Source organism: Myripristis murdjan, chromosome 17, assembly GCF_902150065.1.
Source record: "Myripristis murdjan chromosome 17, fMyrMur1.1, whole genome shotgun sequence".
Classification (NCBI taxonomy): Eukaryota; Metazoa; Chordata; class Actinopteri; order Holocentriformes; family Holocentridae; genus Myripristis; species Myripristis murdjan.
In genome coordinates this window covers 29892323-30006774 of record NC_043996.1, presented here as the reverse complement: position 1 = coordinate 30006774, position 114452 = coordinate 29892323, and the positions used below count along the sequence as shown (strand labels likewise).

Below are 114452 nucleotides of genomic sequence, written 5' to 3'. Positions count from 1 at the left end.
ATTATTACGTCAAAATAAACCTTAATTTGACCCCCTAAACATGCTCAAAAACTCACCAAATTTGGCACGCAGGCCAGGTCTGGCGAAAAATTTGATAAAATGGACAAACGGACCCCCTAAGTACAAAAATGGGCTCGGTAGCGCCACCTAGGCACACAAAGGCAGCCGCTGTGGCCCACAGGAATGTGATAGAAACACCAAACCAACGCCGAAATGTAGGTCTCATCAAGGCCTACAAATCACGCACTGACACCCCCCCTCTAAAACCAACAGGAAGTCCGCAATTTGCGTTGGAATGTTCACGTTCTCGCCCAAAATTCCGCTTTGAACAAAATCTATCTCCTCCCAGGGCGTAAATGTCAGCGGCTTGAAAATTTAACAGATGACAGAGGACACAGTGCTGAACAAAAGTTGCTAAAGATTCCATCATTACTCGATTCGTTTGGATTTTATAAGCCCTCAAAGTCAGAGTGGCCAGAGCCAAAACTTCATTTTTTCCCATGGAGTTTGGTGTGCAGACGCTGACACTTGGCACTAATTAAGCCCCTGGAGTCTAAAGTAAAAGTCTGACAGCTTTGAAAACTATGCAGATGGAAAGAGGACAAAAATTCCTACAAAAATATGTAGTTTGGATGTGGATTGGACCAAGTTTGTGGGAGTTGTGAAGAGTTTTCAAACATTTTTGACTCTGGTGTGCTCTGCTCTGCACTCTGCCTGGACATCTGACTCACTCTAGCTGCCTCAGGAATGCGCAATACACACCCATTGTAAGAGCTCAGAGGGAGCAGAAAACACTCTCAAACTAAAACTGCCATAACTCAAAAACGGTAAAAGATAGCAAAATCATGTAAATGGGAGATTTATAGATCCGAGTCTCGTGCCTCTTTTAAGCTTGGAATCAAGTCTGTAACTCAAACGGTGACCGAGCTGTGACACCTCAAAAAGGGGTGGGTTTTCTGGATTTCTCCATTGGATTGAATGAGGATTTCTCTGTCTGCCTGCATTTTGGTGTGATCATGCAGCAGCTGCCAGTACTCGTGTCGGTCACACACTAGGACTTCCGTGGCCTTTCAAAATAAAAGCCCAAAACTCTTTCAAAATAAAAACACCGAGAAATACCCTCAAAACTGGCACAAACTGACGAATTGTCTACACTTCGACACGCGCGCCGTCCCCGACGTGCACGGGGGGGCTAGGGCCCGTCCAACGCTGCTTGCAGCTTTAATTTTATATATATTTTGTTATAGGACTAAATAAAGGGTTCAATTTCAAAAAATTGGAATTTTCTGCCAATTCTTTCATAGTTCAGGGTTATAGGGTTAAGTGGAGTTTGAGTATACTTTATCAAGTATACTTTCCTTACCAAGTATACTTGTATTTATGTACTAGTAGTGTACTTACATATGTACTAGTTAGTATACTTACAAAGTATACTTATATACTAAAAGTACCCTGATTTGGCCCATTTTTGAGTATACTCGAGTAAACTTCAAGGTTACTTTACTTATATATAAGTATACTTAAATTATACTATTTCCTGTACTTGAGTTGTACTATTCTTTTAGTTAAAGTTAACCATTCGTATACTCATTAGTGTACTTCAAGTACACTATTGCTTTACTTACATTGCACTTTTATAAACTTAAAAGTGCACTACTCTTTTACCTTCAATGTACTTGAAATATACTTTACTCATACTTGATGCATACTACAACCATACTTGAATTAAACTGTTTTCATTTTGCATAAGGATGCAAAATTTGTTGACCCAGCTGGGGAGTGAACCCCCAACCTCCCAGTCTCAGGGCGGACACTCTACCACTAGGCCACTGAGTTGATACAGCCTAAATTGAATCCAATAGCTGAGTGGAGAGGTATCTCCCGTGAATAAGCATCTCTTGGGAAAAAAATGCACTTTAATGAACGAAGAACTGAAAAATGCGAGGTACTGAATGAAAGTGTTACAAGGTTTGGGCGGCAACACTGTGAGAGCAAATGTGACAAATAGGCATGGCATTCAAACTTGTGTCGATCTTTGGGTAACCGCTTTACTGTTGGTGACTGCTTTTGGTCATATAGATGTTTTTTGATTGATGGAGTGCTGTACCACAGTGAAAGGTATGAAAGGCTAAAAAAAAGGTCTAACAATGCAGCACGCTTGAATGATGGCACATTTTGCCTGCTTGGCGACCTTGTGGTTTTTAAAAGCAGCTGTGAACATCAAAGCCCTGCAACTTGTGAGTGTGAGAAAAATTGTTGTATTTTTGTTGAGATGCTGAAAACAAACAGAAGGCCAGTGTGTAGAGAGTAATTTCATTAATGTTGTTAAGAAGATTGGTAATGTTTGTGCAATCTGGCCAAATATGGTCCCGAAAGATGTGTTTTGATGACGTTGATCATTTGTATGTTGCCGAATGTATTTGAACGTGACTACAATATGATGATTCATGTCCAGTGTGTATTTTCTTTTCTTTTTTTTTTTTTTTAATTGTAAAGCACTTTGGCACAGTGTTGTTGTTTTTAAATGTGTTTTATAAAGAAAGATGGATGGTACTTTAAGGATGAGATTGAATTGTGATTTGAGCATTGTGTACTTCCAAACCTTGTGTGTGGCAACTGGCAACCTTGAACCTATAAACAGTATATACATAAATATAGTAGTATTTAAGTGTAAATGTAGTCAAGTATAAGCACTACACTACAGGTTCACTCACAGTGTATGTGTTATGGCAACTACCTCAAAGAAGCCAATGTGTAAAATAGCTATACAACAAGCCAGCTAATACAGTAAAATAACACTCCATGTTGCAAGCAGGTGCAACATTTTTATATACTTGTACTACGTTTTAACTACTATTGGATAATATACTTAAACTTAAAGTATGTCAAGTATGTTATACTTGGAGTATACTTAAACTTTGTCTGTGTTCTCGTCAGTATAAACTAAGTATACTTTTGTTAAGTATATTCCTAATAGTACATTCAAAGTAATCTGAAAAGTATACTTACATAAGTATTAGTTCACAGAAAGTATACTTAGTTCATAAAAAGTATACTTATAAGTATACTTGAGTATACTACTTTTTGGTAAGGGACTCCTTTTCTCTTCTGTCTTGTCTTCCTCGTTCAGCCATTTATCCAAACTTAGGTCGCCGAATAAATCAAAATTGACAACAAAACGGTCCGTTTATGCAGGCTAACAAAGTTGACAGCGGGTTTTTATGCGGGTTTCGGTGAAACGTGTTGCCATGGAAACCACACAGATTTGGGCAGTAAGATGTTAGGCGGAGTAATATTTTCATTGATTGATTCACTATTTTTATTTGCGCGGCTAGCTGTGCTGTCATGCTCATTTGAGCACATTTTAAATGTCTGATTGACCAATCAGATTGCTCGGTCGGATCTACGCAACGTAGTCTCGTGTTATAATTTTAAAAAATCTCAAGTAGGCTACCCCCTGGAGTTCCTCCAAGTACCCCCAGGGCATACGCGTACCCCCATTTGAGAAACACTGATCTAGACAACAGGGAGATGATGTTAATTTGTTTTTAACAATGACTGATTTGCTCCATAAGTGAAAAACCGATGTTTAAAAATGCCATTTTTACATTGACTCCAATTGTTCACATGAGAGCAAAATTCAAAATGCTGTCAAAAATTTTGTTTTTGAGATACAGTTCTGAAATTTGCCACACATCATCTACCATGGCTCCAGAATTTTGTAAAAATTTTTTCATGAACATTGAAGATTCATTTAGCAAGACTTTGCAGTTATATGTTTACAGTAGCGTTTACAGTAAAACATTTTGATGCACTGTAGGCTTAATTTTTGATAAATCAAAAATCTGTGAACATCGTTTGTGTAGGACAGTCTGAAGATGCTCTGTATCAAATTTGGTGACATTTGAGCCAAAATTGTGGGAGGAGATAGATTTAACAAGTTTTATAGTTTTGAAAAAAAAAAAAAAAAAAAAAAAACAGAGTGATGGGCTTCATAATTTTCAGTAGGTGTAAAAGTACAAAAGTTTATTCGATATTGAGGCTACAGTTTGATGAAAGTTGTGAAGTTGTGGCACATATGGTTGATTTCTTATGAATTTTCAAAGTTTTTAACTTTAGAGGCTTGCTACAGCGCCACCATCAGGACTATTGGTTTGAGTTTGCAGCTGAGGCATGGGACTGGACCTTTGTGCAAAGTTTGGTGAGTTTTCACCTATGGGAAGTATGATTTCCTCGGAAAAAAGAAGAAGAAAGAAAGAAGAAGAAAGAAAGAAAGAATACCTAGGAATACAGTGGTGTCCGGTGTCCTAAGCTGCCCAGACCCTAAATATATGCCATGCGTAGTCCATGCATATGTTATGGTTGTTTATTGGAAAATATGCAATGTTAAGAAAAATCCCAATATATTTTTTTATATATTATGTTGCGATATATATACATATATGGTATATGCATATATTGCAGTATATTTGAACATATAAAGACAAACTATTGCATTTAAAAAAATAGTGCCATTTTTGGTCTTGATTGCAATATATTTTTTTATATGTATCAATATATAGTCATGTATCGTCTATGCATATATTTCAATATATTGGAAAATATAAAGACTAGTTCCCATATATGGAAATGTATTATCTAATAGATCACATGATATTTTCCAGTATACTGCAATATATTTTTGTTTCGTAAGGGTAGTTTACCTGATTAAACCCCAGACTCGTAAATGTTGTGATGTGTTTTCTGTCCACCTTGACTGACGTTCTCAGACGGTCCTGAAGAGGCGGCAACTCCTTTTAGGGGTGGTCTTTTTCTGGCAAGTGGAATGGGAAATGATTTCCCCTCTCAGGTAGTCCCAGGTTGCAGCAGACGAAACATCTGAATTGACATGATTAGAAAGAAAATAAACAGGTCAGTTTGATGAACAGTGACATTGACAAACTCAGGGATGTTCTTTAGTTGTGAGTTAAAGCCACAGCGAGACGGAGCCAGAGATCGCCAAGGAGAGAGATGTCAGCGATAACAGTCAATCTGATATGACTACAGGACTGTAGAGGCATGAGCTGACGCAGGAGAAGAGTCTGTTGTTGAGGAAGAAAGTTAGTCTGAGAGAAAGTATGGTGAACAGGGGTTAAAAACACACACACACATCTGACAGTGTGTGCTGCTGCATAAACAGATGGATGACTTTAGAGATTTCCAACTTGCAGGTGGCTTGTCAGATGAGCAGTTGAGTAAAGGTTTAAGAAAACCGTTAATCACCTCCGAGAAAAAGCTGGCAGGAATTTAAATCAGCGAGAAGAAACAGAAAGTTCTCGAAAAAGGTTTTGTCGTTCCAGTTTGCATCATCGGTCACAGTCAGTTGCCTGCCAAAAAAATCCCTCTGAGAAAACCACAAATCGAACATTAGTGTGTGATATCATGTCAGACTTTGAGAATGGGACCGGTTTGCGAATTCTAAGATCGTCTGAAGGCTGAAGGTGTTTTTCCTGAATAAAACAGTTTGTGTTTGGATGTCTTCAATGTTTCAGTATCTTATCATGTCTTATTGGTGAATCCAGCCTTTTACAATTCCAGCTGACCCGCCTTAAAGCGCCACCTGGTGGCAATTTGTTAGTAGATTTTAACATAGAAAGACTGAAAAACAAGACAGTGCACGTGTATGTCGTTGCCACCAACCCCTCAGCCATGATTGGATGGGAGAAAAAGTGCACATAACCAGAGAGAGAGCCAGCATAACAACAGATACAAAAATAGAAAAGGAGAGAAAAAAATACATTCAAGACAAAGGTTCTTCCCCACGCTGTCCATCTCCTGACCCCACAACCACTTGCTGCCACTAACAACAGCAACACAACACTCTCTGGTACATCGAGCAGCATCACTTTAATCCCTCCTGACCTCCAGTTCTCTGTTCCTACAGCAGGAGATACTTTAACCTCATGAACAAAACGCTGTGGGAGCCCATCACAAAACATCTCAGTGAGATCAGAGCCCACTGTGTCTCAGTATTTACTGCAGAAACACCAGGTTGCTGTGCTCTATAAGATTATTCATGATTTAGCTCCAGCACCTCTCAAACAGTTCATCACAACCAGCAAGAACAGAATCAGGCGAACCACAGCCTCCACTAGAGGGCGCAGTTATGTTAAATTTCAGTCGACAAAGTCTTATCCAGTCAAATAAAAAGTTCTGGATGGAAAACACTTTTTATTGATTATAATAATATTTTAATTTCTCACTTTTCTTAACCAAGGTAGTTTAGTTCAGTGTTGTTTATTGATTTTACACCAATACAAATGACAAAACATCCACAGAAAAAGTACTACTTGGAACAATTGTTTATAACACTCAAATTTAAAGAAATATATACTGAAGTAACAACTTAAAGATATTGTTACGTCCCATTTTTAAGGAGACAACACAACAACCAACAATTGTATGAGTCAGAGTAGGAGTAAAGGAGATGAAAGTTGAATGACATTTATTTACAGTGAGTTTTAGTGTACACACACACACACAACAAAAAACAAGGTTCTCTAAGAGGGGGAGGATGAAACTGAGTGGTTGTGCCAAATCAATGAGACTATTATAGCAAAACCACGCCTGACTGGACTAAATCATGAAAACAATATGAAAGAAAAAGGCCTGACTAACTTACCTAACAAACATGGACATCTCCAAAATATACAGAGGGGCACCAAACCACTACTCCTGGTGTATTTACACATATTTCCTCTACAAGAATGAAAATGTATAGGGTACCCCCAACTTACCTAAAGTTGCCAACCTCCGACCGAATACCTTTACAAAACTAGTCAATCCAGCAAACACTCAGACAGGCTGATAGCAGGACAACAAAAAGAGAAGAGAGACAGTTCTTGCAGGGTGGCTCCTTTTATAGAGGGTTCTGGAGTAGGATTGGCCACTGCAACATCAAGAGAAAGAGAACAGGGGAGGGGAGAGAAAGAAAAGCAGGGGGAAGAAAACCACACAAGTACTCAATATGCCCCTGCTTGGCACATAAGAGATTGTGATTGAAATCCACCATAATGAAACCTTTTCTTTCTTCCCTTTGGATATAATATCAAAAACATTTACTGAATGTGGTCTGGACTCTGTAGAGGAGAGTCATGGTTTCAGAGACGTTGTAGTAGGACAGAATACCTGCTGTGTGATCCAGGTACACTCCTACTCTGTAGGACACAGGGACTGATGTGGGAGTTTTGATGCTGTTATGTCTGAACTGATTGTTAGAACAATCTAATGTCCAAGACTTGTCATTGGATCCAAATTGGCTCTCATCACCTGTTCTGCTAATATCCTTGGATGTGACTGCTATTGAAACACATGACCCCCTCCTCTCCACCTCCCAGTAACAACGTCCAGTCAGACTCTCTCTACTCAGGACCTGGAACCTTCCAGTGAATCTTTCTGGGTGACGAGGATATGACTGCTGTTTTCCCGTATATGTCGCTTTTCTGTTCCCCTCAGATAATAACAGCAGTGTGTTTAATGTGTTTGGATCCAGTGTGATTTGACATGAATATTGTAAGAATTCAGCTCTGGTCTTGGGCTCTGGTTGTGACAGTAGAACATCCACTCCAGTCACTGTCAGTGAGATCTTGGACCATTCCTCACTAAGAAGGTCCTGTAGTTTCTCTCTCAGCTCTGACACAGCTGCAGTCACATCCTCAAAGTAGCTCAGAGGACGGATATTGTTGCTGGGTGAGTGTGTAGATTCACTGAGACGTGACAGTGAGGGGTAGTTGTGTAGAAAATGGATGTGATCCTCTGTGTGTGAGAGCTGCTCCAGCTCAGCGTCTTTCCTCCTCAGCTCAGCGATCTCCTGCTTCAGCTTCTCCTGAAGTTCTTCAGCCCGACTCACTTCCTCTTTCTGCTGGGATCTGATCTGCTTCTTCACATCAGACCCTCTTTTCTCAATCAAACGGATCAGCTCAGTGAACATCTTGTTACGCCCCTCTGCACAACCATTGGCTCTGCAGTGCAGTGCAAGAGTCTTGGGTGGTGCCTGGGCTAAATTGGCTTAATTGTCCACACCTGAGAGGGAGGAGTGGATAAAAGGAAGGGAAACTGCCTCCTGAGGGGAGCTGCACACTCACCACAAACAGTTGTGTATTTGAACTGCTCCCCAGATTTTAATTTATATTATTTATTGAAATAAAATTATGTATAATCTGACGCCAGTCTCCACTTTATGTTGCGGCCCACGAGCCAGGGTCGTAACAATCTTTTCACTGTCCACTGCGTTATCAGCAGAGTGATTGATGGCCTCCACCTCCTGCTGAAGCACCTTCACATCTTTCTCTGTGTCCTGGATTCTCTGTTTTTTGATCTATGTTCATCCATGGAGCAGAGATAACAGTCTACACTTCTGATCAGTTCGGCAGAAAATCTTCATCACCTCATTGTGACGAGAGCAGATGTTCTCCTGAAGCTGCACAGTGGCTTCCACCAGCTTGTGTTTCTTTAATGGAGCTGCATCATAGTGAGGCTGGAGGTGCTGCTCACAGTAAGAGGCCGGACATGCCAGACAGGACTTGAGGGCTTTTCGCTTTCTCCCAGTGCAGACATCACAGGCCACATCTCCAGGTCCAGCATAGCAGAGATCAGGGGGAGCAGCTTGGAGTCCCACCTTCTTTCTTCCACTGTTTCTGCGAATATGGTACTTTTCACCAGGACAGGTCTTGGTGTGAAGGTTTGTCTGCACTGGGGGCAGCTGTGGATTTCCTTGTGCTCATCTCCATCCCAGCAGCTTTTAATACAGCTCATGCAGTAGCTTTGTCCACAGGGATCCTTCAGTAGATCCAGAGAGATTGAACAGCAGAATTTTAAGACATGATCACCTAAGAAATAACTTGTTTTTAGACACTTTCCACTTGTTTCAAGTGAATCTTAACTTGTACCACTGGCAAATTTTGCCAATGAAACAAGCAAATTTCATTTGAAACAAGTGAAAATTGTCTCAAAACAAGTTACTTCTGTGGTGGTCATGTCTTACTTTAAGTGTAATGAGATATTTTGACTAGAAATAAGACATTTTGACTTGAAATAAGACAAATTTTGAGTTTTTGCAGTGCGTTTTTTTTTTAGTATCAGGGAGACAGTGGCCTGACTTAAAATGGGGGGAAGAACCAGACTGAAAAGATTCATGAAGCATATTTAATAACTGTGGGGAAAGTTTGTTTGACAATGACTCAAAAAGTCTGAGGGGAAACCATCGTGTCCTGGGATTCCCCGTTCTGCTTCAGTTTCAGAGTGCTCTTGATTTCCTCAAGTGTAAATGGTTCATGTAACTTAGAAGCAACTTGAGAGTTGATGCAGGGAGCGTTAAGAGAACTGAAGAAATTATCCAAATGTCTGCTGAGATCTCAGAGGCATACAGAGCATAATGTAAAAAAAATCCCTGAATTGATCATGAATGATTTCTCTGTTGGGAGGATTAATTTGAGTGATTTGATATGAAGAGGTAGCTTAGTGAATTCAGTGAGCAAGTAGTTTACCTGATTAAACCTCAGACTCGTAAATATTGTGACGTGTTTTCTGTCCATCTTGACTGACATTCTGGGACGGTCCTGGAGAGGTGGCAACTCTTTTCAGAGGTGGGCTTTTTCTGGCAAGTGGACTGGGAAAAGGTCACACAGGTCAGTCCGATGAACAGTGATTGTGACAAACTCAGGGATGTTCAGTATTTGTGAGTTAAAGCACCAGGGAGACAGAGCCAGGGAGAGAGACGTCAGCGATAACAATCAATCTGATTTGACTACAGGACTGTAGAGGCATGAGCTGACGCAGGAGAGGAGTCTGTTGTTGAGGAAGAAAGTCAGTCTGAGAGAAAGTATGGTGAATAGGGGTTAAAAAAAAAACACCATACACCTGACAGTGCGTGCTGCTGCATAAACAGATGAATGACTTTAGAAGATTTCCAACTTGCAGGTGGCTTGTTAGATGAGCAGTTGAGTAAAGGGTTAAGAAAACAGTTAAAGTCCCCTCCGAGAAAAAACTGACAGAAATTTAAATCAGCCAGAGGAAACAGGAAGTTCTTAAAAACGTTTTTGCTGTCCCAGTTTGCATCATCGGTCACAGTCAGTTGCCTTCCAAAAAAAACCTCCCCAAGAAAACCACAAATCGAACATTAGTGTGTGATATCATGTCAGACTTTGAGAATGGGACCGATTTGCCAATTCTGAGATGGTCTGAAGGCTGAAGGTGGGTTTCCTGAAGAAACACAATTGTTGTGTTTAAATGTCTTCAATGTTTCAGCACCTTATCATGTCTTATTGGTGAATCCAGCCCTTTACAATTCCAGCTGACCAGCCTTAAAGCACCACCTGGTGGCGATTTGTTATTAGGTTTTAACATCGGAAGACTGTGAAAAACATAACAATAAGACAGTGTGTTTGTCGTTTCCACCAACCCCTAAGCCTTGACTGGATGGGAGAAAAAGTGCACATAACCAGAGAGAGAGCCAGCATAAAGACAAATACAAAAATAGAAGAGGAGAGGAAAAAAATACATTGAAGACAAAAGTTCTTCCCCCACGCTGTCCATCTCCTGACCCCACAACCAGTTGCTACCACAAACAACAGCAACACAACACACTTTGGTACATCAAGTAGCTTCACTTTAATCCCTCCTGACCTCCAGTTCTCTGTTCCTACAGCAGGAGATACTTTAACCTCATGAACAAAACGCTGTGGGAGCCCATCACAAAACATCTCAGTGAGATCAGAGCCCGCTGTGTCTCAGTATTTACTGCAGAAACACCAGGTTGATTTGCTGTACAGTTATGTTCAAAATAATAGTCCAAAATCCTTATAATAGCTTTTATTTCCATACACGCAAATGCATTGGGAACACTGCTCGTTCTATTTCTAATCAAAACATGAAGAAAAATTGATCAAATTTGTTATTACTTTACAGAAAGAGAAGGAAAAAGGAAAATTGGGCTGTTCAAAAAATAGCAGTGCCCGCATTTTCCTTTACAAACTCAAACATTTACTGTAGAAACTGAAAAATGCTTGAAGATTTAGCTTTCCTGTGAATCACTGAACTACTATTTACTTGTATAACCACGGTTTCTGAGAACTGCTTCTCATCTGTGTTGCATGGAGTCGACCAACCTCTGGCACCTGTGAACAGGTATTCCAGCCCAGGACGACTGGACTACATTCCACAATTCCTCTGCATTTCTTGGTTTTGCCTCAGAAACAGCATTTTTGATGTCACCCCACAAGCTTTCTATTGGATTAAGGTCCGGGGATTGGCTTGGCCACTCCATAAGGTTAATCTTGGTGGTCTGGTTGGTCTGGTGTGTTTGGGGTCATTGTCTTGTTGAAACACCCATTTCAAGGGCATTTCCATTTCCCTTTAGGCCAGTCAGTGTGTACTTTGGCAAACTGTAACCTCTTCAGCACATGTCATTTTTGCAACGACACTGCAAAAACGCAAAATCTTACCAAGATTATTTGTCTTATTTCAAGTCAAAAATGTCTTATTTCTAGTCAAATTTTGGCAATGAAACAAGCAAATTTTCACTTGAAACAAGAGTCAGTTGTCTAAAAACAAGTTACTTCTGAGGTGATCATGTCTTATTTTAAGTGTAATGAGATATGTTGACTAGTAATAAGACATTTTTGACTTGAAATAAGACAAATAATCTTGGTAAGATTTTGAGTTTTTGCAGTGAACGGGACTTTGCGGAGGCTTCTTGCCGATCGCTTGGCTTCACATAGGCATCTTCTAATTGTTACAATCCTCACAGGTAACTTTAGACCTTCTTTGATCTCCTTGGGGCTGATCATTGCATGAGTCATTGCCATTTTGCCTATTCTTCCATCCATTCGAATGGTAGTTTTCTCTTTTCTTCCACATCTTTCTGGTTTTGGTTGCCATTTTAAAGAATTTGAGATTGTTTTAGCTGAGCAGCCTATCATTTTCTGCACTTCTTTATACAGTATGTTTTCCCCTCTCCAATCAACTTTTTACCCAACTTTTTACACTTTTCTTTTCAACAATGTCTGAGCGTTTGACACCTGTTTTTTCACAGAATGAATGGCCTCACTAATTGAACTCCACACTGCTATTATTTTGAACACAATTAATGATTCAATTGCACAGAATCAGCAGCATGCATGTTATGCCTGTTGGGTCTGTTGGTTTTCTATTACTTTACTATATCTGCTAGTAAATTATTTGCCATGTAGGAATATAGTTTCTACAAAAAAAAGTGATTGATCTGCTGATGTTGGACTGCTCTTTTTTGAACACGACTGCATACAATTATTAGAATATGATTTAGCTGCAGCACCAGTAAGAACAGAATCAGGTGAACCACAGCCTCCACTAGAGGGCTCTGTTGTGTCAAATTTCAGTCCACAAAATCCAGTCAGACAAAACAAAGTTCTTTCCTGGGAGAAATCCTCTGGCTCACAGGAGAGGAGAAAAACTAAGAAATGAAAAGAAAAGAGCTCCACCTCCAAAAGCTCAAACTGCATCAACAGAAAATACAAGGACAGAATCTCATTGAGCTCACTAACCTTTGTCATTTTTCTTTGACAATTCCCAAATTTCAGCTGGAAATGATGAAAGTCCTTCTTGATCCTTCTCCAGGCTTTTCAGGCCTGTATAAAAAACCCTGTTTATTGAACAAGAGCACAAAGCCAGTGTGGTTGTAAAAATCAAGGACTGGTTGAAAACTTTGCGGCTGCAGGCTTAGTAATGTTCTCCATTCACTCTGTGCTTCAGCTTTCCCATCTGAACACTCTCTTCATTCTTACATTGAAGCAGCTCCATGAACAACAGGACTGTCCTTTCTATTCTTCCTTTCTTTCCTCCTTCTCCACTTGTGTTTCCTCTTTGGTAAAACTGCTGCTTCATTCCAGCTGTGACTCCAGATCTGCTGTGCACATCAAGATGCCACTGTTTTTATTAATTATAATAATAATTTAATTTCTCACATGTTTTATTAACAAAGGTAGTTTAGTTCAGTGTTGCTTATCGACATCCACAGAAAAAGTAGCATTTGGAACAATTGTTTAGAAAACTCAGAAAATCAATGAAATTTATATTGAAGTGAAATATTCATCTTAGATATAATATCAAGATCATTTAATAAATTGGAATTAAAATATTAAGATTACAAAGTGGCAGGAGAAAAAAAATGAACTACTTGGCTATAATAAAGGAAAGTCCTCTGAACACAACCATTATTTTAACTGATTATCATAATAATGATTTCATGTGTCATACAAGCAGTTTAGTTCAGTGTTGTAGCTGATTTTATACCTTACAAAAATTACAATATAGAGATATAGCAGTATATAAAAAAACAGTGTACAAAGACAGTTCAAACTCAATAATATTTTGATTGAAATCCACCATAATGAAACATTTTCTTTCTTCCCCTTGGATATATCAACAACATTTTCTAAACTGGAATTGAAACATTAAAATTTACAAAGTGCCAGCAGAGGAAAACACAAAATATGAACTACTCAGCTATAATAAAAGGGAAACCTCTGGTGCTGAGTCCATTAAGGAACAGAAAAGCAGAAAAAATTATTATTATTATGCAACAGATATCATAAGTGTGTGGACAACAGTTAATGTTTTCATATGAATAAATGTCCTCTGAACTCTCAGCGTCTGGCTGCTCTTTGCTGGGAAAAATCCTCTCCTGCGTTTTCTGTTTCCTGTTTGTCAGGAAGAAACAGAAGATGATGTGGGTGGTTAGGATGAGCAGCGATAGCCGCCATGATGGAACAGACAAAGAGGGCCAGCAAGGAACATGCAGGGAGGAAGAGGTTACAGTCCCGCCCACACTGTTTGATTGACAGGTGGAAGTGCAGAAACACATCAGTGACGCAAAGCTGCAATGACTCAGGGAAAAATCATTTTAAAAAACAGAAACGTAAATGTTGCTGCTTTAATAACTCCTGTCTACTTGAGCTGACAAAACAAGCTGACAAGCCGAAGATCCAGAACAATAAACCCTATATCCAGCATGGAGAGGCTGAGTGAATGTGGCCTGGACTCTGTGGATGAGAATCATGGGTTTAGAGACGTTGTAGAAGGACAGAATACCTGCTGTGTGATCCAGGTACACTCCTACTCTGGAGGACACACGGACTGATGTGGGAGTTTGGATGCTGTTATGTATGAACTGATTGTCATAACAATCTAATGTCCAAGACTTGGCATTGGATCCAAATTGGCTCTCACTACCTGTTCTGCTAATATCCTTGTATGTGACTGCTACTGAAACACCTGACCCCCTCATCTCCACCTCCCAGTAACAACGTCCAGTCAGACTCTCTCTACTCAGGACCTGAGACCATTCAGTGAATCTGTCTGGGTGACGAGGATATGACTGATCGTTTCCCATTAGTGTTGCTTTTCTGTTTCCCTCAGATAATGACAAATAATTATGTGCTGTGTTTGGATCCAGTGTGATTTGACATGAATATTGTAAGAATTCAGCTCTGGTCTTGGGCTCTGGTTGTGGCAGTAGAACATCCACTCCAGTCACTGTCAGTGAGATCTTGGACCATTCCTCACTAAGAAGGTCCTGTAGTTCATCTCTCAGCTCTGACACAGCTGCAGTCACATCCTCAAAGTAGCTCAGAGGACGGATGTTGTTGCTGAGTGAGCTTATAGATTCACTGAGACGTGACAGCGAGGGGTAATTCTGTAGAAAATGAATGTGATCCTCTGTGTGTGAGAGCTGCTCCAGCTCAGCGTCTTTCCTCCTCAGCTCAGCGATCTCCTGCTTCAGCTTCTGCTGAAGTTCTTCAGCCCGACTCGCTTCCTCTTTCTGCTGGGATCTGATCTGCTGCTTCACATCAGACCTTCTTTTCTTGATCAAATGGATCAGCTCAGTGAAGATCTTCTCACTGTCCTCCAGTGATTTATCAGCAGAGCAATTGATGGCCTCCACCTCCTGCTGAAGCACCTTCACGTCTTTCTCTGTGACCTGGATTCTCTGCTGGATTTTTGGCCGACTCAGCCCGAGCTCTTTCTGCCTCTTGGTCCTTTCTGCTGCAGCTGAGACTGTGTGGTGGCCTTTATGTTCATCCATGGAGCAGAGATAACAGATACACTGCTGATCAGTGCGGCAGAAAATCTTCATTACCTCATCGTGACAAGGGCAGATGTTCTCCTGAAGCTTTGCAGAAGGTTTTATTAGCTTGTGTCTCTTTAATGGAGCTGCATCGTAGTGAGGCTGGAGGTGCTGCTCACAGTAAGAGGCCGGACACGTCAGACACGACTTGAGGGCTTTCAGCTTTCTCCCAGTGCAGACATCACAGGCCACATCTCCAGGTCCAGCATAGCAGAGATCAGGAGGAGCAGCTTGGAATCCTGTCTTCTTCATTTCCTCCACTATTTCTGCTAACATGGTGTTTTTCCCCAGGACAGGTCTTGTTGTGAAGGTTTGTCTGCACTGGGGGCAGCTGAGGATTTCCCTCTGCTCCTCTCCATCCCAGCATCTTTTAATACAGCTCATGCAGTAGCTGTGTCCACAGGGAATAGTCACCGGATCCTTTAGTAGATCCAGACAGATCGAACAGCAGAATTTTTCAAAGACCACCCAAATTCCTCTCTGCGCCATTTCACTTGTCAGTGACAGTGAACGTCTGACTTTTTCACTTCCTCTGAAATTATAAGAGGGAGGGCTTATCAGGCTCTGTTTTATTCCAGGAAGAGGAGCGGTTTCAAAGAGGCAGAGTGTGTTCAGCTCTGGTTTACAACATGAGGTGAAGATTTTGACAAATCAATATGGAATCATTAAACTTGAGAACTGTGAGCTTCTTGGGATTTAACCCTTTTTGCTCAAAATACACAGTTGAACCCAACACCAGTCTCTGTCTCCCTGTCTGCTCTGTGTGTGTGAAGGAGACACCGGCAGACTGACTAGTGAACACACAGACTTTGTCTCTTTCTCTAATGAGTTCAGTGAGAGAAACCAGTCAAATATTAACTTTCATGTCTTCTCTGTTTTCAGAGTCGGAATATCACTCCGGTGGTTTTCGCTCTACTGTGAAAATATCCAAATAAAACTGAAAAATCTGCAAATGGAAAAAAAAGAGTTTTAGTCAAATGCAGTGTTGTGCTCTGATGAATTTGGTGGTGGGATCTGGGAACGTTCCTCATACATGGTGTAGTTGGAATGTTCATGAAGGGAGTCCTTATCTTTTTTTAGTACAAGGTTCAAGGTTCATGTATTGTCATTCAATTAATGTTGCACATGACAGAACGAAATATGTTGTCAGGTCCCAGCACAATTGTAAACAGTAAAGATAAAAAAGTACACAGATCTTAAAACAGGCAGACACATGCTCAAAAAACAGACACATGAAAAAAAAAATACTTTCACTTAAAAATGGCAAGGTATGGTCAGTGCAAGAGAGGTTCAAAACTAGTGTCCACAAGATGGCAGCAGATAGCAGCAGAGTCATAAAGTGCATGCATGTATGTAAAGTGCAGCGTACAGTGTCAGAGTCATAAAGTGCAGAGTCAGTGATTTATTTCAGGTAGTGAGGGTAGGGAGTTCATGAGACTCACAGCCTCTGGGAATATGCTGGATTTCAGCCTTGTTGTTTTGACTTTAAGGCTTCTCAGCCTCCTGCCAGAGGGGAGGAGGGCAAACAGTCCATTTGCAGGGTGGGTGGGATCCCTCATAATGCAGGAAGCTCTGCTCCTGCACCTGGTGATGTAGATTTCCTTGATGGTGAGAAGGCAGCAGTATGTGACTTTCTGTGCCGCCTTAACCAGCCTCTGCAGAGCCCTCCTGTCTGCTGCGGAGCAGTTCCCATACCAGACTGTGATACACAATGAACGAAATATGTACTCAGGTCCCAGCACAATTGTAAACAGTAAAGATAAGAAAGTACACATTTCTAAAAACAGACAGACACAAGCTAAAAAACAGACACATGAAAAAAAATATATATTCACTTAAAAACGGCAAGGTATGGTCAGTGCAAGAGAGGTTCAAAACTAGTGTCCACAAGATGGCAGCAGATAGCAGCAGAGCCATAAAGTGCATGCATATGTAAAGTGCAGCGTACAGTGTCAGAGTCATAAAGTCCAGAGTCAGTGATTTATTTCAGGTAGTGACAATAGGGAGTTCATGAGACTCACAGCCTCCTAGAAGATGCTGGATTTCAGCCTTGTTGTTTTGACTTTGAGGCTTCTCAGCCTCCTGCCAGAGGGGAGGAGGGAAAACAGTCCATTTGCAGGGTGAGTGGGGATGGTGGGAAGGCAGCAGTTTGTGACTTTCTGTGCCGCCTTAACCACCCTCTGCAGAGCCCTCCTGTCTGCTGCGGAGCAGTTCCCATACCAGACTGTGATACACAATGTAAGGATGCTCTCCACCGCACACCTGTAGAAGGCAGTCAGGACGGGTGTGCTGAGGCCAGCATATTTCAGCTTCCTCAGAAAGTAGAGGCGTTGGTGAGCCTTCTTCCTGGCGTAGGCGCTGTGGTTGGTCCAGGTGAGGTCGTGAGAGATGTGCACCCCAAAGTATTTAAAAGAGGAAACCACTTCCAAAGCTGCTGCTCCGATGCGAAGGGGGGGAGGGGGCGTGACCACCTCTCCTAAATCCATTATTACCTCCTTTGTCTTCTCTACATTGAGGAACAGATTGTTTGTTGGGCACCATTCATCAAGCAGTGTCACCTCCTGTCTGTACTCAGACTCATTGTTATGGGAGATTAGTCCCACCACAACATTGTCGTCGGCAAACTTCACAATGTGACTGCTGGGATGAGTGGCCGAGCAGTCATGAGTGAGGAGGGTGCACAACAGGGGGCTCAGGACACATCCTTGAGGGAGCCAGTGTTGAGGGTGATGGAGGTGGATGTGACATCGTGGATAGACAGTGGCCTAACGTAAAGTGAGGGGAAGAATACCAGACTGAAAAGATTCATGAAACATATTTAATAACAGTGGGGAAAGTTTGTTTGACAATGACTCAAAAATTCTGAGGGGAAACCATCGTGTCCTGGGGATTCTCCATTCTGCTTCAGTTTCAGAGTGCCCTTGATTTCCTCAAGTGTAAATGGTTCATGTGACTTAGAAGCAGCTTGAGAGTTGATGCAGGGAGTGTTAAGAGAACTGAAGAAATGATCCAAATGTCAGCTGAGATCTCAGAGGCATACAGAGCATAATGTAAAAAAAATCCCTGAATTGATCATGAATGATTTCTCTGTTGGGAGGATTAATTTGAGTGATATGATATGAAGAGGTAGCTTAGTGAATTTAGTGAGCAAGTAGTTTACCTGATTAAACCTCAGACTCGTAAATGTTGTGATGTGTTTTCTGTCCACCTTGACTGACATTCTGAGAGGGTCCTGGAGAGGCGGCAACTACTTTCAGATATTTTTCTGGCAAGTGGAATGGGAAAGGATTTCCCCTCTCAGATAGTCCCAAGTTGCAGCAGATGAAACATCTGAATTGACATCAGTAGAAATAAAATAAACAGGTCAACATCAGGTGCCAGCAAAAAAAAAAAAAAAAAAAAAAACCTCCTTGAGAAAACCACAAATCGAAAATTAGTGTGTGATATCATGTCAGACTTTGAGAACGGGACTGATTTGCCAATTCTGAGATGGTCTGAAGGCTGAAGGTGGGTTCCCTGAAGAAACACAATTGTTGTGTTTAAATGTCGTCAATGTTTCAGCACCTTATCATGTCTCATTGGTGAATTCAGCCCTTTACAATTCCAGCTGACCAGCCTTAAAGCACCACCTGGTGGTGATTTGTTATGAGATTTTAACATAAGAAGACTCTAAAAAACATAACAATAAGACAGTGCGCATGTATGTTGTTGCCACCAACCCCTCAGCCATGATTGGACGGGAGAAAAAGTGCACATAACCAGAGAGAGAGCCAGCATAAAGACAGATACAAAAATAGAAAAGGAGAGGAAAAAAATACATTGAAGACAGAAGTTTTTCCCCCACGCTGTCCATCTCCTGACCCCACAACCAGTTGCTGCCACTAACAACAGCAACACAACACACTCTGGTACATCAGGCAGCTTCACTTTAATCCCTCCTGACCTCCAGTTCTCTGTTCCTACAGCAGGAGATACTTTAACCTCATGAACAAAATGCTGTGGGAGCCCATCACAAAACATCTCAGAGAGATCAGAGCCTGCTGTGTCTCAGTATTTACTGCAGAAACACCAGGTGGCTGTGCTCTATAAGATAATTTATGATTTAGCTCCAGCACCTCTCAAACAGTTCATCACAACTAGCAAGAACAGAACCAGGTGAACCACAGCCTCCACTAGAGGGCGGTGTTGTGTTAAATTTCAGTCAACACAGTCTGTCCAAGTTCTGGAGGGAAAACACTTTTTATTGATTATAATAATGTTTTAATTTCTCACTTTTCTTAACCAAGGTATTTTAGTTCAGTGTTGTTTATTGATTTTGCAGCAATAAAAATGACAAAACATCCACGGAAAAAGTACTTGGAACAATTGTTTATAACACTCAAATTTAAAGAAATATATACTGAAGTAACAACTTAAAGATATTGCTACGTCCCCTTTTTAAGGAGACAACACAACAACCAACAATTGCATGAGTGTACACACACAAAAAAAAAAAAAAAAACACAAGGTTCTCTAAGAGGGGGAGGATGAAACTGAATGGTTGTGCCAAATCAATGAAACTATTATAACAAAACCAGGCCTGACAGGACTAAATCATGAAAACTATATGAAAGAAAAAGGCCTGACTAACTTACCTAACAAACATGGACATCTCCAAAATATACAGAGGGGCACCAAACCACTACTCCTGGTGTATTTACACATATTTCCTCTACATGAATGAAAATGTACAGGGTACCCCCGACTTACCTAAAGTTGCCAACCTCCGACCGAATACCTTTACAAAACTAGTCAATCCAATAAACACTCAGGCAGGTTGACAGCAGGACAACAAAAAGAGAAGAGAGCGGCCCAATCCCAATGTCCACCCTCACACATTCACTAACTTTGAGGCTCGCTCCCGCTAAGTCCGTGAGGGCTTAGGGTTGTCCCACTGACAAATCATGAAGTGCGTGAGGGATCTCTCGTGGACTTTTTGAGCCCTTAATGCACCCTTTCCATAAGTGGGCATCTCCGCAGACTTAGCGTAAGGGAATTACCCATAGTTCATTGCATTGTGACGTATGACATGAATCCCCTGGGGAAACCAGCTGGCGGCCGCTATAAAAGCGAAGTGAAACGAGCGAATTTGTGAACAAAAAACATGGAGGGTGCAATCAGCAGTGACGCCGCAAAAAAGAAGTTCTCATGTGAGTGTAATATTTTATATAAAACAAAAAACGGAAAATAAAAAGTCCCAAAGCTGCGATTGTGAGAAACATGATGCATCGCTGTTGACAACCAAACAAAGGGCTGTCCCATTCCCTTTTTATAGTACTTCAGCCCCTTGCAGCCTCACGCACTCAATCACTTTCCAGGTGCAGCTAGTGAGGGCTCAGGGCTCAGGACTTAGGGAGGAGATTGAGGGTCTGTCTCAATTGAAGGGCTAGATGACTTCTAGGTCGCAGCCCACAGTGCCCACGTAGGAAGCGTCCGACGTAGGTGCCGATATCAGGTATCCCGGAACTAAAAGTTTAGTGAATTGGGATGGTGTAGCCTGCGAAGGATTCCTACGTCATTATTATCGAGGCTTCCCGAAGCGCATTCGAGTGTTGCAGCGTAAAATGCCGTGCATGAAACAAAACGATAAGCAGCTTCAGCGCTCTCAAGATGGACAACATTGATTCTGTAGTTTTATGTGTTTTATTTTATTTTGTCTTCGTAAAGATGCAGAAAATTAAGATAATTGTTACACCTCACAAATTGCAACAGACAATCCCAATTACAGTAATTGTACACATGGCTACATTATAACGTACCTGATGCGCTGATGGTTGCTATGGAAACATCATGCAAAATGCCTATCTAACTCATCTAACTAAACTTGCATTTCCAGGCGTTGTTGGGATACAGTTAACAGCTAAACTGAATCTATGGTGGTAATTATAGGCATGAAAATTTATAAAAACGTCATGATATAAACATTAAGATGGTCTGAAACAGGCTTAATAATTCTAGCTATGGTGGCTGATCCAGAAATTCAACCGGACCGAAAGGTACCCTGGGAAGTAGGCTGTGATGTCAGCCATGAAGCATCGTGGAGGTGTTTCCTGCAAATGAGTCAAAAATAGGCTGGATCTGTCGGCTGCATTTGCAGGACCCTGCGCGGTAAAATTGAATTGGGACAGCACTTGTCGCGCCGCCGTGATGTAAGCAGCCTACAAATACGACCTAGGTAGCGCACAGGCTTTGAATTGGGACACAGCCTGAGATTCAGCCAGACAATTCTTCTTCTTCTTCTTCTTCTTCTTCTTCTTTGGTGTTTAACGGCAGTTGGCATCCTCATGTTGCATTACTGCCTCCTGCTGTACTTTTTCAATATTTCTCCGTCTTCACAGTCTTCTTATTAATCCAGTCTCTTTTAGAAACTCAAACACCATCCCTCTTGATGCTCCTATAATGCGGGAATTTCCCAGTTTGGGATCAATAAAGTAAATCTATCTATCTATCTATCTATCTATCTACCCTCTTCTACTTCCATACTCTCAATCAAATCCTTCATATTTATTTCCATCCTTCCCATCTTTTGAAGCCCTGTCATCATGTTGCTTCTTTTTTTCCTTACATTTCCCACACTGAATCATGACATGTCTTCCTCTCCCCACAATGCTCACACTGACCTGTTGAATGTTTTTTTCATGATAAATAATGTATTGTTCAAATTACAATGTCCAAGTCTTAGTCTACTAATAATAACCTGTTCTTTTCTGTTTCCTCCCCTGTTTCTCTCCATTTGAACCTTTCTCTGAATTTCATACAAGTGCCTTCCTTTTGTTTCACTATTCCAATACTTTTGCCATTGCTCATGTATCTGCCTCCATACAATATTCTTTCCTTCTGATTTTGATAGTTTTATATGAATTTCCACGTTCTCCTTCTTAACAGCCTCCTTTGCCATTTTGTCAGCCTTCTCATTTCCCACGCTCCCTAAATGAGCAGGTACCTACATGGAAATGACATTTTCTCTCTGATTCTTCAGTCTTGAATTTTTAAATATCACTTCATAAATTAAGTCTTGATGATTATTGCCCCTATTTTGATACTTAAAAGTGCTGCTACAGAATCACTACAAATGAAAATGTTGTTTGTCCTTATTTCTTCCACCTACTCCAAAGCTAAAATTATTGCAGTTAACTCAGTTGCATATACACTTAAACAGTCTGACGTTCTTTTACTAATACCAACTTGATATCTTGGAATTGATATAGCTCCACCTGCGGCTTCTGACTCTGAGTCTTTTGATCCATTTGTAAAACACTGGACATAAGTGCTATAATTTCTGCCTGTATACATGTAGAATTCTTGCACTGAGTCTGTATTTTTGTTCTTTCTTTTGATATTCAATATTTCTAAATCTACACATGCAGTTTCTAATGTCCATATTGGTCTGATGGGCCATAACACAGTTGGACATAATTCAATTTCACTTTCATTTGCTCTGAAAAATCCTTACTCATCCAACCAAAACTTCTTTTATTTCCTTTCCCCCTCTCCTAGCAATCCTCCAGCACTCCGTTACTTGGATGGTTCTCTCTGTGCCTTCTTAAATGGATCCAGTAATTGGTCATCAATTGTTTCCTACAGAGCTCTAATGGCATTTCTCCCGACTCTACATTAAGAGCACACACAACCTCAGTGCTCAAGCCTGTAAAGTATCTAATTCTGCCAACACAGTCTTAGCTGCTGACCCATATACTACACTTCCAAAATCTATTTTTGACCTTATTAATGACACATAAATATGTTTCAATGCAATAGTTGCTCCCCACTCTAGCCCCACCAAACATCTCATGACATTAATAACTTTTATATGTTTTGTCACTATGTTTTTGACATGCTCCTTCCATGTTAACCTAGTATCCAGAACTACTCTCAGAAAACGAAAACATTTCACTCTCTCTAAATCACTCCCATACATTTGAACATTCACTCCATCCCTAATCTTCTTGCTGGTAAAGAACATAACCTTTGTTTTTTCCAATTTAAAACCCCACTCCATTCCCCCTTTCTTTATCCCTTCCTGCAACTTTTTAATTGTGTACTCAAAACTTCCACCTCTCTTCCAGAAAGCCCCATCATCAGCAAACAGAGACCTCCCCATGCCTACTGGTATACTTCTAAAAATATCATTTATCATTATTGAAAATAATTTGGGACTTGTGACACTTCCCTGTGGCGTTCCATTTTGCACAATGTGTTTCCCTGAATAATCTAAACTTATCTTTACTTGAATAGTTCTTCCATTTAGAAAATCCATAATCCAGTTAAATGCATTTCCCTCAATTCCCATTTGATGAAGCTTAATCAATAATCCTTCCCTCCATAACATATCGTATGCCTTTTCAACATCAAAACATACTGCTGCAGCTGTCTCTTTATTTATCTGGGCTTTCCTGATCTCATCATCCAAACATAAAACTGGATCCATTGTGTTCCTTCCTCTTCTAAATCCACTTTGGTACTCCGCCACTAGCTCCCTTTTTTCCATAAAGAACCTAAGTCTTTCATTAACCATCCTTCCCATAAGTTTACAAATATTTGATGTTGGAGTGATTGGCCTATGATTTCCTGGCTTACTGGGATCCCTTCTAGGCTTCCTGATTGGAATGATAATTGCCTCTTTCCAGCTCATTGGAATATCTCCTTTCCACACTTTATTAAATAACAGCAACAACTTATTCAGCCCCACCTCACTTAAATGTTTAATCATTATATAGCATATTTCATCTTTTCCTGGCGCTCTCATCTTTGTTTTAGCTAAAGCTCTCTTTAGTTCTCCTATATTAAATGGCATATCTAATTCACTTCTTCTTTTCCCCTGCCGCGCTTTCCCTCATCACTCAAATTATTGGAGCTATGTATTACTGCAAAACGTATTTGCTATTAAATCAGCTTTTTCCTTAATAAACTACTACCACCTCCCTGTCATTGCTCAATACAGGATAGTTCCACTCCCTCCTATCTCCTCCCATTTTCTTTATCATTCCCCAAATTTCTCCTATCTTAGTATTGTTCCCAACTGACCCACAAAATTGCCTCCATTATGTGCACTTTGCATGTCTTATTGTTCTCCTAACCACTGCCTGTGCTTGTTTATACAAAATCAAATACTGGAAAGTATGAGATCTTTTAACCAGTTTAAATGCTCTGTTTCTCCTTTTAACTGCTTGTTTGCACTCATCATCCCACCATGGAACTAACCTCCTCTTCACCCTGCCTGTACTTTTTGGTATAGCACTTATTGCTGCTGCAATCATGCTTTCCACTATTTTAAAATTCATCTATACTCATATCATCTTTAATCTGTTTAAGATGCTTATCACTTTCCTCTGTAAAATTTTCCCAATTTGCTTTTCCAAAAAAACATTTTCCACCAATATTCCCTGTACTCTGCACTGTTACTATGTATATCTTACAATACACTGATGATCACTGCCAGTAGTTCCCTTCTGGTACACCCAACCAGTCACATAAATGTGCAAAATTATTGGTCACTAATGTTAAATCAAGTACAGATTCCTTGCCACTATTTACTTCTATTCTTGTTTTTCTACCATCAGTTATACATACAAGTTGTTTCTCATCCATCAATTCTTCCACTACCTGTCCATTGTAATCAGTTCTATCACTTCCCCATAATGTATTATGCGCATTGAAATCTCCACACCACACAGTGTACCCTTTACTTAACCCCTCTAGCTCTTCCAGTTTATTTAGCTCTAATTTCCTGCAAGGATTGCAATCATTTAAGATCACTAAACTCTTTCCTTCCACCCACACCTCTGTGATCACACACTCCATCTCAGGTTTTCCCACAATATTTCTATGTGGAATGCCCTCCTTAACAAAGGTAGCACACCTCCTCCTGTCCCATCTCTGTCACACCTCATCACTACATATCCTTTAATTATGAAATCTAACTGTGGCTTTAACCATGACTCCTGAACACATATCAAATCTGGGTTTTCCTTTTGACTATAAACAAATTGCTTGAAATCCTGACCGTTTGCAATCAAACTCCTTGCATTCCACTGGAGAATTAGCATTGGCAATATCAACCAATGCATTGTATTTCTTGACTTGCCTGACAGTTCAGCTCATCTCTTACTACCTCCCAACTCACGCCTTTCAGATCTAAATGATGGACAGCTGCCTCGACCTGTGTGTATTGCAGTCAGTTTTTTTTTTGACAATTTACATAGTTACATATTGTAAAGCAAGTAGCAAAAGCCAATATTTCCCTCAAACAACTCAACTTATGCCCAAATGAGTAGATTCCTTCAATCAGCTCTACTGTACTGTAACACAGCTGACAGCAGAATACAAAATACAGCTATCAGTTTGAACCAGGTTCTCCTGTGTGCTACACATTCAAATGTGAACTTACAGTAAAGAATTGCATCCAAACTCAGAAAGACCAATGAAAAGGTATGAACACATTTGCAAAAGAAAACTTCTGCTGTGGTTTGGAGGTGAAGATGACGACAAAGTGGATCCCAGTTTCATTATACTGGAAAAAGCGATTGAAAAAAACTGTAATCTGCTGCACTGTAACTTTTCCATTGCCTCACATCCCCAGTATGCAACACTATGTTCCCCTCCACAGTTGCAACATTTTGGTTTTACACCCACTCCACACATTCCATACTCATGATCACCACCACACCTTGCACACTTTCTCTTTCCCTTGTACCCCTTAGCTGCGTGTCCAAACTCCTGACAAACATCTCATTGGCTTTGAGACAAAGTCCCTCACATTGTACCTTATGAATCCATAGAACAGCTCTTCTGGAACCTCTTTAGCATCAAATTCAACTAGCACAGTCTCTGTCTCCCTTTTCTCTGGTCCTCTTGTCATTCGTTTAGCATTTTTAACTGTACTGTTGTGCACTTTCAAATGTTCAATCAGCTCTCTCATACTGACACTTAGGGGAACACCTGAAATCACCCCTTTACATTCCTTTTTCCTCTGTTCTCCTATTCTCACTGTTTTGATTACTTTTATCGTTCCAACATTTTGCATCTTCTTTGCCTTTTCAACTTGACCCTCTGAACTGCACCCAATTAACAGGTTCTCATCACCCAACACTTGCAAACTGTACTTCCCCCACTTTAGCCCTGATTATTTTTCTAAGTTTAAGAGGCTCCACTTTCTTCACCCCTCCCTCTCCCTCAAATCTTATCACCACATTAAGGGAATCTCGCCTAACCTCTTCCACATTTCCTTCACTCTCCCTTCCCAACTGGCTTCCTCCTGCTTCCTCTTCTTCTTTCTCACAACTTTCGCTGCCTTCTGTACTCGTTCCCATCCAAACCTTGCTCTATCGGTCCCATCTTCCTCACTCAACTCAATACTGTCTCCCTCCTTCCCTGCCATAATTTCACAGTCAAGGAAAGGAAAAAGTATCGCTACCGGACCTATACAGGCCATCAGCCGATACTCCTCACCTTCCCCCGATCTACCGTCTATATACCAGTCTTGATTCTAACGATCTACTCAATTAATGCTTTTCTATCGTTCTTAGTTATCGCAAATAGAAATTCAAACTTCTCACAAATGCTGTCAACTCCCAGCTTCCGACTTCCTCCACTCTAGTCTAGCCAACACACACATTCAAAACTTGAATGTGTGTTTTTATTATTGTTAATATTATTACTTCTAAATATTTGATCACTAAAAACATTAGGGAGTCACTTGTAAAATGATTTATCATCCTCATCCCTCCAAGGTATTTCTACAAAGATTCAAAAAGGACATTAATGTGAACTGCTCGTTCTTTTCCCAAAGGTTTGGGGGCAACTTGTCTGTCTGTGACTTTTAACATACTGACTCTGAATTTCCCCTCTCCTATAAATGTGTTGTTTGGTTTTATTCTTCACTCTGCTGCTAAAGGAAAACAGTACTATAATATTAATTAGGCAAGGCAAGGCAAGGCAAGTTTATTTATATAGCACAATTCAACACAAGGTAATTCAAAGTGCTTTACAGAAACATTAAAAGCAGCAAGATACAATTAGATTTTATAAAAGCACATATTTGCGAATCTATGTATGACAACCATAAAACATTATTTTTAAAAATGAAATCAAACTTTTATTGACAACTACTTTGTATTCTAAAAATAAGAAAGCTTTGTATGTATTTGCTGTGATATGTGATTTAAAAATAATAATAAGTTGAAGTAATTTTGCCCATAAATAACCAGCAGCTTGGTTCCTCATCACAATATCTCAAAATGACAGCACGTCCACAGCTACATGAAATGTTTCATCATGTTACAGTTCACATATTATCAATTTACCTCCTCGTCCTTTCGAAGGTTTTTCAAGCTGACATGAGAATTTGAGAATTTTTTTTTTTTTTTTTTTTTTTTTTTTTTGGTAACAAGTGCACCAAGCCAATCTTGATTGCAACAAGAAATAAATGATTCAAAAGCTGGAGGCTGCAAGCTCAGTAATGTTACCCATCCACATTCTTTACATCTAATCAGTGTGGTTTGAAATGGACTATAATAATAATAATAATAATAATAATAATAATTTCATTTGTTGTACAAGTAATTTAGTTTGGTGTTGTTTATTGATTTTGTACCTTACAAAAAATTACAATACATTGATAAAGAGGCATTTAAAGCAACTTTGTACATAACAACTCAAACTCGAGGATATTTACATTCAAATACACCATAATGAAACATTTTCTTCGTCCCCTTGCATATAATATCAACAACATTTACTAAATTGGAATTGAAACATTAAAATGTACAAAGTGCCAGCAGAACAAAACACAAAATATGAACTACTCAGCTATAATAAAGGGGAAACCTCTGGTGCTGAGTCCATTAAGGAACAGAAAAACAGAAAATATTACAGGAACAACACAATTATGCAACAAATATTAGAAGTGTGAAGACAACAGTTGATGTTTTCATATGAATAAATGTCCTCTGAACTCTCAGTGTCTGGCTGCTCTTTGCTGGGAAAGAGCACACTGTTTGATTGACAGGTGGGAGTGCAGAAACACCTCAAGTGAAGACCTGAAGCTGCAGCAACTGAGGCAAAAATATTTTTTTAAAAACAGAAACTTACATTTTGCTGCTTTAATAACTCCTGTCTACTTGAGCTGACTAAACTCAGCCGAGGCTCCATAGGGCCAGTAAAACCCAATTCCAGCATGAAGAGGCTGAGTGAATGTGGTCTGGACTCTGTGGAGGAGAGTCATGGTTTCAGAGACGTTGTAGAAGGACAGAATACCTGCTGTGTGATCCAGGTACACTCCTACTCTGTAGGACACACGGACTGATGTGGGAGTTTTGATGCTGTTATGTCTGAACTTCTTGTCATAACAATCTAATGTCCAAGACTTGTCATTGAATCCAAATTGACTCTCATCACCATTTCTGCTAATATCCTTGTATGCGACTGCTATTGAAACACATAACCCCCTCCTCTCCACCTCCCAGTAACAACGTCCAGTCAGACTCTCTCTACTCAGGACCTGAGGCCTTCCAGTGAATCTTTCTTGGTGAGGAGGATATGACTGATCTTCTTCCATTCGTGTCACTTTTCTGTTCCCCTCAGATAATGACAGCCGTGTGTTTGCTGTGTTTGGATCCAGTGTGATTTGACATGAATATTGTAAGAATTCAGCTCTGGTCTTGGGCGTTGGTTGTGACAGTAGAACATCCACTCCAGTCACTGTCAGTGAGATCTTGGACCATTCCTCACTAAGAAGGTCCTGTAGTTTGTCTCTCAGCTCTGACACAGCTGCAGTCACATCCTCAAAGTAGCTCAGAGGACGGATGTTGTTGCTGGGTGAGTGTGTAGATTCACTGAGACATGACAGCGAGGGGTAGTTGTGTAGAAAATGGATGTGATCCTCTGTGTGTGAGAGCTGCTCCAGTTCAGCATCTTTCCTCCTCAGCTCAACGATCTCCTGCTTCAGCTTCTCCTGAACTTCTTCAGCCCGACTCACTTCCTCTCTCTGCTGGGATCTGATCTGCTGCTTCACATCAGACCTTCTTTTGTCAATCAAAGTGATCAGCTCAGTGAAGATCTTCTCACTGTCCTCCACTGCTTTATCAGCAGAGCGATTGATGGCCTCCACCTCCTGCTGAAGCACCTTCACGTCTTTCTCTGTGTCCCGGATTCTCTGCTGGATTTTTTGTTGACTCAGCCCGAGCTCTTTCTGCCTCTCGGTCCTTTCTGCTGCAGCTGAGACTGTGTGGTGGCCTTTATGTTCATCCATGGAGCAGAGATAACAGATACACTGCTGATCAGTGCGGCAGAAAATCTTCATCACCTCATCGTGACGAGAGCAGATGTTCTCCTGAAGCTGCACAGTGGCTTCCACCAGCTTGTGTTTCTTTAATGGAGCTGCATCGTAGTGAGGCTGGAGGTGCTGCTCACAGTAAGAGGCTGGACACACCAGACAGGACTTGAGGGCTTTCAGCTTTCTCCCAGTGCAGACATCACAGGCCACATCTCCAGGTCCAGCATAGCAGAGATCAGGAGGAGCAGCTTGGAGTCCCATCTTCTTCATTTCCTCCAGTAACTCTGCAAACATGGTGTTTTTCACCAGGACAGGTCTTGGTGTGAAGGTTTGTCTGCACTGGGGGCAGCTGTGGATTTCCCTCTTCTCCTCTTCATCCCAGAAGCTTTTAATGCAGCTCATGCAGTAGCTGTGTCCACAGGGAATAGTCACCGGATCCTTCAGTAGATCCAGACAGATCAAACAGCAGAATTTTTCTGAGCCCGGTTGAATTCCTCTCTGCGCCATTTCACTTGTCAGTGACAGTGAACGTCTGACAGTTTTACTTTCTATGAAACGAGAAGAGGGAGGGGTTTTCAGGCTCTGCTTTATTCCAGGAAAAGGAGTGGTTTTGAAGAGGCAGAGTGTGTTCAGCTCTGGTTTACAACATGAGGTGAAGATTATGACAAATCAATATGGAATCTTTAAACTGGAGAACCGTGAGCTCCCTGGGATTTAATCCTTTTTGCTCACAATACACAGTTGAACCTGTCTCCCTGTCTGCTCTGTGTGTGTGAAGCAGACACCGGCAGACTGACTGGTGAACACACACAGACTTTGTCTCTTTCTGTAATGAGTTCAGTGAGAGAAAGCATTCCAATATTAACTTTCATGTCTTCTCTGTTTTCAGTGTCCGAATATTTGGTCTACTGTGAAAATATCTCAATTAAACTGAAAAATCTGCAGAACAAATCTGTGCCAGCCCAAACAAACCTGCCCTGAGAAAACCACATCTCAGTGAGATCAGAGCCCGCTGTGTCTCAGTATTTACTGCAGAAACACCAGGTGGCTGTGCTCTATAAGATTATTCATGATTTAGCTCCAGCACCTCTCAAACACTTCATCACACCCAGCAAGAACAGAATCAGGTGAACCACAGCCTCCACTAGAGGGAGTTGTTGTGTTAAATTTCAGTCGACAAAATCTGTCCAGTCAGAAAAAAAAGTTGTGTGGAGGGAAAACACAAACACTGTTTTTATTGATTATAATAATAATTATTTAATTTTTCATACTGATTTCTTAACAAAGGTAGTTTAGTTCAGTGTTGTTTATTGATTTTACACCAATAAAAAAATGACAAAACATCCACAGAAAAAGTAGCACTTGGAACAATTGTTTATAAAACTCAAAAATTCAATGAAATATATACTGAAGTTCTCTTTTTTTTCTCTTAGATATCATATCGAGAGCATTTACAAAATGGGATTAAATGAATGAAATAAAAATATGGATTACTTAGCTATAATGAAGGGAAAACCTCTGAACATGATCATTCTTTAAATTGATTATAATAATAGTGATTTCATTATTCATAGTTTCATTAAGTGTCATTGTTTTGTACCTTATGAAAAATTACAATACATAGATACAGCAGTATATAAAACTACTATGTACAAAGACAATTCAAACTCAATGATATTTTGATTGAAATCCAGCATAATGAAACATTTTCTTTCTTCCCCTTGGATATAACGTCAACAACATTTACTAAACTGGAATTGAAACATTAAAATTTTCAAAGTGCCAGCAGAACAAAATACAAAATATGAACTACTCAGCTATAATAAAGGGGAAACCTCTGGTGCTGAGTCCATTAAGGGACAGAAAAGCAGAAAATATTATAGGGACAACACAATTACGCAACAGATATTAGAAGTGTCTTTTGTGCATCAGTTAATCCTAAAATTAAACACAGAGCTTAATTCCCGATCAAATGCACATTGAAGGGCTATGAATATTATCTTTGGTTATTATGTGATGTTCTTTTTGTATAATGTCATGTAATTATAATTATGTAATTATGCGATGCTCTGTTTTGTATAATGTCATGTTAAATGTATAATGTCATGTTAAATGTTTGTAAATGGAGCTACCAAAGTGCAAGACAAATTTCAGATTAGTCTGACAATAAAGTGAAGTGAAGTGAAGTGAAGTGAAGTGTGTAGACAACAGTTGATGTTTTCATATGAATAAATGTCCTCTGAACTCTCAGGTTACAGTCCTGCCCATACTTTTTGACTGGAGGAAGTGCAGTACAGAAACACCTCAAGTGAAGACCTCAAGCTGCAGCAACTGAGGCAAAAATATTTTTTTAAAAAAAACAGAAACTTACATTTTGCTGCTTTAATAACTCCTGTCTATTTGAGCTGATGAAACTCAGCCAAGGCTCCAGAACAATAAAACATAATTCCAGCACGGAGAGGTTGAGTGAATGTGGTCTGGACTCTGTGGAGGAGAGTCATGGTTTCAGAGACGTTGTAGAAGGACAGAATACCTGCTCTGTGATCAAGGTACACTCCTACTCTGGAAGACTCAGGGACTGATGTGGGAGTTTGGATGCTGTTATGTATGAACTGATTGTAACGACAATCTAATGTCCAAGACTTGTCATTACATCCAAATGCACTTACATCACCGGTTCTGCTAATATTCTTGTATGTGACTGCTATGGAAACTCCACCCCTCCACTCCACCTCCCAGTAACAATGTCCAGTCAGACTCTCTCTACTCAGGTTTCAAGGTTTGAAAGAACCTTCTCTACTTTTTCTCTTTGTGTTGTGGTCTGTGGACAGAACATGACCATCAGTCAGATCAGCAGCACAGGAGACTGCTCCATTGCCGGTTACTGCTGAAGTTTCTCACATGGACATTGTCATCAGGTTTTAACTGTCTCTCTCATGCATGGTGATCATGTCCCTGCTTTTCTTTTCCTGCTTTCTCTCCAGTTTTGCCTTAATGTCCAGGCATCTGGTCCAGTCTTGACTTGGGACCCCGTCCCGTCAGCATCTCTGCTGGTCTGCATGCAGTTGTAGTCTAAGAGGTGAAGTGAGAGAGGTTCAGTCAAACCATTTGGGGCTGGGTGGAAAGGAGCTGGTGGTGTCATGTTCCAATTGGTCTTACACTCCACGAATGATGTTAACTTGTTCTCCAGATCCTGAATCATTCTTGGCCACCAGACATAGGATCGTGTAATGCTCTTCACCCTAGACACACCTGGATGATTCTCATGTATTTCCTCCACAATTTGTGATCTGTTGGGGGAGGTATGACGACCCTAAAGTGTCAGAAGGTGTTGTCATGCTGCAGGATCACTTCTGTCGTAGGTTTAGCATAAGGTATCAGTTCCTCTGCCTCTATGACACTGGGCCGAGCTTATGGAAGGAAAGTCTTGACTTTGGACAGGACTGGGGCCCTCTCTTTCCACTGTTTTTTTTTTTTTTTTTTTTTTTAAGATATTTTTGGCATTTCTTCTTTATTTGATAGTGACAGTAGAGAGACAGGAAAGGCAGGGGGGAGTGAGGGGCTCAGATTCAAACCCAGCACTCTATCAGGCAACCAGTGCGCCCTATGGCCACTGTGTTTCTAACAGCCTTTCCAATGAAGACATAGTCTCTTGAGACAAATATGTAATATCAGGTGTCTCAGATAAAGCAAGTCGACTCAGGGCATCAGTGTTTGCATTATTCATAACTTCCCCCACACCCCTCTACACTATATTATGCTGGTAGGCTGAAAGTGTTAGAACTCAGCACTGTATTCCGGCTGTAACTAGTGGTGGGATGCAGCTGGTCTCACCGAACAGACTCACTAGTGGTTTATGATCTGTATAAATTTTGAATGCATGTCCAAAGAGGTACTGATTTGAATGCAAAAACAATAATCCGACCTACCTTGTCTAACAGTGAGTATCCCTTCTCTGAACAGTCCTGTGAGAGAACTGCCTCTTCTCCATGGGGCGGGGTGGAAAGAGTGGAAGAGTTCTTTCATTAAATCTAGCCTACGAGCTCACAACAAAACAAACAAAACAACAAGATCAAAAACAAGCTCACCTTGTCACCAATAATATGTGGTAACTTTAAAAAAGACTGTCCAACGTGTTCCTCTCCAAATTTTGAGGGTGTCCTTGAATATCTTGTCCTTGAATATCTATGTGATTGGCAGAAAACTCCCTTGCTAGATGTACTGTAGGACTCTCGTCTCAAAGAATGGGTGCAAGTGGCCTCATTTGTCATTTGTGAAGTTCATTAAGCTTTGGATCAAATACATTTCTGTCTTAACTTGTGATCTGCCTTGGACACAAACTCTTTCTCTTCTTTCTAACCATTTCTTGATATGATGACCAGTCGCTTTGAGTTTATGATAGCACAGTGTATGTTTAGATAGCATTTGCCTTTGCATGGCATATTTTGGGTTAAATGTGAGGCTAATAGTTTTCTTTTCAATGTAGTATAGCATTCTAGTTTATGGATTGGTTGAATTTAATTTTTATTCTGTTGTAAATATCTTTATTATTTTCATCTACTTATTGCACTTGTGGGAGAGGGATCATTTCTATGGTGTCACTTTGAGGTGTAGTGTCTTTGCGTGTCATATGCCCAGATATTTAAGTACAGATGTCTTTCCTGTTGCAGGTATGCTCTGTTTTGGTGGGAATCTGAATGGTTTTGTAATCCTAATCATAATTACTGGCATCGATCTAATGTCATTAGTGACAGATGGTGATTTTTTTCTTCAGTCGTCATGTATTAATCATAATATCCTTGAATGCAGCATTAGTGGTCATTCCTCTGCTTCCACCTTATTTCAGTTTTATTTCATTTATGTATTTATTTATTTATGTTGCCCATGTTTTGGCCCTGCTGCAAAGCAGTTGTGCCACTGATCTTCCATTATGAAGCATTTTCAAAGTACACACAAAGTATTACTGTTAGCGCGCCACTAGGTGACAGTATAGGCCAGGAATTATAATGACAGTCATTTGTTTAACCTAAACACATTGAAGTAAGACCCAAATAAGATGTTCCTAGTTCAAATTAAACATTTTTTGAACGATTGTTAAAAAATAAATAATGCTAAAGATTGTTGGAAAAGAATGATGCCCATCATTGTGCTGTTGTTACCTGCTTATCAATGGAAATGTGGTCTGTTTTGGATGATTATGGTACATTGTATGAGTTATAGTTTTGGTTCATGTTCATAATATGTGAATATAAAATTGGAACACTTTTGGACAATTTGAACCGGAAATTCTGAAAGTTTCTGTCAGAACCAATTCAGGTTGGGACAGAAACTTTCACAGCACAGTTCTTTAAAGAACCGTTTTTGGTGGGTTTTTTTTTTTTTTTTTTTGTTCTTAAATGGCTCTGGAAAAAAATCCAAAGGTGCTTCAAAGCCCCAACAAAAAAGTTCTTTAAGGGACCAGAAATGGTTCTTCCAAGATTTTTACCACCACAGCCTCATGCCAAAAACAACAACAACAACAACAACAACAATGTGCTATAGGGCCTACAGTTCCTGGTATCATGCAGAGCCTTTTTTCCTCTCCCCAGGTGAGGAACCATTCAGTGGTTCTTTATGGTTCTCAAGCCACACAGTCTTTTAAAGAACCATTTTAGAACCATTATTTTTCTGGCTGTGAGAATATTACACTCAGTGTCCACTTTGTCAGCCCCACCTGCACAATCTAATCTAATCCAGTCTAATCCAACTGCTCTGCCATAAAGTTTCCTCTCCTGCTGCCTATAATGCTCAGCTTGTCTTGTTGTCACAGTAATAGAGGTGTTCATTCACTTCTATGTTTGGCATTGAGCTCATAGTTAGTGCTGCTGTTGGACTGGACTGCACTTTACTGACAGCTGTTTCCACTATTCTGTCCCCCCTCATGTATTTAAATAGGGGATGACAAAAAAATAGAAACACCTCTCAGTATAATTTAGTCCAGTAGCAGACCTCTGCAAACTACAACCTCAGTAATAAACACAGAATTAAGCTTACACATTCTCCACAATGACAACACAAACTGAACATTATCAGCTTTGTTAAAAGGTAGAATTTATGGTCGAGCTGCTCACCTGAACAGGTAGAGCTGATGAAGTGGACACTGACTGCATAGTGATTTTCAACCAGCTTTATTTCTACCGGCTTTATTTTCACCGATTTACAGACGGATGATTTCACCATTTGCACCGGTGCGCCGATTTAAAAACCACATCCACAACTGTCGGATATTTATAGACCTCGAGCGTTGTTGTTTCATTGTTTTTGTTTTGTTTTGTTTACCCTGTTAGAACAGTCACAAAAAAAAAGAAAAGAAAAGCCTAACATCTGAGATTGTAGTGGTGCCTGCCCGGGGCAATGCAATGTCACTGTGTGTGTGTGTGTGTGTGTGTGTGTGTGTGTGTGTGTGTGTGTGTGTGAGAGAGAGAGAGAGAGAGAGAGAGAGAGAGAGAGAGAGAGAGAGAGAGAGAGAGAGAGAGAGAGAGAGAGAGAGCTCTGCAGCGGTAATGAGATGAGTGCAGGAGGGAGGTCTGCTGGTAAAGATAAACAACCGAGGAGCCTCTGAGCCACAGGAACATGGCGGCTCCTGACCGGACCAACACCGACACTTTCACCACCTATGGCGCTTCAACTCTCAGGTAAGTTTCCCGTTACTCTCCTGACCCCCAAAATACCCCATAATAACCCGGTCGTGAGTCCGCGGTGCCCGGCAGTCACTTTCCACCGAGCGGGTCGCACTTTGTGGTCACGTTATACCTTGTTGTGAAGTCGCTGTAATATCCCTAGACGCTGATATTATTTCTCTAGATGTATATTATTTTGAAATTCATAATAGGGCCACTTGAGCCGATCGTCGCGCACTAATATTAGTGACTGGTAGCCTATCCGTCGTGCGGCTTATTTTTCCCAAGTCTCCTCGGTGTTTTTATCCTATTTGATGAATGATCATGATTTATCACGGATTATGCTCATTCAGGATCCTTGGCTGAAGCGTCTCTGTAGGATTTCTGTTATTTCCAACAGAGGTACATGGATAGGAAATGCCACTCTTGCCGGATATATTCCTTGACATTTTGCTTCATGCGCTGTCCTGTGTCGGTGTTGCGTGGAAAAAGTAAAAGCCCCCACGCCGCGGTGCGCACAGCGTCACCAAACACAGTGCTGTCTCAGAAATGCGCTGCTGCAGGTGGGACTTTGCTGTTTAACTTCAAGTATTAAAGCCCTTCCTGAAACATACAAGACAACAGTGGTGGGCAGGCGACACGGTCAATACCAGCTTTGTGTTTTGTTATTTTGCTGAAAACAGAATTTCACGGACAAACTTTGATTTTTGGCCGGTGTTTACGGTGTGTGTGTGTGTTTCTAATGATTCATGTAAACATATGGTAGTTTATTAGGAGTGAACTACACCGGAGCTATTCCCGGCTGCTGTCATTTGGACTTCCTCAAACCAACTCTCATCCCCGGAGAGTCAAGTTAGAATCAGAATCAAACACCAGCACTTCCTTTGGTTGCTTTAAATAATAATGATAATAGAATAAAATAAGAAAAATCGCCGTCAAGAAACGTGTGTTAGTTTAATGCAAACACTAAAGTGAAAGTGAAGATAATCTGTCAAGAGGAAAGTGTGACAGTCATTAAATCCTACTCCTCTACCTTAAATTTACTGTCTGAAAGGTGTTATTTTATTCTGAAAAAAAAAAAAACGAAGGCTAGTATTGTTTACATTTCCCTGTTTTTAATAATAATTTAGTTGTAGTTTCTTGTTCTGTTTGTGTTGAAGTGATTTTTTTTTTTTTTTTTGCCTGTTTTCTCTCTTATCAGAGACGTTTATGGACGTTAATATAACATAAATAGTAACATATTTAGCTTGAAAATAGTTTCTCATAAGTGGCCAAATGATTCCAATGTGTATGCTAAAATATATTTTACTGAGTTTTATGCGCAGCAATAACACTGATTAAAAAGTGGCGTGTTATGTTATTTATTACTTTTATTTTGAAGGCCAAATTCGTTGACGTCCGGTTTTAGATTCTCAATCAGCCCTTGACAGTGACGTCACGGGAGGCGCATGTAGCGATGCCTTCAGGTTCTCCTCGTAACTTTCCCGTTTCCAGTACGGAGGTCGTCGCTCAGTCACAAAGTGGTTTTGCACTTTAAAACAATCACAAATCGGATTTTACCAGGAGCGCTTATTTGGCAACTGTTGTTATATTTAAGGTTTTCTGTAAAGACTTCAGCTTTTTATGTCTTTTTTTTTTTTTTTTTTTAAACTTGGAGGCTGTGGTCGGTCTCGCCATCTGTGTTCAGGCCTTGTGCCTTACACAGCTTACTCCCAGGGGCTTTTATTTTAAAAATGAAGTGGCCCTCTGTGCAGCGGTTGCAGAATAAGGAATGTAACCGATGTCTTAAGTAATTTGTCAAAGCAAACGTGCGCGCAGGAAGAGTCCACGCAGCAAAAACTGCTCCCACTGTGTATGAATTTATTAACACGTATCCTGGTGCAAATAACACAATTTGAGATCAGGCATAAGAAAGCTCAATAACAACAGCACTGAACATACAGTTATGTTTCAGTGTGTGCCTCCCCAGTCTCCACTTTCCATGGTGTGTTTTCTGCTCTGTCAGGTTCTTAATGTTTGCAAGTCAAATGTCTGATCCTTGCTTTTGCACCTGAAGGCAGCATAGTACTCTGCCAGGGGTGAGCTGCAAGACCACGGCTCTGCCTTTACAGCACAGTCACTTACACACATTTAAACAGAGAAAAATAACATACCTCCTGCTTCATGCTTATCGCCACTATTGAAGCATGTGTTTGCAGTGTAGGTTACGGAATGTCCCTTTATTCGCAGGTATGTTAGTATCAGGAGGGCCGACCTGTAAGTTTGCCTACGTGACAGGTGCCGTCCCACCGCTCTGGATATGTTATCTTTTAGGACAGGACTCGTGATTTTTTTTTGGCTCTTTAAAGCTTATTTGCTCTTCTCTGCACCCCAAAGTGAACTTTGAAAAGGATTGCAACACACACACGCCGGGTTGCCAGGCGCTGTGTTTATCCCCCTTCTCTGGGAGCTAATTTAACCAAGCAAAGGAGAGAGGGAGAGACGAGAGGAAGAAAATGGAGGCGTAAATTTAGTCTGTTAGGTGTCTTGTTTTATTAGTTTTCTAAGGCGGTTGAGGGTGTTTTTGTGCAGTTTGGATAGCGGGACACTAAAGTAACACAGTAAAAACATTGTGCATGTTAACATTTTACTTTTTGTCTTTTTCTTTTTTTTGTTTATTTGGCAACTTGAATAAGATCGTCCCACATCTGCTTCCACTGTGGTTTTGTTATTCCTGTCTTTTATCTGGTCGAGATGGTTGAATCATAGCAGGGGGTGAACTGTCTATACAATGCTATTTCATGCTATTTCAATGCTATTTCAATGCCAAAACTACCTTATGGAGCCACATTGAGACTGCAGGAATGTACTTAACACCAAGATCTTAACATGAGATTGGCAACTTGCCCAGTGAGGGATCCTTAGTGGCTTGAATTCACCAAACCACGTGAGAGCTTGGATAATGCCCTGACCAATGACAATGGCAGGAAGAGGAGGAGGAGGAGGAGGAGGAAGGGCTGAAGTTCGACCGTGCAGTCCTCCTATAGCACTCTTCCTACAAGGTCTTATCCTCGGCGAGTAAATCCACGCTAAAGAGGAGGGCATGTACATTCATTTTCAAAGCCACTGTCAGCAAATTCCTGCTCTGCCGGATGTAGTGAAAGCAGTCACGATGCTCAGATTTCCATGCATTTCGTCAGCGCTTTGAATCAGAATACCTGATTGGTGTTGGTGACATTGCAGAGGCATGCTGACCAGCAGACGTGGAAGGCATCCGCTCTCTGCATTTCTGCATGTCAGTCCAGTTTGGAGGCTCTGGAACTTACAACGGCATATTAGAGCCTTTGGAGGTGGGGTGAAAAATGATGGAGCTGGGGGTAATATTCTGAGAAAGAAACTCAGAATTTTCGGATCTGAAGTCATAAATTCATGAGAAAAAAATTCTGAGATAATAAAGTCACAAATGAATGTGGAAAAAGCCTTGGCAAACTAGTTTTTCTTCTTCTGTGGGATCCAGTTAGAAGGAAATCCTGCTGGTTTGAGCCCAGAATCCCAATCTTCTCCTCAGCATCTGGATTCTGAAGAGACGTTGCTGTGACTTGGACCGATTCAGAAGAAAACAGTATTATGTTTCTGGGCTAAAATCAGCAGGATCTCCTTGTTCCTGAATCCCATGTCAGAGTAGAATTTGATGAGGTGATCTGCTCCAACTTCGCTAAATCAACACATGGAGCCTTTGCCCAAAAAAAAATGAAAAGAAAGGAAAACTAAGAAAAATGATTTTTTTTTTCTCATAAATTTGAGGGTTGTAACTTTACAACCTCACTCTAGGGAATTCTGAGTTTTTTTTTCTCAGAATATTATAAAGTATAAAGTGTCTTAGTGAGGTTTTGAGCTTCAAAGATTCTCCAAAGGAACAGAGCTCCATTCTTCCAGAAGATTTTCCCTCATTTGGTGTTTTGATGATGATGATGATGATGATGGTGGTGGTCGAGAGTCGAGAGTCCAAAATGTCCCGTGTGTGAGTGTGAAGGCCACAGCATCAGCGTTTACATCATCCTCATCCTCATCAAACCATCCAGTGAGCCCTTGCGCCCTGTGGATGGATGGGCGTGGTCATCGTGGAAGAGGCCACGCCCCCATCCATCAGGATGCAAATGCCTCATCACAGGATGAAGGTGATCAATCAGAAGAAGTTTGTATTGATTAGCAGTGAGTCTTCCTTCCCTCTAAGAGGAGCAGCAGCAGCACAGAGGCAGCGGACCCCCTCCCTGCAGGGGTCCAGCACTCAGGCCTGTTCTCCTGTCCAGAATATGGTGAAGGATGACTCATCACTTTTTTCCACATCTCTGCACATCAGTGCCACTCAACTCTCTTTGTAATGAGGCTTTATGTCCTGCAGGGCTGTTGTAATATCTAATAACAGATTATATTAATATTATAACATCATTATGTTTCACCATAATGTGCATGTAGGTATTTTTCTCGTGTCACAGACAAATCGACAGGAAAGGACAACTGGGCTGACGGTAGTTTGATTTGTAAATTTGGGTTTTTTTGTGTGTTCATTTTCAAAATTCAAAAGGGGAAAGTGCAGTCGTCCTCCTTTTTGTCTCAAAGATCAGCTCTGCAGTTCTTTCTGTGAGTTTACTGGTATTTGTAGGAGGTGTGTGTGAGCGTGTGTGTGTGAGCGTGTGTGTGTGTGCGCGCACGCTTGTCTGTCCATCTGTGTTTGTTTATGCTGTGTCTGGCTCCTCTCACTGCCACCAACTTATCAGCCACACACACACACATATACACACACACACACACACACACACATTCAGTGAAGTTGCCACCTGGCTTTTTGTCACGTAGCACAGACAGTCGTCTTGCACGCCTGATCCTCCTGAGACTAAGCGCTGATTAACCATTGCCACGCACACACAGCCACACACACACACACACACACACACACACACAACAGTCTTGTCAAAGCTGCATAGTGTCTCACTACCATGACCGCTGTGAATTTTCCTAGCTACAGTGTGAATAATGAGAACATTTGCTATCGTATTGTGTCTCCTTACCAGAGCCGAGACAATAACTTTACTTCAGGGGAACGCCCGCTCGAAAATTCACCCTTTGAAGCTCTATTTTAATTATTAGTGACTTTCAGGAACTCAAATCTTTGTGGATGATGAAGATGTAGTGCTCAAGAATCAGACTGTAAAATAAAATCCCAGATTATAAGCGGGTTTGCCGTCCCTTTGAGGGGAACAGGAGGCGCTGGTTTTATTTGATCTCACTGGCGTTGTTTGGTTCTTCAGAGCCAGTCAGAGGGTCGAAGGAGCTCACACACTTCCAAACACACCGACTTCACTTCTTGCATACTTGAAAAGGTGATGTGGTTATAAGAGGTCGGTACAGCTCAGGAGATGGGCACACACACACACAGAGACACACACACACCCTTCAGATTCTTCAGCAACTGTTTGATGAGACGCGCAGGGGATGTGTCCCGGTGAGGCCGGTGCAGATATATTGACAGGTGACAGTCTCACATTACAGAGACAACAGGACCCAATATAGAGCACCGTGCATATCAGTCTACATGGAGATAGACTGCACCTATCAGTCTGCCGTCCTGGGAACACAGGAACCCTTACCCCCGTTTCCATTAGAGGAACCAGACCTTCTCTTTGCCAGGGGGGTTGAGTTCCTGAGCTCAAAACAATCCATGCAACTGAGGCCGCGCTGTCCCGGGACCGCTGGAGTGAAGTTTCATACGGGACATCTCTGACTGTGTGTTAGGGTGCTTTCAGACCTGTGGCCCGTTTGCTTTGTTCCGATTCAGGGGCTAAATCGATACAGTTGTTTCGTTTCTCGTTTGGGGCGTTTGTGTTCACAGGGCAGCCGTCTGTAGCGGTTCAAAGCTGTAAACAAATGCCATGCGCGAAAAAACTGTTCTCTCATTGGTCAGAAATGACCCCGAAAGAAGAAGTTTCCTCTTCCGTTCTTACCCCGGGAAAAACAAAAACCATGGAGCATCTTCAGCGTGTGTGGCTAGTTTGTCTCTGTGTGTTTCTGTGGTTAATGTACCCAGTGGCGGTTCTGCCCATGTTGCCGCCCTCGGCGAAATTACTGCCTTGCGCCCTTTCGTGTTGCTACTCCTACATACTTTTTATATGGACAAAATCTTGTTTGAATAAAAAGCCCCCGGCCACGGCACCGGTCGGCATCAGGCGGGTCAGTTCTGCCGGATCTGACAAGTGAGCGGCGCTGATAATTTTTTTTTTGCATGACATGAAAAAAATGCCCGCTTCGCCCATGCCTAAAACCGCTACTGAATGTACCAGTGATCTGTAACGGAGGAAAACATCCAGTTCTACCAGGAATCAAGACTGCACAGGGAAAATAATATCATACTGCATCTACTGAGAAGAAGACGTGCCGCGACAAGGAATCGCCGACGAAGATGGGCTCTGACGCTGGTTGATCCACAGTTATGAGTGAGTTGTGTCGGTTGCTGTGTCGATTCTGTTCTCACTGCAGACGAACCGCTCCAGGGCTCGAATGGAAGCGAGCCGAGACCACCTCTTCTAGGCGATCTCGGCCCGCTCGTTTTGTCCCGCATCCGAGCGCGATTGCTGTGTTCACATATGTCCAAACGAACCGATCTTTAGGGGGAAACGCTCCCCGTTTCGGAATAACTGCTCCAAACGGGACAGGTCTGAAAGCACCCTTAGTCACAAAAAAACAATGGGAACGAGAAGCCGCAATCACAGGCAAGAAGGCACTTTGAGAGCGCAGACCTCTGCTGAGATCATAGCTTGACGTTACAGATCTGTTTGAGCAAAGTCACGCCCCTTTTTGGTCATGTTGTTGTGACAGTCCACGCCCCTTTCAGCCAGTCAGCGAGGAAAGTTGGTCAGTGCCACTTTTGACCCTCGACCACCCCGATGGTTTGTGTGTGGATGGTTTGTGTGTGTGGAAGCTGAGGCCCTGTTCGAGCCGCGCTCCCTTGAGCAAAAGGTGATCACGTCTTCACCGGCCCATGATGACCAAACGTCCCCTCAGATTTAGTAGAAATGCATCCTGATGGACGAACAGGGGTGATCAGATAACCTGCCTGCCGGAGGTTTCCCCTCCTTGGCAGAGCTAATAATTAAAAGATAATTCTAGCAGGAGTTCATTCAGCTAGTAACTGAGAGAAAAACATACCGTTCATCTCTGTCTGTGATTGCACACTGTGCCACAGTTGATCTTCACCAAAAAGCAGTTTCCTCTTTTCAGCTCTTGGATTTTAGCATCTCATTTTCAACCTCCCCAAACACAGCCTCACAAAATCATCGTTACACGTAACCACAGCTTTGACATCTTCCAAGTTTAGCCTTTATTTGCATTTACTTTGCAGGGTGCTTTCGCCTCTGAACCCTCTTCCAAGCTGCAAGCCTCAGGAGCTTTGACCTTGCAACCTTTTGATGGAAAACATTGAGAAAAATGTATAGATCCACCATTCTAAGGTTGTGTTCTTCTCAGCAGCGTGGAGTATGCTAATAATACACCAAAACAGCCTGAAACTGTCCGACGATGAATAGATTTTGGTGTGACGGCCTGCACCGTGCATCATTTTGTGAAATCAGGACTTAAATGTCTTTGTGATTTTAGTCCAAAACAGTTTATAAAGTTGTTATAATATCAATTTTTCACCATGCCGTGAAGTCATTCAGGGAACATTTTGGCCACATTCAAGTTCAATGTTTTGAGAAAAAGTTGGGAAGTAGCAAAATTTCCAGCTGTTTGTTCCGGTGATCAAGCGAAAACAAGTGCAGGAGTGCAACATTACATTTTATTGTGAAGATACATTTCCTTTGTTTAGCTTTGGCACACAGGTGTTTTGGTGGATTAGAGATTATGCAATGCTGATAATGAAATTTTAATGTGTTTAGGGGATTATAATCTTGTTAAAACTAATGAAACAAGCGTATGAACCGTCAGCTTTAAAGCAGCTTGCTCTGTAAGCGACGAGCTGTGCCGAAGTGAAGCGGCAGACCTGGGAGCCAAGTCCAGGCAGGTTGCATAACAAGTGCTAATTTGGTTAGCTGGAGCTGACGGCGGCTGTAATTCTGCAGCGCTGTGACAGCACAGTCCACAGGCCTGCAGCCGGATAATACAGCCTAATAGCATAACAAGCTTTTGCAGAATGAACGTATGACGCGGCCACGGCTAATCGTTGGGCTGTTCTTTGTAGTTTTTTTGGTGTTAAAATGGCAGGTTGGTGGACTAACCAGGCTCACACCCCTGCCAGGATGCTGCAGGGTTTGTGTTGAAGTTATTGTGGCTAAATAGGCTTGATTGTACAGTGGGGTTTTGTACAGTAAAATCATAATGTCATTTGTGGAGTTTTAAGGGCTTTATCCTTTTGATTTTCTGAATGAAAACAGTAAAACAGAGCAAAATAAAATAGAAAAATAATTAAAAAAAAAAAAAAAAAATCATGGTCTCTTATTTACAACAGAGGAAAAGCTGTGTGCTTGGACCATGTTTCCAGATTCACAGTTTCACGTGAAAAGTTGTTTGAGGTTGACTTTGAATATTTCGCTGTGAAAACCAAAGGCTCGGGATAGACGTGTATTATAATAATAATAATAATAATAATAATAATGCATCTCCTCTCTGTAAAAAGCTCCACTGTGAAGCCGGCGTCTGTTAGCAGAACAAGACCAGCAACAAGTGACCCTTTGATTCACTTTTTCTAATCTGATTCATCATAATTCACATTAATGGACTTGCATGGAAACCTCGCCAGTTACACGCTGCCAGTCACAAAAAAAATGAAAAATGAGAAAAATGTCTTTTGCCCCAAAGCAGAAGAGTATTTGTTTGTTTGTTTTTTTGTTTGTTTGTTTGTTTTAAGTGTAGCACGGTGTACAGTATGGGCACAGACGTATGTTTTGATTGTTGCCAGGAATATGAGATTGTGGTTAATTTATGTTGAGTAGGCATATTATAAAGCAGCTCCGAGCTCTGTGTGGCTGCAGACCTGTGTTACCACAGAGTTGCTTAGTAACACAAATTAATCATAGTCAGGAAGTAGGTCTCTCTCTCTGTGTCTCTCTCTGACTCTCTATGGCTCTTTACCACTGGGAGCATATGTGTGTGTGTGTGTGTGTGTGTGTGTGTGTGTGTGTGTGTACATTAACTTACTGAAGTCTACTACAGTGTCTTTTTTGCTTATTTTTACATTTTACAGTGAAACTATCCATCCAACAATTACGTCTGCTTTTAGGAATAGGGGAAAGACAAGTGTAGCTGTGTGTGTTTATTTTGTGCACATGTGCATGTGTGTATGTGTGTTTACAGTTAGTATTACATTTCAGGTAGCCATAATCACTACCTGGATATTTATCCTAAATTATTAATTAATTAAATATTGCCTCAAGCACAGCACAGCCATTTATGTTGTAACTGACAATGATGCGTTTTTTGTTTCTGTATTATACAATCAATACAAACAAAAAATTAGAGCAAAACTATCAGTGCTGCTTTCAAAAAATGTTTTATTACAATATGTACTGGTGGAGCAGCTGTTCTGTGTTTTCTCAGAAAAAGAATTGATCAGATTTCTCTCAGAATTTCAGGTTTGTTTCTTGTAAAGTTGTGAGTTTCTTCTCATAACTTCATGACTTTAATCTCGGAAATTCAGTTTTTTCTCGGACTATCACCCCACTCCCCCGGCTCCATAGTTGCGCTGATATGGCGTTGAAATAATACGTGTCGATCTAGTGACAAATGTGCAACTTGACCGGTTGATGGAGGCGTACAACCACGAGGCAGCGTGGCAATAAAGTTTTCTTTCGCTGGAGTGGTCCTGACTGAACTTTGCTCCATGATAGATGTGATCGGAAAAAAATGATCATGACAAAAACTCCATCAAATGATTTTAGATGTGCATTATTGACAGGAGAGGACAGGTTTCTTTCTCCCATGTACACACCTCAGACTGTCAGCCACGTCTGATGCATGAACCTGTAGCCTGTTGGCAAGCAGACATTACAGGTGCAAAGACTTCATCCCCACCACTTGATGTCGAGAGCAAACTAAATTCAGAGTTTTCATTCCTTTTTATCCAATCCAATCCAACTTTATTTATAAAGTACTTTAAAGAACCACAGGGGCCAAAGTGCTGTACAGTAAAATAAATAAATGAGTAAAAATAGCATAATAGCAAATATAAAATACATCAAACATCAAATAAATTTAAAATACACAGCTAAGATAATGCAAAAATATGTGTGTATATATAAACATTAAAACATAAAATCAGCACCTTACAAAGTGTGGAAAGCCCAGGAAAAAAGGTGGGTTTTATCGTTTTATCGTCAGGTAAACCAATAAAGCAAAGTTGTTCTGCCTGGTTAGAACAACAAACCGGAGCTGCCTTTTCCAGGGAGTGTGTCTCCAAACTCTGAGCCAATCAGACGGCTCCTTCTGGACCTACAAGACCTCAAAGGTCAACCCGCCAAGCGATGTCAGCCGCGGCTCACCGATGCCACTGAGTTAGAAGAAAAGGAGCGTTGCAGTGATCTCTGTGCCGTTACAGAGCAGGAGGTGCAGTGTGATCGGTCCGGAGCTGTGAGTTTGATCTGTGCTGCTCGTCTACAGCAGCTCTCGAACTCAAACACAACTTTTGGTTTTCCATCATGAGACTGAAGAAGAAAACGAAAACAAGGCAAACGTTACCGTTCACAAGGTTACTAATTAAACTCGTCGTCACATGGCCGGGTGGCTGGAGCAGCGAGACGCAAATGGAAATACAGCGAGCAACAACAAAAGGCAAAAAAAAAAAAAAAATGGTATTAATTACAAAATATATATAAATTTATTCTTTAAATTCTAGATAATTTTGTGAAAATGACGCAGGTCTGAAACAATAAAATCGATGAAACAAGTTTACATCTGACAACTTTTTATGTTCAAGTATATTAACTGTATAGACACAGCCTCATTCCTTCAGTCTGTGTGTGTGTGTGTGTGTGTGTGTGTGTGTGGCTGTTTGCATGCAAACATTTGTACTTGCATGTGTGTGCTTGTGCAATTCACAAAGCGGTTGGAAAGAAATCAGCTGTCTGTCCCTCCTACATGTGCGTGTGCACACACACACACACACACACACACACACACACACATGCACACAGCTATCTCTCAGTGGTTTAAATGGGAGCAGGTGCATACTGAAGAGTTGTGTGGTTTGGGTCTGCTGACTCACTGTCCAACTGACTGAGAGGGTGGCTGTCACACACACACACACACACACACACACACACAGAGATAGATATACACACACTCACACACTGGGGGAAGAGCCAGCAGATGTTTCGGATTTGGCCGCTGACCAAAAAAACTCACTTCTTCTTTTTACTGCTTTTCATTCGGCTCCCTGGAGGTGTTCTCGATTACGACTGTCCCTCCAACACACACACTCCCATACACACACACACACACACACACACACACACACACACACACACACACAATTTCACCATTATATTAAACTGATTGCTTTATAACTGCTTTTATAACTTGGCAGGTTATTCTAATCTGCCATAGCTCATAATCTACCAACTCACTGCACACGATTCAGAGGACTAAACTTCAAAGCCGTGTGTTTTGTGCAACATGTTACACATCAATGTAACAATATAATGTAACAATAATAGACCCCCCAGGTCTGTTTGCTCTGGAAGAACAGCGCCCTCTTCCTGTTTTGTTGTGGTAAAGCAACACAGCACATTTCCCCCCCCAAGTCCACAAACGGCTCCTCCGATATGATTGTAATGGTTTTGATCATTTTTGAATGATTCTATTGGTGCTTTTTTCCTGGTTTGAGCGGCCTTTGATGTGACAAGGTGACCGGCGTGTTGGTGACCCCGCAACTGAGAGTTCAGACTGACTTTCTCTTCACTCAGAGGTCACAGGTTCAATTCCCTTTGTGGCCAGTTTGTCCATCATACACAGGACATTCAAAGCCTTGAGAGAGTGCAGTGCGGCATTTTGTCCATTGGGGGCAGCACTGAGCACTTGCGAAACAGAGTGGAAGACATGGCGGTCAATGGGGCAAAATGCTATAACATGATCATTACATTTGATTCCAAATATTAAGCAGTATCTGGACGGTTACTGTCACTGTTCCAAAGCCCAAAAAATTATCATGAAGACAGAATTATAAGCTGAGATGAAATCCACGGTTGGAAAATGATGTCCGTTTCAGAAGATTTCCACTCGCATTGAGTCTATGTGTTTTTAGCTGCACAACCTGAGGAGAAAAAAAATCATTTTTTCTCCTAAACAGTCCCAGATTTTATTCATCTAGCTCACAGAAATATGGATCTTGTTAATCAATTTAATCACTTAGAGAGCTGATTATCTAGAAAAGTCCCATTGGCCGCTGTTCATTTGACGTTATTTAGGAGGCTCTATGTCGCCTCCTGGTGGTGACCTCATGTTATGTAGACTAACTCTGGCACATAGCTTAATAAGAACATCATCACTACCTTAAAATAAACACAACATACGCTTTAGTCCATTTGTAGTGTACAGGCCTGTGTAGGGAAGAATGAAAATATGACTTAAAGTTCATGGAGATGCAGACATTTTTATTTAAATTGCACTTATGGCAACTGTTTATGCTGATAAAAATGCATGAGCATCTTCTACCTGTTTCTCGCTGGTGTATGGAGGATAGGCCCAGTCGTATTTACAAAATGTGTGAACTGACTCACTCAGCCAGATCTCAAAAGTCCTAACACGAGTCTAATGTTCAATTGACCAAAATTACAAGCCAGCAACAGTAAGTAAAAGTGCAAGGGTTAGAGCCACAGTGACCTTTGTTTTCTGAAAACATTTGTAGTAAGCAGCTGAGGAAGAGGTGGGGAGGAGGATGTGATTCACTGGGCAGAGGATGAGGTGATGTTTTTCTTGAAAAGATGACTTGTCAGCCTCCTGTGAAATAACATGAGGTGGGGCTTCTATTCTGAAAATACGAGTGATTTACAATAAATGAGAAGGTTAGGGTGTTTCCATGTCTTTGCTCAAAGACACTGCGGCAGGACAGTATGGACGTTCATGCACATATGCACACACACACACACACACACACACTGGCTGTTAGGTGACTGGATTTGTGACATTTTGGGTCTTTGGTCTAAGCCGTCATACGCGCTAAACTACACCTCACTCGTCTCTCGGTGCAGGTTTCCACACGGCTTCAGCTGTTAAAATAAGTGGAGTCAAATTGTTCCGTGACCGTTGCAGTAAAATAGGATGTTTGTCAAAGTGAAACGAAGCCAGTGGGAACTCGATGAACCCGGACCAGCACCACGCGGGTCCAGGTCAGCCTCTCAGTGTGAAAAAGGGCCCAGAAAACTCCCAGCCGGGGTCAGCGTCTGGGAGGAACAGCAGGTATTCTTGTTATTGTGGGCAAGAGCGAGACTCTCCGCATCACAAATGGATGGTGTCTCAAGAAATATGCTGTGGCATTTTTCAAAGAAAAACGCAGCGAGGCCCCCGCAGCTTCACAGGCACACGGCTCAGCTCCACACGTTCAGCACGAGCACCTCTGCAGCGACCGGCGGAGCAGTGCCTTGCTCGAGGGTTACCCATCCTGTTTCCATGCCCGGATTTTCCCGAGTTTCCAAACCATTCTGGAAATCAGAACCAGCAGCGTCCCTGGCATAAGTTTGCTCCTCCAACAGCTCGAATGTTAGGTTTGTTCTCCTGAGAATGATCATCTTCTCTGAAACTACGTCAAGTAAATAATCCATGACATTTTTGTGCGAGTTAAAGTTCTGCTCCTCGGTGTTGCTAACTGGGGAAACATTACGGCGACTTGACTTATATCCCATTCATGAAAGCGTTTCTATTTGCGGCTCCAAACGCCAGATGTCTCGTCTCATTCGCACGAACGCTTCCTATCCTATCACCTCGGTACCTCGTTAGAAACATCCCTGGCGCTTAAGTTCCTGGCTTTACCGCCTCGCCAGAAGAGACGGGAAAACACACCGCGGTACTGAGTTACTGCCTCGACCGCGGTCCAAAGCCGGCGCTGACTGCTTTGTCTTCGGATGTAGCCTGGATGTCCTCACTTGTTGACATTATTTGGAACAAGATTTAAGCTGCAGTGAGAGCAATCCAAGAATCGTGAGTATCAGCCAGCTTAGCTTCAGCTCGCTTAGCATTGAAGCGGTTGACGGACATTATCTCCTCTGTGGTTTCTCGACTTGTTTATTGCTTATAGTTTTTGAAAGAAAAGTGTATTTACAATTAAAAAAAAGTTAATTACTATGTATTTCACCAATTAATCGCCCGGCCACAAATAGCCACCGGGTTCTTATAAATGCCTGGGGTCTGCACCCATTTTGCGTATTAAATGCCCACCCAAATAACCGCCGAGGCGATTATTTGCATCATAATGAGGTAACCCAAAATAAAGCTATTCACCTTATTTTTGCAGAAGTAAACAGTTAGCCACACAATAACTGTGCGGCACTTCCGTTTTCTGTCAAAATAAGAGCGCTAGCTAACGTTAGAACAAAAGGGTGTACCGTAATCTTAAATTGCCCAACTGTAAATATGTTGGACAGTAACTGTCATCACGATAATGGGCTGGTGCAGGTGGGTAAAAATAAATAAAGGCCTGCAGCGAATAGCCGCCTGGTTCTTTTAAACGCCCGGGGTCCAAGTTGATTTTGCGTATTTAACGCCCGGGTGATTAATTGGTGAAATACGGTATTTCATTCGGAAAAAAATACTCGCTAGCTTGGAAATGTCACCGTTTCTGAACCAAAAATAATTTTGCATTTCAACATTTAGACTTAAAGCCAGCGTGGTGGAGCCGGTGGTGTGTCAGCATTAGTAACATGAGCTCGTTAGCTACTTTATCCAATTTTGTTTGCTATCTCAGCTTCAATTCGCCCACCAAACTACTTGGTTAATGTTAGGAAAAGGCCGTGGTTAAGGTTAGGAAAAAGGTTACGAAACTTAGCCAACGTTAGGTAAAAAGAAAGATGGGACTCGAACCCCCGTCTGCAGCAGCAAAGTCCTGTTGATTGTGCCCTAGCTGCCTCCTAACACAGTGTTTTTGCTCATTTTATCCCGCGCCACGAAACGTGAGGACTTGACATTTCAACATATCCTTGTTTTGCAGAAACGTAAAATGCCAACATTTCTCTCCCAGCTGGTTCCTAACGGTGTGATGTGTGGATTCATTTCTTTGCATGTGCGTGTGGTCGGCGTCACTGTTTTCCACCGCCGGATGCGACTGATTTTTTTCTGACATTTGCGTGGGTTTTCTTTATACGTTATGAATTCCCGTGTGGATTTTAGCGAGCGGACGAACGAATGAATTAGCGAAAATGTCTAAAGTGCAGAGGCTCATAAAACGGAGCGGAGCAGCCTCTGCAACAGGCGGGGAGCAAATGTCGGCATGCTGACATAACAGTGTGGAAAGTGAAAGAAAAGGATGGTGTGTGTGTGTGTGTGTGTGTGTGTGTGTGAGAGAGAGAGAGAGAGAGAGAGACAGAGAGAGAAGCTTTCTTGTGCAATCGTGTGTGTTACTGTATGTGTGTGTGTGTGTGTGTGCGCACAACAGAGTTTGGTCACTTGTGCGTGTGAATGTGCACATGGGGGGGGAGTGCTGGCTCTGTGTGTGTGTGTGTGTGTGTGTGTGTGTGTGTGTGTGTGTGTACACTCCAGCACGTTGGCTGGCCTGTGAAGCACAGCTGCCTCCACCAGCACTCACTGCTCTTGTCATTTTAATACCAACGCTCTTCTCTCTCTCTCTCTCTCTCTCTCTCTCTCTCTCTCTCTCTCTCTCTCTCTCTCTCTCTCTCTCTCTCTCTCCCTCCCTTCCTTGTTTTGGTGTCATATGACTAACAGTGAGGGCTATTATCACACAAGCAGAAAAAAAAAAAGAAAAAGGCCAATGTGAGTGCTGACTGTACAGTAATATTGTCACAAACTGTGATAGAAATGCTGAAATCTCTTTCCCTCTCTCTCTCTCTCTCTCTCTCAGTTCTGACCCTCGGCGACTGATTATCACAGGGTTCCCACGGGCCTTGAAAGTCTCATAAAGTCTTTGAAAAAAAAAAAAAAAAGGAAGGCTTCAAATGTCTTAAAAAAAATTAAAATCCGTCACCCTAGTTGCACCGTCTTCCTCCAAAACACGAGAGTTACTTAAAGGAGGTGAAGCCGCCGCGTTCTGGAAGCTGATCGGATTCTGCAGAACAGTGTCCAAGACAGTTTCCACCTTCAGACGTATTGATACATATTGATACGTATCGATGCATTTATGTTTAGTTTGAAATGATGCATTACACCGCAACGGATAATAAACAGTGTCTGTAATAACTGTTACTCTGTGTGAAATCATGTATGCTTCAATAGCCAATGTAAGTGCCAAAATTAAAACATGTGGTTATGCAAATAATTCAACAGACAGTAAGGGCTGCCTCCGTGTGTGTGTGTGTGTGTGTGTGTGTGTGTGTGTGTGTGTGTGTGTGTGCGTGCGTGTGTGTGTGCCAGAGAGAGAGAGAGAGAGAGAGACAGAGAGATAGGGTAAGTGTTAGTTTTTTTTTTCCTCTACCCACTGGCTAAGAGGAGGGAGGAGTGTGTGTGTGTGTGTGTTGTGGGTGGAGATAGGGAGGCGCGTGTGTGTGTGTATGTGTGTGTGTGTGTGTGTGTGTGTGTTGGGGGAGGGGACAGATAGAGAGAGAGAGAGAGAGAGAGAGGATTTGCAACATGTAGTTTGTCAGCTGTCATTAGGCGCAGATGACACACAGGGAGGTAATCTCACAGGGAAGAGAGGGCAAAAAAACAAATCTATGTGTGTGTTGTGTGAGTGTGTATGTGTTGCATTGAGAGAGAGAGAGAGTGTGTGTGTGTGTGCGTGTGTGTTTGGAAACCCAGTGCGTCCACTCAGCCGGCATGAGGTGGTCGTCCTCCTCTGGACTGGTTATGGATTGGTTTAGCCCCAGCAGTGGTAAGTCCACATAGAAAAGTAAATTACCTGTGATCTATTGTGTTTTCTATTCTATTCTATGCTATGCTATTCTATTTTGCTCTATTCTATTCTGTTCAGTTTTGTTCTGCTTTGCTCTTTTCTCTATTCTATCAGTTTTCTTCTTATTGTTATATAAAGATATATACAGTGCTGCATTAATGCTGTACATACTGATTTTCTATTACATTTTATTATTTATATTTACATTATATTTTATACATAATTAGACACAATTACACAATTATTGAATTTGCAATGTTTTGTTTTGTTATAATGCACTAATTAGGGTAAATAATGTGGCATTTACATTATAAATTGTAGGGAAATATAATATATAATATGTGTGATGATGAGGTGAAATAGTCCCAGTGTGCGTAACTGTCTTAGTCAGACATTGGACTTTGAGCTGTCATGTATTACTGTGGTTTTGGGGTGGGTTATAATGGGCTGGTGTCTCACACACACACACACACACACACACACAGTAAAAATTCTTCACCTTACTTCAGATAGCAGTCGTCTTAGTTTTATTATCAGGGGTGCAAGAGGGTTTAAGCAAAAGCCAGAGTAACTGAGCAGTTTTCAGTCGCTGTAAAGTCTGCAGGCTGATGTTTCCCGGTGTGTGTCGGTCGGCGGAGGCGTGTCGTCAGCGCGCCGTGTGTGTGTTGCCGTGTGAAAGCGATCGTATCACTGTGGACGTCCCAGCGCTCTCACTCCCACGGGTCCTGCCGCTCTAAACCCTCCTGTAAAAAACGAACAGGTGACCCAGCAGTTTCTTTTCGTTTTGACTCCTTTCACAAGATGACTCATAGCGAAAGCAGCTTTAGTCCATTTAAAGCAGCGGTTCTCAACCATGAGTGCTGGGACCCCCGGTGGGTCCTTGAGAGGGGGGGCAGAGGGTCCCAAGAAAAAAAATGGGGAATATTTTAATTTCACTGACTGGAATTTAGCTCGATGAGAGAATGTGTAAGAATCATGATTTCTGTTCATAGGTTTCAAAGTGTTGCTCATTAATCTGCCAATTTACAATACAGAATCACTGGTTTAAAGGATGTTGGGTAACAGAAATCTCTGGTGTCGACACTGTTTTCAGACTGGATCCTCCACACTGACAAGTTTTTATTGGCCAGTCTGTTTTGGCCAGTCTGTGTTTCAGCTTGATGGAGAGAAATCCTCCCTGTGTTCACCGAGGTGGTAGTGAAGACGGCCCGTGAGGAGTGTTACGGTGTAGCTCGGCGCTGATTGTGTGTTGATTTCCACGCTGACGCTGGCTGCTGTTGCAGATAAGTCAATCAGTGGAGTTGAGGGTGAACTTTGACCTCTAGGCCAGTAGGCCGCCGTGAAACTCTGTGAAGCGCGGTCTGCTTGTTTTTGCTTTCACTTTGTGTCACGTCGTGTAAGCCGTGTCACCGTTTCATCCTCTGATCTGACCTGCTGATTTTACTGATCGATCAGATTGCATTGCGCATTAATATCAAACCTATAAGTGTATTGCAGGGTATGGTTTTATTTACTGATCGAAAATTGTGGGAATTGGGGAAAGAATTGAAAACCTGATTGTGCAAGTTTATGAAATTCCAAGATGTGTATTTCACATTCACATGATCCCCTGTGTAAATCAGACAGCTTCACAGATGTACAGATGAGGTTTGTTTTTTTCAGTTTGACAGAGCCAGGCTAAAAACTCATAGACTTCAAGTCTTTGTGCTAAGCTAACAAGAAATGCTACCCATAGGAAAAAGAGGTGAAAATGGTGTCCAACATCCAGTCTCAGGCTGGTCAAGTCGGGAAAAACTTGGGGATTTGGCCAAAACATTGGACTATTCCTTTAATGTCAATATGACTTCCCTGCTTGCATTAACTGATTGCCAGAAAGTCTATGAAATATGAAGAAAACAAACAATAATTAGTTGGATTGTCATGTCGAGCAGCTGAGGAAATTCTGTGTTGGGGCAGCCCTCGGGTTTTACTGCAGGAGATTTCAAGCTTGGTATACAGGGCATGAGCGAGCGAGGTGTCACTGTCAGGACACAAAGCCTCTCTCTCTCTCTCTCTCTCTCTCTCTCTCTCTCTGTCGTACTCAAGAGCCTCTGTGCGTCGCAGCCTGTAGAGTTCGCCCTGACGTTCTGGCTGGGTTTTTTCCATGCATGCACGTCGGGGCGTTTTTGCGTATTCAGCGGTCTTGAGCTTTAATCGCTGGACACGATCCGCCAGTCTGCGGCCCAGAACATGTCTCTCACACTGCATGTGAAGTCCAGCAGTGTGTGTGTGTGTGTGTGACAGCGTGTGTTACTGCTGTGTTAGTCGTCGAGGCGTTTCTGCACCAGCACCACCGGGCAGTTTTTCCTTCATGTTTGTATGAACTGGCTGTCTGGGTCCATGCGTTCGACTTATTTTCAGTGTTTGAATGTGGCTGCGAGGCAACAATTAAATTTGCTCTACATTAGAGTGTGTGAGTGTGTGGCTGTGTGTCTGTGTGTGTGTGCGTGTGTGAGAGTAAGAGAGAGAATTAGCTCTAAATTAGTCCTACATGTGCAAATGAGTGCACATGTGGGATACTGTTTGGTGTGTGTGAGTGTGTGTGTGTGTGAGTGTGTCAGAGAGTGTTAGTCTTGCATGTGTGCACATGTGGGTGAGTGTTGGTTTTTAATGTGTGCATTCATGTGCCTGTGTGTGTGTGTGTGTGTGTGTGTGTGTGTGTGTTTGTGTCTGTGTGTCTGCTCTTACAATTGAGTAAATAAGCATCCGGGTAGGCATGTTCAATCATATTGATTCTGGCCCATAATCGATTGTCTCTTGCGTTACATGGAGCTGCACATGCGGAGTATGGAGCTGCTGCAGGCTGAGCAGCCTGCAAGCGAGTTTATTTAAGGTGGTATTATTTAAGGTGGTATACCTCTGAATCCTTGTCTTTCATGTGTTTGGCACTCGTGGCTGTGGGGTTTCTGAGCTGCACTTCTCATGGATCACCTGTCAAACAAACAGTGGGGGTGGGACTTTGATTTGGACTTTGGAGAATCATGTTTTTATGTGCAGTCTTTGGTTTTTTAAGTGACTGCTGTTCTAGTGTGGGATCTGTTTTTTTTTTTTTTTTTTTTTTTTTTTCATTGAAAGCGCAGCCATGGTTGCTATCGCTGCTCATGCTAAGTTCTTCCTTTTCTTCTGTTTATTTCAAAATAAAACCAGAAAAAAACATAAAACACATCACTTCCTGTGCAGCAGCAAAGAGTTACTAGCCACTGAGTGTTTGAAGCAGCAAATGGAAAAGCTTCATGACCTGGATATGGATCACTGACCTGAGAGATAATAATAATGAAAGTTAAACCTATGATAACATTAATAATAATAATAATTTATACTTCTGTCTAAATGAGATCATTTCTAGTTAAATACATTGTGGTGACATTATAATAGTCCTCATTTAGCTGAAGAACCCTTTGACCCTGCCTGAAGGATTTCAACCAGGGGCCCTGGACCCCAGTTTGAGAACCACTGATTTATTACTGAAGATGACAATGATGAAGATGATGAAGATGATGATGATGATGATGATGATGGTGATGATGATGGTGATGATGATGGTGGTGATGATGATGATGATGATGATGATGGTGATGATGATGATGAGATCAGAAATTTATGGCTGAGATGTGGATGAATTGTGGTCTTAAATGAGGAGATCAAACACACACCATTTCTTTCGGGGTGCTGGCTGTTGGAAAACTAAGATAATAAGATTTTTTAAAAAAGAAAGAAATCTGTTCTTGAAAGAGATGCAAACCGAGTCAGTGTTGGATAATTAAAAATAATGCAATGGAGCAAGAATGTATGGCGTTCACCTTTTTATCATGATGAAGCAGTGACTGAGCGCTGATTGACTGATGACACTGGAGCATTACAGAGCTGTAATTGTTTAGTTCACCCAAACAGCTGCATTGGAAGGAAACACCTGCTTATCTCATCCAGACCAGGTTTTACACTGGCACTTCTTTGAGTTTATTAGCTAAGGGAGTGTTACATTATAATAATAATGATAATGCTTTATGTATATAGCACTTTTCAGACAGGGGGCATAGCTCAAAGTGCTTTACAATGAAGTAAAAAAACAAAACAAGCAAATTTAAAACAAGTGCAAATACTGTACGATAAAACCAAGCAGTCAATTGAAAAACAAACAGTAGAGGCAGTAAAACGAATGTCAATAAGACATATATATAAGAGATAGGAGATAAAACAAATTAAGTTACAGAAACAGTAAGATATGTAGAAACAAAGGTAGACATAAAAATAAAAGAACAAATGAGGATAGAAAAACAATAAAATATCTAAAAGAACAGCATCAAAGAATAAAACAAAAAAGCACTGCAGTTTTTGACTAAATAAGTTTTCAGCTGAGGTTTGAAAACGCTCACAGAGCCTGCATCTCTCATAGCCTTGGGGAGGGAATTTCTTAATTCTGGAGTGTAGTTTAAAAAAAAAAAAAAAAAAAAAAAAAGGCTTCGCTGACGATTCTCTTATTTATGTGACAGTTTGTATTTTAAAAAAAGGATTATAAAATAACAAAGAATTAGTGATGTAGGCCGGTGCTAACCCACTGAGAGCCTTTAAACAAGTAGAGGAACTTTAAAATCAATCGTAAAAGACACAGGGAGCCTGGGCAGGTTCTCTGAAACTGGGCTGATCTGCTTTCTCTGTCTTGCTCTAGTTTAAAGTCTGGCAGCAGAGTTCTGAATTAACTGCAGTTTATCGATGAATGCATGAACCAGTTTTTCAGCATCTCTTTGGGATCAGAACAGCTATAACTTTGCAATATTCCTCAAATGAAAGAAAGCTCCTTTGGTCACCTTGTTAATGTGCGGTTTATAATTCAAGTCTGAATCGAGGATAGTGCCTAGGTTTGTGACCTCTGATCTAAATCCAAATTTGGATAGGACCAGTTCTCTTTTGGCTTGCGGACCTTTGACAGCTTTTAGTATCCTGGTTCGTAGTAAAAGTTATTCAAAGGGCTTCCTGTGTGGAAAAAAAAAAAAAAAAAAAAAAAGCAGACTCTTTCTGATCAAATTCCAGCAAAGAGTATCACAATCATCAAGGTCATTGTGTCCATATTTACATGCCAAATTAGTGTGCATGTGTGTGTGTGTGTGTGTGTGTGTGTGTGTGTGTGTGTGTGCGTGAGAGAGAGATATCATTGCGGGGGTGGTGGTTAGCTAATAAAGGCCTTGAGGTTGAAATGGGGAATGTGTACAGCTTGGACTTTACGAGGAGTCACTTCACAGCACACAGAAAGGCGTTTGCTTTCCATTCCAGCACACCGGTGTCAGAAGTGAAAAGGAAACTTTGACAAAGACTCAGTAAAAAGCAAGTTGGTATAGCCACGCAGACGACGGCAGAGAGACGCCGTCTTGTTGTCATGATAACCCCCAGTTTCAGTTGTATGGCACCACCGCGGAAACCTGAATTCAGTCCGAGTTTTAGGAACAGCTAAGACTTCTCACCGACTGTTTCCTGCAAGTGAAAATTCCATTAGGATGATGTAAATGTGCGGATTAAAAACAAGAAAAAACAGAAGAATTGGAATAGATAGAGCTGCAGGCGGGGTTGCAGCTGAAAATATCACAACAGTATCAAACAGTTGACACTGTCTGGAGCTGGATCCCCAGTCCACCCAAACTGGTCAACCAAACAATTATTTCACACCAAGCCGCCATCAAACCCTCTGTGTGAGGAAAAGCTGCTCCAGCTGTGACAGTTTACCCTGTTTTCTGTGCTGATGTAGTTTACATGGAAATTATGAAATGTGTCACTACATGTGTCACTACATTGAGTCAAAAATAGGTCCAATATTTTTTTTTCCTGTATACATATCTATAAACATTTAAGCAATGCAATGCAATAAGATTATTTTCAGAAATAAATCTGAATTACATTATGTTTGGTATTGTAATAAATAAAATAATAATAAAAAAAATGTTTGCCCCCCCCAGCGCAAATTTCAAACTCCGCCTATGATCAAAACCATTAACATTTTAGACGTTAAACTTTGTGTTGGTGTTGGAAAAAATAATTCTGCTCAGTTTCTTTTCAGGGATTGGCTGATCTTGCCTGGAACAATAGCCATAATACCATTAAACAGTACTGTTCATGGCTATACTGTCGCTCTGTATACTGGTATGAAAAAAAGTAAACACTGATGGAAACGACATCAAGTTCAACTTCCAGTATGTATCAGAAGGGATGGAGCAATATTTCAGACTACTGATATCAGTCAATATCAGCTTTAAAAAGCAATATTGGTGTCTGTCTAATATTATTATTACTGTCAAAGGCTGATTGTGAAACTTTCACTTGTGTGACCTTTTTTCAAGGACTGTTTCACTTAAACGCAACTGTAAAATTAGACACGAGGTAAAACCAACATAGTCTTTTGTTTGGGAAAAAATATCGTAAGACAGCGCGGCCTGGAAAAGCTTAACCTATTTTGTATGTGCATTTCTACCATAATTCTTACAAAAACAAATATTGGTATCATGTCACAGTATCCATAATTATGGGGGAAGATATCAGGCATCGACCTCAAAACACCATATCATGCTCAGCTGCTATAGCTGTCATAGAAATAGGTGGAGCTCTACAGTTTGACTAACATGGTTTTATGACGGTGATAGTTTCAGATTAATAATTATAATGACAACTAGAGAGTTTTTAAGTAGAGTGCATACCTCTGCCAGCACTATGGAACTGTCAGGCTAAACCAGTTCTACACGATATTCACCAAAAGTTAATCACACCCGCCGCCTCGGCTGCCTTTAGGCTTTTAATGAAACAAAAAAAGAGTACAACAAGTTAAAACTCCAGTAGAAGTACTGTTCCTGGTATTTGACTGCAGTAGAAGTACTGTTCCTCTGCTGATATCTGACTGCAGTAGAAGTAGAAGTACTGTTCCTCTGCTGGTATCTGACTGCAGAAGAAGTAGGAGTACTCTTCCTCTGCTGGTATTTGACTGCAGTAGAAGTAGAAGTACTGTCCCTCTGCTGGTATGTGACTGCAGTAGAAGTAGAAGTACTGTTCCTCTGCTGGTATGTGACTGCAGTAGAAGTAGAAGTACTGTTCCTCTGCTGGTATGTGACTGCAGTAGAAGTAGAAGTACTGTTCCTCTGCTGGTATGTGACTGCAGTAGAAGTAGAAGTAGTGCAGTAAAAATGTCCTGCAGTAAAAGTCCAAAGTGTCTCATGTCAAATGTCCTGGCAGTAAAAGTGACTGAGCTCCTTTTTCCAAACAGTAACTGTGTTAGCTGGGATCTTTTCCATGCAGTTAGAAAAGGAGGAGAGAACACACTGCACACTACATGCTTTTAAAGGGGCATTACACTCAACTGAAGTGAGGACCCTGTGGACTCCCTACACTTATTTTGTATTTTTTGTAGTCTAAATGTAGTCCCATCTTTGCTGGCTGAGCTTTTAATGTGAAAGGTTCCACAATCTGTCATTGATCATTTGTTCTCTGTAAAGGATCTGATTTAAAATGCAGTGAAGGACAAAGGTCAAGCAAAAAAATGTACTGAAGTAAAAGTAAAATCAATGACTTTCAAAAATACTTAGAAAAGTATGAGCACAAAAAGCTACTCAGTTACAGTGACGTGAGTAAATGTGATGACAAGTGGACAAGCGGTGTTGATGCAGCACTGTCTGATTTTTGATAAACCATCAATATCGGACAGACATACTGCTCTAACCCAAGCGGCTCCTTCTGGTCCACAGTGAGTGGAAGACAGTGATAAAGTGCCATTTTGACTTCTGCAGGACGTTGACAGCGACCTAAGCCTCACTCTTAGCATGTTAGCATGTATCCAGCATGTTAGCGTGTTATCGTCGTGTTAAGGCAGATTCCCGGTCACGTTCCATCCGAGTGCTTGGTCCTGTTTGACGCAGATAATACAACAGGGCGTCTTAAATAATGCATTTTAGGCTGCTGCTCTTCTGGAGATTGCAGGTTGAGTTTCAGTTGATGGTATATGTGGCTTTCAGAGGGCTGAGCATGTGCACGCAGACACACACAGACACACAGACACACACACAGACACATGCACACACAGATATGTATGTATATTGGAGGATGTGCATAGAATATCTTCAAGTCAGATCCTTTTTTGAGGCCTTATTTACCCTGCAAAGTTCACTAAGAACTCATTGGCATTCACAGCCAAGCCAAAGCCCTTGGGGAGAATAGTTACACACACACACACACACACACACACACACACACACACACACACACACACACACACTGAGAGCCACAGAGTTGGAATTGGGAAGCAGAGGGTTTGCCTTGTGGAAGGAAACAGGTTCTCAGTGCTCAGAGCGGAGAAGGTTTCCGGTATACGGCTGAAAAAGTTGCTGCATTTGAAACCACAGGTTGGACGAGACGGGCTTGGAGCTGAAGGTCAGAGGTTAAGAGTCTGGCAGCCTGAAGTTTCTGTATTTACCACCAAGAAAGCAGTAAATATACAGGAGTTTCGTCTTGGTTCATGAGGTGCAAAGAGGCAGATCGGCAAATCGCAGGAGTTTCAATCCAGGCTGAGGATTTTAGTTCTTTAGACGTAGAAGACCTTTACTATCCCACAAGAGGGAATTTTGTTTGGCAGCGTCAACACATAAATATACAAAAAAAAAAAAAAGAAAAAAAAAAGAAAGACAGAGGAAGCAGCATTTTTAGGGGCATCTATTCCTGTCTGCTTAGGAATTAAACTTCTGGTACTCGGTGCTTCTAGTTCTGCACCTTCAGGACAAAGTCCATATTGTAAGCTATCATCTCTTGGTGCTTTTTTTTTTTTTTCCTTGGTTGTCTTGATGTGAATTGAATGCCAAAAAAACTTGTTTTGTAAAGTTAAGTGAAATATTTCTCCAAGCTCTGCAAGAAGGTCATCAGGTCACTCATATGGTCATCAGATTTCTTGAAAGAATGTCCTAAAATTAGTAGAAATCCTCAGCTGTAAATGTGACATTTTTGACCCTAAAGTGCCTCTGTGATGACTTTAAATTGGTGGCCATAACGGGCATTGCTATGTGTCAATATGCATAGTTTGATAATAGTTTTACTTTATAAAATGTGAGGCAGGGAGAGGAGTTTTGCCTGTTGAAAGACAAAAGAGGTTTTGAAATCTTGAAGCACAAACAGCTGAGATGGATCCTTTTTTTTCTAATTCGGCCAATGCCAAAATCTTGAACTACCGTCTAATGTTGCTCAAAGTTTGAGTCCTGCAGATGTCATCTCGACTGATTTCTCATATCTATCATATTTTTTCACATAATCTGATCGGATCTAGGATTAACGTTCAAATGCCCCCGGATTTTTGTGCATTATATTATCATCTACTGGACCCAGGATGGAGCAGTCAGGACTCCAGGGACCGGATGGAGCTGTTATTCAATTTAACCGTGTGTGTGTGTGTGTGTGTGTGTGTGTGTGTGTGTGTGTGTGTTGAGGGGGTTGGTTCGGGGCCCTGATGATGGCCGGCTCCAGCACTCGTTCGTCGTCTCGTGGAGTTGATTGCTTTAGGCTGCTGCCAAGTCGTGGCTCGCCCCGGCTGAAAGCCCCTGATGTTTGTTTGGTCCTTCTGAGGCCTGAACGCCGCAGTCGCACGTCTCCTCTCTCGTCCTCTGACGGAAACATTCGACACTGAACCGTTTTAAACATCGATTATCAAAGTTTATCAATGCCTGTTAGCCAGACACCAGCTGTTGCTTCTGTGAAATAAGGCTTCCCGCGCTCACTTGACTGTTAACTCAAAAGTGACTCAAAAGTGGCATGTTTTATGATAGGATATGTCCTCTAATTAGAAAATAATCATTTTCAAGGCCATCACTCATCAAGAACCTGTACGACCTTACTTTATTTCTCTCAAATCCACAAACTTTGAGGGATGTTGAAGGGAACCCCGTGAGATACATCCGCAGAGTTCCTCGTCAAAACTGTAAATATCGGCTGTTTCGATGTGAAATCCACGTGCCTTCGATTCTGTTTTGCATTCACATTGCATGCTCCTTTTTGGGTTGAGGTGTTTCTTAATCTCTTGTTGCTTATGAAAGCCTCTCACAACCTGCTTAATAAACTCAAAATTGTACTTTTGTTCAAGCTAAAAGCAAGGCCGATGGACATTTTGGAGATACAGACCATTATCTCTGAAGTGCGGCTGATCATGTTCTCATTTTGTCAAAAACGAGTTTTTGTCTGTCTGCTGCTGTTTTAAAACCATCATCATTTCTTTAAAGTGGTTCACTTTTTGTTTAAAAAGTGGATGTTTTTTTGTGGATCTCTCATCTTTTAAGTAATCTTGCCAGGAAACATCTTGTTAAGTTTTTATGTTGTTGAGTTTTGTTCACCTTTTTGTGCCGAATCAAGACTTTATTTCATGGAGAACTGTTATAATGCTGTGGTAGGTTAGATAATTTATTCGCTGGGTGTCTAGACCGCTCTGTGAGCCTCTGGCGGTTACAGTGCATGAGTGCATTTCCATATGTTTGTTTAGCTGAAGCTCTGTGTAACTTTGTTAAGCTAAGAGCTGCACAAATACAGATATCTGTCCTCCCAGTCACTAAGACTGGACGCAGAATGGATGTTGTCGTCCGTCCGCGCCGTCCAGACATGGAGATCCAGTTAGATAAACAACATGCCCGTCGTCCCCGGCAACAGGCGGTCAGTTAGCGGTGAGCTACAGCGGCTCACGGCACCGTCACCGTGGAGCCCAACAGCTGAGATGTACACACACGCACACACACACAAACAATGCAACAACCGTGCATATGTCACATTAGAGAAACTAGTTTTTAAAACCCAGACAAAGCAGGACATTAATTCTTCATGTTTTTGTGTGATGGGAGTGTTCACTGGCTTACACACACTCACACACACACACACACACACCTCCACCACTGGCAAACCAGCTGCCTGGCGGTCGAGTTACATTAAAGGTGCAGTATGTAAAATTGCACTGAAAAGGGGAAAAAAACAGCTGAGTAAGCAGGAGCACTGATGGCTGAATCTGCATGGTTAAAAATATATAAATTTAATATTCCCAGACACACAGTATTACCACACTGCAAAAAAAAAAAAAAAAAATACCAATCAAGTCATTTCGTCTCTAATCTTGTTTTTGCTCAGACAAGGTAAAAAAAATCCCACTTTTATGATAATCCCACTTGTTTCCAGCGCTCATCAGAATTATTTCTTAAATCCAGTGTCATTTTCTTTCTGCTTTGTTTCAACACATTTACTTACTTGCTCCCAGAAAAATTCCTGAAACGAGTGAAACTGCGTCAGAAACAAGTGGGATTATCTTTCCAGTGCACTGATGTATTTCGGTCAACGTTTTCTTCAATAAAATATGGTAGATTTAGATTTTATTGACTGAAACGTTTGCAGAAATAACTCAGCACACTGCTAATGTTGTGTGTCGGGGGGGTTATTTACTTTGAACCGCCTCTTCAACAGGGTTTTATTCCCTGCACCACAGCTGACTCTAAAAACTCAGCTCCACACAGTGCTCCTCGAGGTGGTATTCTGCACAATCCTTGTTTGGGTTTTGCGTAAATTTTGTTTTTCATCGTTCTTATAAAATCCATTGTTCTCTGCAAAATGAGGAGACGTAGCCACCGTGGTTCAGGCAAGATTTTTTTGTTTGTTTGTTTGTTTGTTTTTTAATTTCTGCTGTGTTTGAGTCACAGTAGCGAGAGAGACAGGAAAGGCAGGGGAGAGAGAGAGAGAAGGGACGACATGCAGCAAAGGGCCTGAGGTCGGATTCGAACCCGGGACTCGACTGCGATCAGGCCTCAGCTGTAACACGAGGTTCACGCTCTACCAGCTGAGCGACCAGGGAGCCAGACTCTGGTGTTGGCGGAAGCTGTCTGATAATGGCAGCCTGATATGACGCTTCCTATCACCATCACACCCAAAAGGAGGCTTTCAGCATTGATTATGGAAGTGGGTTATTTTACTAGCACTTATTTTTGTTCTAATAAAATAAGCATTCGTTGTTGTAAAGTGACCCAGTCGACCGCTCTCTGGCCTCATGAACCCACACCTTTTTCATAAGGCTTTTCCTTTTGGATAATTAGTTTTTTATTGGGAAGCATTTTTGTGTAAACACTCCAGATATTACATGTTTCTCTTCAAAACACAGGACAAGAAAGCTCTGCGCTCCTCACCGAGTCGCCACCATCATCCGACTCTCCTCACTTTAGTCTCTCAGCTGATGATGACAAAACTTTCATTTTAGGGTTCATTTTGTCTATATTTCTCTAATTAAACTCCAAGCTGCTAAATTAATAAAAGAAACCTGATGGATAACTGGGAGGCAGAGGAGGATGTGGTACTGATGACGGACATTAAAGGACACTTAGGTGCAAGATTTCTTTTATTTTAATTTTTTTTTTTCCATACAGTGGCCCTAATGCACTGTCATGGTGACCAGTGCTCTGTTGCGACGTGTTTTCTCCTTGGATTTCCTCTTGATGGAGTTTGGTCTTTTTGCCTGCTAACAACCCAGTTTTTTTATTCCAAACAAACCATAAATATAAACTGCATCACTTCCTGTGCAGCAGGAAAGAGAATACAAAGTTCCTGCCAAAATAAAGTGGATCTTATGTTGTTGCCAGTGTTTCCAGCCACCAACAAAGAAGGCAAATGTCAAAACAGTGGCACGAACACAGCAGAACGAGCATAAAAACAATTATGAATAAAATAATAATGTAAGGAAATAATTTTAACAGTGATGTCGCAGGTTATATATTAAAAAAAAAAAAGGCTGAGGAGTAGGTTACATCCAGGCTGTAAGACAAGAGATCATTTTCCCACCTTTTTGCCGTCTCTGCCTCCCAACCTGACCTACATTTGTCTGTAATCCAACACCTCCCTGCTCCCCCATCACATGTAACATGCCAGGAAGCACCAGGCCTGCTCAGCGAGGAAGGCACCGGCCAGAGAGACTTCACAAAACGATGAAGCATCCTCCGTTTAGAAATTATTATTATTCATTCTTTATTTCATTCATTTATAAAAGAAAAGAACAATTTAATATAAGTACAAACATTCCCAGATCTTGAATGAAAGGGAGCAGAAAGAAGAATAATCTTATTTAATCTGCCCCTTTATCCCAAGAAATCCATTTACAAAAAAACATAATTTAAAAAACAACAACAAAATAAACTAGAAATAAAATAAAATAGCTGCCGGCCAACCCCGACAGTCAGATTCCTTTTTAGTTCCCAAGTTACAATTCAGTTAATACCATTCAAACAACAACAAAAAAGATATTTATATGGGAATGACAATCAAACATAACTAACATATTTGATTATATTTACCTAACAAACTGGCTTTAATTGTTCTTTTAAATGTAATGTTTGATTTGGATTTGGAAATAAGTGACGCCGTCGCTCAGTGAATCAATCGTAAAACAGCTATCACAGATATCGGTACCTTTTAACCCTTTGCCCTTTGATTTCCCCTGAGGAAGATTCAAAGTTAGAAAGACTTTTTTTTCTAAACTGTACAACTCAGAACAATATTCTGTATCACTTTGTTTCTTCACTTTATTGAAGCTACAACACCTCATACACAGTAGATATAGCTGCTGTATGTGTCATTTCATACACATTTCCCCTATAAGTCACATGATGTGTTTGGTGTCCTTGAAATTTCAGTATCCTCGAGATGTTGACCAGAATTTTAAAACAAATCTGGTGTTCGTAAAGATGGACCCACTGGTGGAAGCAGCAACGTTAAGAAAATAAAAACGCTTTACAGTGCCATTTTTGTTGGGCGATTGACAACTCACAATTCTCATTTTGTACATATAACAAAACCTTTGTTCGGGAAAAGGCTTTTAAAGTCAAGATTCACTGGTTTTAGAAACATTTAATGATAATTGAAAATGATTAATATTTTCTCTGTCAAGAATATGCATGACATTTCAGCAGCTGGGCATTTTGTGGTTACCGATCCACCTTCACCACCGCTTTGGGGATTTAAACAAGCAACTTTTCTGTCACAACCTTTGGTCCATTAACTCCTTCCCTGTCACAAGAATGAGAGCTTCGCCGGGAGTGTGCTGCTCCAACAGGAATGCAATAGATTCAAACAGGAAAACAACACCGTTTTGAGCGGCGATACAAAACTGAAAAATTGCCCTTAAAGATGCACAACAACACGCTGTCATTTTGGTTTCACTTTCAGCGATCTCTCCTGTCCAACAACATATTAGGGTCACTGTAGGGAGAAAAAACATGACAGAGCCGTGGGAGGAGGCGGTGAATCTTGTGAAAAAAACTGTAAGAATTTTCTAGACTAAAATTATACATTTATGTGGAAAAAAAACCCTCAAATTCTGAGATTATTAAGTCGCAAATTTACAAGAGAAAAACTCTGATGTGGTTCCGTGTGGTTCCTTGACCAAGTAATAAATCCTGTAAATTTGTGAGTTTTTTTCTCATAAATTTACCACTTAAACCTCAGAAATTATATTTCTTCCCAACGGTGAACCTTGACGCTGTCGGCTTCCAAAATGAACTATTTTCTGCCGCAGCGCTGCCACTGTATCACCCTGTTGGTTGAATTCGGGGCCGCAGCGCCGCCACGTGGTTATACGGCAGTAGCGCTTCGGCTGAAAAATAGTTTTGGGAGCCGGGGGACTGGAAAACTACGGGAAAATCGTGTCAATCGAGTCTACAAAAAGGCAAGCGAACAGAATAAAGACGCACCTCTGAACACCTCTGCCATGCAGCCGCTGGCCTTCACAACAAAGACAATTAAGGGCGGCTGATGTTGTCCTGCTGGAGACACAGAGCCCACTTAAGCAGCCTGTGATCAATCCTTTGCTTTAATTCCTTAATGGCCGGTTTGACCCTGTGGCCTCGCCTCCTCTGTCCCAGCTCAAATTGTTTTTAAATGGCTTCTCTTTGTGAAGCTCTTGGCTCCTCTGATTGCATTAGTATCGGGCCGAGCAGGGCGGAGGCTTTTGTCGCAGGCTACATTAGTGTTAATTCATTGTGTGTGTGTGTGTGTGTGTGTGTGTGTGTGTGTGTGTGTGTGCGCCATATTCTGACATTGATTGAAACATTTAAACGAGCAAGCTTGTGAGGTCACCAGCTGTCTTTGTGTGTGTGTGTGTGTGTGTGTGTGTGTTTGTGTGGAGACTGCAGCATTCAGCAAAGGAGGCTTTCATCAACTTGTGAGGTCACCCTTTGCGAGTTTTTGTGACGATGTTACCGTCAACATCAGCTTCCTCCTCGCAAGCAAGAAAAAGTAGCTTTCTGTTGCTGGCGCTCATTTAAATAATAACTTGACTTTCGGAGTTTGAAATTGTCGGACGTTTTTCTCTAATTTTGTGTTTCTAGACTTTCCTTTCAAGTTCTGAAAAAGTCTGATCAAATCAAACAGGCTGAACGTCTAAAGGAAACACCGACCTGAAGTGTCAAAGCTGGATTTTTTTATAGAAGGAAACTTACTGTGGACAAATTGAGGGCTTGGAGCCAGCGGGCCATTCTCTGCTCATTTTCAGTGAACGCTAAGTTTACTCACCACATCATAAAGGTTAAGGTCTTGAAAGGACATTGGTGGACAGAACTGATCAAAACTTTTGCAGCTCCAGCGCTTGGCAAGGCGGTCGCAGCTGTGTGTCTGTAACGTCTGAGAAGGGTTTTTTCTAATTTCTGAAACAGTGAGTAATTCCCTCTGACAGATGTATAACTATGTAAAACATGGCAGTAACAGTCTGTCTGTACATCAACTGAATGGCAAATGTTTGCTCTGGGAAACAGCCGTCCTGCATCACAGCGTAATGATCACCCACAATGCAATGCCGCCTGCTGTGTGCCAAGAAATCTGTTTGAACAACCTGCAAGGGGAATCTCCTCCTCTGTGGTTTCAAACAGTCAGGGTGTCCTGTGTTTGATTCGACAACTTTATAATCCTAATCTTCATGTTGTTAAAAAATGCAAATGAAAACGTGTCGACGAAAACGGAGGCAGGCTGATGTCTGACTTTAGGAATTTTTTTATTGAGGGTTGATGGATGTAGGGAACTCAAGTGGTACGTCCTGTCTGCGGTCGCGGTCCGTCCGTTCAGATGCCGGTCGAGGCTGGCGCGGGTTACCATGGTTACGCTTCAGTCGGTGTAACCATGGAGGGCTTACAGGAAGTGGCGTGGCTTTTATTCCCTCACAAAAGTACACTGACAGGTAGTAGACGTACAGAATATGCGGTCAATAATACGTGATTGCTGACAGCGATATCTTTGATCAGTGAGAATTTAGATAGATAGAGATAGATAGATAGATAGATACTTTATTCATCCCGAAGGAAATTCACAGTTTTCAACAGTATCCACAGATTACCAGATTAAATAAATACAAAATAAAGAATAAAAATAAAAAATAAAGAATAAAATCATTAGTTATGAGTTTTAAGTATTTTACAAGACATAACATGCTAACATATAGATGAAAAGGGCGATTTAAAAATGAACGAAAACAGCCTTTTTCAAAGTTGGCACTATAAGGGTACCTAAAAAGATTAGAGGATCCAGCCGTTGGTTTCCATTCATTCCACTGTGATATGAAAATGAACTTTCAGAGACTTCAGATTTTCTTCACATCAGCAGAATAAAGTCCTCCACGTGAGTTTTCCTGAAAGCAGCAGCACTGAAATTGTGGTAGAGTGAGTTTCCACTGGGGAAACTAGCCCCCGGGAAAATGTCTGCTTCACACGGCCACATATCAGTTCAGCAGAATCAGAATGAGAAATTTGCTTTATACTGTCCCTCAAGGGGAAATCGGGAAAATCGGGTTCTGTGGTTTCTAAATGTTGAGGACTTTGTTCGCCGCAGAAGCAGGAACATTACAAGGCGGCTGCTTCAACCAAAAATCCACATTTTGATTATAAATCTTTAGCCCCCCCCCCCCCCGTAATGATTTGCAAAATGGTTAGTTGACAGGTAAAATGTGGGGAAATTGTTGTTGTTAGTGGGCCAAATATTCAGAATATAGTTTGGTTTCTCTAAGTCAGCCTGCAGTTCTCGGAGGAAGAAGAATAGATAGAGGAATAGATAGAGGAGTAGATTTAAATATGTCGTAGAGACAAGCTCGCCAAGTTTTATGTCCGACTGAATCAGATTCCAGTCACATGGGACAGCGTAAATTCATTTTTCCTCCTCCCGTCCCTCCTCTCTTCTCCTCAGGCCGGATTATTCATTCACCGTCACAGATTTTCTCCCGTCCACTCCCTCCTTTCTTTACCTCTGCTCATCCCCTCCTCCACCCTCTCAGTCGCCCCCTCCTCCTCTCCTCTTCTTTTGCATCGTTTGAATTTGCCGCCCTGCTGTTTGTATGAGAAACCTCTCCCGTACAATAAACCTCTGTTTGTTCCTGTTTTTCTTTAGTGCATCTTCTTTGCATTTACCCTCCTCCTCCTCCTCCTCCTCCTCCTCCTCATCTTCTCATCTTCTTTCCTTCCCTTTCTCCCTGTTTCTGTCCCTTCCATTTCTTCCTCTGCCCTCTGTCTCCGTCCTGTCCTCCTTACACTCTCCTCCTTTCTCTCTTTCTCTCCACCACACCCCTCCCTCTTTTCCCCCTCTCCCTTATCCCTCTCTCCTCCCTTCATCTGCTCTGTATCAGCCTCCAGACTGGCTGTTACGTAACAGTCAGGTGACGCGTTGGCCTGTTGAAGGGCCTTAAAGGCCGACTGTCCCTCCAGCCGCTGCCACCAACTCACGACACCGTACTGTATTTCACATGTGTGTTTATCAGTGTGTGAAAGATAAACTAATAATAGAAACACTCTGCGGCGACTTTGGAATTGCCAAGGGTTGGAAAATGATCTGGGGAGTTACTTTCCAATTTGATTTCTTTTTTTTTTCTTTTAATGCCTCGTTGAAGTGCATGGTTTAAAGTTGACCGCACATGAACAGTGAGAGATGTCATCCACTTTTCATGAGTAGGATTTCATTGTTTTAGTGCCAATGTACCCGATTGTTTTTTTATTTTTATCACCTTGGGCTGAAACCATCAGCACTTTAGATGCCGTGTTTGACACTCACTTGACACTCACTTGACACACTTTCATATGAACTAGGACACAGCGGAGCAAAACAATAACCTCCCAATTATGATTATAATTATGACTACAGCCACTGGGAAGCTGACATGATTGATTTTTGTCCCAATTGGCCATATTTACAGCAAATCCAATGTGGTGTAAACCTATTAAAATCTGTTTTATTAAATGGAAATGGAAGCTGAGAAACTTAGGCAAACTTAGAAACAGACAGGCAGAATTAAACTACATATTACATGATAAAATCATTAATCGACCATCAACAATGGAGAGAGCGGATTTCAGTTTCACTAGATGGGATCAAACCTAGATAAAACTATTGACACAAATATCAAATTATTTCATTTCGAGGTAGTTTCACTTTTCTTTTGGTTTCTATAATAAGACATTTGTTCTGCTTTTACCCTCAGTACTTTTTTCTTCAGCCCGTAGCTCGTGTCACTGTTTTATCTCTGCAAAGACAAACAGAGAGTTGACCGGCGTTTGCTGGACAAACAACTCCTTGGAGCTGCGTGCATCCAAAGAGAAGAGTTTACTTATTTGTGTGGCAGGTCGAAGTGGCCATGCCGTTACAGTCCCCAGTTTGATTCAGAAAAAAAAAAAAAAAAAAGAAAGTAAGTCTCTCTACCATGAAGCTGAATATTGCCAAAGCTGTGACTCACCTTTGCACTTCCTGCTGATTGTTTGTATTGTATGTGATGCAGGAACTGTAAGTCACACTGTATAACAGCATCGGCTTCAGTGCCAAAAAAATTCTCTCTGCATGTCCAGAGGGAATGGCTGTTAATTGTGGTAAACATTGACACCTATTCCTTGTGGGTTTCCAGCACATTCCCTGCAGGGAGACGATAGTGGCAGTTTGTATTTATCAGCAATGAGAACAGAAATGTGCGCACCCCGTTTGACTAAAGCAGGCTGTGCATTTCTTTGGGAATTATGTCTTTATAAACAGACATAATTCCCAACTGTGGTCCCGTGTAAGCGCTGCCACTGCCAAGGTTAGGTGCTCCATTTCCCATTTAGTTCAATGGCCGTAGCACTAGTTCTACATGGCAAAGTCGAATTAAAAGCAGCCGCCAAATGGCATACAAGAAACTATTTTGCTGATGAAAGAGTGAAACTAAAGGAAACGGTTGATTAACTGTTTATTTGAAGAAAAAAAAAAAAACTTAAAAGCTAGATAGTTCAAAAGTTGGATGAATTTCCACTTCCAGTAAACGGTGTATAATACAATAATACAATACACCGTTGTGTTATTGTGTCTGCACAATGTAAAATTCGCTCACTGTCTAATGTATGTGCTACTCATAACCTCATGTCACCCAGCTGGAAGCTCGTAAATACCATGATAGTTCACTTCAGGTAAATGATCTACATTTGCATTGCTCCAGTCGGCCCACAAATACTTTCTACTGTTGGACTCTGGTATCATAATTTGAAAGGTGTCATTCCAAAAACTTGACACTCTCTCTCTCTCTCTCTCCCTCTCTCTCTCTCTCTCTAGGTGCTGATATTTGCTGAAGATGAGTAGTGGGGGGGAAAACACCCCAGAGCCCCCCAGGGGGGGAGAAAAGAGGAAAGACTGTCAGCCAGACCTGCTGGGGCCCAGGTGAAGCCCTACACTCTCACCCAATACACAGCCGCAGGGAATCCTCATTATAACGTCAATACACCTCCATTATAAACTCAGAAGTAACCTCATTATAACCTCAGCACATCCTCAAGACACATTTAATACACCCTCATTCTAACCTCAGTGCCTCCTCATTACATGCTCAATACAGCCTCATTATGAGCTCAGTACCTCATTACATGCTTAATAAATGCTCACTGTAGCTTCAATGCATCCTCACTTAAATCTCCCCTGTCACTGTTACTCCAGTGTCCTGACCACAACCTCAAAACATCCTCATTGTAACCTCAAAAATACCCTCATTATAACCTCAATAAATCCTTATTCCATCCTGAGTACATATTGCATATTCAGTACATCCTCATGGTAATCTCAATACATCCTCATCCTTATCCTTGCCTTATCATAACCTGAATATACATGGTCACTGCAACCTGAACAGATCCTCATTATAACCTCAACACGTCATTGTTATAACCTGTATACATCCTCATTATAACCTGTATACATCCTCATTATAACCTGATTATATCCTCATTATATCCTCATCCATTCTCATTTTATCCTGAACACAATTTCATTATAATCTCCGTTAATCCTCATCATAACCTCAGTTTATCCTCATCGTTACATGAATACACAGTCGTAATTTCATTGTTGTAATGCCACACAGTTAATACAGCCTTTTACACTGTAACCTCAAGACATCCTTGTTGAAACTTCAATACGGCCTCAGAACTTCTGTGCAACCTCACCACAACCTCAGCAGAGATAGTCAATACACCCACAATATACCCTCAGTATAAAACTACCCCATTTATATATAATATATATAGGCCATATTCATTCTTAGTGTATCCCCACTTTAACCTCAATACATCATCATTTTATCCACGTTACATAAATTAAACACCTTGCCACAACCTCAATGCATTGTGAAAACTCAATATCAACACATCCTCACTGTGACCATGATGCGTATCTTCCACACAACCACACCACAATCTCAATGCGCACAGTTAATGTACAACTTCAGTGCACCTTCATTATAACCTCAGCGTGTCCTCACTATAACCTCCATAAATCCTCTGCGACACCCAAAGGACAACAACTTGTTAGTTCTTTATAAACTGCCGTCTCACAAAGTGCTGTGGCAGCATTTTTCCGCATCGACCTACAGCAGCATCCCGACTCATCTTACCAAAGTCTCTCTCTCTCTCTCTCTCTCTCTCTCTCTCTGTCTCTCTTTGCCTTCCCTCTCTGCTTTTCTCTCTTTCCCACATCATAATCAGAATGACTTTATTGTGGCCAGTGCGCTTGCAGTTACAGATATTCGTGTAAAATGCGTCAAATAAAAGTGTTGTTACATCCATGCAGTATTTACAGAAACACTACAGCAAAATAAGTCAAACTAAGCAATCACACACACACACACACACACAAAACAAAACCTTTCAGCGATTAGAGGATGTTTTTCAGCTGTAATCTGTATTATAGGTCAGCATTCATAACTATATTTGCAGCATTGTTGTTCACCTTATCTAATGGATGCCCTTAATTCTTTGGACAATCCACATGATGGCAAGATACTTCACCTCAGACATTCATACCTTTCTTGTCATTAATTATTATGAGGATAAGCATGTTTTTTTTTTTTTGTTTTTTTTTTTTAATCTCTGCTCCAGCCCTAAGAGGAGCACCGAGAAGAGGAACCGGGAGCAGGAGAACAAGTACATCGAGGAGCTGGCCGAGCTGATCTTCGCCAACATCAACGACATGGACGACCTCAACGTCAAGCCGGACAAATGTGCCATCCTCAAAGAGACGGTGAAGCAGATCCGACAGATCAAGGAGCAGGGTGAGGAATCTTTATTTGAACCACGTGTCTCCACGCACAGTCACAGCCCTCTTGATAGAGGAAAAACAAAACATGAACTCGACAGCAAAAGCAACAAAAGCAAGGTCAGGGCAAGTCAACAGTGAACTGATGCAACTTCAGTAAAAAAAAAAAAAAAATAGGAGAACTACAGGGAAGCTAGTTTGGAGCAAGAACCCTAAACCAACTACAGAAAACAATCCCAAAACACAAGGGATTATGGGTAGAAGGAGACAGATACAGTTCCTCATGCTTTGAATGTCTAGCATAACAAGTGTGGACTGACGTTCATGTTTCTTTGCTGGACATCATGTTAGAGGGAGCTACAGCAAGTAAAGTTACATCTGCTTTGTAGTCCAGTCATTTTTATGAAAAAACCTAGGACAAATTGCAAGAGAAGCAAACGCAACTGATTTTGTATCCTCAGTTTGTCCTGAGTGAGGGAAAAAAAGTCCCAAGGAAAGTTTTGAAAATCACCTCTATATGACCATGTAATACCAAAAAACACCCTTTTTAACAAACAGGTGCAAGGGGTTCAAAATTTTACTTTAAGATATCACTAGAAAAATTCACAAGTTGATTACACACACAAAGACAAGAAAAAAGTCAATTACAAGTTCTTTGAATTATTCTGTTTACACATGCATATCACACATTATCTGATTTGATATGCGCTAATAAGGAATATAAGGAATAAATGCCAGAACAGATATTTAAACAGTGAATTAAAAGGTTACTATATATATAGTAAACTTTTAATTCACTGTTATATAGTAACCTTTTAATTCAAGGTTACTATATATATAGTAACCTTTTAATTTACTGTTTAAATAACTGTTCTGGCATTTATTCCATTTAGTGCATATCAAATCAGATAATGTGTGATATGCATGTGTAAACAGAATAATTCAAAGAACTTGTAATTGACTTTTTTTCTTGTCTTTGTGTGTGTAATCAACTTGTGAATTTTTCTAGTGATATGTGAAAGTAAAATTTTGAACCCCTTTCACCTGTGTGTTAAAAAGGCTGTTTTTTGGTATTATATGGTCATATATAGGTGATTTTCAAAACTTTCCACCAATGGGATTCCTTGGGACTTTTTTCCCTCACTCAGGACAAACTGAGGATCCAAAATTAGTTGAGTTTGCTTCTCTTGCAATTTGTCCTAGGTTGACCCCAATTTTGGCCTAAAATTACTGGACTATTGACTCACATTTGTATTCAAAATGTGTTAACCTGTGAGAAAGACTAAAACTCCGTCCAATAAATGAGAAACTGGTGAGTCATGTGACTTTGTTTAGAAGGTGTTTGGCTTCTCATTGGGCAGCATGAACTTAAATGAGCGAAATAACCAAAATGCAAGCGAACATGGCTAAATTCCTGTATGGTAAACCCCTCCCACGGCTCATAAGAGTGTTAGCGACATAATTGACCTGATTCGTCAGTGTGACTGTAAATGTGAGTGTTTCCACACACTGACAGGTCGGCCATTGTCTCACTCACACCCTGTGGAGAGCAGATGAATCATGCAGACTGACTGTGTGACGATGATGATGATGGTGATGATGATGAAGATGACAAATATAGAGATGATACTGACAGTGTGATGGTGATGATGATGATGAAGAGGCAGGTGGCTACAGATTCAGGCAGATATTATTATGTAACTGAGCAATCTAATGTAAGTATGAAGAGGAAAGTAGACAGATTTCCCCCAGAGCGCTCTCTCTCTCTCTCTCTCTCTCTCTCACTCTCTCGCTCTCACTCTCGCTCTCTCGGTCCCTACCAGTTGTACAGTTGGCATGGCCGGCTGGTGGCCACATGTTGAACCACTCTGCTTTTCCAGCTGTTGTTTTCATACACACTCACTCACACACACACACACACACACACACACACACACACACACACACACACACACATTCTGAAGCACACACACCCACACACGTTAGGAAAGCTGGCTGCCATACTGGGCAGCTTGTGAAGTATTTTACAGACTTACGTTTCAGTCACAGGTGGAAGTTATGGCCCTGTTTCTGCTAAGCCACGCCCCCTCTAGGCAATGCCATTGACACAAGACGTGCCCCTTTCAGCCAATCAGCATGGAAGGTCGATCAGCGATGCACTGACCCATGACCCACTCCCCCACCGGGTTTAGTGATGTTATGTGGATGCGTGTGGAAATTACGTTGTCATGCTCCCTTGAAGACATTTAGCCTAAAAAGTTCAGGACTCCTTCGCTGGCTCATGACCGGCCTTCCCACCACGTTTTGGACAAATCCATACCGAACGGTGCACATAGGTGAAAACATAATCCTGTGCTGGATGTGTTAAGGAGGTTAAAATCTGCATTAAGCTGCTGGCTGATGAGAAGTTACAGAGACACATTTGTTAACCAAATTACGCTTCAGGTAGAAAACTCAACGTGGTTCATCAAGGCACCGGTCTTTTGTTGTTAGTAAGAAGCAAGTGGTTATCTCCCCGATACGATAGCTCAGGGATATTTTGGGTTTTTCGCCTCATCAACTGCCACAGATCTGGGCTGTCAACACAATAACCCAAATAACCCTTACCTGAAGCTTTTGAAAATTTCTGTGCACGCTCATAACCCCTTGAGAAAGAATTTGGGGACCCCATAACATTTCCTTTAGCACCACCATCAGGCCAAAGTTTGATTTATGATATATTAGGAGGACTCAATGATGTAATACCTGGGGCAGCCAATCCCACACTGATTGCCCAAACTTTTGAACCAGATGAAGGATAAAGTCACAAGTGGTCATTAAAGTTTTGGGTCATTTTGGAGATAATATCCGCTGACATTCACCAGCACCACATATTTACTTAAAGTTTAATAAGTTAAACTAGGCCAATTGTCTGTTGTTGTCACATTCACACCTGGTGTTAAAATGTGGCTCTCACATCTACATCATGATCAGATCAGATTTCTGTTCCCCTCACAAAATGCCAGTTGTCACAAAAGTCATCCGCCTTCCATCGGCAAAGGTTAACAAGGTGGTATTTTTGCACACTGTCTTTCAAAACAGCGGAAGACATCAGCTTTGAGAATTTAAATATTATGTGCTGCAGCCGAACAGAAAGCTGCTTTAGTTCTGTTACAAGACATTTAGCTCATGTAGCTCATTCATTTGGATTGAAGACTAATTACATTTGCTGTGGTTTGTTGGTATGATTGAACCACAGAACCTCAATGGAGTCATTCTCCTTAAGATCCATGACCCGGATGGTCGGAGCAGCAGCTAGTTTTAAGCACCATTGGGATAACTTCCATAAGCTGAAGTTGCTGCTTCACTGAGGCGAGAAGCTTTGCAGCAAAAACCAAAGCAGTGGAAGTGGAATGTTGTGACCTCTGCCGCCAATAGGTGGCGTGTTACAGAAGTTGATCTCTAAGCAAAGGTTTTGACATCTTTGACAGATTAGTAGAAGTGGTTCTAGTTGGTTAACACTTTCCTTCTCCACTAAAGTTGGTCTAACTACGACAGTTTGTATCGGTCAAGAGGCTAATCTCAGTAAAAAGTCTGCTGGCCAGTGAGGTTTACTGGTTTGCAGATGCTGACTGGGGGAGCTAATAGGAGAGGTATAGTCCTTGATATAATAGAGCTTTCTGACTGGACAGTTCAGGGGACTTTTTTTTTTTTTTGGACAAGACCTACCCTCTTGGGAGGTTCCACAAGAGTTACAAACCCTCAAGGGCTTTGTATTTGCACCGCCGAGAACGCTAAAGTGACATAAGTCAGTGGTTGGTATCTAATATCATTTCTGCAACGACTCAAAATCACGTTGTATTTCCTTTGTCACATATGAGCTCAACAACCATTGGTCCATTTCCCTGTGTTTTGTGCCATTTTTCAAAGGCTAACGCCAACAGTGGCACTGCATTGGCTCATGTGTTCGACTAGTCCACATTCACTTACGTCAAGGTCCTCTTCTGCCGGCAAAGTAGCTAAAAAAGCTTCTCAAAACGTAGTTCTAAGAGCTACAGTCGCTTGCTGTTCCTGCAGTGCATACACAAAAATGGAGGTAGTTCCCCCAGCAGTTCATAGAAAAAAAAAAGTTCCTCTGGTTTGAAAGTACCTAACAATCTGCTAACCTCGCTGCTGAGGTCGGATTTCAGTCGACGGTCTGACTGCATGTGCAACACAGCAGGAGATGCACAGGTTCAAATGTTCACAGGGTTTTTTATTAATTTCCACTTTACGGCTCCACCCACGGGACAGCACACCTCCGTAGTTCTCGAGCAAGTGTGACACACCCAGCAGCCCTGCTGACCTGTGTCGTCTCCATAGCAACTAGCCACATGACCACAGCCGACGGTTCAATGTGCCGTTCTTCTCCACTCAAGTGCCGCGGGTCAAACCATCTCTGGAGGTGGTTTGAGTCGACAGATATTAAGCGCATCTTTGTGTATTTTTGCATGAATCTAACCACAGTCCATTCACTCCTCAGATCATCAGCAGACATCACCCAAAAGGTCAATTTTCATGCAAATGTAGGCACGAGCACACACGTAGATAATGTATAATCTGTGTTTGCCCTGTTTATTCTTATTTGTTGTTATTTTAATGTGGGAAAAAAAAATTGCATACTGTAGCTTTAATGCCTTGTTAGCCTACATGGCGGCCGGTCCACGCTGTGCAGTGACAGGCTTTAACTGCTGATGACTGTCCAGCTCAACAGGAATGTGAGCTATGTGGCCTAATGGGGCCACAGGAGGCTTAATGGTCCAGTGGTACAGACAGGGAGGAGACGGGAAATTAGCCGCTATTAGGCTGCACAGACATGTACAGTGCAGTGGATGCTGTGATCGGTACGGCATGAGAGATATGAACTGTCCATTATCATTACAGGTGTGTGTGTGTGTGTGTGTGTGTGTGTGTGAGAGAGAGAGAGAGAGAGGGAGTGATCATCACCATAAACACATGCTTAGGTCAGTCTTCAAAACCCTCAGTGTTTCTGAGAAAACACTTGAGGAACGACTGAATCACAGCGATAACTTCATTCTAACGGGCGTTTCTTCCACCAAACACTCTCTCTCTCTCTCACACACACACACACACACACACACACACACACACACGCTCACAGAGTTACATTATCTTGCCATGGCATCAGTGATTGACACACTATCATGGATTCCTGAAAATGTCCTCCCTTATCTGAAATGGGAGATTTTTCTTTTCTTTCTTTCTTTCTTTCTTTCTTTCCTTCCTTCCTTATTCCTTTCTTTCTTTCCTTCTTTCTTCTTCCCTCTCCATCTTTTATTAGTAATATGTCCATTGTAGTATTAGTAGAAGTTTAAATACCTTACTCTCTTGTAAATGAATAATAAATAGTTGCCAAACAGAGGCTATATAAGTAAATGTGACTTTTACTGATCATATAAAAGCCTATAAAAGTGTTTCTATGAGTGTTGTCGCCTCCTTATGGAGCAGCACTGCATGTGGACATCATTTAATGTCACAGAGGTTAACAAGCTGTCCACTGGAGGCAAATTAACTGTAATTATGAAGACAAAAATGGTTTATCACTGCTTTGCACGGGAGTCACAGGGAGGTTTTGTCAGCTCCGATGTTTTAACAGCCTCCCTCTTGACCTCCTGCTCGCCTCTCTCTCGTTTTTCTCACCGCAGAAAAAGCTCCAGCGGCCGACACCGACGAGGTGCAGAAGGCGGACGTGTCGTCCACGGGACAGGGTGTCATCGATAAGGACGCCCTCGGGCCCATGATGTTGGAGGTGGGTTTGGACGCGGAGCTCTGTGATTGTGTTGTGAGGCGAGCGGCGTGCGGGCCAAAGCCACAGCGACACAGAGTCTGGCTCGGACGCAACCACACCAAGAGCTGAGACGATTTCATAACGTGTGAACAGCCCTGAAACTCCTTTCTCCTCCTCTCCAAAGTTTCCCCTGAACCTCCCCCACCTCCCAATAATGAAAATTCACAATGGCTAAAACTGAAGCGAGTGGAAAAGACTGCATTTTGAGTCAAAAATGGAACAGGAAATTCAAGAAAGAAATGTAAGGAATGTCACAAAACACGCCGCAGTTATTTTAGTGTAGCTGTTAGCCTGCAGGCACGAGCAAAGTTTGTCCCAGGCTGGCCTCCGTACCGCCGTGGTGTTTACTTTTTAACGTCATCTGTGTCGTTGTGCATGCACGATTAATTCAAAAACGCGGATTTGAAGAGGCGTCGAGTAATCTGCGGCCTCTGTCAGCGTCCACTTGCACTGATGTAAACAACAAAGCCACAACGCAGGAAAGCGGGCTAACTAATGAGCGAGGACGAGGTGTTTTATGGTCTTTGTAGCCGAAATGTGCTGAGCAGGTAAAACTGCGAGTAAGTGGGGAAGATGTATTGATCACAAACCCTATACAACCCCCACACAGCCATTTTGTGCTAAGAGGCAGTAAAGTTTTTTTTTTTTTTTTTTTTTAATTAATGTCACCTTAAGAGTTATTGAATATCAGCGAAAAACGTCGGTCTATAAAAAATTTCCATGACGGCTGAAACCTACTTAAAACTGTGGTAATGAGAATGCATTTTATTTATGAATATGTATGAATCAAAAGTGAGTTGGAAATTGGTTTGCAAGCTAAAAAAAAAAAAAAAAAAAAAAAAAAAATGAAAAGACCCAGAGCACAAACAGTTTATTATTCCAGTAAAATCAAACTGAATAGAAAATTTTTCAGCAGAGATACAGTGTTGTATAAAACCCCACACACACCAATGCACATTTAGTTAAATGAACTTCTGCTCTAAAAATGTGAGTTTTGGCAATAATTCGGTCAGCCAGGCTGGGACTGACTCCCCCGCTCATGTTACTCCTGACTGATGGAGCTTAAATATCCTAAACGACACAGAGGAAGCAGCCACACTGAAAAAAGTCAAAAGAAAGAAAGAAAGAAGGAAAGAAAGAATGTAGAAGGAAGATAAAAAAAAAAAAAACAGTTTGTCTTGCCGGAGGCCGCAGACACACACACACACACACACACACACACACATAGCCTGCACGTCCAGAGCAGGTAGGCCGAGATAACAGCTCCTGCATGCGTGTGTTTGTGCGTGTGTGTTGACGTAGCATTGGACCTCAGCAGGCGTAAATACCTCGCTGAAAAGCCAGATTAGAAAAGGCGGGGGGAGGAGCCTCACCACACACACACACACACACACACACACACTAGTCTATATATAGCCCAACTCACCAGCTACAACACTGGTTGGGATGTTTGCAAAGACTCCAATATAGACTAACAGCCAGAAAGCCAGAAAGCAGGCTCTATTCTATTCTATTCTATTCTATTCTCTTCTAATCTATTCTATTCTATTCTATGCTCTTCTATTCAGGCTTGTGCAGGCATGGGGCAAGCAAAGGGAAAACTCACAGTCTGAGCATATAGGGCAGAAATTGCTGAGCTGACAGGAACTGAAAAATACACACAAACGCACGCCCACACATGCATGCATGGACACACACACACACACACACACACACACAGAGGCTGCAGCACCTTGAGTTATGGCAGCAGAGTGAACGTGCGGCTCGGCGTCGGGTTTGTTGCCGTGCCGCCGCGACAGAATGTGTCAGAGCATATTGTTGGTTTTAATGGCCGTGAAATTTTGGCCCCGCGCCCGACAGTTTCACCGCCACCTCCAGCCATCAGGTCCAATCAGGTTCAGGCTTTAAGCTCAGTTAACGCTCTAATTAACGTCCACTCTCTCCCCTCCCCTCCGTTCCCCCCCTGCTGTCCTCATGCCGCTCCCTCCTCTTCCTCCTTTTCCTCTTTGACCTTCTTCCTCCTGCTCTCCCTCTCCCGTCTCCCTCCTAACTCCCTCCAATACGCCGTCTCCTTTCATCATCTCCCTCTCCTTTCTCCTCTCTCCGTCCACCACCACCACCTCCTCCTCCTCCCCCAGGCCCTGGACGGCTTCTTCTTCGTGGTCAACATGGACGGCAACATGGTGTTTGTGTCGGAGAACGTCAGCCAGTACCTGTGCTACCAGCAGGAGGAGCTGATGAACACCAGCGTGTACAGCGTGCTGCACGTCGGAGACCACGCCGAGTTCATCAAGAACCTCCTGCCCAAGAGCCTGGGTGAGAGCCGCGCAGGAGAGAGAGCGCCCCCTGCTGAAACCCCATGTGCCGATCAGTCAGTGTACAGAAGATCAATCAGTGTGAATTTGATAATCAGTTAACCATTTAAGTAATTCATTAAGCAAAACCCCCCTCGTTTTTGCTGATTCCAGCTTCTCTCTGCTCATATATCACAAAATTAATTTTTTAATTTTTTTGTTTTGTTTTTTGGATGCTAGTCAGGCATCGCTTCAGGTTCTGTTAACTTCCCATGAGCTTTTGCCATTATTTTTGACACTTAAAAGGCTCCATAGTTAATCAGTGTAAAAAAAAATAATAATAATACAGTGATCAAACAGCCATAAAAAGGACATTAGACACCCAAAAAAGAAACTTCTAAGTGTGAATACACATTTCTGCATTTCCTAAATGCTATAATCTTAGCCTTTACTAAGAGTCCACTCAACCCAAATAATCTGTTGATTTTGTTTTTGCTACCTGGTTGACTAACTACGAAGCCAATTCAGCAAAGGGACTAATGTTAGTATTAGTATGTAACTACCAGCCATAAAGAACTACATGCCACCCACTCTTACAGAGGACAACATGTGCCAAGAAGATGTTTATTTCTGGCTAGATGCTTTGGTCTGCTAGCTATGCCACATAGTAATAACAAATTTAAGGCAATGACTATTAAAATTACATTATCTAAACAAATAATCGGTTTATGAGTTTATCGCTTGATTAGTTAGAAGAATTCTTGCAAATAACAACAAAATGTGCGACACCTGTAGAACGGGAGACTCGGTGTACATTCAAAGTCACTTTTATGTAAAAACTAGGGTTGGTAACGATTAATCGATACAACCGGATAATAACCGCTTTTACAGGCAAGAGATACAGCTGTGTCGATAGCAGACTCCTCAATCGTTACGAATCAGCCATGAATCCTCAGATGAATTGATTGTAGAGTTGTGGATCAGATATCGCGTGACTAGGAGTCGGCTGCCTGAGGCTTTAAAGTTTTCATCTCTAAAACGACGCGAGAACTCACAAAACGACTCTCGCGCTCCGTAATGTTATGTTCCCAACCCGAAACTTACAGTACAACTACTAGTAGCATGACTGATGATGACAACGAAAAACAACAAAAAAAAAATGGATGTAAATACTGCCAACAGTGCCAGCTTGACCAGTGAAAATAGTGTTATGTTTGCTTCTCTTTTCCTGGACTAATATTTGCCACTATTGACAATTTAAGCCACAGGATATCATTTTTTGGAGCGGCTTTGCACCACTTATTTATTGCTATAGTGAATTATGTTCTGTTTTTATAAATATACATTTTATTTTCTGATACCATCCAACAAAATGATGTTCATTCAGCAAGTCTTTTTTTGTCCATGTCTAAAAATAAATACATTGACATGGGATTTTGTTGTTGTAAGGATGTCATTTTATAGAATTGGCCTCTTTATGATTAATGTCTACATCAACAAATGTTAACTATCATATTGTTCTTAAACCGTATCGAATCATATCAAACCGTTCTGTACTAAAATATATATCGTTTTTGAATCTAATCGTAACCCGTGTATGTGTAGATACAGTGGTGGAAAAAAGTTTTCGGACACCCCATGCATTTGTGAAATATTGCATTAACAAATCACTCTTAGGTCTTCAAGTGCAATTTCTTTTAGTACAGTTACAGCCAAAATACTAAACAAATCCAAAAAAAAGCCATTAAAAACTTAAAATTGATTGGTTCCAAAAAAATATATAGGAAATTTGGAGTATTGGGTCATTTTGGTACCAGTGATGAAGGTCATTCTTTTTATTAAAAGACACAATTTTTGTTGCCAAGCTTGGTGTCTATATAAAGCCAGCACATCTGAAAGTTCTTCAGACACAAAAATGGCTAAAACAAGGAACCTAACGCAGGAAACACGCCTGAAGATAAAGATTACACTGTCAAGAATTTAGTTTTGTTAGTTTTTCTTGTAAACAATGAACAAAAAAATATAATTTGTATTTGTTTGTATCTGTCTAATGCAGCCACACCTTTTGAAACACAAAAAAGATTTTTCCACAAATATTTCATGATAATATTTGAGATTGTGAGATTGTGTAAAATTTTAAGGGTGTCCGAAAACTTTTTTCCACCACTGTACATATCGTGTAATCGGCCTCATGCCAGAGATTCCCAACCCTAGTAAAAACGTACGTGATTGAAAGAGTAACACATAAAAGCCGAGACTAAAACGGATAACAGTTGTTACTCTGATTCTGATGTCCCCTCTTTGATTTGGCGTTTTGGTCTCTCGGTCTGTCCTCCAGTGAACCGGCGGAGCAGCGACCCGGCCAGCAGGAACAGCCACACCTTCACCTGTCGCATGCTGGTCAACCCGCATGCTGACGGGGACGCCCAGCCGGCCTCTGACCAGCAGGAGGCGCCGCAGCAGAAATACGAGACCATGCAGTGTTTTGCCGTTTCGGAGCCTAAGTCTATCAAAGAGGAGGGGGAAGGTAGACTTTTTTGTTTGTTTGTTTTTTGTTTTGCCGTCTATTTCTCTTGATCTTTTTGTCTCTCTTGCTCTCTTTTTTGTTTTCTTTGTGATTTTCTCTCTCTTTTGTTTCTGTCTCGTAGTTCTTCTGTCTCTCTCTTTTTATCTCTACCGCTCTTTTTTTGTTTTTGCTCTTTCTGTTTTTCTTTGAGCTCTGTCTTTGTCTGCCTTTCTGTCATTTTCCGATCTCCCCCTCCATCCCCTTCTCCCTCTCCTGTGTCCTGTCCTCCTTTCATCGCCACTCCTCTCCAGCTCTCTCCTCCCATCCACAGAGAGAGACTAATTAATGTGTGGCACTTTGTCATCCTCCCATCATAACTTCACACACTCTCTCATTCACACACACCCCCCACGCACATACACACACACACACACACACACACACACACACACACACACTAAAGAGGATAATCTGTCTAGCATTCTAATTTTAGACCTTTATCAACCAGATATTGTGCCAATCTCTGCCCCGACAGGAGAAGGTGGATGGTAGACAGGCGGAGGGTTTAGGGTTGAGACAGGAAGATGTTGAAGCTGAAGTTCACGCTGGAGCTGAAACTGAGGCTTAGACTGAGTTTGAGATTTGACACTGATTTTGGAGGTGATGCTGGGTGTAGCTGAAGTGGAGATCAACGCTGAGGGTGACTGAGACCAGATGTTGGACACCTTTTCCACCTCTGGACGTCCAGTGGTTCAGTTCCTGTAGGTAGCTTTTTATGTTAGCTTAGCATAAAGACTTGTAGTCAATGGGAGTCGTTAGCCTGGCTCCTTCAAAATGAAAAAATAAACCTTACAGCGACTCTGAAGCTGTCTTACTTACACAGTGGATCATGTGGAGTTGAAATACATGTCTTGGATTTAAAAAAAAAAAAAAAAAAAAAAAAAAAAAGGGCCATTTCAGGAGAAGTTTCTATGGAGCCAGGCTAACGACTACCATAGACTTCAAGTCTTTATGCTAAGCTAAGATGAAATGCTACTCACAGGAACTGAACCACTGGACGTACAGAGGTGGAAATGGTGTCAAACATCTTGCCTCAGGCTGGGTAAGGGCACTCAAAACTTTGGAGTATTCTTTTAAGTTTAATTATGAGATTGGGATTAATATTGAGGTTGAGGTTGAGGTTGGTGTAGATGTTGGGGCTGAGGCTGGCGCCGATACTGAGGTTGAGATTGAGGTTGACGCTGTAGTCGGGGTGTGACTGAGGTGATGTCTCACGCCCTGTGGCTCATGTTGGCGTTCTTCAACCCTCAGCAGCTGTGCCGAAAAACAATTAGTTGATCGAGAGTTAATTATAATTACAATAAATGATTGTTTTAGACAAAGCAGGAGGCAATTTGAAGACATCACTTTGGCCGAGGCTTATTTCCAATGAGCATTTGTCGTTGTTTTTGACACTTTATAGACTAAATGATTCATTGATTAATCAAACAAAAAAAGTACTCGAAAGGAAAACAGTGATTAGTTGGACCCCTGATGTTTGTATGGCTGAGTGTGGTGGGGATGAGGTTGAAACTGGGGTGGACATTGAGGGTTTAAAGTCGAGGCTGAGGTGCAGGTTAAGGGCGAGGACTAGAATCTGAGGCAGGAGCGAGCGCTGGGTTTGTAGTGATTGTTTTTGGATTCATATTCGCAGAACGTTTTAAAGTACAACCAGTCTTTCAGCTCACATTCATCTCTACACTTTTGTCAGCATAATATTTATGTCTACGGCTTTATGGAAGCCGGGCAGACGCTGACAGGCAGACAGGCCGCAGACAGACAGACAGACAGACAGACAGACAGGCAGGGAGGGAGGCAGATGGGCGACCTTCTTAATGAGGAAGGTGTTGATAGTATGGGTGTTGATGGGAGCCAGTGCAAGACAACCCAAGAGAGAATGAGAGCGCACAGAGCTTCTTCCAGCACACACACACACACACACACACACACACACACACACACACACACACACACAGAGAGGAGCGATGGGCTTTCGGGATGCAAATTGCCACCGAGGGATTCACGTTCCAGTCACGTTTGCGATCGCGGTGCTGTTTTGTGTAATCGACTCCATGTCCCCTCCCTCTGGAACACCTCCCATTTTATAAAACCCTGATATGTTTATGTGTGCTGCATCTGATAAAGGCAATCGATCCCATATTTGATCAGTAGTTGATCCGTTGTAATCATGGCGAATGATCCATGAGGCAGCTGAGGGGTCGTCTTAACCCGTGCACTTTTTCATCCAAACTGTAGATTTCCAGTCTTGTCTGATCTGTGTGGCGAGGAGGGTCCCCGTCAAAGAGAGGCCGGTGATGCCCACCTACGAGAGCTTCACCACCCGACAGGACCTTCAAGGTGTGCAGGAGGGGGGTCTACTGTTACCATGTTGTGTTCAACCAATGCAGCAGCGTGTTAATATATCATATAATGGTGTCATCCACCTCCTATATGATGGATTTGCTTCATTTCATATTTTTAACACTAGTTCCATCTATGGGAATTGGTGAACCTGAATTTATTCTAATGCAATTTCATTTCATTTTTCCACAAAACAAACCCACTCCCAGCTCTCTTTTCAAGTGTTGATGCGTTCTCAGACCCTTTTTTGTTCACATCAGTCCATTAGAGCTCAGACGCCACTGGTGTAGCTGTGCATTATGGGCCGTTTTCTGCAAGATGGCCGCTGCAGTTTTTTAAACATATATTTTGTTGTGGTACATTTTCAAGAAGCTGATGAGAAGCAGAGGGAGGGACACACGGGCTCCACACAACCCCCTCACTCTCAACAACTTGCCATTTCCCTTTTTTTTGTTTCTACCCGCTGGCGGTTACCATGGTTACTGTACATGTTGCATATGTGTGGCGAGCCTTGAGGGTAAAATGCGCACATGTCAAGTAAAACAACCGCGAACAACCGCACTCAGACCGTCTCCAGGGCCGGTCTCGGGTCGGTTGCCTCTGCGGGGGGTCTCAGTTTCGTTTGGCATGTTGTTGTTCACAAATGCCCAAAATTTGCTGAGTCGGCGGTCTGAGTCCACTTGAGGAACTGTAGGAACCAAAACGCCACAAATGTCCCGCGGACTAAATGCTCTTTTGGAGGATTTTCAAGCTTTACATGAATAACATTTCAGGGGGAAAACACTGAATCGTAATTATTTTGGATTTTTCCTCATGAACAGTCGGATGTAAAAATATATTTGCACATGAGCCCAAAATACGGTCTTTTGGCTTCAATCCAGAAACAACAGTATTAGTGTAAGCCTTCAAACGGCATACTGGCAAAGCCTTATTAGTATGATTCACTATGTTCCTTACTTTTAGTACTGCTGCACTAACAACTTCATCCTTCAACAACACTAGTGCCAGATTAGTTTTTCTTCCAACTCGCTGTGATTTTATTTGTAAACTCTTTTTTGTTTTTTTAGCGAAATGATTTCCCCACTATAAAATAAAAAGATCTGTAATATGGAAGCGTTTAGTTTACTTTCGTCCACTCAGTTAAAGGGCAGTCTCACTGGTCAATGTTAAAATCACCCTGCTGCTCAATAACAGGCAAGCATCTAAGACACAAAATTTTTAATGTCTGTCTTCAACCCCTCCAGGTAAGATTACGTCCCTGGACACCAGTCTGCTGCGGGCGTCCATGAAGCCAGGCTGGGAGGACCTCGTTCGCCGCTGCATCCAGAGGTTCCACCTGCAGAATGACGGGGAGATGTCCTTCGCCAAGAAACACCAGCAAGATGGTGAGCCGGGTGACACGGGCCTTACTTTGCAGTCTCTGAATACTTTTTACTTAGCCAAGGAAGCTTTGACCCTAACCCTTACGAAGGCTTTTGCGGTCAAAACATGTTGGTTTCAATATAACTTTGTCAAATTTGCCCCAAGAGTGGAGGAGATCTTTTCATTCCTTTGGTTCTTACTGATTCGTATATATTGGTGGAGCTGCAAGAATGCAACAGACTTCTACTGATTGTTCTACTGACGGAAAACTGGGAGCTACAGTCTTATACTGGTGGCCTCTGAGCAGGTTCACTGGTGCTTCATCCCATCATGCAAAGTATTTTCCAAGATATTGACTCTAACTTTGACATAAACAAGGAAAAAGTGAACAAACATCCAAACCCTTGGTTCAGCAAACCTTGGGCAATTTGCTGAACCGAATATTCTTCACTCATGAAATAATGAAAAAAAAAAAAAAATTACACACTGTAGGGATCAAAGTCCCTAACCCTAACCCTAACCCACATCTAATGAAGAGCAGGTGTACTTGAAACCTCACCTTGGGGCATTAAAGAATCAAAATGGAGTCCTGCTGTTTTTTTTTTTTTTGCAACTTTCCCATGCTATCAGTCCTTTGGGTTTGTTCAAACTGGAATGTATTGATCTGTAACTTCCCTTCACTGTCACTCTTTGTTTCTCCTTTTCTAGTTCACAGGTCTTCAATCATTTTCCATCATGACTCATGACTATGCAGGTTTCCATTCCAACCAAACAAACCAGCAGCTGATGAAATCAGTTGGTGTAGTATTTGCTTGGAATGAAAAGCCACACGCTCTTGGAGCTTGAGGGGGTTTATTTGCAGGAAGCATAACTTTCTATCCGTTTCTGTGTGCTGTCTCTTTGCAGTGTTGAGGCAGGGCCATGCATTCAGCCCTCTGTACCGTTTCTCCCTGGCGGACGGCACCATCGTCTCGGCTCACACCAAAAGCAAGTTGGTCCGATCCCCCACCAACAACGAGCCACAGCTCTACATGTCGCTGCACATCCTTCAGAGGTACCAGAAACTCTATCTCTGCCTCCGTTCGTGCTGCAAAAACACCCATTTCACCAGACAAAGTTGTACCAGGCAAGGTTTCAAGTGAAAAGACATTCATCATCATACCAGCCGAGATCAAAATTTGTGCAACAGAAATCTGCTTCCCATTCCCACTAACTGAGACTCTGTTTTCAAATCAAGAGTGAAATAAGAACCTGTTAATAAACTGAAGTGAACGGGCGCTCTGTCCAGAGAAGGCTGGACTTTTTTCAAGGAATTTCCCCGAATCAGGTGTCATCTCATCGACACTTTGTGATTTGCCTTGTTTGAAAATGCCACCCGACCATCATTTTGCCTCTGCGTTGTTGAAATCTCCGAATTTAAGACAGAAAACTAGACTTAATCGCTTGCTAAAACTGACTTTTTTTGCAGTACATCTCTCAGTTTGTCTATATCATATTGTCTTACAGTGTTTGTTTATAGTTTCCCTCTACGTTTAGACAGAGGGAATACTATGGGAGTACTATGGATCAGGAACAAAGACCCTGTTATTCACAACTGTTGCCATATGTGCAGAGCAGAACTGACAGAAGTACTACCAGCCAGTCCAATCTGCAGTACCTCCATTCCTCCCTCCCACCACTGTGACCGCCAGCGACCCAACCAACATCCAGCCGTTGGTATGACTGTCCCGGGTTGGGAATTGGACAGCGGTCAGAAAACAATGCCAGGACTGTTACCAAGAGCATTCAGGGATCAACGGCGTGAACTTGGCTGTTACTCACACAAGTTTCACATTCAAAATTGTAGCTCCAGCGTTCAGCACAATGAGAGCTTTGTGCGTTTGGCATGAGCCTGAAGCCGATCCAATGTTTTAAGCTCTCTGTTACAGCTTTAGGCCTTGTTATGTGATTGTTTTCTTAGTTGTGTACACCACTTCAGATCTGTTCAATTTTATCATGAGTGATGGAGCTGGAGAGAATGGACTGCTCAGCTCATCTGGTGCATTTATTTTATTTTTGTGCGGTCAGTTTTTGTAGAAGATGTCTGATGGCTGATATAACATTTTGGAAAATTTTGGAACATTCAGTTATTAAATTAAAGTATTTTCTATCAGGTAGCCGCTGGAACATTTGAAATGCGCTTCAGATTGTAACACCAGTCTTTGCAGATTGCATATTGTTTTTGTTGGTATTGTTGTTTTTAACTCAGAGAAGATTTTCTGGAAATATATATATGTCCTTTTCCAGCAACACCACACTCCACAGCAATACAGTTTGGCTCATTCACTGCTGACTGCTTCCCAGTACAACCAGTATAACTGTTGCTGCTGGCCACTCAGCACTGATGCAGTTGTGATTCTGGACGTCAGACGTTTGAGTTTGATGGACAAATGCAACAGAATTTTGATTTTTGTGTTTTCTGTTTGTTCCAGGGAGCAGAACATGTGTGGCATGAACCCAGACACACCTGGTGGCCAAGGCATGGCCAAGCCAATGAGCGGTGTGCCCTCCATGACCCCACCCAGTCTGGGCGGCGCCTCCCCGTCTCCTGATGCCTCGGTCAGCAGCAACACCCAACAGTCCACCTCCGCCAACAACACCCCTGGCCACAGTTTTGGTTGCCAGGGTGCCATGTCGGGCCGAGTGCCCACCCCTCAGGGAAACAGCCACATACCCAAGCTGGGCAGCCCGTCGTCCCAGGGAAGCCCAAGCGTCACGTCTGGGGCCCAGGGTGCCATGTTGTCTCCTCGCCACCGCCAGAGCCCCAGCATGGTGGCGAGCAGCAGCAGCGGTAGCCCTCGCCTCCCCCCGCATCACTCCGGTCCTTTCTCCCCATCAGCGGGCGGGCTCCACTCCCCAGCGTCTGTATGCAGCAGCACAGGACAAGGAAGCGGCCACGGGTACAGCAGCAGCTCCCTCAGCGCGCTGCAGGCCCTCAGCCAGGGCCACGGGGTTTCCCACGGACTTGCCGAGGGGCAGCATTCGGATTCGTCTCCTGACAGGAAATCGGCTGGCCTCCAGAGCCCCATGCCCAGTAGCAACAATGCTAGCCAGATAGCCAAGAGCAGCGCTAGTTTGGAGGCCGACTTGTTTGGAGCTTTCGGGGAGCAGCAACATTCGGCATCATCCCAAAACCAGGAGGGGGAGCAGGATGAGATGAAAGATGGCGTCCCTGAAGGTTTCGGGGGAAACGGAAGATTAGGAGAGCTCACCGACGGCCCAAACCGCCTCCTGAACAGCAAAGGCCACACCAAGCTCCTTCAGCTCCTCACCACCAAGTCCGAGCACAGCGAGCCCTGCTCTTCACACGGCGCCCTGGGGGACGATGGGAACTGTAAGGACAACATGGGCGGGGTCGGAGGCGTGGCCGGGGCGGGGCACAACAACCACTCCACCTCACTGAAAGAGAAACACAAAATCCTCCACAGGCTGCTGCAGAACAGCACCTCGCCCGTGGAGCTGGCCAAACTAACAGCTGAAGCCACTGGAAAAGACCCCATCGGTCCAGACTCGGCCGCAGGGGACAGCATGGCCGCCCTGGGTGAACTCACTGCCAAGCAGGAGCCGGGGAGCCCCAAAAAGAAGGACAACGCGCTGCTTCGGTATCTGTTGGATAAGGACGATAACGGCGTCCAGGAAAAAGGCATCAAGTTGGAACCCGGTGACGGTTTGAAGATGCCAAACATCAAGACAGAGAAACACGAAGCGGGCTTTAGCATGGCCGACCAGGTGAGTGAGAACTCGATATTGATATTGATGATAATGATTAGGGATGGGCGCATCGATTCTGTGGTATCGACATAACGATAACGATATTAAACAAATATCGATACTAACAAATAAGAATTGGGGGTGCATGCATAACTTTCAGCTGTTTTAGATAGCTTCCTTCACTTACTATGTGCCGAGACACCCCTGTGCCTGGCGATGTATTGATCTGGCCCGTGTCACGTGACGGCCCGACAGCCAGTAAGAGTGGCTCGAATGCAGGAGCCGGACGAATACACAGAAAATAATGGCAGATCGGTCTTTTTTTTCTTTTTTTGGACAAGAAAAGTGCAAGAAAACAACAATAACAGTGAAAATGTGCAAATTTTTGTTCATATTTAATTTATTTAATTCATATTTATGTTATTTATTTTAATTTTAGTTTTATTATGTATTGACCATAATAAATATGGTATAAATCGTCTGTATTTGTCATGTAATTTGACTTAAATGTAATAATATTTTGAATGAAAAAAACTGCCAATAAGAAATTATCGGTATCAGTATCAGTAAATGCAAGAAAAAATATCGGTATGTATCGAATCCTAAAAGTGTGGCATCGCCCATCCCTAATAATGATCCACTATTGACTTATAAGGCAGAAAACAGCAGGAGAACAAAGAGTGGACAAAGGTGAATCGACAAAGATCAGACTCTGGAACCCGTTACTCATCTAGTAGGATGAATATAGAGGAATTTGTCTTAGTGGCATTATTACATTTTACAAATAGCACAAGTACCACAATATACAGAAATATAGACACAACAGGGCTTGAAGTTCAATTCAGAAAGAGAGTGGAAAGTTGGAGATAGATAGTGGACTATGCAGAATGATAATGTGGATGAATTGACATGACTCATGAAACACTTTTTAAAATCATATTTAACACTGAAGGGCGAAGAACATTAACGAAGTCCTCAAAACTTGAGTTCTCTCTCACTGCTGTTTGGGATTTTTTGATGCCGCCTGTCATGATTTTAACTGTTTTAAGTCAAACAGCTCTGTCTTGCTGCCTTTTGGGTCCACCGACTGATCAGTGCAGCTCTAACCCTTTGAAAACATGAGCAAATTCACTTGATTTCTTTCAAAAACATTGAGGAAAAAGACGAACAAGCAAACAGAACAGCTCCAAAAAGCTACCAGAAAATTAGAAATTAAAAAAAAGGAAAAAAAAAACACCCCGGAAAGAAAAAGATGATTTATCAGTGGTGCTTGATCGATGTCAGATTTCTTGTGTTTAAATGCTCGTGAAAGTGAAATTCCTCTCTGGAGAATGTTTTGTTGCAGTAGTAGTCCTATTGAGTCATCAGAAAATAGTGTAGTGCAGAAAAACCACACACACACATGCACACACACACACACACACACACACACACACACACACACACACACATGTTGCTCTGTGCTGATCTGGGTTTTAGTAAAGTCAGTCATTTGATATCTTGATTACATGTTTGAGAGAATAATTAGTGAAGTAATGTGATTACGTTATAAGTTGTAAAAGTAATGAGTAACTTTACCTGAAAAATTAGCACCTTCACACTTTGACACACTGCCATACGTATCAGTGAATCTGAAAGTGAACCTGTGTGTGAAGTGCTGAGTGGCAAGTGAAAACTATAAACACGTGAAAGTGAGCCGTACAGTAGCTGCTGAGCCGACGGCTGGCGTTTGGCGTTTGGCTCGCGCACCATGTTTGTTGGCTCTGCGCTCACTTCCTCTTTAGGCAGCCATTGACAGGCAGGCAGGAGTTCGTAGCCTTCGTGAAACACAAGGCGCTTTGGCACCGAGTGTACTGGCACTGAGTGTGTGTGTGTATCTGTGTGTGTGTGTGTGTGTGTGTGTGTGTGTGTGTGTGTCGGTCAGAGACAGGGAAACCAAAAATGAGAGAGTATGCATGCGAAACACAACACGATCTGGCAAGAAACGCATAGGAGTACTGTTTATACGGCTCAGCGTGTAGATGTAATTGAGTGTGTGTGTGTGTGTGTGTGTTCTCTTTCCCAAATTTGGTGTGTGTGTCTGAGGCTGTGGATGGGTGATAGTGAGAAAGTGTATGCACATGAAATTTCAGATGCTCTGGCAAAAAAAAAAAAAAAATGCATAGGGGTGCTGTTTCTATGGCTTATGGCGCGCACACACACACACACACACACACACACACTAAGCAATGAAATCCCAGAGCAGTGTCTGTATAAACACTGCATGTGTAGCAGTTGTCTTAAGATGTGCCAGACATCTTCAGGTCTTCTGGGGGGTTTGCATGCATGCACACACACACACACACATACACACACACACTGTGTGAGTGAGTGTGTGTGTGTGTGTGTGTGCATACACTATGTCTGTGTGCATATGTGTAAGACGAATGAGAGAACACATGCATCTATCAGAGTAAAGCAAGTTGATCACGGATGGCGTGTTGCATATATGGAAGGAGGAAGGAAAGGTTGAAAGTGGAGTGTGTGTGTGTGTGTGTGTGTGTGTATGTGTGTGTGCATATGTGCATAAATGGATAACGGGTGTAAAGATTTACCCTTTATGCGGTAAAATCAGACAGTCAATCAATCAATCAATCAATCAATCAATCAGTACATACAAACACAGTGGATTTCTTCCCCACATGCAAGGAACTTAAAGCAAGTTTATAGTATCTATATGATATTAAATGATATGACCTGCCCAGCGAAGTGACAATATCCTGTTTTCCAGCGAATGTTTTCCTGGCTAACATCCGAGCAACATCATGCGCTCATTTCATCATTTCATAAGAATTTAATTTGATCATTTTATCATTTTTAATGCAGAAGTCAACAGAAATAGCAAAGTACTTTTAACCCAAGTGATAGGGATTGTTGGAGCTATTTATTATTTTTGTAATATTGTTTACATATTTATTCCTTTAGTTTAGTTTACACATTACACATTAGTTTTACACGTTAAGTAATTTCATTAGGCGATTAGCATTATTCTGATTTAGATTATTTGTTTATGCTTTTATTTTGAAGGTTGTAATGGCGCACGCCAGGTTAATTTATATACAGGCAATCTGGGACAGGTGAGCGAGGCACTGGGAAGGGTCATGTTTTTTTTTTTTTTGTTTGTTTGTTTTTTGAGAGAGAGAGAGAGAGAGAGAGAGAGAGAGAGAGAGGTAGCAGAGGCCATTGCTTTTGATTGCCAATGGAAATAAACCACCAAACCCTAATTTTTGCCTGGACAATGGACTCATTTCTCTCTCTGCGTGATTTTACTCCCTTAAGTGCCTCAGTGGCTGTTTGCTTATTTTGCTTATTTTAAAGTTTTCTTATTCTTTTTGTTTGTTTGTTTGTTTGTTTAAGACAAATAGCCACTACAGTGATAACCCAGAATTTGGGTTGTATTTTTCAACCCACGTTTTGGCAGCTTTAACTCAACTAGGTAGTCATTTTTACCCACTTTTGGGTAGAAAACATAACCCAGCATGTTGGGTTGAACCCTGCTGGTTTAAACAGCCCATGACTGGGCCGCTCCCTGCTGGACCCAGACCTGGGTCACCAAAAAACCCAAACTGGGTTATTTTTAACTCAAAGTGTAACTATAATAACCTTGGTGCTGCATGTGAAGCAGGAGAGGGCATGCAGGCTTCAGAGCGCCTGAGCCGAGCCGGGCCAAGCCGAGCCGAGCCGGGCCAGGCCGAGCCGAGCCGGGCCAGGCCGAGCTGAGCCGAGCCGAGCCGAGCCGGGCCAGGCCGAGCTGAGCTGAGCCGAGCCGAGCCGGACCAACCCGGTCCAGGCTGAGCCGAGCCGGGCCGGGCCAGGCCGGACCGACCCGGGCCGAGCCGAGCTGACCCGAGCTGAGCCGGGCCAGGCCGAGCCGAGTCCCATATAAACCTGAGAGAGTTGGAGCCTGGACCGCCGGCCTCAGGCTGAGCGTAGGAGCTCTAGTTAACGTGTGTGTATGTCACAGCAGAGTCAGAGTGTGTGTATCTTTTTAAGAGTGTGTCCTCGCTGTGTGGGCATGTGTGTGTGAGTGTATGTGTGTGTGGGTGTGTGTGTGCTGGCAGAACAGAGCAGTGAGTGTGTGTGTGTCTTACATCACACATGACCTCATTAGCGCCGGCAGTTTATTTTTAGCTCCTCCTCTATTCATCAGCCAAGCGGCCCGGAGGAAACCATTCTTGTCTGTGGGCGGGGGGGCGGGGGGGACTCACCAGAATGTTCCACTAACTCCCCAAGTGTGTGTGTGTGTGTGTGTGTGTTGCTGCCAAAATTGAGTGTCACTTTCGTCAACAAAGCGTTGACACTGGCACTGTTGAAAGGATGAAACAAATGTTCTTCCTTTCTTTATTTTTAGTAGTTTTTGTCTCATTTTTTTTTCACATTGCAATCCATTTCTCACTTCCCTTTTGTGCGTGTTTCCCATTTATAAATTAACCAAAAAAAAAAAAAAAAGAAAGAAAGAAAGAAAAAGATAATTAAATCTGCACTTAAACCCCACAGCAGTAACATTTGGTGCTTTTTAATTGTGGTGAAATATGCACAATAAAACTATAATAAGCCGTAATAAAGGGAAAATTTGTCAAAAATGAGAAACAATATTTGACTCTCGATGAACAAATTCCCCCAATCATACTTTAACAATAAAACTATTAAACCAATTAAAGTCACAAACTAAAGTCACGGTGGGGAGACATAATATCAGCGGTAGTTGTTGTTGACCCACTCCAGCTCTACATTAATGTATTAATGTGTATTTTATTAATGTTTAATGCTTGCATATGTCTCTGTACTGGGAACACTGCTGGTGGCCAGTTCATATTCCCTGTGAATTCCTACGTAGACATGAAGAGATTCATTCCAAAATAAGACAGACATCCACAGAGAAACCACCTCGCTGCTCTAACTAATCATGCTGCTGGTTTTAGTGTGTCATGACCCGGCTTGTGAGCCATGACAAAAAGCGGAGGCGCACGGTGTTAACTTAAATTAAAGATTTATTAACACGACTTAAATAATCAACATCATTCTAAAGTTATGAGGTGTGTAAATCTGTGATATCAGTGTGCCTGCAGATGGATGAGTGGAGAGTGGTGAGTGAGGGGTGTTGGATGAGAGAAACAAAACCTAACCAGGCCAACGCCAACCAAACAAAGAGCACGGTGCCATCAGGATGGATGAGAGGGGGGAAAGTGGGAGAGAGAGAGAGAGAGAGAGAGGGGCCTTTTCACCCCTGGAAGGCTGATCAGGTGCTCCCAGTTAGGGTAATAAGTCTCTGCCTACCAGCAACAGATAGGGGGAAACACACACACACACCCAGCAGGCCCTGTTAGGCAGGAGGCCGTCACATATCTTTTGTTTTGTTTTTTTTCTATGAAACTTGCTTAAAAGATGTTTGGAACAAGGGGAAATGTCTCAAAGTGAGATTCAAGATTAGATTCTGTAGTTTTGTGATTATTTGTTGAACTGATCTGTGTCTGTCCTTCATGTCAGTCGACATCATCTTTCGACTGCCGGTCTGATTTTGATGGGACTTGATGAGGACATTACACCGTTAGCCTGATGGGGGCTGTAATTTCAACCACTCTAGTTTTGATAAAAGTTGATGGGATGGTGCCTGTTGTTTTTTTTTTTTTTTTTTAAATATATATATAATAGTATGCTAGTTATTTTGAAATTAGCAAAATGATGTGCCAGTGCAGTGAGATTTTTTGACTGAAAAAAGGCTGAAATGAGTTTTATGTCTGAATGCGGGCTGGGATCACTCACCGAGCTTGTTTGTTTATCCGTCTCTCAGTCATCATTTTGAATAACCCGCCCTTTCTCCCTGTGGCTGATCCCAGACCAGCGAGTTGGAGGATCTGCTGGACAACCTGCAGAGCGGCGGCCAGCAGCAGCAGCTGTTCCCAGGCCAGCCGCCGGCCAGAGGGGTGTCCTCCTCTTCGTCGTCGTCTTCCTCGGTGCCGGCGGCCTCCTCCGTGGACAAACAGACCATCATCAGCGACATCCTGCAGATGAACGACAGCAGGAGCGGCAGCCCGCCCGCCCCGCACAGAGCCTTCGCCGGCATCGGCCCTGCACGTACGTCTGCAGACGCCACACTGCATCTTCAGTGGGACGGTTCAACCTCAGGATGACCGTCCCATACAACCAAACTGCATTTCATAATTATGTTTAGAGGGAAACCTGACGTATCACAAACACATTTCTAATCATCATTTCTCATATATCATGTTGGGCGGCTTTTTTTTATTACTTTAGCCACCAAAACCGCTCTGTTAAGGTTAGGGAAAGGTTCGGTTTAGGCATAAAAACACTTAGTTAAAGGCAGAATGAGCATTTTACATTTCAATCCGTCATCATCCTAGGAAAAGAAAACTTTGCCAGGGAGAAGGGGCTAACTTTGAATGTTGTCTTTACAAACCACAGCCGACAAATCCCACTCATTCTGCCTTTAAAGTCCCCATGAAATGGACTCGCTTTTATTTTGAAGGGACGGGTGGATGAGAGGGGATGTTTAAAGATTTGTGAAGGTTTTATTGGTTGAAATTTGAATTCACAGCCACTAGTGCAGGATGATAATGTCACTGTTTAAGACGCTCTGTTTGACAGGAAGTAGAGGTCATGTGAGGTCCAATATTTCCAATATTTCATCCTGTGACCAAAAACCTCACTGAAGCAAAACTTCTTCCATTGGATTCAATTAGGAATCCACCAGTTGTCAGTCCTGGCTGATTTTCAGTGCTAATATTCTGTATCTCTCAATAATTGGTGTCAGATTTTTGATTTAGCTGTTCTTATAAATAAAGAAATAGGTAGACTGCATTAAACATGTTAATTAAACATTGTTAATTCAAAGCAGGGTTTGTGATGGCATTTCTAAAACTGTGAATTTTGACACTTCAGTTTTCAAATCTACTACAAATGAGTATCATCCCTGAGTATTGGTCATCAGTGTGTTGGATTACTAAATATCAGTACTGGTGTTCTGTCATTCCTGCAGACCTGAACGGGGTGAGGCTGGGCCACCCGGGGCGAGGCGGCCCCCCGGTCAGGAGTGTGTCTCTGGACGGCACTTTGGGCCCTAACCACGCCGCCGCTCGGCCCTTCACCCAGCAGCACCGGAGTAGCGGCCCCTACTCCCTCCTGCAGCAGCAGCAGCAGCAGCAGCATGGCATGATGGGAAGCCACGGGGGCATGGCCAACCAGGCTGCCATGGCCAACGCAGGTGAACTTTGACCTGATGTTTCCTTTGTTTAAACAAGAGGAGGAGATTTTAATAAAACCAGGAACACGATAGAAATTTGACTCAAATAATCCAACATCCTCTTCTCCCAAAACCAGGCATGCTGACCGGTGGCTCGGTCCGGGGCCCCATGCAGCAGGGCTGGGGCCCCCAGGGGCCTGTAGGGGGCGCCGTGGGGCCGATGATGGGCCAGGCGGTCGCACCCGGGCGGATGGTCCCAAACATGAACGCAGCGCTTCCCATGAGAGGAAACAGTCAGCCTGCATCCAGAGCCATGGTCAACATGCAGATGATGGGCAACGGTGAGACAGACAGGCAGACAGACAGACAGACAGACAGGCAGATACATAGACGGACAGACAGACAGACAGACAGACTGACAGACAGATTGACTGACGGACAGACAGATACACAGACAGAAAGACAGATACACAGACAGACAGACAGGCAGACATGCAGACAGGCAGACTGACTGACTGACTGACTGACTGACAGACAGACTGACAGGCAGATACATAGACGGACAGACAGATAGACAGGCAAACAGACAGACAGACAGATAGACAGACTGACTGACAGACAGATACATAGACAGACAGACAGACAGACAGGCAGACACTTAGACAGTCAGACAGACAGACAGACAGACAGGCAGACACTTAGACAGTCAGTCAGACAGACAGACAGACAGACAGACAGGCAGAAGGACAGACAGGCAGATACATAGACAGACAGACAGACAGACAGACAGACAGATACATAGACAGACAAACAGACAGACAGACAGACAGGCAGATACATAGACAGACAGACAGACAGACAGGCAGACACTTAGACAGTCAGTCAGACAGACAGACAGACAGACAGACAGGCAGAAGGACAGACAGGCAGATACATAGACAGACAGACAGACAGACAGACAGACAGGCAGACACTTAGACAGTCAGACAGACAGACAGACAGACAGGCAGAAGGACAGACAGACAGATACATAGACAGACAGACAGACAGACAGACAGACAGATACATAGACAGACATGCAGACAGACAGACTGACAGACAGGCAGACTGACAGACATGCAGACAGACAGATAGAAAAACAAACTGAAGCCTGATCTGACTCTGACACGTCGGGCACGCTCCTCTTCTCTCTGTCCAATCAGAAATGGAGATGGCAAACCCCGCCTACCCTCAGCAGCAAGCCCCGCCCAATCAGACAGCACCGTGGCCGGACCGCATGATGACCATGGATCACTATGGCAACCAAAACAGGTAGGACGCTCGTCCCGGCCGGACAGTGTTTTGGTTTTTTCAGCCTCATTTGTTTCTCGTCACATTCTGAGAGAGAAGAAGGCAAAACAGACGGAAACAGACCCGAAACAAATGAAACACACCTGAGCCTGATGAGTCACTCTGCTGTCAGCGGCGCCGAGCAGCTGAGAGGAGCTGGAAAACCAAACGCCACAACAGAAAGAAAGTCCAGGAGCCAATGGAGAGATACAAATCCAGTGTTGTGGATTAGCAGCCCAGGGGAGCACGGAGCAGCTAATGAGGAGATTTCAGCACCATGTGGACTCACATCACACCCAGAGAGCCAGACCGCACACACACACACACACACACACACACACACACACACACACACACACACACACACACACACACTACATCAGAGGTCAGGTTTGGTTTAAGACCTCAGTTCAGTTCAAACTCAAAGGCACAAGTGTCGTAACATGTGTTGAATAAAAGTGCGAAACATAGCAGCTCCAGGCTTTCTACAGTCTTAAAAGTCTTAAAATGCCTTAAATTCAACTAGGTAGTAAATATTATGCCTTAAAAGTCATTAAATAGTCTTAAATTTGAATTGATGAGGTATTCCTCTCAACATAAACATGTTGTCTAATTTCATTAATCCATCTTTTAATTTTTTCATTTATTTTTGTCAAAAAAATATCAAGCGCTTCTGCATGAAATTCACCATTTCTGGTGTTAGAAAACTTAAAAACTGAACCTGATGCTTTCTTTATACTGACATGCTGCATGTCACCTGTTAGGGAAAAAAAGTGCCTGTTAATTAATCAAACTCACTTTGTACTTGATACTTTCATATACAACACGTACATGCACAAAACAAACCAGATTATGCACTTAAGCATCTGTAGAGAGAGATCTACAAACATCCTTGGACTTACCTGTTCCAAATTCTGTCATTTCTAACTTTAAAAAAAAAGTCCTGATTTGATTTTTTTACACTGATGTCAGCACAAGATCAAATATATCATACTTACCTTTACACTGACCTGTGATGCTCATTTGAATAAGAAAAAAATGATTTTTCCAAAAATGGGTCTTAAATTTTGTTGAAGTTTATCTCGAAAAAAGCATTAAATTTACTCTGATACCTACAGACACCCTGAACTATAACTGATATGAATCTTTTGTTGTTGTTACTCTGTTTGTGTCTTTTCTATCACATTTCTGTCAGTTCTGGTTTATATCCTGAAATAAAAATGAACGCTCATCCCAACAAATCTGATTTGAGCAGTAAATCTGGACGTGTGCGTGAAGGCCTTCGTCTGAACTAACCGATAATGGTGCTGTGTGTCGCCTCAGGCCGCCGTACGCCGTCCCGCAGGACGAAGGGGGGGGCTGCTGCGGCTCGGGGCCCGGCAGCCAGCCGGACGAAGGGGCCCTGCTGAACCAGCTGTACTCGGTGCTGAAGGACTTTGAGGGCCTGGAGGAGATCGACAAGATGCTGGGAATCCCCACGCTGGCTGGACATGTGAGCTCATGACGACACAGCATAAACACACACACACCTTTTAAAATCCTTTGGCCCCTCAGCCTCGACTACATTTTGTAGATATCAGATCAAACTGGATTAAAGGGCCTTTGGAAAGCAAAGTTGAACACATGTCCATTTATTTGTGTGTGTGTGTGTGTGTGTGTGTGTGTGTGTCTGTAGAGCCATGCATCTAACCAGGACCAGTTCATGGGCTCCGACCCGGCGGCTGGTATGAAGCCTCCCCTGTACAGCCAGCACTACGGCAGCCAGCCGGGCTACGGCGGCCTGCCTCCGGACCACGGCTTCCAAGGCGGGATGGGCCAGCAGAGGATGCCCGGCTACGCCCCGATGATGAGGATGCCGGGCGGGGCAGGAGGACCCAGAGCGGCCGGGATGAGGCCGGGGGGGCCCGCCGCGGTCGCACCCCCCCAACCCAACAACCTGAGGCTCCAGCTGCAGCACAGACTGCAGGCCCAGCTGGTAGGAAGCTGGTCTTTTCTTTTCTTTTCTTTTCTTTTCTCTTCTTTTCTTTGAGGGGTGCAAAGACTAGGCCAGCTGATATTTGACTTCAGTGCCAAAGCACTGATAAAATGTTTTAGTGGTAAAAGTTGTATAGTTCGTTTTGAGAAAAGAGAACATTTTCCATTTCATTCTTAAAGCACAGCAAGCAAACCTGAAAAGGAAAAATGAGAAATGACAAAATAACGATGACAAACAAAGTTAAGGAAGATTCCTCTTCTCTTCTCTACTTCTGCTGGACTAAATGTCCTGAGTTACTTCTTCTCACAGTGCAAAACAACAGACAGCCGAACAAGCAGGGCTCAGAGAGGGTAAATAAAGCGGGAGCAGCCAGAGTGAAAGAAATGGGTCTCAGCACTTTGTTTCCCACTGAAAAACACGATAAGGACACAAACAGAAACCAACAGACAAAATTTGGTCTCCTAGATCTGCCACCACACTGTTGTGTTTGGTCACTTTTCTCCAAACATGACTGACTTTTAAACACCAGCAACTCTCTCAATACAACAGCAGTTAGAGGTTTATAAAGTCTGTGTCGCCATCTGGTGGAGGGTTGAGGGAAAACAGCAAGTGGTTATTGGCTAAAATACTCTATGGCAGTTAATTCAGATGTTATCTGCACTTTGCATATCTATTCATCTATCAATATTATTATTATTATTTTATTACATATTTATTGATTTATTTGTACACACAACTGATGATTTTTTGCATGCAGTTAAACATTTTTGGTGATTTTTCTCTTTACAATAAAGATAATAATAATAACAGGATGAATAATAATTTTCCAAATAAATTTTAAATTCTTGGTTGTCGCCGTCTCCCCTGCAGAACCGTCAGCCGATGGTGAACCAGATGAGCGGAGTGTCCAGTATGAATCTACCTCTCAGGTCTAACGTACCAAACCAGGTCAGTCCCGCTGCTCTCAGCTGGTGCTGGTCCTCTGTGTCATAACCTGTCTTTCTCTTTGTGTATCTGTCCGTCTCTCCTGCTCTCTGTCTCACCGCTCGCTCGCTCACTTACCCACAAACATTTGAAATTCACTCCGCTGTTGTTGAGCCAGACCTTAAAAGTATACCTCAACATTTTGGAAAAAATATAATTTTTCTGACTCACCTTTACTCCAGTGGTTCGGTTCCTATGGATAGCATTTCTTGTTAGCTTAGCATAAAGGCTCAAAGTCTATGGGAGTCATTAGCCTAGTTCTGTCAAAGTGAAAAAATAAACCTTACAGCAACTGTGAAGCTGTCTTATTTACACAGTGGATCAAGTGGATTTGAAATACACATCGTTGAATTTAAAACGCACAGAGTTGTTTCAGGAGAAGTTAATTCGTGGTGGATCATCCTCTACCTTCAGCAATGTGCAGATCTTTGCAATAGGCAGACAGATAAATGTGTTCATCGGTCTAACTTCTTCTCAAACGACTCTTGTTTTTTAAAAGCAAATTCCAAGACAATAATAAGGTCTTGATTTTATCTCTGTGTATGTATAAGAGTGAATTTTTTGAGTAAACTTGTCAACAGTTTAAAAATATTCAGTCACATGTAGTTTACAAACTGATGGGTGCACCACCTGGAAATCCACAAACCAGCTAACAGTACTGTCTGTCTGCTATCCTCTGGTGATGGCAGAGTTCCCACTGCGGCAAGTCTTGATGACACGTTCCCAGGCTCTTAAAGCTCATGTTTGTGTTTTATGTCCTGTATCATCCTGTGTGGTTGTAGCCCTGCTGTGTTTTTCCTCCCACAGGGAACCCTCAACGCCCAGATGCTGGCTCAGCGTCAGCGCGAGTACCTCAGCAACCACCTACGCCAACGCCAACAACAGCAACAGCAACACGTGCACCAGCAGCGCGCCATGATGATGCGGGCGCAGGGCATCAACATGCCACCTAGCATGCCCAACGGGGGCGCCACCCCCACGCCGGTCCCCATGGGGGGCACCAACCCACGCCTGCCGCAGGGCAACCCGCAGCAGTTCCCCTACGCCGCCTCAAGCTACGGTACCGGCCTGCCCTCTCCTCCTCCTGCTCCTCCTCCTCATCCCGGCTCCTCCAGCCCCTTCTCCTCTCCTCTCTCCCCCAGCCATCATCTGGCTAGCCAGGGCATGCTGGGAAATGTAGGCGGGCAGTACGGCGGGGTATTGAGTCCATCAATGCAGCACAGTGCCTTCCAGTACAACAGTTCAGGTACACGATAAGAGCTCTGCGTCGTCGTCACTCTGATCCATGTCTGCTCCATGGAGAGGCGAATACTTTATTTTCGCATGGTGATGGTTATCAAATGCTATAATCATCTTTGTTGGCGTTATTTTCATTTTAATCCTTTGTTTTGTTTTGCTTTTTAAGGATGATTTGGCTTGCTTGGTAGATGCGACTGTACTTTGGTGTTCGTCTCTTGTGCTTCATCTTACAGTCGAGTTGCTGTCATTTTTTTTAATCCAGACTGGTAGCAATATATGATTTTTGAACTCAGATTAACACTCCAGCCTGTTTCATTGTCGAAGATTTTAACTCACATTGTAAACCAATCAGGAGACTAATAGACCAAATCTAGATCTAGATCCCAACCTAGATCTAGATTAATAGTTGGAGTAGAAATTTCCTCTTACCCCTCCCCCTTCTTTCCATCTGTTTGATTTATCTGATATCACACCAATCACAGCAGTGTATCATTTTTATGGCAGTGCATGCTTCAAATGAATCTCACAAGCAAATCTTGACTAGTGACATGTGTTTGAGACAATTTGGAATTGGGAAGTTTTTGATTCAACAGGGATAAACACACCGGCCTCTGTGGTGATTGAACCGATGTTTTTCTGGTTACAGGATGATCTTTGAACACATTAGGCCACCCTTAGAGCTGCAATTTAAAGCTACAGCTCATGTTATCTGCAAAATTTGGAAATCTCTGCATCATCCCCTCTTCATTCTTCACTCTGACTCAGAGACGAGACATTTCCCAGTCACCAGTTGTCTTGAATACAGTGTTACTTTCTTGATTTTGCTTTTGTTTTTGTTGTTGTTGTTTGTTCTTTTATCCATCAGTAGCTGGAACGTTCCAAACTTCATCAGCCACTCTAACTTTTTCAGTGCAATCTATCCTTTAAGAATATAATAAATTTACACACACAAAAAAGATCTTCAAGTGATGGCTGTTGACGTGCCCAAGGTCTGCAAGAGTAGACTAACTTACTAAACACAGGTAAAGTGTTTGGTATTTGGTTTGTGGCTGAGGTCAGTTGGCTCTCCTGACCACCTGTCTGCTGACCTCCAGGGATGAGCCAGCAGCAGCAGCAGCAGGATCCAGGGTCAGGCTTCCCAGGTGGGACTGCCACCCCCCAGAGCCCCATGCTGTCCCCCAGGATGGGGCAGGGTCAGAGCCCCATGCTGCAGCAGAGCCAGGGCCAAGTCCAACACCAGGGTCAGCCCCAGGGAACCTCCGGCTACCAGACTGGCGCCGACCTCAACGGCTGGCCCCAACCCGCCAACGTCTCCACCGGCAACAGGTAACAACAGTTTGCCAGTTTGAATGTGAACATGAGTTTTAGGGCCAGTGCCTATGTAGAAACCTGGCTTGGATGTTGCAATTGCAGCAGAAGAAGGGGTTTTAATATCTGGCACTGCTTTATCATCTCCCTCACACATTCTAGTTCAGAGTAATAAATTTAAAAGTGCATTAGATTAGATTTGATTAGATGGAATGTTAATTATCCAAGTGGGAAAATTGGGTGATTATCACAGCAGGTAACAGGTTACAAAACAAAATGATAAATAAATGATTATAGAATAAATTAAGGGTATTAAACTTAAGGCAACTGACAATTTAAGCACTAGAACATACAGGAAAATGTTCAGCATTTATGGCATACATGCAATATGCACAGCATGACAGTTGTACAGCATAATGAAGCAAATAAATGAATGGAAACTACAACAAATGCGTCTAATATGAAAATATGAGAAGAGAGCATGTAAAGTAAGGGGTTAGGAGAAAACTAAGTGAGTTAAATGATGCTGTGACTCTAAGTTTTGTCATTGACTATAAACTGTCTCTATCTCCACCTGCTCCCTTCCAGTATATACTCCCAGCAGTCCCAGTCCCAGTACGCTCCACAGCCGAACGGAGGCATGTACAGTAGCAACAACATGAACCTGGGAGTTCCCATGTCCAGTAATGCTGGTAACATGAACCAAATGTCAGGACAGATGACCTCCATGACCTCCATGGCTGTAGAACAGGTGAGACAGTGTCGATGGTGCCAGGTGCTTGGTTACTGCAAGCTCCTCCCTTTGACATGTCAATTCATAAGCATAATAAATTGACATGCCTGTTTCAGTGGCGCATAAATAGGTTTTGAATCTATGCAGTGCAATACAGTTGTCTCTTTTTATAGGCTTTGTTTATTTTGTCCTAATTTAACTACTTGGCTATATTTGAGCTAGTTGTGTATTGACGTGTAATAGAAAAATTTTGTTAATGAATCAAGCATTACCTACAAAACACACACACTTAAAAGCCAACAATCCGAGAATAATTTCCTCATTGTTTGGAGTAACCATGTGAAGATGCACCAAGGATTCATGTTTGTTGTGGTTTTCCCTGAATAGGTAACTGATAGCAACCTGATCCTGGAGCAGCTGGCGGGAATTGACATGTTGTCACAAGAAGGCGAAGCCACTTCTGTAAGTAATCCACCATTGTCTGTCAGTGTGTTACCTTGCACAATACATATATGAGAATTGTATGCGTTAATCACACCAGTAAACCTTTCAACATAATTAGAAAACCTGGCTCAGAGTCAGTAACAAATGTTGAAGCCTAAACATGGTGATAGAAATGAATGGTAAAGGTAAATATGTAGTGATAAGTATACGCCGATGATACTCCGCTTTATTTATTTTTCAAATACAGTTGAGTGCTTCCACATTTGGCACGATATACAACTGAACTTAGACCAAAGCAGTGGTTTCAGTCTCTGACATTGTCCTTTAGTGGCTCTCATAGCATAAAAAGTAAAAAAAAAAAAAAAAAAAACTGCTTTGTTGCCTGTGTTTCATATTTAGTGCTTTTAGCCAAATGTGGTGTACCTCAGGGCGTAATTCTTGGTCCAGTTGAGCGTACATAGTACAATATACAATCAACATTTCATCCATGAGTATGGCATTTCCTTCGACTGTTACGCTAATAACACTCAGCTATGTCTGTCACCAAAGCTATAACTTAAGTTGGGAGCTTTACCTCAAAATTCATCTGACATGCAGGAGGTGATGTCAGCTTTATTCTATGCTTTACTTTGTATTTTGTTTTTCTCACCACTGCTGTCTTTGTCGGTCATTTCTTTTTATTAAATCTTTGCTAAACTCTTTCAACTTATAGTATGTTTCTAAAAATGCTGCATAAGTAAATTTTATTGCATTATTATTCTTTATTCTTTGTTCTATATTATTTTTCTTGTCAATTAATGTGTGTCTGATTGTGTTTCTTTTGTAGAATTACTGCTGACCCCGGTTTTAGATGAGACGGCGTAACACGCCACCAGTGGGCAATTGCCAACATCTCTCAACCGGCCAATCGAGATGATGACGACGCACAATGGAGACGCCGGTGGCTCTAACTCACCAGCCAATCAAGAGAAAGCTTGTGGCGGTAGTTAAACAGAGGAACGGGAGGGACATACCCAACCATCTGAAGCTTGTTTGTTTCAGTGTAGCTTAGCCCCCCGTTTTTTACATTTTCTACAGTGTGGGGAAACAAATAGCAACATTTCTCTCAAACCAGGAGGTCTGTGGGAAAAGTTGCCTTCTTTTTAAGAAACAAGAGGCTAAAAGTGGCACCTTTTCAACTAATTTAGAGTGATTTAGACTACTTTTCTGTGTTTGACAGCTTATTGGACACTGAATCAATCCCACCCATCTGGTATTAGTCCAGATATATAGACAAACACACACACACACACACACACACACACACACACACACACACATACATACACACACGCTTATTCACAAAGTGTTTGCCCTTAGTGTGTCCTCTAGTCAAATGAATGTATTCCTACAGTTTCCCCATTGATTTGTAATCCTCTCAAAGTCTCTGAAATAGTGTGTATGAGAAGCGTAATAGGAGAGAGAGAGAGAGAGAGAGAGAGAGAGAGAGAGTGTGTGTGTGTGTGCGTGTGTAAACCTGAAACAAATGATGTCACAGTTTTGGATACGAGCAGAGTGAATAGCTGACAAGCATACACGAAACTGCTCAATTTTCATTTTTTACTGTCCTACTACAGAGCCTGACTTAAACAGTCAATTTAAAAGGTTTATGAAAAACGTTTTACTGGTATTTATAGTTTTGAAAAGGTTTTAGAAAGATTCTTTGTATGACACAAATAATGAGGTTATCGTTCTTTGTCAAGATCCTTTGAAATGGTACATTTTGATGTTGATTTGAGGTAAATGCTTTCTGGTCCTGTAGTTACAGGTGAGCTGTATCTCTATTTCACTGCTTTTTGAATGAAGGTGAATATTTATAGATAATGTACATACGTAGATTTATAATGTCCCTGCTTTATAATTCCCCCCTGCCTGACTTTGCTAATCAGCAGAGAAGAGTTTTAGTGAAACAAATGTTTCTAGGTGGCAGAGCAGCTCCACGTCATTGGTTGAATTAAAGCAGAGTGGGTAGAGCCAAAGAATCACACTCGTTATACGTACAGAGATACCCTGTCCTGTGGTGCCAGTTTTATCAGTTTCCTACCAGGATGTGCTCATGAACACACCACCGAGTCATGAGACCATGAGGGAGTAAACGTGGCAGTTTGGGTAGATCCCAACAAAGAGCGTGTTTATGTGGGACATGTTACTGATGCTGATAGGACGTCTAAAATTTGTCTGTTTAATCTAAAAAAATAAGCATTTCTACTCACCCCCTTAGCTCGTAACATCTCTAAGCTTTGGCCTCGGCTCGATTCAGTATCACATCTCTTATTGAGCTTTTTGAGACAGGTGTTTCTTGTGAAATTAAACATTTACTGTATTGAAAAATATAAATATAAATATCACCCAACTGCAAGTAGTTTGCCAGTCTTTGCTGTAGCTGCATTTCCTTTTCTTTTCTTTGTGTTAGTTCCCATCACACTTCGCCTAAATCTGCATAACTTGTGACTTCATGGCGACTTGCAGTTTTCCCTGTTGGGCTGACATCAAGCAGCCCTGTGATGACAGCCTTCCCTGCTCTCTTCACTGCCACTGGATAAACGCTAGATTTAAGAAAAGTGTCGGTCCTGTAGTGGTTTGACTTTTGAATCCAGTCAAAATGTGGGACGTGGCTTCACCCTCGCAGCAGCAGAAATACTAAGCTGGCTAACTGGTAAACTTGAATGGCAAAGAAGGAGCTCTGGTCAAAGTAAAAATATACACGGCAACCATGTCTTTTTTCATGGATTAATTCATGACCATGAAGGCATTCATGATGATGGAGGGTCAGCCGGGTAGAAGGTCTGTGCAGCTAACTAATGACCTAGCTGACAGTAGGGCTACATTTTTTTTTTTATTGAGTTTTATGTGTTTGGCTTCATAACATTAGTTCCCTTCTCTCTAACCTCTTGCCTTTGTCACTTTCTTAGTTTCCTTTCACTTATGTTATTTAGTCAGGGAAAAAAATGGTTGTTTGGCTCCACCCTCTGAAATTTAATCCAACCAATGAGATTGTTTCTTCTGTGTCTCTGCAATATTTGTGAACTAAAACTCCAAACGGGCGCAAAACACTTTACAATGACACTTTACAAGTTGTGAAGAACCGACTCACAAGAGTCGATCTTACACTTGGTGCTCTTTCCGGAGCCACTAATGTGCATGAGCGAGGACGGGGCTTGGTGTCTTGCTCAAGGACACTTCAGCAGAGCGCAGGACAGTCTCTCTACCAAGTCGAGAAGACACGAAGTTCTGCCCCAAAATGAGATGTCTGGCATTCAAGAACAAGAGACACCTCGGGGGTATTTCACCGAGCTGTTAGCCAGATAACAACGATGCAGCGTTCTGTGATCGTGATTTGCGTGTGTAAAACAAAACTTGAATCAAAAGTGTAGGAAGTCAATTTGGTCATCTGTGTTGAAGAGCACTAATGATGAGCAAAATTTCAGAAGATATTTCATAACACGCTGAAAGTGTATCTGGCTAACTTTCCAATCCTGCTTGCTGAAATATCTCCAGGTCTTGAAAGTTGATTAATAATGTTAAATTTAAACAATCTGTGGTACTTTCTTTCAGTTATGAGGTGACTGATGTCCTTTAACGGCACATTGATATCGACCTTTAGACTGGATTGTCTGGATTTTAACAATATTGAATGTTAAACTTCATGTGATGAAATGTTTCTCCCTAAAACAGACACATAGCTTTTGGAGAATGAACTCTTCAAGTCAATCAAGGTGCTCTCTCTGTTCATTTACGGTGCTGTCAGTACAAGCTTTTAAGTGAACAAAACCGACTAACAGGCAACATGTATTTCTACCCTGGATAGTCCACAAGTCTGTAAGCACATACTGTAACAAACAATGAGTTATAATACTTTTTTTGTTTGTTTGTTTTAGTTTTTTTTTTTTTTTTCGTTTTTGTTTTGTTTTATTTTTTCCAGGCAAATGTGAAAATTGTAAACTGACTGCAAAATGAAACAGTGAAATGAAATTAGGTGGAAATAGCTCTAAAGTTCTAAAGTTTTGTGCTGGTCATGTTTGAAGGATTTTTGTTTTCTTTGTAGGACATGAAACTTCTCAAATCGCGATTTTCCTCTATGATCTTTCAGCTTTCGAAACAGCTCGTTTTTATTCCAGTGGACGTACCTAGTACGCTGTAAAATCCCAAAGATTTTACGACAAAACCTTTAAAAGAAAATGTAAGCCATGGAACTGTTTTGAATGTCAAACTTTCTGCAAAGGATCACGGCAATCAAGACCAGATGCGTAACGCTCGTGTACAGTAATTCCTAATGTTTTTAGATAAAAGTGAATGATTTCCTCCTGATTTTAACTGATACAGTATACATATATATGGAAGATTTTTCTTAACTTATAGATTGATATTTTATCAATTGGTAAATAATTCATGCAAGTACCTTAAGATGCTAAAGACATAGCATAATGCCTTAGATCTGTGATTTTCTGTCTGGTGTATTAACTGTGAGATTTACAGGTGTATTATATGTGTATAGTCAGATACTGCTGAGTGTTTCACCCCGTCTTGGGCTTAGAAGTTAGACGACCAGGCTTTTGTTATTTTCCCTTGAAGTCCATCACCTGATGTGGTAACACTTTATAGCCTCATCTCAGTGTATTAACCTGTGTAGTAACATATGGGAAAGTACTGTAAGTGCACAGTAATGCTGTGTTAGTGCTTGGTAATACATAATATCAGTGCAAAGAATCTCATTAAAGGGGCACTATATAAAATTGCATTAAAGAGAGGACTTTTTCAGCCACGCCTGACCAAAAAAAAAAAAACAAAAAAAACAAAACATAATAAGCATGAGGGTGTTACCTGAATGAATGGTGATTATAAATGTGTAGTGATAAGTATATGCTGATGATACTCTGCTCTGTCTGTCACAGAAACCCAGTGTCTTTGTGATCACGGATAGAGTTGAGAGCTTCCACATTTGGCACAATATACAACTGAACTTAGACCAAAGCAGGTGGTTGGATCTCTGACACTGTCCTTTAGTGGCTCTCATTGCATAGAAAATCATGTGTTTCTTTTTTAGCATCTGTAGCCAAATGTGGTGTACCTCAGGGCTTAATTCGGCGTTCAGTGATCTAGGATCTGCATCGACCTCTGTTGGCAACCAGTAGGAACTGCAACAACCTAAACAAATCTCTGGCAATTTTTAAAGACATAAAATTGACATTTTTCCAAGAAAAAAAAAAAGAACAGGCTGTTTAGAGAAGGTTAATATGTCACCATGCAAAATAATGATTCTGGAAAATCAGTATTGCTTTGTCATTTGTTTTCTGGCTTGAGAACAGGGGGTGTTTTAGCCTCTGTGGCAAAAATGTTTTCCGGCTCTGTCCTGAAACTCTAATAGGTGGTGAGTTTTTGTTCTGAAACAGAGTCGAGGCCAGAAAGTAAGTTTTTAAAGGCAGAAAGCTCAGCAGCTGGCCAGGTCACTGTTGAATCATTGGTGTTAATCATCAATCCAATAAACCACAAATATATTATGGTCTGTTTGTGATATAGTGTGCTAAAAGTCTTATTTATTGCCCCTTTAAATGACCTTCCCATAGGTTAATACACTGGGACCAGGGCTTCATGAAGTGTTTTTCTCTGCGATCACTAATCGGTTGTATTATTTGTACAAAAAAGAAAAAAAATGTGTTTGTCATCCTGGAAAACAAAGTATTTGTTTGACAGTACAATGGTAAATCAGAGCAATATGTTAAAGCATAAGGAGGGAGTGTTGGTGTACAAAGCTTGGTGTTTGCGGTTCAAGAGATTTTTTTTTTTTTTTTTTTAAGTTATAATCCCAGCTGTGATATTCATATTAAATATCTCAGCGGTCCATACACACAGTATATCCCCCGAGTGTGAGTGTTTTATTACGCAGAAGTCCAGTCGTTCACACACTTATGCAAACTGTCGACTCTAATGTTGCTTTTGCCAATGCTGCTCGCTAATTTATGATTCATGCCATTGTAAATAAATTATTTTTATTGAGTGGAATCGCCTGTGGCCTTTTCATTTTGTCTGCGGGGACAAAAATGTGATTCAGGTGCACGGTTGTTCTCCACAGACGCGACATCGATTTGGACCTGACGCCGATCAAACCCATGAACGCTGTCCATTGGTGCGGTATTGATTATGAGCCCACTGACAGAGTGTGTGTGTAGTGCTGTCTGTCAGACTGCAGAGGGCGCAGCTGTCTAAGAGCCACAGTCACACTCACTCTCAGCCTCTCTACTCATCATTTTATTCTGAGGTATAAAAATGATGATCATATTTACATGTATGTTGCTGTGTAAAAATAACCTTCG

The 114452-nt window shown here is 42.1% G+C and overlaps 2 protein-coding genes across 4 annotated transcripts; one reads left to right on the top strand and one right to left on the bottom strand.

The window, feature by feature from the left end:
* Positions 1-28295: 28295 nt before the first annotated feature.
* Positions 28296-29960, bottom strand: LOC115375026 (tripartite motif-containing protein 16-like). The gene has a single exon (XM_030074270.1). It carries the CDS (start codon positions 29958-29960, stop codon positions 28296-28298), a length of 1665 nt encoding a protein of 554 aa, XP_029930130.1.
* A 6056-nt stretch (positions 29961-36016) lies between these two features.
* Positions 36017-114141, top strand: LOC115375708 (nuclear receptor coactivator 2-like). Of its 3 annotated transcripts, none has more exons than XM_030075232.1 (22): positions 36017-36127; positions 72741-72845; positions 74555-74727; positions 80396-80499; positions 82677-82854; positions 85171-85359; positions 87634-87735; positions 88983-89123; positions 90007-90154; positions 91572-92868; positions 98727-98964; positions 99887-100111; positions 100228-100431; positions 101293-101401; positions 102743-102911; positions 103095-103394; positions 104265-104342; positions 105186-105624; positions 106712-106943; positions 107514-107676; positions 108046-108120; positions 108929-114141. In XM_030075232.1, the coding sequence occupies exons 2-22, from the start codon at positions 72760-72762 to the stop codon at positions 108938-108940; spliced, it is 4662 nt and encodes a 1553-aa protein (XP_029931092.1). In that variant the 5' UTR covers positions 36017-36127; positions 72741-72759; the 3' UTR covers positions 108941-114141. The 3 variants fall into 3 exon arrangements, with proteins under 3 accessions (XP_029931092.1, XP_029931093.1, XP_029931091.1); XM_030075233.1 differs by lacking the exon at positions 36017-36127 and adding an exon at positions 52891-53111 and having other exon boundaries at positions 105186-105438; XM_030075231.1 differs by lacking the exon at positions 36017-36127 and adding an exon at positions 52891-53111.
* Positions 114142-114452: the final 311 nt, after the last annotated feature.

Coding starts and splice junctions, on each gene's coding strand:
- LOC115375026 (XM_030074270.1), bottom strand. CDS start 29,960: ATGGCGCAGAGAGGAATTCAACCGGGCTCAGAAAAATTCTGCTGTTTG.
- LOC115375708 (XM_030075232.1), top strand. CDS start 72,760: ATGAGTAGTGGGGGGGAAAACACCCCAGAGCCCCCCAGGGGGGGAGAA. Junction 102,912..103,094: donor TCCCCACGCTGGCTGGACAT/GTGAGCTCATGA, acceptor GTGTGTCTGTAG/AGCCATGCATCTAACCAGGA. Junction 105,625..106,711: donor CTTCCAGTACAACAGTTCAG/GTACACGATAAG, acceptor GCTGACCTCCAG/GGATGAGCCAGCAGCAGCAG.